The following is a 144,179-nucleotide window of genomic DNA, read 5'->3' as shown; positions in this document are numbered from 1 at the left end:
TTGACTGGGGAAAAGTTTTAGGGGCATTGAGTAAGAAATAAAACATTGATTGTAAATAATATTAAAAAGAGTTTCCAGGAGGGGGTCGTGTCTCATTTCAGAAGAAATAGAATCATTTAGATTTCAACCAGACACACAAACTATTATATACAGTGGACAGGTGTGATTCACTCCAGTTTTAACCCTGTTGTTGTTTTAAGGTTAAGTGAGTCTCTAAAAGGGTTTAACTACACCCATAGCTGTTTCATTTTCCTACTCAGTCTGCAGAACCTATAAAAGAAGATAATATATTTACTCACCATAAACTTTAACACTGAATCTCCAGTCTGATTTTGTTCCAGTAATGATGTTTAATGTATAAACTCCAGAATCTTCTCTGCTGATGTTTCTGATGGTTAAAGATCCACTGCTTCTGATCAGCTGCAGTCTGTCTCTGAATCTGTCTGTATAATAATCTGTAATATCCTCTCCTCTAATGATCAGACTGTTCACTATCTTTATATCTGATTTCTCAGATCTATAGAACCACAGTATGTGAGCTTCACTCTGAACTCCAGTTAATCCAGTATGGAGGGTTACAGTGTTTCCCTCCAGCTCCTGCAGTTTAACCACCTCTTCTCCAGCTGTGAACAGCACACCTGAAACAACACAGTGAATCTGCTTCAGTATAAATCATCACATGATCATGGACATGATCAATAATTTTATAAAGTATTATTAAAAAGAAATGTTATTATCATACACAAAACATCAGCTTCTGAAGGTTAATAAAGCTTAATAATTAATGCACCAAATCTCAATCAGCCATGGTTACCAGCCGGATAACTGAGGTGTAACTGGTGGGGTAGGTGTGACAGCCGGCCCGAGCACATGGCCACTCAGCACCAAACATGAGTTTGGAGTTTGATTTAAATCAGCTCACCTGTGGTGAAGATGAGGAAACAGAGGAAAGCTCTCCTGCTGGAATCCATTACTTAAAAATGCTGAGGAGTTTCTCGGTTTCTGAGGGTCTCAGTGCTGCTCTGTGGGGTCCGGTTCTCTCTCTCTTATCTACTGTCAGTGTTTAAAGCAGGAAGTGGCTGAATGAGCTGTGAGATATGTGTTGGTCTAGGGCAGTGGTTCTCAAACCTCATCCTGCACATTTTACTGAGCATCTCTCAATACTGTATTAATACGATACATATTACACATAATTACAAATTATATCATGATACTGTGATACTTAATATATCACAATTAAATGCTCTACAGGGCTTTACAGAGTTACAGAAATTCTATGAAAATCTGTCAATGTAATAAGATACATAAGATAAATTAAAATCTTCACTTTTTAATGTAATAGAGTTTAACACATGTAATTCATTTACACTGTCAGAATAAATACACCAAATGGACATTTCACAAATGGATTGATTTTGTTGCTGAGCACACACACGCCACACACGGATTGGTTGGTCGTCTCCACCAGGATACATTAAAAATTAAACATTTAGTTATTATTATAAAAATGTCAAGCTATTTATTTATTTATTTATTTGTGTCTAAAAATTTCCTTCTACCCAGTGATCATGGGATAAGAAAATAATCAGTGACATCACAATCTTTACACTTTTTTTTATTTTCAAGAGACTGAAAACACTTTCTGCTGCATTTTCAGTTAATTTTATTTAAGAATATTAATTCCACTCACGGTGTCCCCATATTTAGATGAAAATCTAAATGTCTGTAACTCTACATCAATCAGGTTTTGAACAAATGCCAATTTTCTCTAAAATTATCCACACTATTCTGCAGCTTACCTGCGAGCAAGTGAAAATAAAACGCGTCAGACAATAAATACAAGCTTTTATAGATGTGTAGGAGGTGATAGTTGAACAGGATGCACTATGATTTGATGGGTCTAATATGGAAGCTGATGTTTCTTGTAAATATGTTAAATAAATATGTAAGAATAATGATCAAAATAAAAAAAAAAACACACTGTTCCCATTACTTTCGTTTTATCGCTTTATTGTCTTGACATTGAACAACAACATGAGCAGAAGCCATGCAAGAAACTGTACCATCCACAATCAAACCTCTTTTCATATGTAAACCAAATAAATACATATAAAAAGTATAAAAATATAAAATGAACTAATACCATCAGAATTAAAAAGGCAGTGTTAGTCATTTGATGAACACGGGGTGGCGCTGTAAAACAGTAATGGGCATAAGCCAAAGTAAACGTATGTATACAAACAGATCAGCCAAAATATTAAAACCACTGAAAAGTGACATGAATATCATTAATATTCTGCCAGTAATCAATTAAAGGGCAACCACTGAATAAGAACAGGGTCATGAGGGAAATCTACATAATATTATGCAGGTGGGTTTAATGTTATGGCTGATCAGTGTATGTCAATACAAAAGGCATGATCAATACTAATGTTAGAACACTTAAAGTCAAATACAAAAATACAATAAACAGCTATTACAGCTGATAACTGTAATAGTTTGACCTTAAATTCATTAAACACTAATTTACCACACTTGTAAACGAGAAACCCTTTCAACGTTTACTGCTAAGCTGTACTAAACATTTACACTCTGTATGTTCAAGAAGATTGTGGCTGCTAAGAAATACAGTAAACACATCACATACTTGGTTAGGCTTTAAGTAAAATTAAAATACTGTAAAACAGAAAGAAATATTACACATAAAATACTCTTTTAGGTTCTGTTTTAACCATGCATGACATCCAGTTCCAGAAGCATCATACTGTTGGAGAGGAGCATGTGTGAACACGTCTTCTGGTTAGTTCAGCAGGTATTTCAGTGTAGGCGTAACAAAAACAAGACTACAGGTATTTACACAAACCTCAGCTCCCTTAATGCACTGTAAAGAACAGCTCCAATAATCCAACAAACTTCCCAGAAAAGCATTTCCTATACTGTAGAATAGCAATTCCCCCAAATCAGTGCAGTGACCAGGAACTAATACTAGTAATACACATAATCAATCACTTTAAGACCTCAATAAACCGCTATTCTGGCTGATTGTAATTAAATCCTCAGAGATTTGTTTCAATATCAATAGTATCGATAGTAATTGGTCTCCAGAACACTAGAAGTTGCAGCAAATGGGGAAAAACTAATTGACAAACAGCAAAAACACACCCAGGGTTGTTAAAAACTCGGCATAGAGTTATGTCTCTTATACTGTATGTCCTGAGTACACTCTCCTATAAAAAAAAAACTCTCAGGTGCTACTTTTGAGTAGTGCCCCTCTTAGTGAGAGATCACTGTCTGCTAGACATGCCTCTACAACACACCTAAAGACATTTTGCCCAGTTAACAGACTTTGAGAGGGAGATAATCATTGGACAGAGAAATGCAGATGGTCGTTTTAATTAATTGACAGCTATCCAGACCATCTATCAGCGAATCACTGTTACCATCATTTACAGTGGTGGTAAGTGCTTCAGTCCTGCCTTCCTGCTTATAGTCAATCAAATACGACAGTCAGTCACCCCTAGTAGCAATATGAGGCACACGAACAGCTCAGCAATATGAGCAGGACATGCCACAGTAAACTGGCATTTTTCAGCAGGATAATACTCGTCCGCACACAGCAAGCATTTCCCAAGAATGTCTCCTCCAGACTGCAATACTTGGCCTTGGCCTGCCTAGAACAGACTGCCTGGCCTGTCTGATTTTTTGAAGAAATACATTTCCAATGTTCTGAGGCTGACTGTTTTCTCCATATTCAAAAAAAAAAAAATACTAGATTTTTTTAATGGAGCAAAAAAGTTCCTTTTCTTTGTTGTTTCAGTTTCATTTCTGCTGCTCATGGCCAGCAAGTTTAGACCTGACTAATCTTAAGAAGAAAGCTATTCTTAATCAGTGAATCATCTTCTTTTGAAAGGCTCCATCATTTATTCCACCACTGGCTCCAAGACGGGTGCCTGGAAACTGAATATTGTAACACGCTGCTTTAAAGCTGAGAAGTACTGAGGAGAATGAAACGCAGGGATGAATTAAATCATATCAGATCATTACACCTGAGTACACTGTGTCTTCTGCTCCATTATGGTCCTGTCAAAAATGTGAAAAACAAGACAAATGTTAGAAGACATGATATAAAATACTCCTCAGGGTTACGTCTATTGTGTAGACAAAATAATAAAAAAAACTGTTGCGCTATATAGTGTCAATATGTGAAACAGTGGTTCCTTTTTAAAGGTGATTAAATGTAAAACAATACAATGAGTACCTACAAAAGCAATTAAATACATATTATTTAAACAAAATATAAAATATAATTAGCTTACTACACACAGGCTGCCTAACGAATGAGAAAAATGAGGGCAGCCTAATATTACTAAGCCTGTATATGAGCACGGATGCTGTAGTTTGTTGCACATATACATAATTTATGAACACAATAGATGGAGCATTATCTTAAAGAGCACCTTAAAAAAATCAGACTTATAACAGAAACCTTTTAGTGTACTTTAATTTTATTTAAATGAACTTCCTGTTGATATTTTTTAGATGTCCTTTTTAGCAACCGAAAACATATTTGGTAGTAAATGTGAATAAATTCATCAATTTGTGGATTTTAACTGTTTCACAAAGAATATTTATAATACTGACTCATGTATAGGATGTAAATATAACATTGCTTTACACTTTGGAGGCATAGTGGCATTATCGTTGTGTTTTATGAATCTGAAGCCTCTAAAGTCTGTTGAACAAAGTTTTGCACACTGAAGCTTGCAGGAAAGCAAATGCACAGTTCAGCATCTGATTCATGAAGCTATCATACAACATCAAAATGAGCAGAGATATGAGGCCATCAGATAATGATCACATGACCATGTTTACAGAGACTGGTGGCTGTCTTTCTCACACACGCACACACACACCTCTCTGGCTGGTCGATAATACAGAATCTACTGAATATAATTTATTACTTGCTCATTTTGATGTACGGTCGTTTCAGCAGTGAGACATAGAGCAGTTTGCATGTTTTTCGCTATTTTAAACAAACATGGCTGCTGTCATTTTACTCATTTCCCAGCAAAACATGAAACAAGTGTAGTATTTTGAGCTGCGATGTCATGTAGATGCATGAAATGAGTCTTCACTGATACTGTACTTTTGTATGACAGAAAATTGTTTCCAGATGTGATGTTTTTGAGCATATAAGGTGGGATTTTGGAAATTAAAGAGAGCTCAGGATCAGATCAGCATCAACGCTCCCTCACAAGCAAACCCGGGTGCTTGTTATGATGCTGTTATTTGTACTAATTAGTCTTTTCTGTAATAAATTTTCTTTTATACACAAATACAGAATCAGCAAAGACTTATTTCATGCATCTACATGACATCGCAGCTCAAGATACTACACAAGCAACATAAAAAGCACAAGCCTTATAAAATTCACACACACATGATCAGTCAAGAAAAATGCAAGAAGCTAAAAGCAAGCTAACCTTGTTCCAGTGATGAACACAGCATTGCAGGGAGGCAGACAGGACAATTTACTGCACATAATAAAACAGTTAGTCTTACCATGGGTTGTACCCTTTTTGCAAAAATCACTCTTTCAGCATAAACTATTTCTTCTTCTATGGGCGCCTGAACTGTTTAACAATAAACAACAGATGACTTTAAACTAACCATTTCAATTTTATAGAAACATTATACTAAACTGTATTCACACTGTTATACTGTAGCTGTACACTAACTTCTGTACACTGTATCACAGTGTCATATCCTCAGTTTTGTCCCATAAAAAGGTATGGGACAATCACTTTTGTGAGATATAGTATATGTTTCTATAATAATATTCCAATTATATTCTAACATAATATTTATGCTATCGATGCTCCCTATTGCTGATGCCAGTACATGTGAAACAAGTTCTTAATGTGGACTACAAACACAATACTGAGAGATTCTGTTATCATGTGTAATCAGTACACCTGTACAGCACTTTAATGATATAACATTACTAAATAACTATATAAACTATATAAATAAAATAACTTTAATGATATAACATTAATGATAAAAGCAGTATAAAAATACTTGCCTGTTGATCTTTCTTTAGAGGATTTTAGATGGCACAGATAAATGACTACAGCTATCACTACCAGTAGCAGCAGTACAGGTATCAGCCAGAAAAAAAGGTGACTGGGTTCTGTAATAGACAAGGAGAAGAAAAAAAAAAAAAAATATATATATATATATATATATATATATATATTTTTTTTTTTTTTTTTTTTTTTACATTTACTTTGACTTTTATTTGACTCCAGACAGTATGACCCCATGACATTTATGTTTTATCAACTCAACTTCATTTCATTTGTTAATGTTCCTGTATTAAAAAGAGACATCATAAGCGACATATCGAAAAAAAAAGAAAGAAAATAATGTGATTTCTTACAGGTATCCGTTTAGATTGTCATAATCTATCAGAATACAGGGTCTGTTAGTGTATGGGGGTGTCAGTACATATTTTTGAGTGGAGCATTAGTAAGAAAAGTACACTAAGAGCAACATTTGCTGACAACATCTTGTCCAGGGATGTCAATACACTGTTCAACAAGACAATGCAAAATCACATGCTGCACACATTACAAAGACATGGCTCAGAAAGGAGTGTGTTCAGGTACTGGACTGGCCTGCCTGCACGTCTCACCTGTTCCCAATACAGAATGTGTGGAGAATTTTGAAATAAAAAATAAGACATTGATGATCCTGTAATGTTAGACACATTAAAAGACACCTGACTTTTTAGAATTGTGTAGATGTAGTTCCAAATCACAGTCCTGAAGGATCCTTTACTGTATACAGATGAGTTATTAAGTTTTAGAATAAGCTATCAATTCATTTTGAGCAGGGAAAACACAAACATATGCAGGGCAGAAGATATTCCATGACCAGTACTGGGAATTATTAGATTGTTAGATAAAAAGCAACTAGAACTTTTCCCCCAAAATTGCTACAATTACGAGTTTATGTAGCAAATGCTCAGTGAAAATGTTATAACTCTTCAGTGATAATAAAATGTAATAGTTTCCACTCGATTAACTACATATTCCTTCATAAGTTCCCTGATCAGCTTAATGAGGTGGAAAAGACTCCAGATGTTTAAACAGATTTTTTAGAATTAATGAAATATAAATGAATTAGACAAGAGAAAAATAAAATCACGTACTTGTTTCATCTGTGGAAGAACAGTGAGAGGTTGTATTGAGCTGTATTGTCTGGTTGATGATGGGATTTGCTGCTACACAGCTGTAGATGCTTTTATCATCCTGTTCAACATTCAGTGGTAATGAGAGAATGCTTTTATCATGATCACTGATGTTGGAGTATTGATGGCTCCCATTGTACCAGGAGAGAGTCACCCTAAACCCATTCCTCACAGAACACACCACAGAACATCCTGGACTTGACTTAGACACTGACCGGCTTTCTGGAGACCATCTGGTTATGTTAGGTACAGGTAATGTAGCTGCAAAACAGAATAAACTACTGTTAGCATTTATTTCATGATCTTAGAGCTTCATCACCAACATTCCTTCTTAAATCAGCCAAATATGTAATGTTTTATAGTTTCCATATGTTCATTATACAGGAATTCAATATTATACAAAGAAAATTTGGCTATATATATATATATATATATATATATATATATATATATATATATATATATATTTTTTTTTTTTTTTTTTTAAAGATAAATTCATTGTTATATGAATAAGTGATAGTAAACTATTGTTTAAATTTACAAACCTGCAGCAAACTATAATGTTATAACATGCTAAATACCAAATACCATGTGCTGCTACTATCTCTGATCAATATTGAATTATGGCTACTATTAGCTAAAAACACACAGTCAATCCCGTCATATGGTGCAGATCAGTGGTGTGCACTTACAGATTGTGAACGTTTGTATCTAGGAATAATCCTAGATACATCAATCATAATTCTGTTAGTTTAACTGTATGTATAATTTACAGGAAAGCTAAATAGATCTATACTGTATTAAAATGTGGATTGCCTTTTCACCCTGTTAATTTCAAACCTGTTATGCTGAGATTTTAAGCCATATTATTTACACCTTTAATCAGACATCTACTAAAGTTTCACATAAAAATACCAGGATCTCAAAAGGAAAACCCCTCCAGACAGCAGACTCTTACTCATGCTTCCAGAAACAAACTAAACAGCAGCAACCCAGAGACTAAAGGGATTACAGAGAAGAAGCTCTTTATATTATACTCAATGATGAGCCACAGCCAGTAGGGGCATTTAGAGTCTATTTACCATCTGCTATGAATAATGCATTTTAATTCAGCGTATTCCTGTATATATATTTGCTTATTGTTTAATGTTTCCACTTACATTTAAACAGTCACAGCAGTTACTTAATAATACGCCTTCAGATTAATTGTTTAAATACAAATCTGTAGTTTAAAGATTTAAAGATAACCTGTTTACTGTTTACAGATTTTTAATTTCATGTTTTACTCACCATAAACAGTCACACTGAAGTATTTGATTGAGGTGTGTTTGCTGATGAACACTACTTTATAAAGTCCAGTATCTGTGGTTCTGATGTTGCTGATGATCAGAGATCCGGTCAGTGAGTTCAGCTGCAGTCTGTCTCTGAATTTCTCATCAATAAAGATTTCATTGTTTAAAAGTCGTGCTATACGAGTTCCTTCAGTTCCAAAAGTCCACAGTATTATATCATCCCTCTTTATTTCAGTCCAGTCAGTCTTCAGAGTTACAGTTTCTCCTTCTGTAGCTTCTAATGTCTCCTCTTCATCTCCAACAGCTGCTGCTCTCACATCTGAATCACATTAAGCCTGAATTAAGACATATAAATGGCTCATACTTTATTAAATTTTCTCTGATTGTCAGGAAAATTGATAGTCAACAAGTTTTGTCTCATGTTTTGGAGATGTTCTGACCCAGACTTTAAAATTATTATTTAAATTAAACAACGATGCAACATTTGCCCAGGGGTCTCTCACATAATGAAGGAGTACATGTGGCCTCTTCAGATATAAATTTATATTTATGTGCTAACTGTGTGTAGGTAAACACATCATATTCTCTTTGTCAATTCACGCTAAACTTGTGCAAAATATTGTTTATTTTTTCTTTTTCTTATTGAAAATCAGCTAATAAACATTTTTTTCCCTCTTCCCACAAGTAATGATATACAGGCTTGAGGCAGTTAAACAAGAACTTCTGGAATCAGATACAAGTCAGAACAAGTCAAATTCAAACTGCAAGTCAAATAGCTGACTTTATATGGGAACTGGTAGATACTGAAAATAGTAGACAAAACACATGATGTTTTATTCAGTTTAGAAAAATGAAATTGAAAGATCTCAACTACTTCATTCAGAATGAGAAATTCTTTGTCTGTGTTTTTTCTTGCATCCGTTTTAATAGAAGCTGCAGTTTTTATAGTAAAATCACACATACAGCTTAGATGAATGTTTATAACCTCTGCACAATACTCTATATACTGTTTTAGTTGGGCCCAATTCTTGTTCACACTGGGCTTAAATAGATATTTGTAAAATAATCATCTAACAAAGGCTGTTGTCGTAAAAAAAACAGCATTGTGGATGTTGACTTAGCCAGTCATGATTAACGCATTAACTTGTAGCCATAATACTTCTATTGAAGAACATCTGTGAACATACAATCCTTCTCATTCGCTATGTTTTAATACAAATGAGTGTAATGTGACATTGTATATCATTGCCATCAAATTTTAAGCAATTTGTTTTAATTCTACAATCTTGTAAGCTTCTTTTTAATTCTATTCAACTCTCAATTTATATATAACAGAAATGTAAAGACTAAAACAAAGTTGTCAAAGGTATAAAGAATCATCACTTGATGTAAAGAACATTTGACATATCTGTTTTTGCAAATAAATTATTCAAATGTTCTTCAAACGTTTCTTTAAGGGCTGCCACAGAATAAACACTTTTTTTAAAATACACATGACAAGAACCTTTATATCAAGTGATCATTCTCTAGACTTTTGAAAGCTTCTTTTCAGTGTTCACATTTCCATTATAAACATGTTCTTCACCCAATGTGGTCCTTCTGTCGGTCGAATCAGTAGAAGAACCCTTTGATTAACATATGTTTTAGTGTACTGTACTGAAACTGCACTGTACTGTTAAGGGCTCCACCATGATTCAGCAAGCCAGTCTGATCAAACCAGCGTTATTTCCTTTTTTGACTAACATAAAATAATTAAGAAAGCATTTTCAAGGTATATAAAAGTGTTTTGGACGTTTAGGACACAGTTAAAGGTTTGCTGGTGTGTAAAGTAAACGTTAAAGCTGTAAATCAGGTCTTACCATTACAGAAGATTAGTGGAAACAAAAGAAAGAGAAGAATCCTGAAGAAATGTTCGCAGCAGAAGATCCACATTAGTCCGCTCTTTTTATACTGGGGATGCTGGATCCAGTGGGTGAAGAAAATGCTTATTATTTGCTTATTATTATTGGTGACCAACACATGACTAGTTCTATTAACAGCAGAGAAGAGCAGTGAAAGACGTGAGGTACCGCGGTCCCGCCATCAGCACTTGTGATGTGTGCGTCTTAACCGCCGCCTTACGGTCGCCGCGTGCTCATCGGAGCAGGAGGGAGAAGGGCTCGCGCTTCGTGTTTAGAGACTGAAAATGTGTCTGAGTCCCAGATTTCTGCGAGCCTCACACTGGAGGTCTGCAGACAGACAAAAGCTGGACAGTACATCCTCCAGTTTCACTTGCATGCTGTGGGTTGTTGTAGTTAACCCAGAAAAGCCTTTACTCAAGTGAAAGTGTAAAAGTATTGGTTTCAAACCTACTTAAAGTATAAAAGTAAAAGTAATGTTAGAAAAATAAAGCCATTAAAAACAAAAGCTAAGGCCACGCCCACAGAGTACTTATAGTGCACTACTCCCCCCCCTCCCCTTCTCTAAAAGCCAAATTGACTATAATATTATATTAAAATGTTAATGGTGATTTAATTTGTGATGCACTAGTCTTCCTGTTTCTGATGCACATATGCTCATTAAAAACGTATGTACACTGCCTGACCAAAAAAATAAAGTCTCCACCTGGATGTAAATAAGTAAATGATGTGGGGTTGGTTGATGCTGCAGTTGGTCTGCAGGTTTAGGTTCAGCAACAGTATGTGCTGAAAGAATGAGGTCAGCTGACTCTACCTGAATATACTGAATATAGACCAGGTTATTCCATCAATGGATTATTTCTTCCCTGATGGCACGGCCATATTCCAAGATTAACAATGTCAGGATTCATGGTGCTGGAATTGTGAAAGAGTTCAGGGTTCAGGGAGCATGAGCTCATCATTTATCATTTTCACACATGGATTGAGAGAGAGTTCACCACAGAGTCCAGATCTTAACCTCATTGAGAATCTTTGGGATGTGCTGGAGAAGACTTTGTGCAGCGGTCAGACTCTACCATCATCAATGCAACACTGGATCAAAATAAATCTTTTGACAAGCTTATTGAAACAAAGCCACAGCAATTGCGTGCCTTAATCAAATCGGTAGGCAGTCTAACAAAATATTAGAATGTGTGACCTTTTTTTGGTGGGGACTTTTTTTTCAGATCCATCTGTAATCTTGCTGCAGTCTTGTCTTGAAACACGTCTTTGTTCATAGCTTCTGTCTTCCCACGTGCTGAAGCTGTTCCTTTTTGTAATGCGGAAGAAGTGAAACTTGACACTCTACCCTTCTATTCACCAGATCTTCACACTGTGTAATCACATGTGCACTTAGAAATCAAGCCAGTATCAGTACAGCTTTTTCTAAAATATAAATATTACATAAATAAAATATTTTTGAGATCAATTCAGCTGTTTACATAATTCAAAAACATCATATATTCAAATAACATTTATTTAAAACTCACAAACCTTTTTTTTTATATTTTTTATGCATCCCTCAGTTTGGCTGACTGAACTTGTTTTCTATTAATATAGCCAACTATTAGCTGTATAATAAAAATCATTTCCAATACAAAGGTGCTAGATGTAAGTTAAGTGGTTAAGTTTAGTAGTGTTATCACTCAGAGTTAAGAAACATAAGTCTTATTATTATTTTTAGGATTTTCTTAATGTTTTTTTATTGAGTAGTAGTTCACAAGGGTCAGAAGACAGTCATGATTCTCCCCTGGTTCCTCCTGATAAGAGAAAACAAATAATCAGCATATATTAAAGAAATGACTCTCTTATACTCTGATATACCAAAAGCTAAGAGATAGCAGTGTGTATTTATAATGAAGTGTTCACTAAGTGGTGTCTTGGGAATGATCGCAGCTGTATAAGTTGTGAGGTGTTATCTTGTGAGTGAGTTTGAACCCTGTTCAGCCTGCTCGTGGCAAAGGGACATGAATTATAGGAGTTTATTGGAGTGAGGCCTGATAGGGAGTGAAAGATGAATGGGATGTTCCATTACCAAAGATTAGTATTCTTTTGTCTACAGTATCATGTGTGTAGCAGGAAAACATCAAATGTCATAAATCATGGGACATCATGGGACGCCAACATGGGACTAATTCATGTCCTATGACTTATGGCAAAACACAGCTATATATGTTTGTAGAAAAAGCTTCTAGAATCAATGATTGAAATTAAAAGTGTACTAACCTGAGGAAGTAAATATACCATTGCTTTACACTTTTGGTTTTGAATCTGAAGCCTCTAAAGGCCATGGTTTGCACACTGAAGCTTGCAGGAAAGCAAATGCACAGTTCAGCCTCTGATTCATGAAGCTATCATACAATATCAAAATGAGCAAAGATATGAGGTCATCAGATAATGATCACATGACCATGTTTACAGAGACTGGTGGCTGTCTTTCTCACAAACAAATGGGTGTACAAGCAGACACACACACACAGCTGTCCTGGTCGACACTCTCTTTTTGGCTGGTCTATAATACAGAATCTACTCACTGAATATCATTTATCACTTGCTCATTTTGATGTATAGCTGTTTCACCAGTGAGTTTTACACTATTTTGAACACGCATGGTCTCTGTAATTTTACTAATTTCCCAGTAAAACATTAAAACAAGCAACACAAAAAGCACAGGGCTTATAAAATTCACAAAAACACATGATCAGTCAAGAAAAATGCAAGAAGCTAAAAGCAAGCTAACCTTGTTCCTGTGATGAACACGGCATTGCAGGGAGGCAGACAGGACAATTTACTGCATATAATAAAACAGTTAGTCTTACCATGGGTTGTACTCTTTCAGCATAAACTATTTCTTCTTTAGGCGCCTGAACTGTTTAACAATAAACAACAGATCCTTATTATTATTCATAAGGATGCACTGATATCACGTTTTCATATAACAGTGCCAATAAATAATCTACAAAGCAAAAGTGCAAGACGCAAATGACATTGATTATAAAATAATGTTTGCTTATATAATTACAAAGGTGAGATACATTACATTTTTGTGAATATTTTATTTTATCTTTTCATGCAACAACACTGTAGATATGGTACTTTGATACAATGTAAAGTATTTAGTGTACAGCTGAAATATGACACAAACAAGTCACATGACATGGGCAGGCAAAATGGTTAATTGTGCACAGGGGTGTACTCACTTTTGTTCTCAGCGGTTTAGACATTAATTTCTGTGTGTTGAGTTATATTGAGGGCACAGTAAATTCACACATCAAAGTGTCATATCTTCAGTGTTGTCCCATAAAAAGGTATGATAAAATATAAATATAAAATGTGAGGGGTGTACTCCCTTTTGTAAGATACAGTATATGTATATGTAATTATATTCCAATTATATTCTAATATAATATTTATGCTATCAGTGCTCCCTATTGCTGATGTCAATAAGTGCTAGTACTGGTGCTGATACTAATACAGTAACAGTATTGGAGAGATTCTGTTATTATATACAATCAGTACACCTGTACAGCACTTTAATGATATAACATTAATGATAAAAACAGTATAAAAATACTTGCCTGTTGATCTTTCTTTAGAGGATTTTAGATGGCACAGATAAATGACTACAGCTATCACTACCAGTAGCAGCAGTACAGGTATCAGCCAGAAAATAAAGTGAATGGGTTCTGTAATAGACAAGGAGAAAATAAATAAATATATATATATATATATATATATATATATATATATATATATATATATATATATATATATATATATATATATATATTATTTTTTTTACATTTACTTTGACTTTTATTTGACTACAGACAGTATGACCCCATGACATTTATGTTTTATCAACTCAACTTCATTTCATTTGTTAATGTTCCTGTATTAAAAAGAGACATCATAAGTGACATATCGAAAAAAAAAGAAAGAAAATAATGTGATTTCTTACAGGTATCCGTTTAGATTGTCATAATCTATCAAAATACAGGGTCTGTTAGTGTATGGGGGTGTCAGTACATATTTTTGAGTGGAGCATTAGTAAGAAAAGTACACTAAGAGCAACATTTGCTGACAACATCTTGTCCAGGGAAGTCAATACACTGTTCAACAAGACAATGCAAAATCACATGCTGCACACATTACAAAGACATGGCTCAGAAAGGAGTGTGTTCAGGTACTGGACTGGCCTGCCTGCACGTCTCACCTGTTCCCAGTACAGAATGTGTGGAGAATTTTGAAATAAAAAATAAGACATTGATGATCCTGTAATGTTAGACACATTAAAAGACACCTGACTTTTTAGAATTGTGTAGATGTAGTTCCAAATCACAGTCCTGAAGGATCCTTTACTGTATACAGATGAGTTATTAAGTTTTAGAATAAGCTATCAATTCATTTTGAGCAGGGAAAACACAAACATATGCAGGGCAGAAGATATTCCATGACCAGTACTGGGAATTATTAGATTGTTAGATAAAAAGCAACTAGAACTTTTCCCCCAAAATTGCTACAATTACGAGTTTATGTAGCAAATGCTCAGTGAAAATGTTATAACTCTTCAGTGATAATAAAATGTAATAGTTTCCACTCGATTAACTACATATTCCTTCATAAGTTCCCTGATCAGCTTAATGAGGTGGAAAAGACTCCAGATGTTTAAACAGTTTTTAGTATAAATGAAATATAAATGAATTAGACAAGAGAAAAATAAAATCACGTACTTGTTTTATCTGTGGAAGAACAGTGAAAGGTTGTATTGAGCTGTACTGTCTGGTTGATGATGGGATTTGCTGCTACACAGCTGTAGATGCTTTTATCATACTGTTCAACATTCAGTGGTAATGAGAGAATGCTTTTATCATGATCACTGATGTTGGAGTATTGATGGCTCCCATTGTACCAGGAGAGAGTCACCCTAAACCCATTCCTCACAGAGCACACCACAGAACATCCTGGACTCGGTGACCTAGACACAAACCGGCTTTCTGGAGACCAACGGGTTATGTTAGGTACAGGTAATGTAGCTGCAAAACAGAACAAACTACTGTTAGCATTTATTTCACTATCTTAGAGCTTCATCACCATCATTACTTCTTCAATCAGCCAAATATGTAATGTTTTATAGTTTCAATATGTTCATTATACAGGAATTCAATATTATACAAAGAAAATTTGTCTCTCTCTCTCTCTCTCTCTCTCTCTCTCTCTCTCTCTCTCTCTCTCTATATATATATATATATATATATATATATATTTTTTTTTAAAGATAAATTCATTGTTATATGAATAAGTGATAGTAAACTATTGTTTAAATTTACAAACCTCCAGCAAACTACAATGTTATAACATGCTAAATACCAAATACCATGTGCTGCTACTATCTCTGATCAATATTGAATTATGGCTACTATTAGCTAAAAACACAGTCAATCCAGTCATATGGTGCAGATCAGTGGTGTACACTTACAGATTGTGAAGGTTTGTATCTAGGAATAATCCTAGATACATCAATCATAATTCTGTTAGTTTAACTGTATGTATAATTTACAGGAAAGCTAAATAGATCTATACTGTATTAAAATGTGGATTGCCTTTTCACCCTGTTATTTTCAAACCTGTTATGCTGAGATTTTATTATATATTATTTAGATTAGAGAAAATCTATCTGTTAAACTGTTAAAATGTATAATTTACAGGACAGTCAGAAAAGATATATGAAAGCCACAGCCAGTAGGAGCATCTAGAGTCTATTTACCATCTGCCATGAATAATGCATTTTAATTCAGTGTATTCCTGTGTATATATTTGCTTATTGTTTAATGTTTCCACTTACATTTAAACAGTCTGTCTGAGATTTCATAGCAGTTCAAATTAATTGTTTAAATACAAATCTGTAGTTTAAAGATTTAAAGATAACCTGTTTACTGTTTACAGATATTTAATTTCAGCTATTACTCACCATAAACAGTCACACTGAAGTGTTGGATTGAGGTGTATTCACTGCTGAACACTACTTTATAAAGTCCAGTATCTGTGGTTCTGATGTTGCTGATGATCAGAGATCCGGTCAGTGAGTTCAGCTGCAGTCTGTCTCTGAATTTCTCACCATAACCAATGAGGTTTACATTGTTAAAAAGTCGTGCTATACGAGTTCCTTCAGTTCCAAAAGTCCACTGTATCATATCATCCCTCTTTACTGCAGTCCAGTTAGTCTTCAGAGTTACAGTTTCTCCTTCTGTAGCTTCTACTGTCTCCTCTTCATCTCCAACAGCTGCTGCTCTCACATCTGAAACACATTAAACATCAGAAATGTGAAATAAGCAGTGTTCTGCATCCACTCATACTGCATGCATTTTATGCAAATATTTAATTATCACTCATAATCAACGCTAAACCTGTGTGTTACAATTAAATGTAATGCTTTGAAGTATTGTTCCTCGTTTTATAAAGCCTGAAAGATACGTTTCTAATGTTCTAATTGATTTATTCACTATGCATTAGTTTTATTCATTATTAGAAATATATTCTTTATCAGATCTCCAATTAGAGCTGGAGATAATTCATGTGGAATCAGTAATAAAGTAATAGAATGAATACAATACAGTTAATTTAGTCGATATGTAAAAAACAACAATAAAAACACAATTAATCAGCCTAAATAGAATAATAAATAAATAAAAAATATAAAAATATGGTGAAGTAGTGTTTGCAGTAATAATGCTAAATGAGAATAATATAGAGTATAAAGTGTAAAAAAGTACAATTTTAATTTTGGGTTATGGGTTTATTATTCACGGTCTTAGAGTGGGGAGAGGCAATTTAAACATAGTTTATTTTCTAAAGGTTATAAGTGCATAATTGGCAGTACATGGGTTTGTGTGCGATGCAGTTATTGGCAGGTTTATTGCTGCGTGTGAGACTATTAAGGTTAGAGTTAAGAGTTTACTAAGCCACAAATGTATCAAGATCTACTTAAAAACTAAAAAAGCATGACAAACTCTCTGAAAAATATTAATTGTTGTAATTAATTTATAGGACTTCTTTATTACAAAAAAAAGAAACTCAGTTATGTCAGTATAATCAGAATTTATTGCTAAAAATCACCACTTACAGAAAAAAAACAGTAAAAAATTTGCATTATTACGATTAAAAAGTATTTATTCACGATATCCAGAAAAGACGAGTAAATGTACTAAACAGGAAATATTATTGCATAGTAAATAAATCTTTTAGAAATCTCATTTGGGCAAAATAAATTAAACAAAATCTTAATGTGTTACATAAATAACGTAAAAAAAAAATCTTTTACAACATGTAAAACATTAAAATGATTAAATATAAATGTATACGACCTAAAAATATAAATAATCATAAAAATCTAAACAGAAAAGACTGTGTACAGAAACTTGTAGTGCGTTAAGGTTACTCACCGATGATGAAGATAAGAGCTATAAAAAGAGTAGAGTAGGTCATTGTTTTCTTGCGAGGTGAACGACCAGCAATAATCTGGAGTTAATAATCTGTATAATAGGGATAGATTTGTCAGTCCTCCAAAATTGCGGTTTAAAAAATACACCTATGCGTTCCCTACATGTGAGTGTATGCCTCACAAGTGATATTTTATTATATATACACATATACACACACACAAAGACTTCATAACCATCAGACACCTCAGGGTCCAGCCCACCCAGAGGAAAGAGGAGTGTGTCAAACGCAAATTTGACATTTACACATATATATACAGGCTGGGGGTCTTCAACTTTTTGTCTGTAGCGATGCAGTCCCATACATAACCATCAGGGGTGAACAATGAGGACGAAAAAGCGGCGTGATGTGAGATAAAGTTAGATATTCCGTTATCAATGTGGAACATGACAAATTCAGCTTGACTGATCTTATTTTCCCCAGGCTAAGTAGTAGTGTGGTTTATTGATTCCCGGTGGACCTGTCCCTTGCTTGGCCTCACTCTGCCTCCAGTCTTACGTCATGTGAACACAGTCTGCAGTGTTTATATTTATATATCCTGATAATGATAAAATAAAAACATATGAGGACAGTAACAACTATACCATCCGGACTGAAGCAACAGAAGGGCTCAGAAATATTCAATAGTGGTTAATAATGGTTGTACATCAGACCAATACACTAAATAAAGGTTTATGAGGATTGATTTGGGGTTAGAATTGGGCCATAAGGGGTATAAGAAGTAAACTTTAATGAGTTAACTTTGCTCCATATTGTGAGTAAATATTAAATGAACAGCTAAGGCAATGGTAAAGTTTACTTAACATGTGTTAGTACATTACATACATAAGTCCATCTTCCCTATTGGTTCCTGGCATCATTTATTTGCATAAAGGGCATATTCACCTGGAACTCAACATCAGTGTGTAGCCTTGGCGACCACAGTTACCTTCCTTTTGGGGTTAATACTTAATAAAGAGCAGTGAGGCACTTATTAGTCACTCAGTAATGCTAATTTTTACTCAGAGGAGATTAGCTTCTGTTTTTGCTTCTTAATATATGATACAATTGCCCTGCTTCTCTTCTGCCAGCCAACTCTCTTATTACAAGGGAAAGGTAATCCAGCATAAACCCTCACTTCACAGTAATAAAAAATGTAACTTGCTCCTATGACCTACAACACTGCGGCCAGGCAGTCAAGTTGCTCAATTATCCAATTAGCTTCTGTAAATGTTCCACAGTTAAATGATATTTATTTTATTTAGTAACCCAATTAAATGTTTTTACATTGTGTGGGACCTAAATAGGTAGCCCAACTGTGTCCCAGAAAGTTTCATCCATAGGTTTTGCATGTTGGCGCCCAATTAGGGTTAGTGATAGGACCAGGAAGGGTTATCCATGGGCCTAATCTGGGCTGTACAATTCCTAGATGGGACCCAAGTGAGATTATGGTTGGCCATATTGAATTTTATCATGTCATGCTTTATTCCTGTGCTTGATGAAGCCATTTAATAAACAATATATCTAAACCTGTACTGTTTTACATTATTTAATACAAACTTGGGGACTAGTTATAATAATAAATGTTCTTTACTATAAACACTGACCTTCATAATCTAGCATCTGTACTTCACCCAGCGAAGGCCTTGGTGATTATCTGATGACAGATAGAGCGAGAAGAACGTGAAACTGTGCAGATCAGTGGTTTGCAAAAAGCATGACCTGGAAACCACTGGTTTACAGCATACCCAGATAGCAGATCAGGAAAGTATGTGTTAACTCTCTGGCCTGTCAATCAACAGGCCTGTGACCCAAGGCCTTGATACCTCTGCCTCTCGTTTCCATGTGTACTTTAGCCTACTTTAGCTAAAGCGTGGTGTGAAACTCTGGCTTGTATGTGCCAGGCTTGCTGGAACCAGTAAACACAGCAGCAGACAGGAACTAGAACCACAGAAAAGCATTTCCATTCATGAGCGCAGATTCATTCTGTGCACTCTGTTCTGACCTACATAGAACAAACCACAGCAATTACCAGCTAACTCTGCACAGAGGTATGTGTTCATGGGACTGAGTGTTTGTTATACTGTAAACATGTATAAAGACCTTTTAATATTTATAAAATTAAAAAGAGATTTTCTACAGTACAGCAGATCTGAAGTGCTCTCAGTAAAATAATCACCTCTGAACCATACACACTACAGTTAGATGATCAGAATCTGATAGGTCTACCTTTGTTGACACTGAAATGCCGTGGACATTCCTACATTAGTAATTCTCATAATACAGCCCAAATTAAACCACTTTTCTCTATATTTACATGAAGTCTCCACTTTATCGGCAGGAATGCACTCTCATATATGTTATATATTTTTTTTATTCAATGGATTTAAAATTGAACAAAGAGTGCACAAATTCTTCAAAATGACTGTTGGTGAGCTAAAAATAGTCTCATGAGCTTTAACTAAAGGACCAGATATATTCAGGAATATATCAGTAATCCATTCCTCAATAAAGTATGCAAAACAGTACATCAACAATGGGTTTCATTTAACAACATAATAATGTAAACAATTCACTTGTTTCTCAATTGTTCTTGTACCTTTTATGACACATTTTCAGTAACAAATTATTTAAAGAAATATTAATAAATAGTAGTCCTAAGGGGCTTTCCTTCCCAGCAAGCTGATTGGCTGTTTCTCCTGAGAGGCGGAACTTCATCCTTGAACTGGCACCATGATTGGTGTTAAGACATTTCCCATTCACACAGCAGTCAGGGGCCAGACTTGTTGTTTCAGACATTTTTCAATAGATTCTCGGAATAGCAATGTGTATATTTTTATTCAGAATTTGGGAGAAATGTTGTCTGTAGTTTATAGAATAAAACAACAATGTTAATTTTACTCAAATATAAACCTATAAATAGCAAAATCAGAGAAACTGATTCAGAAACTGAAGTACACTCTTCATTTTTCCAGAGCTGTACATTCCTACTTATTTCAACTTGGCATTTTTTAATATGGTGCATATATTTCAGCCATTTTTCTACATACATATTCAGGAATGGCTCAACTCATGGAGTCTAACATATTATTATTATTAGTTATCATTATATCAGGTTTGGTATATTAGCGTTTAAAGATTTTAAAGCAGGTGAGCTCCTAATGGAACTGGTATTAGTTAAATTTGGTTTTTAGCTGTAATTATATGTGAAAGAAGAGCACATAATTATACTTTGTGAAGTTTAGTGCTGCTTTTATTCTGTTACAAATTTACTTTGCATCTAAACAGTTGTGATCTAAGAGGCTTGTAGCAAAGCCTGTATTTAGGCAGGTTAGGCAAGAGCCCAAGGACCATAGCAGCCGCTATTATGCAAAAAATAATGTTGCTTGAAATTGTGTCACTTGCATGAGTTTTTTTTATAACATGGGCACTGCTTGTGCACCACTTCCGTTTTATAAGTCAGACGGGTGCATGTGTGACTACAGCATGAGAGCGAAACCCACAGATATGTCCATCATGTGTCGCAAATGCTTGGTTGAACACAACCTGCCAGTTAATATTACAGAGGAGAAATGCATTGTATTGTAATGTAATGTTTTTCAAGTGGTGTTACTCTTTAAAGAGCCACTGTTTCACTGTAATTAAAAATGAAAAACTAAACAAAATAACATTTAAACTTGGCAAACATTTCACTATTTCATAAAAACAGCTAATTTTGGATTTGATGTCAGCAATGCATCTTAAAAAACAAAAGGCTAAAAAAGTACAGTGAATACATCTGTAATAGTGGCTATTTAGAACTAAGTCAAATGACTGGATGTAAAAAAAAAAACTATTAGAGAGGCCCAATTTTTCAGAAGCAAAAATGGACAGAGCTTTACCAATATGCAAAAAACTTAATTCATTTTTTTTTAGAAAGTGTTTCGCCATGTATAATTGGAAAAACTTTGGATATCACACCATTTCCAGCCCATAATATCAGAGAATCTGGAGAAATCCCTATGTGTAAGGGACAAGGCCAACAGTCAAGCTTGGATGCTAGTGATCTTTGGGCCCTCAGGAGGCGCTGCATGGGCTCAATCACTTTCAGGAAACACTGTTTTGTGAAAACAGTTATTTATTTATATGTTACACAGTGTTCCAATCTTTTAAAATTGGGGTTTTGTGTAATGGTACCCCTGCCAGCTGAGAACCCCTTCACTCCACCATGCTGCTTCAGCGAAATATACCCATATTTAGATGGGATACGAAACAATTCACTCTAAATAGGTGTAAAAGGAAAACCGAAAGCACACCTGTTTTGGGAATTGTTTGGGCGGGAAACTGAGAACAAAGGATGCCAAGTGAAAAACATTGGCTACATCAAAAACAATCAGAAAAAGAAGAACTTAAACATAAATCTTTCCTAAAATAAATGATAAATGCAGAAGAAAACAATGAGAAATTTGGAAACCATGAATCCTAACCCAAATTTACTTTAAACTTTCTTTTCTTTGTAAAGTCTTTGTGTTTTTCTAGATGAAGATTTGAGATGAAGAGAGAGAGAGAGAGTAATGAGGGTGAGAGAAAACCTCTCAGTCCTCCAGCATGATCTGTGACAAAGAATCAAACCTTCTGACTGATTTTCTGCTCCTTTTAAAACCATGTGCTCAGGTGTTGGGCATTTAGCCTGATTGCTCCTCAATGTTGCCCCTAGATTCTGGAGGCTCACTAGCTTCAGGATCAACGCTTACATTGTATTAATAAAATAATAATGTACACTAAAAACAGGTATGATTAAGCTTGTGGTATTTTAATAAAAAAAAATCTCCACCTACTCCATTCTGTGTCTTGTCTTTTTCAGTCTCCATCTCTTTATTCCTGCAGATAGACTGCTCGCCCTTTCCCATTATCCACCAATCAATACATCTCTTCCAGGATATCACATGCTATTATTCAGATCTAAAGTGCCAAGCTGGCACTGCATCAAAAAGAAAGGCCATGTGAATAAAACGGGTTATAATGAAAATGATCTCTTTAACTCTTTAGCTTCTAGCAAAAAAGGTCATTAAAAGGTTCATCCACCCTCATGTTATATTGTGGGTCAAACTGATTTAAAGTAAAAAAAAATATAAGGATATATTTGGATATATCTTTTGCACAGGTTAAATTGTATAATGAAAATCTAAATAAAAAAACACTAATTTAAATGTTTTAAAGATAAAGTATACTGTCACTGTTCAGAGAATTAAACACACAAGTTTTTTTCGTGCTACAACAGAAAAAAACAAAAAGTAGGCATCTTGAAAATAACCATAGATAGAATGATGTAGAAATCGTTTAGTGTAAAAAGCAGAAACAGATCTGAGTTTAAAAGCTTAAGAGTAAAATAAATGCTGTGTTCACCAGAGTTTTCTTAACTCGTCACAATAAAAAAAACTATAATAATTATAAAAATAATTATTAAAACGTAGACTTATCGCAGATGTTCTGCACAGTTTGCTCCTTTTATTCCTCATAGTAATTCTTTAGCTGGATTCAGGGCCCAGATCCTCTTCTACACTTCCAAATTCTTCAACTTTCACTTCCACACTTAAGTGTCTACATTTTTGCTGTGTAATCAAATATTAGATATATTTCTCAAGAAAGAGAGAATTCACAAGAAAATCCAAGAGAAAAGCCACAAAGTGAGAATCAGGAACATGATCCCTTCAGCACTCTGAATTACTGTTCGCAGAACTTGACTTAGTGGAATAACTCTGAACTGTAGATAAGGGTTATAATTATATATCTCCAATTCTGAAAATAGTTGGGAAAATACATTCAAATTAAATTTAAATTAAAACAAAATGCAACAATTTTATTACCATATATCATACATATATTAAATACTATGCATAGAACATACATCAAATGTTGAAAATTTTATATTTTATCATTTAATTAAAAGATGAACTCATTTAGAACTTGATGGTAGAAACTTATCTAAAAAAATGTCCAGTTTGAATCCGGGGTCATGCTGCTGGCCATCAGCAGCCGGAGTCTGAGAGAAAAACAATTGTCCATGTTTTTCCTGGGTAGGAGAAAGCCTTCTACTGTTGGAGGCATTACCAGTGGGAGTCCTGGCAAGGGTGTTGGGTAATTTGCCTTTCAAATTTGGGATAAAATGAGATAAAGCCAGAAATAATATATATATATATGTATATATATATATATATATATATATATATATATATATATGTATATATATATATATATATATATATATATAAAAAGGCTGAAAAAGTACTAACTAGTGGTACTAGAAAAAAAAGCTACAGTACAAGCAATTTGCAGCTAAGTCACATGACTGACTATGAGAAGAGCATTTTAAAGAGGCAGAGTCTCTCTTATTTTTTTTTTTACATTAAAGTTACTGGTTGGTTCCTCTTTTCTGTTCGATATCTTTAAGTGTGCTGTAAATACATGAATAAAAGAGCTGAACTCTACTGTACAGTGTCAGTCTTTCTCACTCTCTGAATATTTGGGTTCTGGTCGCCCACGTCTTCCTGTATGTCAAACTGTGAGACAGCATCTCTTTCAGTGTGCATCACCACACATCCTGTTCATCACATGAGTGAGAGAGTGAGCACACGGGGAACACTGAAGGTCAACACAGTGTGTACTACCGTAATATATAGAAAAATAAGAATGCTTTTTTCTCAGGCTAAATACACTGTAAAGATTATTATTTACAGGTTAACCACAACCACAAGAATTAACTCAACACTGTAAGAAAAAAATCAATAAAAAGGTGTTGGACCTTCTCATGATTTCGTATTTTTTTTGCATGTTTGTCACTCTTATATATTTCAGATTATCAAGCGAATTTAAATATTAGTCAAAGACAACACAAGTAAATACAAAATGCATTTGCCCTTAAAAAATCTGCAGCAACTGCTTTGGCCACCCTCAGCAGCAACAACTGCAATCAAGCGTTTGCGGTAACTTGCAATGAGCCTTTCACAGCGCTGTGAAAACCCGCATTGGAGGGTTTTCGAGCATGATACGCCTTTTTCAGGTCATGCCACAGCATCTCAATAGATTTCAGGTCAGAACTTGACGAGGCCACTCCAAAGCCTTTACTGCAAAGTCTTTTTTCTGCAGCCATTTGAAGGGAGAACTTGCTGATGTGTTGGATCATTGTCCTGCTGCAGAACCCAAGTTCCTTTCAGCTTAAGGTTACAAACAGATGACCAGACATTCTCCTTCATGATTCTTTTGTTAGACAGTGAAATTCATTGTTCGCTATATATCACAGCAAGTCTTCTAGGTCCTGAAGCAGCAACACATCCCCAGACCATCACACTACCACCACCATGTTTTACTGTTGGTATAATGTTCTTTGTCTGAAATGCAGTGTTACTTTCACGCTCGATGCAATGAGACACACACCTTCCAAAAAGTTCAAAACTTTTGTCTCGTCAGTCCACAGAGTATTTCCCCACAAGTTTTGAGGATCATCAAGATGTTTTCTGACAAAATTGATATAAGCCTTTATGTTATTTTTGTTCAGTGGTGGTTTTTGTTTATGCACTCTGCATGCAGACCATTTTTGTCCAGTCTCTTTCTTTTGCTTGAGGTTTAAACGCTGATCTTAACTGAGGCAAGTGAGGCCTGCAGTTCTTTGGATGTTATTGTGGGTCTTTTATCACCTCTTAGATAAGTCATCGCTGTGCTCTTGGGGTAATTTTTTTTATATCTAAAACATTTAGGAGTGACAAATTTGCAGATAAATAAGAGATCATAGAGAGGGCAAACACTTTTTCACACCGCTTAATAATATAATATGTTGAGAAACTGGTGAAAAATTTTTAAACTGCAGTCACACTGGCCCTTTTCTGGCCAACATCAAAACTTACTTAAATCAAAAGCTTTCAAACTTCATCCAAATAATAGAGAAAAAAGTTATTTCTGAGTGTGTGTGAGTCATAATATTTTTCTCACCTTCTTTTCATGTATTCACACATTACCCACGGGTCCCCAACCACTTCCTTTGAGCTGTTATGTACGGATGTACGCTTGAGTTTAGTGTAAGTGTGCTCTATTTACAGCATTCATAATGTAAACCACATTTGGGCTACAGATAAAAAGACAATTAGGCATTGATGGCCCTGTGAACCAAGCTATGACTGTGTTGAGCTGGATTTCTGTCTTCTAAAGTGGCAAATGTGAACTTCATATCAGATATGTTATGAAAGAAGAGAGCAGAAATATAAATAGAGGTTCTTGTCACACTCAGCATGGCATCTGTTTACAGAAAATCCCACCATTTAACAGAAAGAGCCAACCTAAAACAGCCAACCAACTATCCAAGTCTTTTCTTTTGTCTGCAAAAAGATCTGCTGTGAATTTGCTGCTGTTTTAGTTTAAGAAACAACCACAAACCAGACAGTTGAGCAAGAGACCACACTATAATAAGCACATGTGTGCCGCGCAGTGTTGCTGTATACGAAATCTTTTAATGGTTGTTTTCCACAGTGTCCTGGTTTGACCCGAGAGCAGCTTTTATAGTCTGAGTGAGCAGCTGTGGTCCAGCCTGAAGCCATGCCAGACTTGCTCCTCCCCCAGCAGATGTTGTAAAGGAAAGGATAATGGGTGCTATTGATGTATATCATATATCTTTTATAGTGGGTAACTTACCTGGTTGTAATAGAAGCAGCTGTTAAAGCTGCTTGACTTCAAAGAACGAGTACTAAATCTACAAACTTTGAAGCTTTCTCTCTAAAATGTGATTTCAGTTTTAGGTTTTAGTCAGATGCATTAATGTTATCAAGCTGTGAACTTACTGATCAGTACAACACAGTAAAATGAGTTCAGAGAAATTTAAATGGTTGTTTAGCCAATGAAAAAGTGGGATTTTAATCCAACATTTAGTTTATTCTGCGTGCCCTCCCCCCTTTGTTGCTATCAATGTGTTGACTATCATCCAAAGCTACCTTTAAGTGTGGATTAGTATTTTATATATTGGGTATCCACTAGGCCTCAGTGTTGTAGGCTGTAAGAGCAAGTTACCTTTATTCTGTGTTGCTGAGAGTGAATATGTGTTAGCCTTATGCTCTTTTCTTGACTCTAAGGCTGGAATAAATAAAGATCTCCCACAGTATGAGTTCAATAGTGAGGTGAGGAGGATTATAATGTTTGTCTCAGGATGAGTATAAAGTTTGTTGCACTTTGCCTCCCTCTAGTGATTGAAGACCAATAGCATCATATCTAACTGAATGTTGAATGATTGCTCTCGAAATGCAGGACCAGTCACTCCTTCATGTATATTCAGTTGCCTATTTTAAATATATCATCTATCTACTCAGGCATTGGAAAGGACACCTTTTGAGACACTGTGTCATAGAGGGTGTCAAGAAAGGCATTTAATGGCATCATTTCCTATGTAAAGAGCAGAAGATTGCCACGACACATATTAACACACATTATCACATTATTTATGATCTGCAGTAAGCACTAGTAAGCACTTGATCACTTTTTCTCTATAAGAAATGCAGATAGTAGGCCTTTGATTTTGACTTGTTCAATATTTATTTTAACCGATACTTGCTGAAGTATTTATTGTATGTATTGGCTGCACTACTTTGAATTCTGTTGACTTAAGCTGATTTTTATTTCTCTTTATTAGTTTCAGTGTAACGCCAGACAGAGCGGAGCGACGCTAGCCGAGTAAAATGAACAGACTGTTATATTTACAGGCTGATAACCAGATATTATAGATACAGAAACCCAGCAAACAATAATCTCACCGAATACCGAAGCCGTGGTAGAATAAACAGTCCGTGTTAAAAACCAAAAGACAGTGCAACCAAACAATGAATCCAAAAGGGGCAAAACAAGAGACATAAACAGGTCGTAACGAAAAGGCACTTGAAGAACACATGAGAAACCAAAGTCGACAATACCTCGCGAAGATAGTTTACACAATGCAGCCTTAAATACAAAATACATGCTGAGCGTAACCCGGAACTTCCTCAGAACACAGGTGAATCTGAGCGTCGGAGCGTAACGTGATTGGGCGAAGAAGAGCGACTGACGAAATAGAGTCCGGAGGTGTGGGAGGAGAGTCAGGCGGCGTGACTTTCAGTAGTACTGATACTGATTGTTTTATTTAACCTGTTAATTTAAAAAGAGGGCTTAATGCTGCGACTAGTCTACTTTCTCTAATAAATGTGAAATTAAACAAATATATTTATGTATACGGTTGGTTAAAAACAAAACAAAAGGCAAATAAATGTTACTTTCGTTTCTAAAATTATACTGTACTAAGTTGTGTAGTTTCTCTATAAGTTATAAATGTGTTTTTCAATATTGGCAGATATATATATATATATATATATATTTAGAGAGAAAGAGAGAGAGAGAGAGAGAGTTTAAAGTGATTCTACAGGAATCATATATTTATTCATTTCAGCAGAGTTAGTGTAAGAGTTCATTTAAGTAAACTCATGCTTTATGCGCATGATTTACTCTGTTCTTTTACATGCGGTTTCTCGGTCAGTTCACCCCCATTCATTTTCTGTTCTCACTTTGCACCTACACCTATGCGGTGTTTATATAGAGGATATCCTATGATATCCGTGTGGGCAGAGGTGTGAGACTGTGATATAAACAGGACCTGTAGCGATCTGTCCAATGCCTGAATGTAAAATGTATTAGACTGTAAAATAATAAAATAATAAATAAATCTAGCGTATATTTAAGAATGTCATATTCGTTACCATTTTAAAATAAGGCTGCTTTATGAAGGGTCTATACATTATTCATAAATGAGGTTAGTAAATATATTGTAAATGCTTTAAAAATTGTTAATAAGAAGTTAAAACACGTGAATAGTGTGATGAAGAAGATATTATCATGGTATATATTCAGGATAATAACAGACGGACAGACCACTAAACAACTACCAGTCACCATCTGGTTCCATGGTGTAATGGTTAGCACTCTGGACTCTGAATCCAGCGATCCGAGTTCAAATCTCGGTGGGACCTAAATGTTTATTTGGCGCCACCTGCAGACGAACAATGAAGCAGTATAAATAGAGAGAATAGTGCAGATTCCTCGAACTGATATGTTTACTGCATAATATAATCGCGCGCTTGGCCAAATAATATAATACTAAAATAATAACACTATTAATAAAATAAAATTATAATAATGAAATGATTAAATGTTAACATACAACTATACACTATATCTGCTGGAGGAATCTGTACCATTCTTTATTTATGTGCTTTTTCTTAATAATATCCCAGAATGCTCCATCTGCCAGTCTCCCAAAGGTGTGGCCTAAAGAAGCATAATTAGGTTCCACCGAGATTTGAACTCGGATCACTGGATTCAAAGTCCAGAGTGCTAACCATTACACCATGGAACCAGACGGATAATCAGTGTGGTCTGCTGGTCTGTCAGTCCGGTATTATGCGGAATATAAACTATGATTATATCTTATACATCAAACAGAAACCTTGTGTGACAGAGAGTGACCCTTATTTTACTGTAGCTGAACATTCACAAAAATCAGGGATTGAAAGAAAAACATAAATAATATTGAATTACCATAAAGACCTTAATTAAAGGAGAAATAGGGTTATAAACAAGAAAACAAAAAAGAAAACGCTACTCAATTCTTAAATGTTTTCCGTCTTACCCTGCTTACCGGTGTTCTGTCGAATTGTCCTACCCATGAATATATGCTTCCCAAAGGTACTGCGCATGCGCTGACCTACACGATTTAATTATTTCTCGTGTTTTTTTTTTTTATTTATAATTAATCTGTTTTAGGGGGGTTTATGTGCATTAAACAACCTGGACACACTGTCATTGCACAAAAGTGTAAATGTAAACTAAAAATTACAATTATTATCATAAATAAATACAAAAGCAGTTTGTAATTAGCTATATTTGCCATAACTTTGCCATGATACAATGATTTATGCAATCCAAATCTAATAATGTACATCTACTGGAATTTTACTGGGTACATGCCCTAGAATAGTACTTCTTTTGTATTTTTACACTTAAATGTACATTAGGGCAGCAATTCGACAGAACACCGGCGCCTCCCACAGACAAGCGCGCGGGGATTTTCTAAACAAAGCAACAAGCCAAACACTCCAAACGCAGCCAAACACAGCCGTACCGAGCTCGTGGCAAAAAAAAAACAGTGGAAATATTACTATAGCGGTGTGGAATCCGTAATCCTACCGTTTCTAAAAACTGCAGAGTCATTGCTGTACGGTGAGCATCCGAAATAATTTGATAAACAATAATGGGCGCTCCTGTTTCTTTCATAAACTTTCACAAAGTTTTGAATCACTGACTTGTGAATAGATTCACTCAGTGAGTCGACTCCTCACTCAACCCAAAGCGTCTGAACACCAAACAGACCACATGATAATTCACTATATCAGTGGAGTTTAAATGTCCCACACACACAAGGTAGGGTCTGCACTTGAACCCCACAAGAGAGATTTAAGTGAAACCAAAATAAAAGTAAACATAGTTTTGAACCATTTATTTGTTATCTGTAATTTGAATTTTAGTAGAAGGAAAAAAATCAAATCAAAATCGAAAATCGTGTTTTTTGTAAAATAATCACGATTTTTTTTTTTGCCCATAATCGCCCAGCTCTACATTAATTTGCTGCAATTTTATCCATCACAGGTGGTAATGGTTCCGTGGTGTAATGGTTAGCACTCTGGACTCCAGCAATCTGAATCTCAATGGAACATAATTATCTTTATTGGCAACGGAGGTTTCAGCATGAATAGGGTCAGGAATTAAGCCTACTGTAGTTGTAGAACACTTTTAGCTTTCAGTAATAGAGCATCTTCTTTCAAAAAGCCACAAATTAATTAAAAAGAGAAGGTGACTGGTTGACTGGTGCAAATACAAAAACAGGAGAACTCAGAACTTTGTAAAGAAAGGCGTACTTTAAAAAATACCTCCAAAATGATGTCGTTTCAGCCTTGCACAGGGAGGTGGGAGTTTGGGTGAGGAATTTGTTTAAGCTACACTTTTTTTAAATTGAAAAATAAAGCCCTTATATTTGCAGTGTTTGAAACAAATTCAACAAATCTCAAAGTAAATAACCAAGAAATAAATTATGAGTGGTAGAAAAGGGGCTTTAAAGATGACAATAATTTTGTTTATCACAACTATTTCTGAGACAAAATATCATCCATAAAACCGGTGTTATAGTGACAGACCTGGTAGCCATTTCCCTCTACTGCATGTTATGCTTAACCCTTAACGTATATAAACAGTGACTGATACAATGTTTGGAATGTACATTTATTTTTGTACATAAAAGGAGTATAAAAGGTGCCTTTACAATAGTAAGGTTAGTTACCACATACCACATAACCCTGCAACAAATACAGATTTTGAAGTTGATGTCCCATCATGCAAATCTGATCTGAAAAGGTCTTCCATAATCACTTGTTAAAATATATCCTTAATTTACAAACACTTTCATACAAAATCAGATCAGCAGCAGCTATATGGCAGTAGTGATCTAGCTTACAGTAAAGTCCCATTTACACCTGGTCACTTCAATTGATTAGTATCTGGATTGTATGATTACTGTGGGCTGGAATTGGGTGGCAATTGCTACTGGTATAGTGTTATTTGTACTGGGGAGAGTTTGTATCTGTTTTAACTGCTTCTCAGACCACCTCTTGAAGTGGTTTGAGTGATCAGATTTAAATCTGTTTTGATTGCATCATTGGAGCGTCTACACTCGCCTTTTTACGTAGCCTTTCCCCATTCAAATATAATGCTGATACTCCAGATGCATAAAGTGACCAGGTGTAAATGTGGTCCAGGTAACAGTGAGACTTCTTCACCAGTGTTTCCATATATATATATATATATATATATATATATATATATATATATATATATATATATGCTATAGCCTACAATGTAAATTAGTGTACAACTCTGATAAACTCTAAGGGACCAATAGCTGCTGACTATAGATTAGGAAATCATTTAAGAAGTATGGATTGATTAACATATAATGTCTGAATTAAAACCATTAGTATGTGGTAAGTCTTAAACAGCGTAATAAAACTTAACCGACCAAACAAATGAATAAAAACAGATGACCATATGCCTTTAAAAGAGAAATGTTCCCACCAATCTCTTTACCCACTGAAGGCCTACATGCTGACTGAAACCAGTTCTGCTGCTATAGTTTATAATACTGTATCTGCGTATTGTACGAGTATTGTACACAGCTTTTTTGCTCATGTGCAAAACTCTGTAAGCTTGTAGTCGTTTTTTTTGCTGTTCATAGTGCTAAGAAGCATCTCCAAACGCAGCATTTCATTCAATTACAACAGTCACTTCACTGTAGTGCACCTCTGGACCTTCATATCTTTCCCAGAGCACCGATTCAATCTTAGGTTCATCCATTGGTTCCAACTTGGGTTCAACCATTGTTTCAAACTTGGGTTCAACCATGGTTTCAAACCTGGGTACAACCATGGTTTCAAACCTGGGTACAACCATGGTTTCAAACCTAGATTCATCCATGGTTTCAATCTTGGGTTCAAACAATGGTTCAAGCTTGGGTTCCACATTTTTTCTGGTCTCTCTTTTGTCCTTTTGACCAGTTTTCTTTGATTTATTGGTCGACTTTTTTTTCACTTGCACTTTTGATCTTTTTTTCATCTTACTCTTCACTGTTTTCTTCGCCTTCCTGTCCACCATCACTTTTTCCTTCTCTTTCTCCTTCTCGCACACCTGTATCGTCTTGTCTGACTCTCTGTTGACCTTCTTGTTGGGTACTGTTTGCACGTTCTTGTCCACCACTGTATGCATCATCCTCTTCACCCCTGTCTTCACCATGTCGTTCTCAGTACTCTCCACCTTGTTCAACCCCACCTTTAGGTTCCTGGAGAGATGATATCTCATAAGGCAGTTTCTCGCAGCTGAACCACACAGTGGAACATCACACTGTGGACAGTGCCAGATAGTGTCACTCCTCTTGCCATCTCCTAGGCACTGTCGGCACTTTCTCCGCCCTCCTTGCATGCGTTCAAGGTAGTGATTCATTGGAACTTCGGGTGGCTCAGGGTTTGTCTCAAAATTACAGAGTTGTTCACATAACTTCTTCCGGAAGTCAAGATATGAGAGCGGTTTTGCTGCTTTCACTTGGCTGTGCTCTTTGTGAAGCAGGTAGGCGTTGACCAGAGCTATGTCCAGAAAATGGAAAAAGAATATCTTGTACCACCTGTAAAACCTTTTGCCGTTGATATACCTTTGAAGGTTTGGGTCAACCAAATCAACTCCACTCATCATCCGATTGTAGGCATTGATTGGCGCTGGCACTTGAAATTCTCTGACCTCACAGGTTCCGTCCAAATGCCTCTGCCTTCTTGTCACGACATCTCCAGCGTAGGCCTTGTGGACAGTGGAGCAGGCGATGACTTCTTTGAAGTCGGCCCACTTTACAAACAAAAGGGGTCCCTGTCTGATCCATTTAATGGTGCCTCGCGCTGACGTCTTCGTGAGGGAGTTTTTCTTGACTTTGGGAAACCCTGCTCTGTTTTTTTTCGCCATGCCGCATGCCTGCACCTTCATCTTGTGCAGGTCCATGAACAGAGCTGGACTGGTGAAGAAGCTGTCACAGTACAGAATATAGCCAGTACCGAGAAAATGAGGATCCACAAGAGACATCACAGAGTCGTAACTGAGTCCATTGGGGGTTTTCTTTGGGTCGCTATCAGCGAAAACTGTGAAATCACACGTATATCCATTTGCAATGTCTTTCAGGACAAACAGTTTGTATCCCCATGTGTGGCGGCAGGACTTTAATCGAACTGTTGCCCCGTTCTTAGCCAGAGTTGGTACCATTCTTTCATCGATTGACAAGTTCCTCCTAGGATGATACGATGCCTTACAGGCCGTTTTTAAGCTCTCCATTAAAGGCCTGATCTTCGCCAGCTTGTCGTAGTTGGGTTTTCCTTTCTTTGCACAGTTTGTGCGGTCTGATTCTGGGTCACTGATGTGCAAACTCAAACTTATGGCCTGAAACCTGTCTCTGCGCATGATTTTCCTTACATAAGGAGTTTGCCACATGCTGTCAGGATGCCAGTAATCTGCGATCGTGGGGCGATGAATGATGCCCATAAACACAAGAATCCCACAGAATTTCATAAACTCCTCAGGTTCCAGAGGTTCCCATTTACACTTTTCCCCCATGTCTTTCTTTATGTCTGCAAACTTGTTGGTGTTACTGCAGAGGCTGGAAACGGCCTCCGTGGTGAAAAACTCCTGGAAAAGATCCACTGGTCTGTAATCTTTAGTGTGGTCAAGGATAGAACCAGGTTTCCGGGCTGGAATGAATTTGTGGTGGAAGGGCTCAATGTCCTCCTCATCTGCATTGTTCCATCTCTTAGCAGGTTGAGTTTCTCTGAAGACGACAGAAAAATAACAGAAAGAAAATGTGTAAGATGTAAGTGTGCAAAATGTGCAAGTATACTTCCTCCAACTATACTCTTTTTAGAACTTCTCTAGGAAGTCAGAATAACACCTCTGAAGTTGGATGTTGACACACATCATACTTAAGCAGAGTACCGTATTTCTCGCACTATAAGGTGCAGTTAAAATACTTAAATTTTCCCAAAAATCAACAGTATGCCTTATAATAATCCAGTGTGTTTTATATATGAATTTTACCAGTCAGACTGTAAAGAGCAGTAAAGCCACTCTACTAAAGTACAGCGTCTACTTAAAACTAGAAACTTCTGACATCTGAGTTCAAGTGAAACAGAGCAAAAATTACACTTACTTATCACACCCACTGGTGGCTCCTTCAGCTGATGAGCCATTAGGAACCTTGGTCTCATCTGAAAGCCTGTGTATAAGAAAGAATTCACAGAAGCGATTAATATTACTTATTATTAGGGATATTACTTATACTTTAAGTGAAAATCACAAAGTCTGTCCTATACATGGACAAATCCTAGTTTTAGTAAGGATGTTGTTTGAAATGCACTAAGGGTACTCCAACAAAAGTAAGTTCAATTCTTGTTTTTAAAACACCAATTAAAATATGAGAAGGTGCCCCCCAGTACTTTTGTCCACACAGTGTTGATAAGTTTAAATAGGTTTTAGATCAGCCTATTAAGATTTATTAGATACTATAATAAATTAAATTGACTAATTTACATTTGATAGTAGGGGTGGGCGATATGGCTCTAAAATAGTATCACGATAGTTCATAGTATTTTTTGCGATAACGATACTCTTGGCGATATGACAAAACACATTTCAAGAATACACTACTGCAACAAAATGAACATTTTTATTTTTTATTTTGTCATTTTATTATTGCATACGATGATACAGCAGATGAGGAACGAGTCTCATATGCTTTTTTTAATCACAGCCTAATTTTTATCTGTACTATAATCACACTCTGTAACATGTACATTTGATCTGCACCCTTGGACACTATTGACACTTTACTTACTGTACATCCTGTATATTCACACTCCTGGACGCTACACTACTCACCAGGGGTGGGCAATATTATATCGTGTACAATATATCGTGACACAGTAATATCTTGATATTAACAATCCATATCGTGATAATAGGGCTGTTCTGTCTTAAAAGTAGTCTATTATTTACTGTGAAGCTTTAGGTGTATTTATTGTATAATTGTTTTAGTTTGCAGTTTATATGCATGCACTAAATATTCTGCAATATTTTTTGCTGCATTATATTATTTTGTGCTATATTCTTTATTTTGCCAAGTTATGATTATGCTGTTATACTCTTATACTATATTCCTGAAATTAATTATTATTTTTCTGTTTTCCTATATCGGCAAGTATATCGGTATCGCAAAAATACCGTGAAATATCGTGATATTATTTTAGAGCCATATCGCCCACCCCTACTACTCACTTAACTTAAATACAAAACTTGCAATGGTTTATGTTTGGGGTTTGTCGTATCTGCTGATACTGGCTATCTCTTATACTTAATGTACTCTGTATTACTGCACTACCTCATATCTACGGCTGATTACTTCCACACTTTGCATAGTTTTTGTATTTATATATTTATATATATATATATATATATATATTTTTTTTTTTCCCCAAATCTCAGTTTAAAATCTTATATTTCTTACTGTGTTCTCTTATTGTACTGCCCCTATTGTTGTTGTTTGTTTCTACTGTGTTGTGTAACTGCTACTGGCTGCTACATTTCCTTCCTACTTACCTACCAACCTACCTACCACACTTTTCAGGGTACAATTATGAAAGGTGTACGTTACCTTTAAGACCAAGAAAGTACTTAACGTTATATACAGCAAAGTTCTGTTTACAATTTATACATATTTATTTAGCAAAAACGTATCTAAAACAGGACCAAACAGACTCACGCGCGCCGGGGGTCGTCCTGAGCAGGGTCCATCCCATTAAAAAACAGCTCTTCATCACCAGAGAGCCCACTCTCAAACTCAGAGCCCTCATCCTCTTCATCACTCCAGCCCAGCACCTCCTCATCTCGATCCCTCCTCAGGGACATCCTGAACCACGCGGATATCACTGTCTATAAACAGATATTCTGCACCGCCGCGTCCCGCGCGCACCGGCTGCAAAACAAGCGCGGGTTCGCTGCTCTCAGCAGATCATAAAATCACAGCGGCACTTTCGACACAGAGCCGTGATCATTCATTCAGACCACAGCCGCGCGGAAACACGCGCACATTAGTTACCTTTAATAAACAGCGCGCGCTCTTATATACACGCAGCTTCTCTATTTTAAAAAAGCTAAACACAAACTGAGCTATATATATTTTTTTATTAACTATGTATTGCGAATGTGTCGCTAGGTAAACTGAGAAAAGTGGGCGCGGTTTAACACAAGGTGGGCGTGTTTTTTATAGTAAAAACAAAAAAAAAAACCGCTGATATATTTAGTACTGACTTTATTTTTTCAGTCTTATAATTATTCAATGTTCAATAATTAAAGAACACTTGGAGATGCTCAAAAAATTAACACTTGGAGATGCACAATAAATAACACTTGGAGATCTATTGGGATAAATCGGGGAGTTAGGTGAATGCTGAGGTGTTGAGGGTGGTTATCGTCCAACATTTTGACCTCTCTAACACAGCTGAATACAATCAAACATTTAATAGAATGCTAGTAGAAACTGTAGAAACTCCAGGAAAATGATGATTTTCATTAACTACATGGTTGCATTTACATGATTAGTGCCCAGTGCATCCATCAAATGTTTCCTGTGTTTTCTTGAAAGTTGGCTCAAATGCAACTTCTATTCACCAGCAGCAGGTGGAGCCAATAAGCAGTCTTCTGAGTAAATTGTGCCTGCACTATTGGCTTAACAAAATCTTCAGACCAATCACAGACAAAGGGGTCTGAGGTTCCCACCCTCTACTCTCTACTCTTAAGGTTTGATTCCTACTGTACTTCATTCATATCACCAGCAGCGTGGTTCTGAACATCACAGAAAGGCTTATAGACACTAATAATCCTTTTTCTGTGTTATATCTATGATATCTAGGCATCTTTGCACAAGTTGGAGAAAATTAAGCATGGCTAGAAGTAGCAGATAGCTTCATGTTTCATTCCTCCAATTCACTCCAATTTATTTTTAACAACACGTAACAACATTTTTAAATGCATCTTGAACCATTTAGAAAACACATGGTGCACCATGGCAACCTTATAGCAACACCTTAGCAACACTTCCCTGATAATGACAAGCAGTTGGAAATACTCCCAATGAGTTCAGCGGACTCTTCAAACAAACTCAGTCATCAGAAAGCCACTCGATCATCACTCAGGTTGCCAGGAGATCAGACACTTACAGGATTTAAAGGCTTTTAAGCTTGGTAATGGAAGCGTGCATCGTTTTTATGTTCTGTCGATTCAGTGATGACTGCTCTGATAAATGAGAAGAAGCGGCGACTGATAGGCACCAAACTACTGATGTAGAGTGCAGGAAGAATCACAACACTGCAATCAGGACACTACTATCATTCTTCTCATCAAATTATCAAATCTAATTTATTCATATCGTAATGGTTGGGCTCACTCAAGTAAGTGAACCCTTTGAACCAGATAGTAAACAGACCTAAGTGCAGGACAATAGACCTCAAAGCAGGGAAACTCAAGAATAAAACACAATTGAACACAGGTAAGGATGTGGCTGAGAAAAGCAACTCAAGAGGAGTTGATTTTCAAAATGGGTGGACACACAAAACACTACGCTGAGCGCGGGGAAAGCATGTTGGATAATAAACAAAAGAACGCCAAGCGGAGGACTGGCTGCCCCTTATAAACTGGGGTAGACATAAATGAAACCTTCTCAAACTAAACTACGAAGTTTATAGGTGCTTTTAAAAACTTAGGGGTGAGAGAGAGGAAGCTCTCAAGAGTAGTGAGAAAGAGAGAGAGGGAAAGCCACTCAAGCTATCAGACAGAGAAAAGGGAAAGAGGAAGCTCAAATAATGACCTAGAGAAATAGAACTACAGGGGTTGGCCACTCTAATTCTCTAACAGACAGGAAAGGTAGGAAAACAGCTCAGGAACCAGGCTAAAAGATTCAAAGATCCAGCACTGTGTGACTGAATCCCAGAGCTTAAATAGCTCTTACACAGGTGCATTGTGTTGAGCTTGATTAGGTGCCGGTGATACTCGAGGCCCCCCTCTGGTGGCCGGAGGGGGCATTGACCGGGTGCCAACCCTTACACATATAACCCTTTTTGCAACTGATGTTGCAACTCATTGTACTCGTAAATGAATGATAAAAAGTCATATAAATGTCAGTATAGTTCGTAGTGGAGGCTGAGCAATTTAGTCTGAATGTCTGAATGTTGGGCAGCTGATCTGTGGTGGGTAATTTCCAAAAACTTCCATCATTGTCAGGAAGGACAGTCATTAACTCACAAGAAGAGATTGAATTAATTTGGACTGGACATATGTATAAATAACAAACATTTAACAAATATTTAATATTATCAGAGTGTGTCTAATGACCCCAGAAGATCTGACTATAACAATATAACAGCATAACTAAAGGTAGAGAGCAATCGAGTCAACGACCATGTGATTGATTTCTTTATTTATTCACTTTCTGTCTCTTTTGAATGAAAAAAAAAAACCTGTAGAACCAGCTTCCAGTTCAGGCTTCAGCCCTTCTTAACAATTGTATTTTTTTAGAAGTCAGATACACACCCAGATCTGTTCACTCTGGGCTTGTTAAATGATGCTCCAGGGTTGATATTTGAGTAATCCTCTTCAAAATGAGACTGTGAGAATGAGAATGAGTTTATGGGAATACCTCTCTCTTTCTCTCTCTCCCTTTTTCTCACACAGCCAAGGATCTGTTCTTGGAAAAGCCGTACAGTGTGGGTGGGTAAGCATTGTCCTGCTAAAAAAAGAAATTCAGGTAACTACGCATGTGGCTGTAGGACGTTGTGCTCGTATCTATGAGCTGTTATTGTCCTTTATTTCACTGCTAGGGGTGACCGACTGTTGTATATGATGCTCCCCAGATCATCACATCAGCAGTCAACGGATTGTGATGCTCCATAACAAAAAGACGATACGGTTCTAGTCCATAGCAGTCCAGGTTTCTCCATCATTACACCACCTCGACTGAAAGAGATGGTGTCTGGCTAGCTTTAAATATATTGATATTTATGATAAATTAAAGTTTGTGTGTTACTAGCATTATAAGTAGCACATTCCAAATGGCTGCAAATCTCAGCATGCACTTATGTCTTATAGGTAGATATGTAAATGGTTACAGGTGTGGTTTGATTGTACACTGGGTCTTGACACAAAAAAGTTACCTCCACTGCCCTATAAAAAGGTCTTAAAGGCTTACTTATGGGTAGTTTACCTCTTGGTGTGAGATCACTGACTGCTGGATTTGCCTTTGTTCTCACTTAAAAAAAAAACATTTTGACCATTTCCTGTATATCTGAGCCCAGTGTTTCCCTCTCAAAGTCTTTTCAAAGAGAGATGCAGACTCAGACTCAGAGATACAGTAGGGTTGTATTGACAAATTGTCCACCATCTTGGCCATTCATCAACCAATGTACCACTAGAGGGGGCCCAGCAATGTACCAGAGCCTTCTTTTTTAGTACATTTGTATCCAATGAACTTATCCTTTCACTGTAATATTGTAATCAGTTTTATATATTATCATTACATTTAGACAAATAAAAATTCTATTTATTCTATTTATTTTATGCAGCTGCTGTTCTTTGTGTGTTGGTTTTGTGAACAAGTGTCTATAATAACTGTCTGTATTGTTAGGGTTAGGTATCCTGGAGACGAAGTCCATGGTTTGGAGTGTGGGAGTGGCGGAGATTAGTGAGGTCCCAGTGGGATGATTTGTTGGTCTGTGCAGCTTCTCAGTTTAAATCTCTTACAGTTCTAGGGAATTTACTGAAAATCTACTATGGGCTTCATCTGGTAAGTCACAGTTTTATTCCTTAAGAGCAGATGCTCTCTCTCTCATTTACCGGCTTAGTGTTAGCACAGACACAGAAAAACAGCTCGAACAAAGACTTTTGAAGAATACGCGAAGGATAATAATCCCATATCCATCCCATTTCCTGTACTTAAAAAGTGCCTGTAAAGAAAGAATTAGTAATAAATACGAGTGAGTGTGTGAAATGGCTGCAAGAGTCAAATTTCCAAACACCGGATACAGTTACTACAGCAGCAAATCCTCCCCAGACGCAAGGCTTACACGGGTTGCCAGATTGACACACAGTGGCCAGCAACAATGAGTCTTACTCTGTAGCTGATCAGTGAATATACACTTGTTCAATGTTTCAAATCCCCCTTTCTATGAAGTTAGTGGTGGTAATAATTGAACCAGCTGTAGTTAGCAACCTTACTGATGCTCAGTGATTACCTGTTCAGCAAAAAAAAGCCAGCTTGTCCATTTCCATAGTTGCAGCATACTGTATTTTCTTAATATTTGCTGAAGCATCCTGATCATATAATGAGTTACTACAGAAAATAGAATCCATCCTTTAACAATTTCTCAGTTTAGATTCTCAATGTAAATGTTTGCTATAGTTCTGGGGAGGATACTATACATCTAATCTGATTAATCTGATCTTAACTTGGAAATCTGCTGGAGAGTTGTACCAGATGGTTGTTTAATTTAGTTTAGCAGATGTTCTTATCCTCCCTTTCTCTCTCTCTCTCTCTCTCTCTTTCTCATTTACTACCTATCAAAAAACAGCAACACTGAGGGATCAGCCCATCTCAGTCTTTGGCCCATCCTCCTAAGAATAAGAATGTGTTATATAATACCCTATAGCCACATATAAAGAACAGCCTGTCACACCCATACCGTTCATAGCAGCCTGGATTTCTTGTTCACTACACCAGTTAAAAAATTATATTTTCAATATATTGTCCAGCCTATATGGACTTTTAATTGTTATACAACAACAAGAGCTGTATGTTACTAAAACTCCAGATTTGCTTTCCACCTTCTTCTATTTCTACAGATGAATATTCAAGAAAAAGAATTTACAATTTAACAGTCACTCCAGTAATACATATACATACATATATGTTGTCATAAAATTGTTTGTGGTGGAAATCCTGTAAATGTGTTATTCAATAACCCCTCCCCCTCTTACTCTTCATAAGGCTTTAGGCTCCACCCTCCACCCTTTCTGTGCTTCCTGAAAAGCTTTGCTTGTTCAGACTTGCAGACAATGAGTCATGCTCTGTTTTATCATTTCTAATATCTAAAAATATTTATTTTCAGCTTATATTAGCTTATAATGACCCTTATGATGGACTAAGCCTGGGGAAAAGCTGGGACTTTATGGCAACGACTGATTTAAAATGAAGAAGAGATGGACTCTATTGTTCTCTGTTTTACTGGGTGAGTTTTCAAGTTGTCATCTATGTGTGTAACAAAATAATTCAGAATGTCTGAATGAGTGATCTTGTTTAGGTTTCTTTAAGCTGCTTTGTGATCGAGTTATAAACGTAAAAACAAAGATAAGAGAAGAAAGAATGGATTGAAGGCAGAACCCCATGTAATCAGAAAAGATAATGATATCAGCATCTCTGCTCATTCCAACATCTTCCAGACTACCTTTCTACTGCATGGATGAGTCAAGTTTCCATGAATAGGAAGGTCTTGGCACTTGGCCATTCATATATACGACGTTTCAGTTTGGCACACTGAGAGCCAAAACACTCATAAAGCCATTAAAGACTGAACAGGATAAGGCAAGTTTATTTGTATATAACTTGTCATAGACAGTGGCAAATTCATAGTGCCTTACATAAACAGAGATAACATACAAAAACAAAAAAAGAGATTTAATTTTGATTTAAGGAAGAGCAACAAAGCAAAAAAAACAACATTAAAATATATAGTAAAAAAATCATTAAAAGGGAAGAAAATGCAACTAAATTCTGCATATTTAAAAGAATGGTTGACAGTCATTACTGACAGAATTCGAGTCGGATTATACATGATTATACACTACCAGAACTGTTTACGGCAAAACACCAAATACACGAAAATACAGGCTACTTCTGAACCACACCCAGCCTATGATGCCGCCTCCAGTTACTCCCCTTTAATGCACAGCACTTTTTACATAGCACTGATACTCGAGAAATACAATAAATAAGCACGTCACATAGTATAAAACAGTTTACCTGGATCTCAGAGAGCCATCCCACTTCTTACACCACATGAAAGGTTTACTCTCTCTCACAGCAGATCAGCCTGGGATTGGGTCTGTTATATGTGCATATATTGTATGTGTATCTGAATAAAATTGACTGTAAAAATCCCGGACTAAAGTTTTGTAAACCTACTGAATCTCACCCTAATGTGGCAACACTAGTGAGATTCAGACAAAATTTAATTTCCTTTATATGTTGAGCAAGATTACTATCAATACGTTTTATGAAAAAGGAAACATGCATTTGCATGTTTTTTGTAGATTTACTCATAAACAGTCCATTTACCCTTTATTTTTTATTTTTATTGAATATACACTGAACCTTCTGAACATCCCAGCAGACGTACCAACAAAGCACTTTATTTACTTTTAATTGCCAAATATTTGATGTATCTGTATACTCAAGACAGCTGAGCAATGTAGCTGGAGGACTGCAAAGAAGAGAATTGCAGTAATCAGTACAGTAAAAGATAAAAGCATGAATAAACATTTTGACGGATATAATGCAGTTTTAATGAGGGATTTAACACGGGACTCAAAATTAAGGCTTGAATCAAACAGAACTATTAAAGTTTTAATAAACCAAGCTGATTTGATAGGTATGTTGGCAAAATGTAAATTATAAATTAAGGGGAATTTACTAGCAGAGCTATAAAACTTCTTCATCAAACATCCGCCTTTCCTGCATTCAGTTTGAGGCAGTTCCCATGGAACCAGTGCTTGATTTCTCAGAAACCTGACCGCAGCGAATGACAGAAAGCTACAGGGAAATCTGATATACTGATACTGATATGGATCAGAGTGTCATCAGCATAACGGTGAAAATTACACCATGATTACAAGTAAATTCTACAAGGGAAGCGATACACAATATGAAAAAAAGAGTAGGGGGCCGAGGACTGAACCCTGGGGTATTCCTTGAGCTACACTGTCAGTGCGTGATTTGGACCCGGGGATAAAATGCTCTGTAGTAATTTGTGAGATGTTTATGTGTGAGATCAGTCTGTACACAAGCTAGAACAATGCTGGAACTTGAAATACTAAATAAGAAGAATTTAGAAATAATAAGTCACAAGTTACATTAAGTAACCCAACATCGTTTAAAAGTGAAACGCACTGTTTGGCTATAATGAGACCTTTACAGACCCATGATTTAAACAACATTAAAAACCTGTGGATAAAACTTCAAAAGGGACCGCATGCCCAGTAGCTCAAGAATCTCTCAGAGCATTTTTATAAGTAAGAACGGGTAAAGAAAAACTCAAAAACAAGAAAAAAGACTCATTCAGTGGAAACACTCAAGTCGTGATACCCGCTAAAGGCTTGCTATTAAATACTTAATAAAAAAAAAAATAGTCGACTATTAGTAATGGATACATAACATTAGTGTAAGTGTATAAAATATAATCAAATATAATACAATAATTCATTATAACAAATTATGTGTATTCAGGTATATAAGCACAAATCACATGGACACCGTTCCTCCCCCACGCCCTCATATAAATGTGTGCACAACAAGTTTGTGGTGTAAATAAAGGTGAATCCACGCTTCTAAGCGTGAACCTGGCGTTTGATCATACTGTATATATATCTATACAAATATACTATTAACACTTAACCAAACACATGCAGTACCACAGCAACTACTTCATAAACGCCTAGCAACCAACCACCTGACACAAATAGGTATTTTGGGCTTATTTTATTGGCTAAACTTTGACACAAAGGTTCTGTAATAAAAAAAGAAAAATGTTTAATTCAAGTGTCTGTTCTAGTCAGAATAATCCAAAACTAACTCTAAAACTAGCAGTTGTTGTAAACTAAGGCCAAACACAGCAAATAGAAGTTTGATACTTTTAAAATCTACGCAAAATTAAGATAATTAAAGATCTATCACCTAACATCTAACATCTAACATTAGCTGATAATATATGCAATATTGTTGATTTATAATCAGCTCAAAACAAAAAAAAAACCAAAATAAACGCAACACAATCATTAAAGCAAAATGTCTCCTCTGTTTCATGGTGGATGAGGAAGGTTTTCACACTGTTGTATTTTTTTTCCCTCTGTATCAATATTTGAATTGCAAACTATGCCTGCACACAGCATCACGCAGAAACCAGTTTGGTGATGGGATCAGTTTGCTTTACAGGGCAGAGTCTTAAGTCTTGTTGAGAAGTAACTACTAGTTTAAATTCATTTTTTAATCTCGTTAGCATCCGTTGCAGCAAATGCTCACATTAAACTTCTTAGATATCACGAATTACTATTACTGTTAAATGTGTGGTAATGGTTTTCCCATCTCTAAATCCTGGTTCCTAGCTGGGTTCCTTTTCATTGGGCACTGTGTTGTGTCTAGTTTATGGATTTCTGTAAAGCTGCTGTGTGGCGTCAGGTTGTTGAAAGTTCTATTCAAATGCATTTAACCTGCTGTCTTTACGTAAGCTCTACAGAAACTAAAACCTATTTTAAGTCAGTCCAGAGGCTCAGTCGGTTGCTTGTGGCGGTCGCAGGCTGTGTTTCATTATTTTTATTTGTTAATCTAAATAGCAGATCAGCTATAGAAGTGGTGCTCGTGAACAGGATATCCTGTAGAAATGTGGTCAGCATGTTTAAACTCAGGCGCCAGTGTTAAACTGAGATAGACTGAGGGGAGAGCTGGGAGGTTTATTCACGTCATAGCGAGAGGCTTGCATCGCCATTATATCAGTGTGCAGAGCAAGTTTATTTCTAAAGCACACTTAAAACACACAGGCAATTCAAAGTAATTAGCAAAGAACAATTACCAGAGCAATTACCAGAGCAATGAATCGCAAAGGTAACAATATACTGCAATAAAAATGAGTTTTTGAGTCATGTCTTGTTCTGCTAACAGATTGGGAGGGTTTAAGTTATGTAACATTTACTTATTTAACATTAACTGCTGCTAAAAACCTCTATTAAAACTTAAAAGTTACATTATATATATTTAATAAAAGGACACCATCGTAAAAAGGTGCTTTCAGTAGAAAAGTTTAAAATGCAGGACTCTTTTTTAAAGAGTGGAGAAAATATAAACATACAACAGATAATAATAATAATAATAATAATAATAATAATAATAATAATAATCTGTTGTTATATTATTTTAAGTATAAGGTGATAACTGATCAGTTTTTGTCATATTTGTATTTGTCATATAATTCAGATTTTTTCTAACAACAGTAAATGTAATGTGAAATAAGTTACGTTTAGTTGGATTTAACTAATAATTATCAGAAGTACAGAAAAAAACATTTCTTTTATTTATTTGTAACTAAATGTAAATGCTGCAAATGTTGTTCTAAGTCACTATAGGGTGGGCTTTAATTAATTTTAGCAAATGTGCCCCTCCAGTGTCAAACCCGTTCCTATGCCTTTGTTGTCTGCCCTCATAAAATCTCTGAAATTTTACTATGTTTTTCAGGTGATTGAAAGCTGACTTTGTAATAGATTTGATCTGGCTCTTAAAACTGAGCTCTGAGTCAATTAAGACAGCAAGATTCTTCACTTGTGATTAACAGATAGACGAGATTATAGATAAGAACTGACCTTCTGTTTTTTTTCTTTACTGGAGTCAAATATATTCACTTCTGTTTTTTCTCTGTTTAGCTGGTGAAAGTTAAGATGCATTCAGGTATCACTGAGCTCAATACAGGGGAACAGGCGATGTAAGTCTGAGTACTGTCTGCATAGCTATGATAAGTGATTTCATTTTCCAGCAGGATTTGTCCGGTAGGAGTATACAGACATGAAAGAAAATGGGTGCAATGACTGACCCTTGTGGAACCCCACATATCAAAGAGATTCGCTCTCTAAATTACAGCTGCCCTATTGCAACAAAATATTTCCTGCCTACGGTCCCAAAATACGATTTAAAACAATTTCGGACTGTTCCTGAAGGTCCTACCCAGTTTTCCAGTCTGTATATTAGAATACTGTGGTCGACCGTGTCAAAGGCAGCACTGAGGTCCAAAAGCAGCAGAGCCTGGCAATTATTTGCAGGACTGATAAAAGTAAAATGTAAGGAATGTAGCAGAAACCCTTATCCAGAGTGATTTACAACAGTGCTTGGCTATACAAACTATCCAGAGCTAGTTTATAGAGACTAGGATTAAGGGATACACAAAGCTTGATATTGTTTAGAACCCTAGGATAATTTAATAATAATTTTTTTATGGATTAGTTTATTTTAAATGAATCATGATTAGACACTAAGGGATCTATTTTAGCGATCTATTTTAGCGCACCTGTCAATTGCACATTGCACAGCTGGATTTAGGGCGTGTTGGTGAGTCTTTGGTATCGTGAGGGCACAAAAAAAATACAACTTGTGTGGCTTAAAACACACAAAAGACATGAACTAATTCTCCTAATTAATCATGGCTGTGCCAGTCGTCATTCCCTTTAAGAGGCAGGTGAGCTCTGACTTTGGCACGTTTGTATCTTAACAGCGCAATGCTTTTAAAACATCTTAGCAGAGGATACTGACCTGTGCATCACGCTGTAAAAGTACACCAGCAGTTGATTTAAGGGAACAGTAATGCTGTTTTATTCTTTATTCTGTTTATTGTTGATGTTAAAGCTTGGATTTGTGTGTAACGAGTGGTGTGTACATATACTGAGTGTGTGCAATGCACACGGCACTCCTGGCTAAGATTGTCAGGGTTTTATTGAGTCAGTGGCGCACCTGTGTTTCTCACTGTCATGATAGAAACATGGCAGAAATTAAACAAACTGAGCAGACTTCATTTCCAGACCACCATTCCTATTAGAGTAGGTATATTCCTAAACTCAGACACTATGTTAACAGAGGCGGTGCATCCTCTTTTTCCCTAAAAAGGCTCTTATAGATTACTTTTGGGTAGCGTACCTCTTGGTGAGAGATTGTTGACTACTAGACATCTAGTAGACATCTAGTCTCAGGGCACTAGCGTTTTTCAGCAGGACAATGCTCACTCACACACAGCAAGAGAATTTTTTAACAATGTTTCTGCCAGACTCAGATGGCAACACTTATAGCCAATGTAGCCAATTTAGCATTTATTGGGCCACATGGACAGTCAGATACTGGGAGAAAATAGTTTTCTCTTTTTCAACAACGTCCTTCAACAACCTCCCATACAGATCACAGTCATATGCCTTGCCCCTGATGCCCCTATCCTGCATGTTTTGTCAATATAAAGGCACGAACAGGCAAACCTGTTCAGAGTTTAATGAAATAGCAGCTTCTTATCGTAACCTGCCCCTATCTACCCCCCTGTATAAGCAGTAGCTATAAACAGTGATTATGTTTATTTAATCAACACAGCTAAAAACAGAGCAAAAGATCTTACCTCAGTTTACCCTAAAGGACAGCGTGTGTCTGTGTGTGAGCTATTCTTCACCTTGTGTTCAATTTTCTGAATTATTTATAGCAGTAGCTGAATTATTTACAGCACTATAGAATAGTCGTAGATCTCAGGCAGACACTTCAGGCGTGTTGGGAGATAATTTGTTCCAGTGCCTGCCGCAATAATCTGTTCTCAACATATTCAGACTTTAGGTTACTTTGTTTTCCATTATTTTTTAAAGAATTGTGATTTCCTAATCCCCAATTCATTGCAGAAGTATTGGATGGAAAATTACTATTCACATTTACTATTAGAACAATTCTACTGTTCCACACAGAGCACTGAGGGCAGAGCGATCTATATTATCATACCTAGATTTAACCTGAGTTTCCTAAAAAAACGCTTTTTAACCTTACAATCGTATCCTGAAACCCTTTATAACCAATGTAGTGGTAGAAAGCACATGCAAACCATAAAAACATGTATTTATATATAAAAATAATTAAAATATATATATATATATATATATATATATATATATATATATATATATATATATATATATTTTTTTTTTTTTTTTTTTTGAAAATGTAAAATCATCATCTACACTGCATCCAACACAATTTAATCTAAAATCTATTTCTATTTCTATATCTAATACAGCATTATATATCATGATGTAGTGGGTATGTTATAGCCGCACACTCCTAAGGTCCTTATTTCAGTTGTCAGCAGAAATGAGTGTAATTTTTTCAATCTAATTTCAGGGTCTAATATGAGAAAGACATTTATCATCTCAGACTCATTATGAAAACTCCTTATATATAAAAAAAAAATGTTATATGTAATATTTAGATATCAATAGCTATATCATTCTATAATAAGATGTTTAATAAAAATACAAATACTTTTATATTCATTAATACATTAAACCTGCAAAACCAAAAACGAATTAATGCATTATTATGGATGACTTTTCCACAATAAACCTGCTAAATAATACTTAGCAGTTTTTAATGAAAAGTTTTAAGTTTTAAATTTAAGACAGCTATACGTCTAGTCATTATGATTTATAATACTGTAGCCATTAAGGCTTTTGCTTTTAAAGCCTTTACTTTACACTGGAAACCACACTTCTATATAAAGTATATAAGCATTAAAGTAGATCATTATTAAAATATATAAAAATGTGTAATTGCCTTTTCAGCTTTTTTAGGTCTGTTTTAACAACATGCTTCAATCAAACTCATTAAATTCAATCAACCTATGGTGATTTTGTTATGTCCAAATGTGAGAGCTTTATCACTGATTTACATTATTTGTAATGTTGACGAGTCCCTCAAGGTTTTAATAATACAGCTTAAATTAAATTAAATAAATAAATAAATTTTACTTAATTTTAATTTGATTTAACTCTGATAAATTCATATTGTGTGTCTCTCCGTGGGTTAAAACAGACTGCTAGTAAGGCTGAAGTATAGTTTAATTTAATGTATGCGTGTGTTTATGTGTGAAACGCGTGTAGTTAACTGGGTTTCTCAGTCGTTCTCTGTGTAACTCTCTAGTCCGTGGCGTTTGCTCCGTCGCTGTCTGTAATCTAATGACCTCATGATGATTTACTGTAAATCTGGCCTTCATCTGGAAAACCCCGGGAAGTCCAGCAGACAGATGGTCCTGTTTATTTAAGCTCCTCCCTGATAATGAGATGCATGTAGGAGAAGCCAGTATCTGTTTACTTTTATAGACACGTATTTATAAAATAACTGTAATGTTATTTTATACGAAGAATCATGCCAGTGATGCTGCAATAACACACTCTGACAGTTCTATTGAGAACGGCATTTATAGCTCAGCATATTTGTTTAAAACATAATTATAGCAGTGGGGACGTTACATTTCTGCTTCTCTGCACCATGATACTTAATGTTTTAAAAAGTTGACCCTTTGGCCTCATTTGGAGACACTGCCCATAGTAATCTAGAGGTCATATAACAACATTAAATCCAACTGATTGAAAACAAGATGGCTTGAATCCCAATCATAAGTTTCTACAGCCGATCCAGGAAAAAAACTAGTTTATTTACTGTAGAAAAGTTAAATTTAGTTTTTGGACTAATTGGGTCCTTCCAATCCCAAAAGCCAAGTCATCAAGATCATTCAAAAATGTTAAAATATACTACTGACCTCATATGAGGACATGCTTTTGCTTTTTGCAAAAACAACTTCCTATACAAAGACAGATTAGATTTTTAGATTTTATACTGGTTAGGTCCTACTAATCCCAAATAGCTAGGAGAAAATAAAAATAAACACGTAAAAGTCTTGGTCTCTGGAGAATAAACGATGGAGTATCAAACTTTATCTTTCAAACCTGCCACGAATTACTGTAGAGGCTTTTCTGGAATCCTCACTGTATAATATTAGAATATTAACATTTTTAGAAGGAGGTTTGCTGCATGGATTTCTGCCACTTTTGCTGCTTTAAAGAGTGAAATTTCCTGTAATTTTGTTAAATACACAAACAAAATAAAACATGTTTAGTTATGAATTAATTCTAAATTATTATAGATATAAAATATTACTAAGAAAATTTTTAGTTATTCAATAATTTACAGCAGTTTCTATATCATTTTATAGCACTTACTACAATATTTTATGTGTTTAGTATTTTATAGAGTTACTGTGCATTTTGTGGTAGTTGCAGGAGTTACAGTATAGTTTAGTAGTTACTGAATATTTTCAGTATTTTATGGAATGCATTATAGTAGTATTTTGAATGTAACTTACAGCCATTACTAAATGATTTATAGCCAATACTAAATGTTTATAGCAGTTACTGATATTTTAATAATTTATTGAAGCATGGTACAGAAGTAGAGCATAGTTTAGTATATAATAATTTGTAAAGCTAATGGATAATTTATTGTTGTTTCTGAACATTTTTGGAGATGCCGAATAATTTCTGGCAGCTACTTAATGATTTTTAGCAGTGATTAAATAATCTAAGATTTAAGATTAATTAATAACTAATAATTTTATAGCATATTGTAGACGCATTACAGTAGTTACTGATTAGGTGAATTAGTTATAATATTTTCTTTATAATTAGTTATTATCTATGGTATTTATTTATATTTTAATAAACATTTGATTATATGTAATGAAAAGTATTTAATTCATTGTTGTTATTAGGTCATGTATAGCTGTTTTAAAACTAGCAGTTTATAATTGTTAAACATAAAAATGTAAAATGAATCCTACAGTTCATGCAGTTAAATTTCTATGCAGTAATTTTAATTGTTGTGCTCTGAGAATTGCTCTGTTGATTCTTTACTGTTGTACTAAATATTAATTCTGGACTTTAAACAATAATAACTCATCAGCGCTCGCTTGCTGTATCTGTTGCACTGCGCACTGCACTGTATTGAATATAGATCAGAACATCAGCTGTATAAAAATAAAGCAGTAGAGTATATGTGTATGAATACATGCATGTGGAAACTCAGTGGGAGAGCAGAGCATCTTGGAACCTTACTCTCTGGTTAACCACTGAGAGCACTGCATCATGGGCATTTTGCAAGAGTTCTGGGTAAACTAAAGCAATAAATCATAACAGCATGTGAACCAAAAGATCAAAGTCACAGCTGCCTGAATGTGAGATTAGTGTACATTTATTTAACAATAAACATGAATATAACAATACATATAACAAATGTAACAATTCTTTTATGGTGTTTTAAGGTGAATCCAACCAAAATATATTCCACTTTTAACCTTTCAGTTTAGCATTGTTTATGATCTCCTTTTAAAACAACCTATTATGCTATATTTTGTACATCCAAACAGCATGACAATAAAACCATGTCCACAGAGGTGTGTTTAAAATAATTTAATGAGACACTAATATGAAGATCCATCAGGCTGTGAGGATGCTGAACTGTCTTCCTGCTCTTCCCCCCCTCCCAATCCTGCCCCAACACACACTCATTTTGAACGTGGGGTTTGTGAAGCTTTCCTGACTTTCCAAGTAGGAAATCCAACTTTTATAGGTGTTTCAGCTAAAGTGTCCTAATTGAAACTCAGAAATTCTGACATCCCAGTTCAAATGGAGTGCAGCATATGCCTATTTATTATCTGACTTCTACAAAAGACTAAAGTTTAGTAAAACCTTTTGAGGACCTTCATCTGATGTGTTAAGGGTTCTTCACACATCAGATTTAAAAGACATGGGTCTGGTTTAATCTGTTATATATCTAGCATAGTTTTTACACTATGAAAAACACAGTGATGGTGTGAGATAGCTGTGTGGGTTCGGAGTGGCCGACTCAACGTCATGAAATAACCCACTGAAATGTTGTAACTTGACTGAAAGTGACAGCCGGTACATTTTGGGGATTTAGATTGGTAATTGCACAGAGCGTATGGAAGAGTACCTTTAAAACATGCATTGTGGAGTGGTCTCCTTTCAGAGAAGATGAATGTGGTGATTTAGTAGCAAGAACTCTGTGCTCTTCTCTTTTAGTGCAGCAGTTTTATTTAGTTGTAATTGTAGGTTTCTTTGGTTTATTAAAGCGTGAATGTGCAGATGAAGACTGAGTTTGCTGTTCTGATATCTCCATGTTTGAAGCAGCTCTTGTTTCAGCACCATTAGCGGCACTGAAACCAGAAAAACTTTTTGGCCATAAAACATCTTCTGAAAAGACCTACCAGACACTCTGATTTTAGAAGGAATATATCTAGCTTTGCAGTGATGGTTGCAAAAGCTGATACAATTTATCTACTTCCCAGTCTTCCCAATATTACTGATTTCGGTTAAAAATAAAATAATCCTAATGACTAGTGTTTTAAATGCTTTAAATGTGTTGCTTTTGTGTGACAATTTGAAACCATTCAGTGTGAAAAGCATAACAAATACGTGCATGACAAAAACACTTTTTTACAGCATAGAAAACAGGTGATGCAGATTTACATACAAAATATTAACACAATAAACCAGACTAACGGCAGACTAAATTGAACAAAAGTAAGGCACAACTCATAGTCCCACATCTAGGCAAGGTTATAGTGTCTGTATCTCGGTTCTCTAAGCATTTCTTCTGTATTATCTATCTTGTCCCATGATATGTGGCATTTTACATTCCTTTTGACATGTTACATGGACGTTAAAGCACATTAAACTGATATGTGGTGGGGCTCCTGCATTGATGGATAGATTAAAGGAATTTGCTTGTCTGTTTGCATGGACAATTATAGCCAGACATCGCTGGACACTATCATTACCGCCCACTGCACTGCTGTCCACTGTATGTGGAATTCCCCTCTATAGCGTATTCCTTGCACACATGTGACACTTTGGACTGAAGAATGCTAAATGCCCACAAAACTTTGAATGAAAATTGAATGTCCCATTCATCAGGTAACCACTATGAGGGCTCACTCACAAGATATCGTTCACTTTGTGATACAAGCATCACATCTGGCAAAAATCATCCTTTATACCTACTCCTTCCAAAAAGCATGTTAGCTATGCAACAAAAAAAAATACATTGCCACCAAAATGGCAAACTTTCTATGTATTTGTTTTTGTTTTGCAGCTTTGTGGCTGTCGGTCAGAAAAAAGAAGACTGGAGTTTGGCATGGGCAAAAATAATTGGGAGTGAATTGAAGAAAAGAGGGATGAAAATAAAATGACAAATAAACAAATGCAAGTAAAAATAACAGCAAATTTTGCTTGGAGGCCTGCTATGAGTTTAACCAAAACAGTGCAAATCGGTCAAGCAGAAGTACAATAGATAGTTTCAGTTGGCTAACATGCTTTTCTGATTATATTTTCATAAAGAACCTACGACATCCTCCCATCCTAGGGGGTTTATACACACAAGTCCAACTTGCTACGTCTTTTTTGGCAAGCATGCTAGTCCAAAATGTGTGTACTCTGTATTATAAATCTGCTTTAGGGTTGCTGCTGTGCTTTGTTTGGGGAATTTAGAGGTTGGGGTTAGACTCAGAGTACACATTCTAGAGGTTCTTGTGCTCCCAAAACATGGATACAAGTAATAAGCCACCACAAGTCTACTGAAGTAAACTTGGTGTCTTAAAGCAGGCAACTAAACAAACACAGAAACAATACTGAGATTAAAATGATGTACTCTGTTTTTTTCCTCAGGAATCTTCAGCTGTGTGTCAGTATCCAGAGCTTCAGCTCGGCAGGTGGAGGTGCTGAATGGAGCTGTGGGAGAATCTGTAACATTCTCTACTAGAGTTCCTACATCTGGTAGTATAGAGTATAAATACATAACCATTGGAGTGGTGTTTAATAAACAGACTGAAATTAATGAGAAGTTTAAGAATCGTCTCTCCTGGAGCAGCGAGTTCTTCACTCTCTCAGATCTGAGATCAGATGATTCTGGTGTTTATTCTGTAGAGAGCACTAAAGAAGTGGAAACAAAGCAATCTTACCAGCTGATTGTTTATGGTATGTTACACTTTTCTAATTACTTATATTACTTATATCTAATTACTTATAATGAATAAGTAAATCTAAATATTCAGCTTGTACAGCCCTGTTTCTTTTTTAAAATGCATTTGTTTTGTTTCAGATAAAGTATCAACTCCTCGGGTGATCACACTGAACCCCTATTCTTCAGAGAGTGATCTGTGTTTACTGCAGTGTTCAGTGAGGAACGTGAGAGGACTGAATCTCTCCTGGTTTAGAGGAAATATTCAATTAAACCAAACCAGCAGCTCCAACATCTCCAGTCCTGAAACCACACTGAACCTCCCTCTGGAAATTCAGCAGATAGATAAAGACATCTTCAGCTGTGAGGCTTCAAACCCAGTCAGCAAGCAGAACATCACTGTCAACTTCACAGAGCTTTGTCTTCAGAAACCTGGTATGAGAGTTGCCAACAATAAAAATGTGTTTTAAATTTAGTTTGGTGTAGATTTAAGAGTTTAATGTTATTTTTCATTTTTTACTATTGATGCATTTGTGCATTTAAATGTAAAACTTATAACTTACTCTGTGCTTATAAATAAAATGTTCTTAATTAGTCTTTTTTCCTCTTTTATATAGATAAAATAACTGGTGATAACAGGTTGTACATCATCCCTGCTGTTTTGATCTCTGTGGTTTTTATACTGGCAGTAATATGCATGATCATATTCATACGAAGAAAGAAACATGAAAACAGTCACCGCTCACAAGGCAGGTATCTGACTACTTATTTTAACAAGTGTATCATGCAACTGTGTTGCAAAACCTTGTATCTCTAAAATAGCGGAGAGTACAGGAACAGCAAAGTAAAACAGAGTGTAAAAAAAATGTTATTGAAAGTCATTTTGAAGCATTTCTATTAGTCTGTTTATCATACAATTGGGAAACAAAAGTCAAAATATGGCAGCAATTCAGATATAAGCTTTTGTGTGATGATAGTGATGATATACAGTTGTGGTCAAAAGTTTACATACACTTGTAAAAAAACATAATGTTATGGCTGTCTTGAGTTTTCAATAAGTTCTACAACTCTTATTTTTCTGTGATAGAGTGATCGGAACACATACATGTTTGTCACAAAAAACAGTCATAAAATTTGGTTCTTTCATAAATTTATTATGGGTCTGCTGAAAATGTCACCAAATCTGCTGGGTCAAAAATATACATACAGCAACAAAATTTGTCAATTTTGGTGATGTAGCGAGTTGTGTCAATCAAATTAGCTTCATGTCATGGCCTCTTCACTTCTTGTAAGTGATTCTGATTGACTACAGCTGTTGACTTCTCATGAGCCCATTTAAATAGGGCTCATTTGACCCAGTGATTAGACTCAGCTACAAAAGCTACAATGGGAAAGTCAAAGGAACTCAGTGTGGATCTGAAAAAGCGAATGATTGACCTGAACAAGTCAGGGAAGTCACTTGGAGCCATTTCAAAGCAGCTACAGGTCCCAAGAGCAACTGTGCAGACAATTATACGCAAGTATAAAGTGCATGGAACAGTTGTGTCACTGCCACGATCAGGAAGAAAACGCAAGCTATCACATGCTGTCGAGAGGAGATTGGTCAGGATGGTCAAGAGTCAACCAAGAATCACCAAGAAGCAGGTCTGCAAGGATTTGGAAGCTGATGGAACACAGGTGTCAGTCTCCACAGTCAAGCGTGTTTTACATCGCCATGGACTGAGAGGCTGCCGTGCAAGAAAGAAGCCCTTGCTCCAGAAAAGGCACCTTAAGACTCGGCTGAAGTTTGCTGCTGATCACATGGACAAAGATAAAACCTTCTGGAGGAAAGTTCTCTGGTCAGACGAAACAAAAATTGAGCTGTTTGGCCACAACACCCAGCAATATGTTTGGAGGAGAAAAGGTGAGGCCTTTAATCCCAGGAACACCATGCCTACTGTCAAGCATGGTGGTGGTAGTATTATGCTCTGGGGATGTTTTGCTGCCAGTGGAACTGGTTCTTTGCAGAAAGTAAATGGGATAATGAAGAAGGAGGATTACCTCCAAATTCTGCAGGAAAACTTAAAACCATCAGCCCGAAGGTTGGGTCTTGGGCGCAGTTGGGTGTTCCAACAAGACAATGACCCAAAACACACATCAAAAGTGGTAAAGGAATGGCTAAACCAGGCTAGAATTAAGGTTTTAGAATGGCCTTCCCAAAGTCCTGACTTAAACCCCATTGAGAACATGTGGACAGTGCTAAAGAAACAGGTTCATGCAAGAAAACCATCACATTTAGCTGAACTGCACCAATTCTGTCAAGAAGAGTGGTCAAACATTCGACCTGAAGCTTGCCAGGAGCTTGTGGATGGCTACCAAAAGCGCCTAGTTGCCGTGAAAATGGCCAAGGGACATGTAACCAAATACTAATGTTGCTGTATGTATATTTTTGACCCAGCAGATTTGGTGACATTTTCAGCAGACCCATAATAAATTTATGAAAGAACCAAATTTTATGACTGTTTTTTGTGACAAACATGTATGTGTTCCGATCACTCTATCACAGAAAAATAAGAGTTGTAGAACTTATTGAAAACTCAAGACAGCCATAACATTATGTTTTTTTACAAGTGTATGTAAACTTTTGACCACAACTGTAGCTGCAAGAGTTGTCTGGTTTATGTAAGGCGAAGTTTGCTTGTCTCTCTATCAAGCCTACTTACATATTCAATATATTGTTCAGTTGTATTTTTGAATATGTAATTCCCTTAGCTAAAGAACATATTGGGACATTGCTCTATATAAGAGGTGAGCAATTCCAGTCCAGGTCCAGGTCCAGATTCCTGTGCAGTATTTGGACAAGTATGGACAGTATGGAAAATCCAAACAACAAAACAAAACATTCTTTCTTTGACTTTTGCAGACAGTATGAGCTCAACATATTTCTTAAGGTCAGAAGGGTCAGAAACATGTTGGTAGTGCCTATGGCTGCAGAACTGATGGAACATATGGAATATACAGTTGTAGAATAGTATTGTTGTTTTTATAACATTTTTATGAACACCAGAGTGTGCCAAGATTCATGCGTTTGTTTTGCAGCACAGTTTAGTGAGTGGAGTAAAATTTTCTTTTGTCCTGTCCTTATAGCAATTTCACTCCTAGCTTGTTCGGACCGGACTTTTGGACTTTTCAGTTTGGTCTGAAGCAAAAAAGTATGCGTTAAAGTCACAGTGATCTGGAAAAATTGGCTTAGATCAAAAGATTATCTCAAGGTTATCTCAGTCTGGATCTACTACACCATGGTCCAGTTTGTTTGTAGTGTGAAAACACTAGGTGGTTTAAACGTTATGGCACAATTCACCCCAATGTATTCTCTCCAAACACTTTACCCCACACTGGGGGCAAGTTGTGCCACGAAACCACTTTTTAAAAAAAGGTTTATTTCTTAAAGGTCACCTTCCGTCGTTTTTTCTTTCATTTTAAAATGTCTAGTTGTGGTCTCTAGTATGAATGAATGACAGGTGTGTCCAAAATGACCGGATTCCAGCTTTGCTCATGAATATTCATACATGCAAACAGAATGCAAATATCTCTCCTCTGATTGGCTAGGAGCACTGCGACGCCCCTCCACCGCTCTGCCGCTCACTGCCTCCCACCTCCTAACTGATGAGCGGTGATGTTGCGTCGCTTCAGCTCCGCCTCTGGGAGTTTCTCGAGCCAAGGTGGGCTGGTCTGTGAGTTTCTGCCTACGTAGGCAGAAAGATAATTCAAAATTCACCCGTTTTTCGGAGGGGGGGAGGGGGGATTTCTTTGCTTAGCTCCTGCAGACAATGGGGGCTGCAAAACAGTTTAATGTGCAGGTGTACACATTCAACTCGGAGAGACCTACTGTATTCCACAAAAAAAACAAGAAAAATCGGATTTTCGCGGAAGGTGACCTTTAAATACTATATTACAGATCCAAAGTGACTGTTTTCCAGTGATGCACCACATCCTGATATATATGTACATATATTAGTGGAAGCATTACTGTCATGCTCTCGCTTTAAAGTCACTTTAAGTAAAAGTAAAAACTCCCCCCACTCTCCCCCTATATGTTCAAATGCTTTGGTGTATCACTCAGTGTCTGTCAGTCAATCAGAGAGTAAATAGATAAAATTGACGTCTTACTGATCCTCCTTTGTTTATCTTTGCAGACTCATCTGCAACTGAAGGACTGCAGGATGACGTGCAATATTCTGAGATTAATCACACTGCAAAAAAACGTAATCAGGTCAGTAGAATCTGATGAACTGACAGACACTGACAGACACTGGCAGACACTGACAGACACTGGCAGACTCTTGACCATGTGTGAAAGCCACAGGCTGCAGAAAGAGCAGTTTCTCACGAGCTGAGATGTGGTGCTTCATGTCGTGCAGCTTGACTGTGGTTTAGCTTCTTCATTGTGGTGTAGGTGAGATGTATAGCGTGCAGTGTCTCTCCCCTACGGCCTGCTGGCTAACAGCTATTCTACTGCTCCACCACCAACATGAAAGAAGCCTCTATTCACACAGACTGCACAAAGGCTGTGCAGGAAAGTCCCTGATGTTACTGTATCTAGTCACAGTGTCTCCAGTGTCTTCAGATAAATGCACTTATTCTTTCTCTCTCTGTGTTTCTCTTTCTCAAACAGGGGAACGTACATGAATCTGCCGCTCAGGAAACAAGCCTCTTAACGACGATTTATGACCGGATTCGTCCTCATCACACAGAGACTTCAGAGTGATTCAGCCTGAGCAGAAACAGGAAAGTGGTCACTGTGGTGTTTAGATGAAGAAGAACTAATTGAAGTTTATTGAAGTTTTGTAATCTATGAAGACGTCCACATATTTCACATTATTTTAATATGCTACTGGTCAAATGTTTTAGAACAGTAAAGAAGATTGGACAGCACTCGTATAATATTCAATGTATTTATTTAACTCACAGATAAAACACGAACGTTTCGGCCCTTAGGCCTTAATCACCCATCATTTTAAATGTCCAGTAGCGGCACTGTATGTCCCAGACAAGCTACTTTTTATATTTTTTAATCTTATCAATTATTTTATCTCTGCACTATTTCACCTGTCAGACCTTTAAATCTTCTCTTCACTGTTAAAACTGAGACTTAATACAATGTTAAGCTGAGCTAAAGGCTAAAGCTGCTTCCATGTGGGTCAGCCAGACGTCTTCCTGTTCTGTACTGTACTCAGTACTCACCGCTCTCTGGCTTCATCTGTAATTTTTGTAATATTTGTAATAGTTATCTGTGTTTCTGTGTCTTTTTGTAGTATTATGAAGAATGTTTCCAGTTTCCAGTGCATTTCCAAAGCTCAGTTCATTCCCATTGTTTCCCAGCAGCTGTGAGCTGTTAACACATCTGGCAGATCATACTAGAATAATATTTGATTGTATTCTGAAGAATTCTGAATTTCTGATAGCTCTAATGAAGGAATACTGAGGAGTAGAAGGAAGATGTTTTGCTATGTTTTTTTTTTTTTATTCTGTGTAGAAACCGTCCTCTAAACAGTCTAAATTCTTTTTTTTACTTGACATGTAACCTGTAAATCCTGAAGATTTCCCCTTAATATTAATCTCTTCCAAAAAAGTGTTGTGCTGGATTCTGAAGAGCTTGAACATGTGTCATCAGGGTGTTTAGATGAAGATAAACCCAAATTGTAGCATTTTGGTATGAAGTGAAGAATGCTGAAGTCTGAATTGAAGTTTTATATCCAGGGTAAAATGCCTATATATTGCACTAAAAAGAGATAGCATTTAAAAAGCTAACACTTATACATGAGAAGATCTCTTTTCCAAATCGAAGTTTAATTGTTGGATATGAACAGTTCATCTTATTTAAAAAGCGTAAAAAAAAATCTGAGTAAATGTTATGTAACAATCATTTTACACTTTACAAAGATTTATAAAAGACATTTTATTCAGTTTATTTGTTTAAACTGAACGCTGGAAGCAGCCATTAGTTAACTATGGGTTAATTGAAGTAAAGAAGGGATGCACATGATCAGCAACAACATGCACAGAGACACATGATTGGAAGTAACAAGCCTAAAGTGTAACTCTAGAGAGTGCAAATAACGAAGAAAAAGAAGGAAAAGCACTCGTTCCATTATAATTATAAATTAGCACTCAAAACTTCATTGCACCTTACTGCTATTGCTGTACTGCAATATTACTGTATTGCTAATTATACTGCTGGCAGTAGGTATATCATGCAGGGTTCATGTTAGGACTGTTTCTATGCAAATTATGGCAAATATGAAGCTAACTTTGTGCAAATAATGTATTATAATATTCACTAATTTGCTTTGAAGTAGATTTCAGTCAGAACATGTCCTAAAACATTTCACTATTTTTCTAGTGCTTTTGTGTTTAGCGTGTGTTCAAAATCTCACCTGAATGCAAACTACATCACAACCCCAACAGCACCTGCTCTATTATCTGTGCACAGGTGGGAGGGGGAGGGGAGAATAATGACAGCAGCTGGTTCCTCTTTAGCGAGGGGAAGTGGCTGTACTGGGCAGGTGGATCAAGGTTAACTATTATTTTCAGTTATGTCAGTTAGCCTATGTAAATATAATATAATATAACACCTGCTGTAACTCACTGCAAACACCTATAACTGCAGCGTCTCTCCAACAGGTTTCACTGTGCTAATATTGCAACATTTTAATTTTTCTTAAAAATTAGTATTTAAAACATTATTCTGCTGCATATTAAGAGAATGTGGTTACACACAGGAATGTCATGTACTATTATTGGTTGTAGTCAAGCTGTTAATGGAGATGTGAGGTAACTGTGCTATTGGTCAAATTAAGTTATCTGTTTTTTTTTTTTTTTACCAGGATTTCAGATTTTACTGTAAAAAGGCCAATGTTATATAATTGCAATTAGCCAGTCAGCTAACACTGCAGTAATTAGATAAACTGGACTGTGTAGTGTAGTTCATAGACTTTAGATTGGTTTACAATAATTACATCATGTTTATACACCCCCTTTATTGTGTATTAGTGAAGGCTTTAGTGAGAGACAGTATGTAGAGTGCACACTGTACAGTACTGTATAGAGTGTTTAGTGTATTCCTGGTAAGTGCCTTTGTGAATGATATTGTTTTGTGTCTGTTTTTCACACATTTGTTACTATTTCATCAACGTGTTTGTTTCAGCACTTATACCTGACTTCACATCCTGTATCTCCACAATAGATAATCTGCATTTATTTATTTAGTACAAATTAATTTTAATTAATTAAATTTTCCCCATAACTTGAGCTTTTTAATTGACATTTTGGAATGTGTTAGTTTTAACTATGGCATTTCAATTATTTTCCCATTAAAAAATATGCTTTAAAATGATAAATCTGCTCACTGCATAAACTATATACTGTTATAAGCTGCACACGTGGTTTAAACATACTCTGTATGTATCAAATTCCTGAATTTCAAATAAATAACATTTTGTAAAAAATAATTGTTTTTTTTGTCTCCTTTCTTTATCTTAAAAAAATTCAAAATCAAAAGTGTCATTAAAGTGTTTTTAAAAGTTGGAGATTTGGAGAGACTGCAGTGATATACACTGAGATGCCAAAAGTCATGGGACAGCAGCATGTTGCTTGATCACTAACTGTGACCACAGGGGATGACTTTGAAAACTGGTCAACATGCTCATGGCAAGGCAACATGAATTATGGGAGTTGAAGTGAAGTCTGATTTCTAAAGTGCAATTGCAGGTCCTTAACATTACTGGCGTAAATCATATTTACATTTAATACAGTTCACAGACGTTAATGACAGAACATAACATAACGCTATACAACTGTACACATACACTGTGTGTGTTAATTATTTTCTTATTACAGGACAATATTTTCTTTAAATATTTTGCATGCTCATTATTCTTCTTAAACAAGCGTATGTCTCTTTAGTTTCCTAATTCACATTAAAAATAACATACACTGTATGGACAAAAGTATTGGGACACACTCAGTAAACATTTAATCCCATTGCCACACCTAGACCTAGTCCTGCAGTCTACCCTGAGCGGTTCTGAGGAACCTATGGATGTGATTAAAGCTCCTGTACATGTAATATGTTCGTGCCCCAGTACTTTTCTCTTTATAGTCTGAACACTAGGCCCAAACATGTGCTCTAGACCCCCCCACTCAGGAAGTCAGGAAGAGACTGTTTACTCTGATTAGCCGGATCCGGTTTAAGAGAGGAAGAAAAACACCAGCGTTTGCCAAACAGTGAGGCTTCAGGACCAGACATCTCACAACAAAGCTCTCACAACAATTTCTTAAAAATATGTGGATCATAATACAGAAACAGTTATTCAAATAAAATTGAGCATATTAAATAAAATTACTTCACTTGCATTAATGTGTTTCAATGAATTGAAAAGTCTAAAAAAATCTAATTTTTGTAAACGATGTTACAGGGTATGCAAATAATAAAACTGTTTAAATATGAAAAAACAATAAATAAAAAAATAACTATATTTTTCATCCTGTAATCTAAAAAAAAGATTGTCAGGTCTCTGCTGCCATCTTGAGGTAAGCATTTCTCTACATGAACTGTCTCAAAACGTTGGACATCATCTTAACCTGTCTCCTCTGTACCAGTATATCTTTATAATATGCTTATTACCAGCCCTGGTAATAATAATAATAATAATAATAATAATAATAATAATAATAATAATAATAATAATATACTTTGTTTTACTCTACAGCAGGGTAATTTGCAATATTACAGCAGTGCACAGAACAGTACAGATATATATATATATATAGATATATATATGCCTGTTGGCACTTAGGTATTATCTTCTGACTGCTTTTACTGTCTTTTTTTTCTCGCTAATGTCTGAATTGTTGAATTTAAATTTCATTCACACATTTGTGTTCAACAATCTTGTATCTTTCTAAACAACAAGAAGATGTTCTCTAAAAATGAGCAAATTCCATTGAATTTGTGTGAAGAACCATTAAAAAATTGAATAAAATAAAATAGAATAATAAGAAAAAACAACGTCATAGCATGTTTGGTTCAACGGGAAGCTCAAAGGAAGATCTATCAGAGTTCTGCTTTCTGCTCAGCCTTTATTACTGTGTCCCATTAACTCATCAGTATCTCAGGGACCCATTCTTTATTGATGATGTTAAACAAGACGAAGGTAATGTGTTTCTCCATGATTGTATTTATTTAATTTCCAGAGATCCTCAGAAAGCAGATCTACAGCTCTGATACATCAGATAACAGCTGTGCTGAAAAACATCACTAAATGAGAAAATGCCATGTATTCACCCAGAGACATGCTCTCTCAGACTCTGGCTGCTGATGGTGAGCAGTATGATTTGGTATTAGAACCAGTGATCCTCAGATCATAGGAGGGGCAGAACCACAGTCTGGTTGGTCAGTCTCAGGCCTTCAATTCTACTTTATTTTATGATTTAAACTGACATAAGAAACTTATTAAGGCCCACTACTTCCTCATGAGGACGGGCCTGTGGAGCACTAAAAGGTGCTTCATGGCCTGCTGCTGGTCCCTGGCCCACAGGTGGAGAAATCTTGGGTTAAACTACACCTGCAGAAGCTATGGATGGAGGTCAGATCACTTTCCCACATACCTGTCAAGTTTTAGATTTAAAAATAAGGGATATTTTCCTCTGTCCGCTTAAAGCCGTCCCACCAGCCCAACGAAGGTTCAGTATCCCTTACATTTTAAAACAGGTTTACAAAAAATCTAAAATAACCACATGTGAACCACTTACACACTACAATTAGATTATCAGAATCTGAACATGTTGTGGACATTCCTACATATGTCATTCTTTTAATACAGCCAAATTAAAAACCCTTTTCTATATCTTTTTTTTTATTTAAGATTTCATGTCTTTTTTGTAATAAATGCACTCTTTTATATGATATATTTTTTATTTATTTAATGGATTTAAAATTGAACAAAGAGTGCACAAATTCTGCAAAATGACTGTTGGTGACCTAAAAATGGTATTATGAGCTTTTACTAAAAGGACATGGACCAGATATATTCCATCAGTAAAAATTAGTCCTAAGGGGCCTACACAATAATTTTTAATTAATACTTCTTCCTTTTGATCACTCCACCCCTGATCAGTTCAGTTAATGTCGGTCCTCTCCACATTTCTAGTTAAACTGAGTCACAAGCTGTATTTATTTTTATTTTAAGAGGTTTAATCTGTGTGTTTTATTTCGGAGTATTTTTAAGCAGCTATCAGAAAAATCTCATCACAGTTTACATGATTAGCCTACCGTTACCTTTCTTTTAGAAAAATCGCTGCATGTATGTTTTAACATCAGCAGCTCCAACTAGCTGCCTGAACTCACAGCGAGGAGGGCGGGGCTTCCCCACACTGACTCTCCTTTGCAAGCTGATTGGCTGTTTCTCCTAAAAGGCGGGACTTTCTCCTTGAACCGGCTCCACGATTGGTTAAGAGACACAGAGCGGTCAGTGCCCTGTATCCTCAATAATATATATATTTTTTATTTTAATAAAATACGGGAAATTTACGGGAAAATACTAATACGGGAGGACGGCGGGAAAGAGGAGTAAAATACGGTAGTTTCCCGGCCAAAACGGGAAAACTTTTTTCTCTGTATCTTTATATTACAAATTATGAGAAAATGAGCTTCAATTATTTCATTTTATTACATTAAACATAGTTTATTAGGACCTGAAATCCACAGAATCAAGTGATCTGTGAAGATATTTTCTAACTGTCGAAGTGAAACATACAGACTATTATTTATTTGGGATTTAACTATGTTTTATTATTAAAAATAAAATAATAAATGGACGCAACATAACAAGTTTACTCTTCAGTTCTTCTGTTTTTCTAAAGAAAACCCTCAGACATAAAAAACAGAGTGAATATGCAGAGTTATAGCCCCGCCCCCAAACCCAGCCCCAGTGATACTGAGCTTCCTGGAGTCACACTTCAGATCTTCTACTCGATTTACAACAAAAACAGCCATAATTATATCTATTATATCTAACAACAGGAAGTTATTATAAGATTAATATTATTATTACAATGAGGACAATATTTAAAGCAGAAAGATGGATGATGTGTTTTTGGGGTGAGTTTTAAATAGTTTTAACTGGTTTAAATTTAGAATGTTACTGATTTATATATCAGTGTTATAAGATGTGATAATGTATGTTTTCTGCATTACAGGTATAATGTAGGTTCATTAATAAAACTGTGTTAGATGGAACTGGATTGTAGATTTTAGTTTACTTTCACACTTTTAGACTCTGTTTTAGACTTTTATTTTCTGTTACGTAAGAACTGAGAGATTAATGGAGGGAGGTTGTGGTGAAGATGCCTGATTCTATGTTTCTGTGTGCAGTAATTTTACTTTTTATAATTTTTTTAAATCAAATTTAAACATCTAACTCTTTTTTGCCTACAGCTCCAAACTTTAGTCTGTAATCTCCAAAAAACAGCCAGCAACACGAAAATCAAGACTAAAACTGAATTGTGGGAACCTAAAATTTATTATAATATCCATTGCCTAAAGTGCTATTCAAATAAATATGTGATTTGTAATATTTTTTAAAATTATTTATTTATTATATTCCGAAAAATTCTAACTGACCAAGTGAAATTAAGAAGAAATGTTTTATTTTTTAGAAATATTTATACACACAGTGCAAGAGACTTAAAGAGATTTTTTTTTCATTTATTTTTTATCATGTTTTAGTTGCTAAAAGTGCTACACTAATAATAATAATTTGTATTCTAAAAGTAAAACACACAGATTGATTTTTTATTATTAAAGTCTTGAATTTAAAATTCTGAAAAGTTCAGATTTAAAAAAATAAACAAATTAAAAAGAAATATTATTAAATCTATGATATTTTTAGGAATATTTTCACATTTAAACTCATCAGACTAGACGAAGACCTATAAACAAAAAGATCAGATGTGTTTGGACTCTCTGACTTCTAAACAAAAGTATACACAGATATATTAAGCTCCAGAGAGCACTAAATTTATTAAATGAATATTACGATATAATCTATAGTCTAAACAACAATTTGTTATAATATTTCTGTGTGCAGGAATCTTCAGCTGTGTATCAGTATCCAGAGCTTCAGCTCGGCAGGTGGAGGTGCTGAATGGAGCTGTGGGAGAATCTGTTACATTCTCTACTAGAGTTCCTGTAACTGGTTCTATAACATATGAAGGCAACAATATTGGACTGGTGATCAATAAACAGACTGATACAGACTCTGATGAGAAGTTTAAGAATCGTCTCTCCTGGAGCAGCGAGTTCTTCACTCTCTCAGATCTGAGATCAGATGATTCAGGAGTTTATATTGTAGAGAGCACTAGAGAAGAGAAAGCAAAGCAGGTTTACCAGCTGATTGTGTACGGTACGTTACTTTTTAAATTCATTTTATAATTAAAAAGTGAATCTGAGTATTCAGCTTATATAGTCATGTTTTTTTTTTTCTTTTTTCAGATAAAGTATCAACTCCTCGGGTGATCACACTGAACCCCTATTCTCCAGAGAGTGATCTGTGTTTACTGCAGTGTTCAGTGAGGAACGTGAGAGGACTGAATCTCTCCTGGTTTAGAGGAAATGTTCAATTAAACCAAACCAGCAGCTCCAACAGCTCCAGTCCTGAAACCACACTGATCCTCCCTCTGGAAATTCAGCAGATAGATAAAGACATCTTCAGCTGTGAGGCTTCAAACCCAGTCAGCAAGCAGAACATCACTGTCAACTTCACAGAGCTTTGTCTTCAGAAACCTGGTAAAGTGTTTAACATAGAATTATGAGTTTTAATGTTATTTGATTTTGAAAATTCTTAGAAAGTGCTTATAATTCAATTAAAACTTCTTAACTTGTCTTATTTTCTTTCTTTCATACAGATAAAATCACTGGTGATAACAGGTCGTACATCATCCTTGTTATTATTACTGTGATCCCTGTGGTATTATCACTGGCAGTAATAGTGATGATCACATTTAAAGAAAGAAGAAAACAAGAAACCAGTCGCAGCTTAAAAGGCAGGTATTTAATTACGTATTTTAACAAGCATTTAATAATCATTACTGTGCTGGAAAACCTTGTGTCTTTAAAGCTGTGTGTTTAAAACACTTTAACATTGATATATAAACGTTTTGGTTTGTAATTTTATTTAAAAGGAAGATCAAATTTATCAGAAACAAAAAATATATAAAATAAGACATTTGATATTAGAAGCTCTTCATCATATTTATGGAGCTACTCATACAGCAGTGTGTAGAGAGAGTGTGTAACACCTGGGTAAAGCAGCATGCCAGAGCTCTCTAAGCACTCTAAGAATGGAGTTGTAGAGGTTCCTAATGGAGTTCTGTTAGAATCCATCCCATGCAGCTTAAATATTCTCACGCAGTTCCTTTGCAAATTGTTCATTTTTTACAGTAAGTTTAGAACTAAGTCAATTGAACGCTTTTATTTAAGCCCTGTAGACACTACTGGATTTATACAATCATATAAGAATTAAAAATTAGAAAACAAACCAAATATGCATTTTCTGAAGGAAATGGTAACAAACACAGTAACAAATGAACCATTATCAATCATATGAATAAAAAAAAAAAATCAGGGTTTGAATTAATAAAATATAAAAATCACGTTGTCTGCAGCAGACTATGTTTTTGTATATTTAACTGGACATTTGCCAGATTTACCAGCACCTTTTTATCAGTCATCATCTTTTTAGAATTTTAGAATTTAAATGTATTAAATGAAATTGTACATATATAATAGTTTTGTTTGTTTTTTTGCAGGTATGATATTAGATTAGCACTTTTTATTCCCATCTCTGATTATTTATGCTGATTAGTTAGTAGTGATTTTAATAGTGATGGTTATACCATAATCATATCTCCTCAGCTTAGCTTAGCTGCACTAGATTTATATATTTTTTTCTCTATTATATATTTTTTATATATTTTTTCTGTAATCTTTTCTGTATATAGATGTATTATTATTTGTTATATATTTCCTGACCTGTTTTTATGTCCTTTCCTCCGTGCTGCTGTATTATATTTCTGTTATATTTATATATATCTTATATTTCTGTTAGTAATGAAATCTATCAGCCTGCCAGGAGGAAAAGAGCAGATTGATCCTGATCTTCTGACAGAAGGTATTTTTCACATCATTCACTCTTATTAAATCCTCAGAAACTACACTGACATGCCAAAAGTCATGGTACAGGAATTAATATTATGTCCCATTACTTTTGGCATGTCCAATAGAAGGTAAATGACGCTGAACTGACCTGTGGGATATGTGTGTGGGGGCTCCTCAGTCACGATCATTACCCCCCCCCCCCCCCCCCCCCCAACACACTGCACTGCTCTGTCCACTGTGGGTGGTAATATATTATATTATATCTAATATTATCATATTTCTGCTACAGTCATGTGTTAGTGAGTAAATGTACTGATAGTATAAAGCAGATGAAACAGCTGGTCTCATGTCTAAAATCAAGTGAGGGTTAGAGGTGTGAGCTGTGTTCTCTCTACTTTTACAGCAGATCTGCTGTGTTCTGCTAAACACAGCTGCGGTCAAGCTTTTGCTGCGCTGTGGTTTCATCTCTAAACTCATCAGAAAAAACACTGAGAGCAGTTTCCACTGCAGACTGAACAAACGCTCTCATTACTGACACATACAAACTGTACAAAGTGATTTAACAAGATTAATTTCATACAGTTTACAGTATTTTCCTCTATTTTATATAGAAAATCATTTTACAATTAAAAGAATACACCGTTTATGTGTTATGTGACATTATGAATAAAATCTGTAGGAATAAATACACGATTCATCTGTTTTTAAACAGTTTTAACTGACAATTTTAACAGAACTAACCATGAATTAAAAAAAACATTTTTAATTATTAAATATACCAACATTTTATATAATTTGAATTGAAATATGCAAAAAAAGTTAAAAAAAAAGTGAAAAGGAGATGCTGCCAGAAAGTTACTGTTCTTTAACAGGAATTTACTTTACTATTTTTAAGGTACTGTAATATTTCTGAATTATTAATTTTTTTTAATAGAAAAATAGTGATCTCATGATGCTTTGGGGCTAATTTGTCTTTTCAACGTTTTAAAGTGGTTGTATTTTGTGTGTGAAAATAGGTTAAAAATTTAGAGGCTCCATTAATATTTATGTATTTGCTGTGATGTTGTTGATCAAAGGTGTTTATAAGTCACTCTGATTGGTCTGCTATTATACTGTTTACTACTGTAACTTTAATACACATTTTTAATGAACTATGTTCATAATTTTGAGATGAACAGTAAAATAATCTACATGTAGAGAAAGTAAATATTTTTATTTTGACAGATGATTCATTTATTCGACTAAAAAGAAAAGTCCATTCATTAAAAGCTGGGATTTATAATCTAACAGTACTTCTTAGTTTTTTGGACAGATAAAATATATATATATATTTTTTTTTTCTGGCAGCAGAGTTGCTGGAAAATACCACTTTTTTAAAGAAATATTATTTTGATTCTTTCCAATAAGAAATAAAAGTAAAGTAATAAGATTAAATAAATACTAATACATTAAGAATATGTATCGCCTCTCTCTCTCTCTCTCTCTCTCTCTCTCTCTCTCTCTAAAAAGTGATCTACACATCATCTGCTCCGTAATGAAGCGCAGCAGCAGCACATAAAGCAGGGCCTCCATCTACTGCAGGAAAGAGGTGGTTAGAAGGCGCCGCTCACATGCAGCTCATCTGTTCTTCTGCTGTTTGTGGGTTTTGTTGGTTTAAGCTTGATGCAACAGATTCAGTAATTAATTCAGTTAATGAATTAATGCTGTATGATTTTATAATGTAGCAGAACCTGAAACTGCAGAACAAACACAGTTAATGTTTGAAATGTATGGATATAAGACTTGTGCAATGAGAAAAATGTATTTAGTTCCAGATTACTCATTACCTGTTTAAAATGTAATAACAAGGTAATTACAAGTTTAAGGGTAAATTGTACAGAAAATAGAATACTGTTAATCCTCACTTTGGAAATAAATGTGTGTGAAATGCTTTTAAATCTATTGTATTTTTTCCTTTAGCTAAGCATCAGTATTTATATGTTTTATATATATTTTCCTCTCACTGTTGTTAGCAATAAAAAAATCAATGTTTGCAAAGCTTCATAGTCTGTGACCGTCTTTTTTGTCAAATATATATTTATTATAGTTGTTTTATTGTTATGATCGGTGTAGCTAAGACAATAACAAACAGTGTATATATTCCCATGAACTGCAACCCTGGAAACTGTGCATCTGAAAAGAATAATGAAACTAATTTGCATGAATATGTTTATGTGTTGAATCTTTATATTACAAATTATGAGAAAATGAGCTTCAGTTATTTCATTTTATTACATTAAACAGTTTATTAGAACCTGAAATCCACAGAATCAAGTGATCTGTGAAGATATTTTCTAACTGTCGAAGTGAAACATACAGACTATTATTTATTTGGGATTTAACTATGTTTTATTATTAAAAATAAAAGAATAAATGGACGCAACATAACAAGTTTACTCTTCAGTTCTTCTGTTTTTCTAAAGAAAACCCTCAGACATAAAAAACAGAGTGAATATGCAGAGTTATAGCCCCGCCCCCAAACCCAGCCCCAGTGATACTGAGCTTCCTGGAGTCACACTTCAGATCTTCTACTCGATTTACAACAAAAACAGCCATAATTATATCTATTATATCTAACAACAGGAAATTATTATAAGATTAATATTATTATTACAATGAGGACAATATTTAAAGCAGAAAGATGGATGATGTGTTTTTGGGGTGAGTTTTAAATAGTTTTAACTGGTTTAAATTTAGAATGTTGCTGATTTATATATCAGTGTTATAAGATGTGATAATGTATGTTTTCTGCATTACAGGTATAATGTAGGTTCATTAATAAAACAGTGTTAGATGGAACTGGATTGTAGATTTTAGTTTACTTTCACACTTTTAGACTCTGTTTTAGACTTTTATTTTCTGTTACGTAAGAACTGAGAGATTAATGGAGGGAGGTTGTGGTGAAGATGCCTGATTCTATGTTTCTGTGTGCAGTAATTTTACTTTTTATATATATTTTTAATCATATTTAAACATCTAACTCTTATTTGCCTACAACTCCAAACTTTAGTCTGTAATCTCCAAAAAACAGCCAGCAACACGAAAATCAAGACTAAAACTGAATTGTATGAACCTAAAATTTATTATAATATCCATTGCCTAAAGTGCTATTCAAATAAAATATGTGATTTGTAATATTTTTTTTAATTATTTATTTATTATATTCCGAAAAATTCTAACTGACCAAATGAAATTAAGAAGAAATGTTTTATTTTTTAGAAATATTTATACACACAGTGTAAGAGATTTAAAGAGATTATTTTTTTCATTTATTTTTTATCATGTTTTAGTTGCTAAAAGTGCTACACTAATAATAATAATTTGTATTCTAAAAGTAAAACACACAGATTGATTTTTTATTATTTAAGTCTTGAATTTAAAAATTCTGAAAAGTTCAGATTTAAAAAAATAAACAAATTAAAAAGAAATATTATTAAATCTGATATTTTTAGGAATATTTTCACGTTTAAACTCATCAGACTAGACGAAGACCTATAAACAAAAAGATCAGATGTGTTTGGACTCTCTGACTTCTAAACAAAAGTATACACAGATATATTAAGCTCCAGAGAGCACTAAATTCATTAAATGAATATTACGATATAATCTATAGTCTAAACAACAATTTGTTATAATATTTCTGTGTGCAGGAATCTTCAGCTGTGTATCAGTATCCAGAGCTTCAGCTCGGCAGGTGGAGGTGCTGAATGGAGCTGTGGGAGAATCTGTTACATTCTCTACTAGAGTTCCTACATCTGGTACTATAACATATAAAGACAGAACCATTGGACAGGTGTTGAATAAACAGACTGAAATTAATGAGAAGTTTAAGAATCGTCTCTCCTGGATCAGCGAGTTCTTCACTCTCTCAGATCTGAGATCAGATGATTCAGGTGTTTATTCTGTAGAGAGCTATAGAGAAGTGGAAACAAAGCAATCTTACCAGCTGAATGTTTTCGGTACGTTTTGTCAGTTTAATATACAGAAACATATATTCAGTACATGATTCTGTTCTTTTAGAATAGTTTTTTTATATTTTGTTGTTTCAGATAAAGTATCAACTCCTCGGGTGATCACACTGAACCCCTATTCTCCAGAGAGTGATCTGTGTTTACTGCAGTGTTCAGTGAGGAACGTGAGAGGACTGAATCTCTCCTGGTTTAGAGGAAATATTTTATTAAACAAGACCAGCAGCTTCAACAGCTCCAGTATCAACACCACACTGAACCTCCCTCTGGAAATTCAGCAGATAGATAAAGACATCTTCAGCTGTGAGGCTTCAAACCCAGTCAGCAAACAGAGCATCACTGTTAACTTCGCCAAACTCTGTCCTCATAAACTCGGTATGAGAGTCTTTTACATATTTTAAACCTTTTACACGCTGTAGATTATGAGTTTTAATGTTATTTGAATGTGAAAATTCTTAGAAAGTGCTTATAATTCAATTAAAACTTCTTAACTTGTCTTATTTTCTTTCTTTCATACAGATAAAATCACTGATGATAACAGGTCGTACATCATCCTTGTTATTATTACTGTGATCCCTGTGGTATTATCACTGGCAGTAATAGTGATGATCACATTTAAAGAAAGAAGAAAACAAGAAACCAGTCGCAGCTTAAAAGGCAGGTATTTAATTACGTATTTTAACAAGCATTTAATAATCATTACTGTGCTGGAAAACCTTGTGTCTTTTAAATTGTGTGTTTAAAACACTTTAACATTGATATATAAACGTTTTGGTTTGTAATTTTATTTAAAAGGAAGATCAAATTTATCAGAAACAAAAAATATATAAAATAAGACATTTGATATTAGAAGCTCTTCATCATATTTATGGAGCTACTCATACAGCAGTGTGTTGAGAGAGTGTGTAACACCTGGGTAAAGCAGCATGCCAGAGCTCTCTAAGCACTCTAAGAATGGAGTTGTAGAGGTTCCTAATGGAGTTCTGTTAGAATCCATCCCATGCAGCTTAAATATTCTCACGCAGTTCCTTTGCAAATTGTTCATTTTTTACAGTAAGTTTAGAACTAAGTCAATTGAACGCTTTGATTTAAGCCCTGTAGACACTACTGGATTTATACAATCATATAAGAATTAAAAATTAGAAAACAAACCAAATATGCATTTTCTGAAGGAAATGGTAACAAACACAGTAACAAATGAACCATTATCAATCATATGAATAAAAAAAAAAAATCAGGGTTTGAATTAATAAAATATAAAAATCACGTTGTCTGCAGCAGATTATGTTTTTGTATATTTAACTGGACATTTGCCAGATTTACCAGCACCTTTTTATCAGTGATCATCTTTTTAGAATTTTAGAATTTAAATGTATTAAATGAAATTGTACATATATAATAGTTTTGTTTGTTTTTTTGCAGGTAGGATATTAGATTAGCACTTTTTATTCCCATCTCTGATTATTTATGCTGATTAGTTAGTAGTGATTTTAATAGTGATGGTTATACCATAATCATATCTCCTCAGCTTATCTTAGCTGCACTAGATTTATATATTTTTTCTCTATTATATATTTTTTATATATTTTTTTTCTGTAATCTTTTCTGTATATAGATGTATTATTATTTGTTATATATTTCCTGACCTGTTTTTATGTCCTTTCCTCCGTGCTGCTGTATTATATTTCTGTTATATTTATATATATCTTATATTTCTTTTAGTAATGGAATCTATCAGCCTGCCAGGAGGAAAAGAGCAGATTGATCCTGATCTTCTGACAGAAGGTATTTTTCACATCATTCACTCTTATTAAATCCTCAGAAACTACACTGACATGCCAAAAGTCATGGTACAGGAATTAATATTATGTCCCATTACTTTTGGCATGTCCAATAGAAGGTAAATGACGCTGAACTGACCTGTGGGATATGTGTGTGTGGGGGCTCCTCAGTCACGATCATTAACCCCCCCCACACACACTGCACTGCTCTGTCCACTGTGGGTGGTAATATATTATATTATATCTAATATTATCATATTTCTGCTACAGTCATGTGTTAGTGAGTAAATGTACTGATAGTATAAAGAAGATGAAACAGCTGGTATCATGTCTAAAATCAAGTGAGGGTTAGAGGTGTGAGCTGTGTTCTCTCTACTTTTACAGCAGATCTGCTGTGTTCTGCTAAACACAGCTGCGGTCAAGCTTTTGCTGCGCTGTGGTTTCATCTCTAAACTCATCAGAAAAAACACTGAGAGCAGTTTCCACTGCAGACTGAACAAACACTTTCATTACTGACACATACAAACTGTACAAAGTGATTTAACAAGGTTTATTTCATACAGTTTACAGTATTTTCCTCTATTTTATATAGAAAATCACTTTACAACTAAATAATACACTGTTTATTAGAATGTGTCATTTGATCTGTAGGAATGAATCATCTGTTTTTAAACAGTTTTAACTGACAATTTTAACAAAACTAACCATAAAATAAAAAAACTACATTTTTTATGATTAAATATACAACATTTAGTCTAATTTTTACTAAAATAACAGTTGTTATTCAGATTTGTCACTGTCAAATACAGTTTAAAACTGAAATATGGAAAAAAGTAAAAACGTGATGCTGCCAGAAAGTTACTGTTCCTAAATACTGTAAGCATTTACTTTAATATTTTTAAGGTAATGTGAAATTTCTGAATTTCTCTCATTTCTTGTTTGAAAAACAAGCAGTGATCCCATGATGCTTTGGGGCTAATTTGTCATTTTAGTGTATTAAAGTTCTAAGAGAGTTATTTTTTGGTGAGGTTGGCTGTATGGTGTAAGGCTCCATTAATATTTATGTATTTGCTGTGATGTTGTTGATCAAAGGTTTTTATAAGTCACTCTGATTGGTCTGCTATTATACTGTTTAATACTGTAACTTTAATACACATTTTTAATGAACTATGTTCATAATTTTGAGATGAACAGTAAAATAATCTACATGTAGAGAAAGTAAATATTTTTATTTTGACAGATGATTCATTTATTTGACTAAAAAGAAAAGTCCATTCATTAAAAGCTGGGATTTATAATCTAACAGTACTTCTTAGTTTTTTGGACAGATAAAATATATATATATATATATATATTTTTTTTTTTCTGGCAGCAGAGTTGCTGGAAAATACCACTTTTTTAAAGAAATATTATTTTGATTCTTCCCAATAAGAAATAAAAGTAAAGTAATAAGATTAAATAAATATTAATACATTAAGAATATGTATCGCCTCTCTCTCTCTCTCTCTAAAAAGTGATCTACACATCATCTGCTCCGTAATGAAGCGCAGCAGCAGCAGCACATAAAGCAGGGCCTCCATCTACTGCAGGAAAGAGGTGGTTAGAAGGCGCCGCTCACGTGCAGCTCATCTGTTCTTCTGCTGTTTGTGGGTTTTGTTGGTTTAAGCTTGATGCAACAGATTCAGTAATTAATTCAGTTAATGAATTAATGCTGTATGATTTTATAAAGTAGCAGAACCTGAAACTGCAGAACACACACAGTTAATGTTTGAAATTTATGGATATAAGACTTGTGCAATGAGAAAAATGTATTTAGTTCCAGATTACTCATTACCTGTTTAAAATGTAATAACAAGGTAATTATAAGTTTAAGGGTAAATTGTACAGAAAATAGAATACTGTTAATCCTCACTTTGGAAATAAATGTGTGTGAAATGCTTTTAAATCTATTGTATTTTTTCCTTTAGCTAAGCATCAGTATTTATATGTTTTATATATATTTTCCTCTCACTGTTGTTAGCAATAAAAAAATCAATGTTTGCAAAGCTTCATAGTCTGTGACCGTCTTTTTTGTGAAATATATATTTATTATAGTTGTTTTTTTTGTTATGATCGGTGTAGCTAAGACAATAACAAACAGTATATATATTCCCGTGAACTGCAACCCTGGAAACTGTGCATCTGAAAAGAATAATGAAACTAATTTGCATGAATATGTTTGTGTTGAATAAATATGCTTCACTGCAAGGCTGAATTTATTTTTTTAGTATAGGCTAACAGACATTAAACACATTTCCAGAGCTTTTTATCTGCTTCTGTTTATAAGAAAAGTTCATTTTTTATTAGTAGTAATTATTATAAAAAGCATTAAAGCAATAAACACCTGAAAAAGCACAGATACTGTATGTAGAAGATTAGAAGGACAGAACTAAAGAAACTGTGTTAAATGTTACATCATTAGGCTTTAACTGAAATTAGAGATTCTCTTCTCACAAATCCAAGAGAGGCTTTCAGAACAGCGGACATCGTTCCAGTTAGACTGTGTGTTAAAGGGGCTGATGAGAGGATTTATCTGGACACAGTCCTCGTCTGCATAGATATAGTTGATGTTATTTGGTTCACCGTGATTCCAGTACCTGAGAAAAAAAAAAACACAACCAGACATAAAGAAACAAGGAGTGAAATGATGAAAGACTCCTAATGTTAAAATAATAATACACCAATATGACTTATGGAGATCCTGGATCCTCAGCCTTTATACATCAGCGGACAGATTCATGTGACGGTCAGTATTTATCCACCCAAAGGGAGCATGGCCAATTGTGCTCTCTCAGGCTCTGGCTGCTGATGACTCGAGATTTTATCTCAGGACTTTGGGCCAATTCGTTTGCGTAGGTGCCTAAACCCTAAAACCTCTCCTGACCCAGCTATAAAAAAAATGTGTCAGTGAAAATTATGATAATGATTTCAAATCTTTAAGTAGTAGTATCAGATGAAATTAATAATTAAATCTTTATTAAATAATATGTTTTACTTATAGTTTACAGCAGTTGGGGTCAGCCCCTTAGTTCCAGTAAAAGGAACTCTGTCTCAGCATACAACAAGATTCAGGGACAATTCCATGCCCCCAACTTTGTGGGAGCAGTTTCCCTTACTGTTCCTGTTTGAACACACTCCTAAACCTTGTGGAAAGCTTTCCCAGATGAGGTGAAGCTGTATAAGCTAAGTATAAGCACAGTCATTTTTGGAAACTTAGCATTGTAACATTATTAACCAGCATAATCTCGGATTAGTTTTTATACCCAGATCCAAGCAACGTGTCGTCCACCCATTTCCAGGAACCCTCTTGGGCCTTGTCCGTCAGACCAATCCACAACGTCTTTCCAAGTCCCGAAACAAATATCTGAGGATGTAACAAACAAATATTAGATGGCAGTCATATCTTGAACTTGTTTAACTTTAAGTGACTCAACTACACACATTAAGAATGTCCAGATTTGATCCAGAAATATATGCACATTTAAGTGAATTGTGCTTTGGTTTATATATATATATATATATATTCTAATCCAGTTAGAAGTCCAATTAACTCAAATACAATTAAAATAGTCAATATAGAACTAAATAAATCAGTCCAGAGTATCTCCTTATCCAAAATTCACTCACATGACAACAACTTGCAACTTATACAGGTGTGCATGTTCCCAAGTCATTCCCTAAAATGTCGTCCCATAACATTTGGCATGACATTATAGGCAGTAGCAGTGTCTTAATGCTACCATAGGAGATGCCAGGGTCTTAATGCCAACCAAATGCCTACAGTTTAAATGATTAAACTGGCTTTTTGGTGAAGAACATTCACATTACCATTAAAACATTCATAACTTAATAATTTATAACTTAAAACTGTTTTTTTATTATTATTATTATTATTAACTTTGGCATTGCTCTGTTATATGCTTACTGGCAGAACAATAATACACTCCAGACTGGTGTTAAACCCGGCATACAGTTAAGCTCCATTTCTAAAGGCTCTCAGAGGCTATTTCTGGGTAGTGTACCTCTTGGTGAGAGATCAGTGACTGGTATACACGCCTCATTTTGCCCACTTAAAAGGCATCATATAGTAGGATGGTCATTTTGACAAATATCCTATTATTTAGGCTGTCTGTCGGCCAGTCATCTCATCACCTTTTTTGTTTTCAGTGGTGGTGTGACTGAGTCACCTGGACTGCTACATACTTAATCCATCTAGTCTTTTGTAAGAAATCCAGGTTATGTTTGGAATCTGAAAATGTTCAGGTTTAAGTATGGAGGCCCTGTGCTGTGGAGCGACACACTGTTCCACGCTGTTTGAACTTCTGTTTTACATAAAATTGGATATTTCTAACCAATACTCAACTATTTTGAGTTAGTTGAACATTTGTGGGCACATATACTGTACTGTTCAAACTGAGATCTTTGAGTTGAACCAACTTATAATAACTGAGTTTAGTGTATTTTAATTGGCAGCTTCTTTTCCATTGGCTTCTGTCACAATCTATTTGCATACTGGGTGTGTCCACCAGCTTCTGACTAACACTCAGCATCAGTGTGTAGGGATTCCCCCTGGGCTACCTTACAAATAAATCAAGTTAGTTATAATAACTTGATGTTTTAATTCATGCTAACTCAATTTATGCTAACTTTTTTTAAGGCAACATCTCAGTTATATGTGTCAAGGCTTCCAGCTGGCTTTTTACAGTAGGATAACCACTATCATATCATAATCGATTAGGAATTTTGTGTTAGTGAGTATATATAATTTATGTTTCTTTAAAAAAAAAAAAAAAAAAAAAGAGCTCTCACCTGTTCCTCTCTGCTTTTGATGATCACAAGATCTGCTCCTCTCTTTCTGCAGTCATGCCTGCCCCAGTCCCAGGTGTTCGCAGAAGGAGAGACATAGTAACAGCTGCACATGAACTTCAACCATCCAGAGGGACAAACTGCTTCTGGAGAAACACCACGGTAAAACCTATGATGTTACAATCAACTTCTGATTTATTTTAGTTCATTTTTCTAATAAATGTCCTATTGATAATAACTAAATAATAATAATAATAATAATAACTCACCCATCTCTGTGAGCTTCTTCTGAAGGGCATATTTTTCCATATTTACAGTTTCATAAATCCTCTGTAACTGCTCTCTCTGTAAACCCAGTTTGTTGTTGGTGTCCAATAACTGCTCATACTTATGGGCAATGCCATCATATCTCTCTATTAACTGGTCTCTCTCCAGTGTGATGTTGGTGTAGCTGGTCTGTAGCTGGTCTCTCTCCAGTGTGATGTTGGTGTAGCTGGTTTGTAACTGGTCTCTCTCCAGTGTGATGTTGGTATAGCTGTTCTGGATCTGCTGTATTTCTGCATTGTGTTTGATACTCAGACCCACGATTACAGCCAGCAGGATAAAACACAGCAGCCCCAGACCCACTGCAGCTGCGTTACCAGAGCGCACCTGCCTGCCCTCAGACGCAGCTTCACAACCTGCAAAAACATGCTCACACTTCCACTACTGCTTTTCTTTTATATTCCACTGATTTCACAGAAACTTGTCTCCAATTATATTATCACCACTACCTCTTTCTCTCCTCTGCTTCCTTTAGAAAAGTGCCAACTGTTGCCAGACAAAGACAGGGCTCAACAAATCACGATTTACAAACATTTTGTAACTGAACACTTCAGAAATTCCATATTCCATTTATTTTCCTACTTGAGCCCAAGGCTTAAGTTACAGTTAATAACACCATAGCGACTGTGTGGAGTCCCACAGGGCTCTAATTTAGGGCCTATAAAAGAATCAAAGCTATTAATGACATAAGAGTAAAACACTGCCTCATATGTTGATCAGATATTTCTAATTGAAATGTGTGTATATACACCTCTGGACAATAAATAAGAGACCAACTAAAAAAATGATCAGTTTATTTGATTTTACCAAATTGAAAACCTCTGGAATATAATCAAGAGGAAGATGGATGATCACAAGCCATCAAACCACCAAACTGAACTGCTTAAATTTTTGCACCAGGAGTGATTAGCATAAAGTTATCAAAAAGCAGTGTGTAAGACTGGTGGAGGAGAACATGATGCCAAGATGCATGATTAAAACTGTGATTAAAAACCAGGGTTATTTCACCAAATATTGATTTTTGAGCTCTTAAAACTTTATGAATATGAACTGTATATATATATATATATATATATATATATATATATATATATATATATATATATATATATATATATATATATATATATATATATATATACACAACACTGCTAAAGTAAATTATATAGATTAATATATTTCTACATTAGTTATTAAAATGTTTTAGTAATGTGTATAAATTCATGTTTACCTTTGTTCTGTGCTGCTGTGTTCATATAAAAGCTGTCAGGGTTTTTCCCATCTTTACCATTTTTTTCAAAATCTTCAATATTCATATAGATGCTCTCAGAGTCTTCATCTGTCTCAATATTCTCCATGCTCCTGATTACTGATACACGCAGAATAGAAACTGCTGCTCGTCTCCCAGTCGGTTAACTGTAGCTGTGCGTCATGTGACGCTACTGACCTTTTTCTCTGTGTATATACTCACATACCACACGTCATGAGACTAATATGAGAACTAATATAGTGTCCCATTACTTTTGCCACGTCTGACTGAAGCTAAAGACCCATTATCAGGCCTCTGATAATTCACGTCAGTGTGTGGGCACTTCATGATCAACTCATACATAGTGCTGTCGGATGACTATTTTGGCATGTGTGTGCATAGCAGAGCACAGTATGTGTATATAATTGGTTCTATACACTAATCAAGCAAAACATTAAGGCCATGTTGACACTGATTCTACGCTCAATATTTACCATTTTTTACATAGGATGCTAACGACGCACAGCGACGTATCCCATTCATTTTCAATAGGAAGCGTCGCCTCCATCAGACACAGTCGCGCAGTGCTTAATGGGTCCGATACGTCGACCCTGGGGGATGCCATGCAGATGAAAAGTTGAGGTCAAGGTGAACTTTATGCAAATGAATCAGTCCAACGCAATGCGTCTGTCCAATCAGAGAGAAGGTGTCCGCAGCACAATCCGCTTTCAATCGTTCCAGAGAAGCATAGAAGAGCGTTTTTTAGACTTCCCTGCCTTTCATGTTAAATCCCTGCTTATTTACAGAGACTCTGATCAGAGTAATACAGTGTAGAGAATGGCTGCAGTGATTGTTGGGGTCTCTGGTGTTTTTTTTTTTTAAATATTAATATATCATTTAATTGGTAAAGTTTATTTTTGTTAGCCTCTATGCTGCTCACTAGACAGAGTAATAAAGCTCAATCAAACTTTTATATTTATTACATAGTCATAGGAAATAATAATAGCTTGTATAAAAGCATTTCCCATTCATTAAAACGCTTTAATTGGACGACGCAGGGAACGCCTTTGTAACGCCCACATCAGCAGTGTAGTTCTATAATTACAGACTGTAGTTCTATATCTGTTTCTCTGTATATTTTATTATTCTTTTTTTTTTTCACCCCGTTCTTCAATGATCAGGATCCCACAAGAGTGAAAACCATCACAGAGCAGCTATTATTTGATTGGCGGGTCTTAGCATTCTCAGCACTGCGGGATCAGACACAGCGGTGCTGCTGGAGGTTTTAAACACATTGATCGCTGACAGTTAAATCTGTTAGACACTCCTACTTATAAATGTGCCACGTTGTAGATAGTAGTAACGTTAGAGACAGAAGCTCTGAATCTACTTCTCTAGTCCTTCATCAGTGCCCACAGGACGCTGTTGGTGAAATATTCTATTCTCAGTCCAGCAGTGATACTGGGATGTTTAAAAACTCCAGCAGCACTGCTGCATCTGATACATTCATAGCAGCACAACACACACTGACACCTCATACACCACCACCATGCCAGTATGTCTGCAGTGCTGAGAATTCATCATTGCCTTGTTTCACACACTAAAATGCCTGAGCTGACTTCCCCTTCAGCCAGCTCTTGGTATGTTGTAATAGTTAGTGGTCTGAGCCACTTCTGCGTTAGTTCTAAACACAGAGGTAAATCAGACCTCAGAGTTTGCAAGCTGTTCAGAAGTTTAGCAGAATGCTCTGTGTAAATACGAGAGAGAATAGCTGTGATCTATGGAGAGGTGGACAATTTTAAAGTGGACAGAGGAGAGCGAGTGAATATATATTTATATATATATATATATTTATATAAAATAAAAATAGAATTAAACGTCTGGGTTCGGGCAGAAAATCTAAGCTCTACCACTGGTTGTAGGACTTTTTTTTTACTGTAACTTTGGACTGTAATCAAGATCAAAAGGTGATATGTCATTTTATAAAATTTCACCACACATCATCACACCATTCTATCCATTCCAGGACAAAAATGGGAGTCACTCTATGACAGTCTGGCATTAATCCCCACCAATTTTTATTATCAGTGACAATAATGTGTATATACTTATCATCCTGTATATCCTGATCACCTTACCCAACCAAAACGAAAGGAATTGGATAATCCCAGATTTCAGAATATATTACGCCATAGCCACACTAGTAATTGATCAAGAAAAGAAACACCTAAACTTTATATTAAGCAAATTTATATTATTTTTAATAAAAAAAAAATGTAAGTGTTTCAAGACCTTAGACACACTGTGCAACTGGTAAACATGACTCAGAGGTTTCCATTTCTCTCTCCAGTTCAGGAGGTGGCAGCAATGCACCCTGAAGCTGGTCCCTCACCCACTATAACCAGTAGAGAAGAAGCTACAGAAGCTCAGAGCTCTGCACTGGAAGCGGAGCTGCACTGACAGTAGGCTCATTTACATGCTTATACTCATGCAGTCATGTCTGATGATGCTTTTTTCCTGTTTAAGGTGATATTCTAGTTATAAATCAGTAATTAAAAATGTGATCTCAAACAGCAGTGCTCTTCAGACCTGCCTGAGCAGTGGCTGGTCTTTAGATTGAGGCTGGGATGTTTGTGCTTATTAGGTTTAGAGCAGTTACTGTATTTAAGTAATGCTTTATCTGGAGGTTACAGTACATTTTCTGCTCTTAAGCACCGTGTATATTTCTATTAGTATATTTCTTTAGTAATATAACCATTACAATGTATTATAATGCTTATATATAAGAGATGCACACATTTGAATGTCTTGTTTTTGCTTTTTTAAACATTACATCAAATAAATAGTATTTATGTACAAAGGAAAAGTAAATACAAAACTACAATGTAACATTTTTTATTAAAAACTTTTTTTATTTTTAAAAAATATTCCAGCAGACATGCCAAGAAAGCACAATATTTTCATATCATTAGTGCTATTCTTTTAATGAATTTACCTCATTACTGCTATTCTAACCATGGATTTACTTCAGCAGTGATGTTCTAATCACTAATTTGCCTCAGTAGTGCTATCCTAATCAAGAATTTACTTAAGTAGCGATATTCTAATCATCAGTTTAACTCAGCAAAGCAGCAGTGTGATTATTTATCTAATTTAATTTATGCTCCTTGCTGGTTTTGTGACTTAAAATAAACTCAAAGTTATTGTTCAGACTTATTTGGCTGAACAAAGTGCTTTTTTCAATTTTTGGTTGAATAGTTTTGGCTGCCAATTATTTAATGCATCCCAACTCTTATATTGTTTTAGGATTTGGGAGAAATTAAACTCACAGAGCACAAGGTTTCATTATTCCTGTCAAATTCTTTGCATATTTCACACTGAACTTTAATATTTCTGTCTTTTTCTCTTCTAGAGCTGAAAGACCATTTAAAATCTTCTCCTGATCTTAGTGTCAATGTTCAAAAACGCAACAGAATGATGGAGGAAAAAGAGGACATTAAATGTAAGAATTTGGAATCTATATCTGTACTGACTCGAAACACATCCTCTGGTTCTGTCTGCACATCAACCACAACCGCTCTTCAACCACAAATACAGATGCTTTCAGGTAGAGGTGAGGAGCACTCTCACCACAGCGCAGGAGGTGAGGAGAGCATGCTCCATCACAGTCTTCTCAGTCTGCAGAAAGTTCACGCCAGAGGGAAGCGGCATCGCTGCTCAGAATGTGGAAACACTTTCAGCCGACGGAGTAATCTGAAGTCACATCAGCTAATTCACTCGGACCAGAAGCCGTTCCAGTGTTCAGAGTGCAGTAAAGGATTCAGTCGCAAGAGTCACCTCGACCTACATTACTCCAGAGTTCACACTGAGGTAAAACCCCACCCGTGCGAAGAGTGCGGAAGGAGATTTGGTGACCGAGGAGCTCTCAAAGCCCACCAACACGTTCATACCGGCGAAAAGCCGTACCTCTGCTCGGACTGCGGGAAGAGTTTCGGTCAACTGGCTCTCCTTCGTCAACACCAGCTCATCCACACGACAGTGAAGCCCTATTACTGCTCCCAGTGCGGGATGGGGTTTACCCGACTGAGTCATCTCCAGAGACACCAGCTCATCCACACAGGAGAGAAACCGTATCACTGCCAAGACTGTGGGAGGAGTTTTAATAACCAGGGAAATTTCCAACAACACCAGCGCATTCACACTGGAGAGAAACCATATCACTGCTCCGAGTGCGAGAAGAACTTCCGGCATTTAGTGACTTTAAAGACACACAAGTGTGTTAAGAACAGTGGTGGAAGTGAGTCGCAACACAGTTGAATTTGTTGGGAAGGTATTGGAACAAGTTGGAACAGTAATGGAGAAGTCTCATACTTGCATTTTCCACTGTCCATAATGCCATTAGTATGCCATTAATATGGGCAACCCTGGAAGTCGAGGCAACATGGCAGTTAAGGGGAAGTGTGGAAGTTGAGGGAACATGGTAGTTAAGGAGAACTTTGGAGATTGAGGATATAAAGCAGTTAAGGGGAAGTGTGGAAGTTGAACCAACATGGCATTTAAGGGGTGAACTGTGGAAGTCAAGGCAACATGGCAGTTATGATGTGAACTGTAGAAGTCGAGGGAACATGGAAGTTAAGGAGGAACTGTGGAAGTTGAGGCAACATGGCAGTTAAGAGGGGAAGTGTGGAAGTTGAGGCAACATGGCAGTTAAGAGGGGAAGTGTGGAAGTTGAGGCAACATGACAGTTAAAGGGGGGGCTGTGGAGGTTGAGGCAACATGACAGTTAAGGGGGGACTGTGGAAGTTGAGGCAACATGGCAGTTAAGGGGAAGTGTGAAGATCAAGGCAATAAAGCAGTTAAGAGGGGAAATGTGGAAGTCGAGGCAACATGGCAGTTAAGAGACGAACTTGGGGAATCAAGGCAACATGGCAGTTAAGAGGGGAAGTGTGGAAGTCAAGGCAACATGGAAGTTAAGAGGGGAAGTGTGGAAGTCAAGGCAACATGGCAGTTAAGGGAGAACTGTGGAAGTCAAGGCAACATGGAAGTTAAGAGGGGAAGTGTGGAAGTCAAGGCAACATGGAAGTTAAGAGGGGAAGTGTGGAAGTCAAGGCAACATGGCAGTTAAGGGGAACTTTGATTGTTGTGTTACCTTAAAGTACAGCTTGGGAACACCTGCCTGTATAAGTTGTGAGGTGTTATCTTGGGTTTATAAACTGTGCAACTTCGACTCTGGTTGTGCAGACCGACAACAATGAATAAATCTGAATTGAGTTAAGTCCAAGAATCAGGTGGAACTGGAAATAATTGGTACTGATTCAGTGAAAGAACAACTCTGGCTAATCTTATCCAGATTTGTATATTATCTTGTAAATTGAGACTATATTGAGAATATACAATAAAAGCTAGCCTGCCAATATCAGTTAATAATCAATAAATACGTATAAATATAATGTTCTTGAATATACGTTTATGCTTGTGATTCTGGCTGCTGTAAGTAGATCACATTTCATATCTATGGTAGTCCAGTATGTATGACAAACATTTAGGGTCAGTTTCCTCAACAAGGATTAAACCTAGGCATAGACTTTATTTTCCTTTGGATGAAAAAACTCCTTTCAAAATGCTGTGCAGTCCAAGACTAGGCTCACTCCCTGTCTGAGAAACTGCCTGATCCTGATTAAAGTTATTCCTTAATTTTTCTTTTGTTAACAGTTTTTCCTGAACTCTTGTTTGTATGTTTGTTTGTGTTATTTTGAAAGAAAGTGCCTATTTAACCTGTATTTGATTTTTACTTTTATGGATATATGCATTTTTCTTCCGATATTAAAATGGACACTCCTAATAAAGTGAAAGACAACGGAATTCAGTATGAATCTATTGATCTACTGAATGTTCAGATGCTGCTATGATGCTAAAACGTTACTGAGAGTTTGATGATCATTTATTTAATCTAAAATGGACCACTCCAATAAAGTGTAACCCATGTCACACCTCCACTTCCTGTCTAGACAAGTATGCTTTAGACCGCACCGCAGGCCATGAACTGCGTAGTTTCAGTTACTGAAATTAGAATAAAACAACTCAGAGATAAAACATGTCTGAGGCAGGGCTCTGTTCTAGAGGTACATTATGTGGCATAAAAAGTATTGGAACACTTGTTTTAATTATTTATTGTTCCTTAAAAAGAGAAGTTTATCTTGCTTTAAATAGGAATTGGAATACGTTTTTACTGTCCAAGTAAGTGTCCGCAATTGTCTTCCTTAAGTGAAGGCAGGGTCTTTATGCTGGTCTCAGCTGGCTGCTCAATCAGTCCAATGTGGGCCAGCTGGGACAGACAGGGGTTGTGCATCATGGCGTGAGGCAGGCCCAGGGTTTCCCTGCCTTTGCACGTCACATCCCCTCCCCTCCCCCTAAGCTTCCAGCCACCAGGGTCAAAGTTAAGGTGTTTCCTAGTGACTGTGGTAAAATAAGAGTGATTCAGTTCTTTCTTTAGGGTCCCCTTTTCCAGGAAGAGGCCCGGGAAAAATCTATAGTACAGTCTATAGTACAAACTATAGACTGTACATTTTATACTAGACTGTAGCCTGTATCCTATAGACTGTAGACTTCAGACTGTAGACTTAACCTTATAGACTACAGACTGTACCCTATAGACTGTAGACTACAAATTATAGACTGGACTACAAATGATAGACTCTAGACTACGGACTGTAGACTATAGACTATGCCCTATAGACGGTAGACTGCAAATTATAGACTTTAAACTACAGATTATAGACTGTAGACTAGTGTAGACTACAGTCTATAGTCAGGGTTCTACAGGGTTTGTACGGTTCATATGAAAAACCTGGAAAAGTCATGGAATTTAAAAATAGCAATTTCCAGGCCTGGATAAGTTTTTGAAAACAAATATAGACAGAAAGTTTTGGAAAAGTCATGAAAATTTGGTTTACAATCCTTTGTGTCTCTGTTTATCAATGGAGAAAATCTATTCTGAGCTACAAATACATCAGCTCAGAGTTAATTCAGTAATTAAGCCCTACACAATGGAGCTCTCAGGATCTGACACTACTATAATCAATTCGTAAATCGTATGGTTGTGAAAATTTGCATTGAAGGCATGGAAAAGTCATGAGAAAACCATGGACATTTATTGGTTAAAAAGTGTATGAACCCTGCTATAGGCCCTATCAGTAGTCTATAGTCTATTCATCGGGTGTACGATAGCGATGAGCATCACGACTTGCCTTGCGCAGATAGAAAGATAAGGCCTTTTTCTCATATCCCCATTTCCCCAACCTATCTCAATCCCCAAAGTACTGAATGGAGCACCATCATTCTAGAAACTTCCGCACAGTTCCAGCAGTTCTAGTCCTCCACATTTTTAAATAACCTTTTGGACACATCACATAGTGTGGGTGTTCATTCTGCATATATATTTATACACTGTTTTCTTCACCGTCTCAAGCATGCATGCTCACACACACACACACATATATATATATATATATATATATATATATATATATATATATAGGTACAAGTGCACTGACTCTACAGTATAAGTGCCTGTGTCACAGTGCATCTACAGTAGAGTTTTGCAGAGTAAAGCAGAGAGAGCATGGCGGAGGTGATCTATGAAGAGGTGGAAGGTTTTGAACTGAGTGAGATCGAGGGCCGAGGAGGACGAGTGGAGAAGGAGGTGGACATTTATGAAAATGCAGACATTCATAGATTTGAGAGGAGCAGGTCACAGTGGGAGAGAGACAGGAATCAGCAGACAGGTACAGTACACTCTGAGAGAATAAACCGTAATGCCTAGTTAATCATAAACAGCGATTTTCCCAGATGATGCTGTAGTGCGTGGAGACTATAGTCTGTCATCTTTAGTCCTCTGATCCTCTCCGAAAGCCTCATAAATATGAAACATGTTTAATATTTACCTCTCAGTATCATGTAGTGCGGGTTATAGTGATATAGTGTTGATATAAATGGTATTTATGGTATATATATGAGTGTATGTAGACGCTTAGCTACCTATTCCTTAATATAGTATATGAAAAATTATTGTGTGCAGTTTATATACACTGTAAACAAAGAAAATGTTTAAAGTGAAAGAAATCTGTTTAAAAAAAAAAATTATTTTCTAAACAATACTTAACTATTTTGAGATTAATGAAATAAAAAAGAAGACTAAATAAAAATCTACCATTTTTATTCACCTGCCTCACATTAGAATTATTATTAAAAGCAATTGATATAAACAATTAAAAATAGTATACTCTCATATATTTTGTGTTCTGGTTAAGTAGGCGGAAAATTATATTAATCATGTAATTCTTACTAAAACCAGTGTAGTATACAGTACTTAAGTAAATAAAATATTTAAGATCATGGAAATCTTAATTTTAAATATATATGTTTGTGTATTTGTTAAGTTCACACTACTTAAAAATTATGTTATATGAACTTAAATTTAATGGATTAATTAATCGGTTACACCGAACTTTTGAGTTTAGTCTACTTATTAGGTGTGTTTTACAGTGTATTAGTATGTATGAGTGTATTAACCATGTAGTCTCTGTCGACTCCTTCTGTTCAGTAGCCTTCAGTATGCTTTCATCTATATTTCTTTGTTTTTTTATGGCATTTTCTGAGCAAAAAGCTTTACAACTAGCATAAGCAATGGTTTCACCTCATCAATCAAGATGTAGTTTTTAGAAGAAAAAACTAAAAACTAGTGAGGTTTTGAGGATGGTGAGGATCCTGAAGTGTGTGGTATATATACAGAGGAGAACAGGTGAGGCTAATTACACTGATTACTACTTGAGAGGGCCAAGTGATCGGATGAGCCATTATAGTCCAATTGGGGTGCATTCTGGGTATTGTAGTTCGGTAAATGAAGAGTGCAGAAAGAGCTGAGTGCGAGGGAGACAGGAGTGCTATAGCGACAGACATGACAGTGATATTTGTAGTCCAATTGTTGAGGTATATTATTAGGGGGTGATGTTCTGTTAAATTAAGAGTTAGTAATGATATATGGAAAGTAATAATCACCCCCACCAGGCATCATGAACCTTTTCTACACTCTGAACTTCTGTCTTTATCAGTGTCTGGATCCTCTGGACTCTGTCTGCTCTCTCTTTCTGTTCCTGTCTCTTCACCTACACACTGTTTTTAGCTTTTCACGCTAATGACCACAGCGGTTAGCGGTCCGGCCCAGCCATTCCTATTCAGTTAGAGCGCAGAAATCACACAGAAATCATGGCAGGTGCGATCTATGAAGACGTGGACAGCTTTGAACTGAGTGAGGTGGACGGAGAAGAGCATGTGGAGAAGATGGTGGATATTTATGTCAGTGCAGACGCTGTTAAAAGCACTAATATAGAAACAGGGATCCCTCAGACAGGTACAGTAAACTCTGAGCTTATTTAGGATTAACCCTTTGAACTCTAGGATGTTTTGTTGAGTTTCTTCTCAGTTTTTTTTTCAGCTCCTCTTTTTATCAGGTTTATAACACAGTAATTATATCAGACAGACACATGCCCTGATTTCTTTTACTCCAGAAGACATACGGCTGCTCAAAAATAGAATCATTTAAAATGTAAAAGGAAGCAGAATTGTTATATTTTCCTGGAACTGATCATGTTTTGCTCAAAATTTTACCAAGTGTTTTTTTTTTTTTTTTTTACTTATTTTTGAATGTATAGACTTTAAATATATTCACACCTAAGATATCTTTTCAAAAATGGTTAAACTAGAGTGTTTATGAGTTGAAAGCATAAGAATATTGATGATATATAGTTCATTACATGGCTTATTAATAATTACTTTGATAAAATACATGGAGAAACAGCATCAGGCGGATTTATTTTTCTTGATAATCAATAATCACACCTCTAGGATACATGTAGATTAACTTATTAAAAACCTGACACTCAGAGCAGCCTATGCCTTTCAGTATTTTAATCAGGACACATGAAGAAAACAACAATATATACAAAAATTTTAACTTTTTAGTCTAAATAAATAAAAATGTTTAGTGCAAAATAACTACTTAGTAAAAATGTGCAAGTAAAATAAAAACTATATAAAGTAGTGCGCACACCATACCTAGCTTTAGTTTGAGTAAAGCAGATAGTTTCACACTGTTTTTCTGTGGACACTTTTGATATTTACTGATATTATTTGGTTTTAAAAACATCATATAAATATGTTTGAAGCACTAAAGGTAAATAATATTGGTTGGGGAAGGAGATCTCACTTTTTTAGGTGTTTTTCTCTCAATGGGTTTCTTATAGATTTAGTTTTACCGCACTGGGATGTGATCACTATTTTTAGAAAGAGTAAGCTCCGCCCTTTCTAACCATATATGGATTATGTTTATGTGTGAAGGGATTCCTGAGTAATTAAGCTGAGAACACAAGGTGCGATTTTGGTTAATGCATTACTAACACATGAAAAGTCCATGTTTTCTTAATCATTGCACTCTTTATCAGCAGGTAGAAGAGGAAGCAGATGCTACAGACTGGCTGCGGTGTGTGTGATCCTGCAGTGTGTTCTCCTGCTGACTGTTAATATTCTGCTCTACGTGCACTGTGAGTGTTTCAGCACTTTTAAAATTGATACAAGCTAAATAAACTTTAGCTTTACTGCAAGACAGTGAGTTTCTCTACGGTACTTCACAGCATCTGGGTTACTGAAGAGGATAAAATACTCCTTAATATGCAAATACCAGAAATTACTGATCGATTATTTGAGTCAGTTAAACAGAATTTTACAACCAATATTTTTTACTGCAGTTTTATCCTATTCATTTGATTATAAACATCATGTAGAATAATGCAAAAGTAAATCTTATGATACACAGCTCTGGAAAAAAATAAGAGAGCACTTAAAAATGATGACTTTCTATTATTTTACCAAATTGAAAACCTCTGGAATATAATCAAGAGGAAGATGGATGATCACAAGCCATCAAACCACCAAACTGAACTGCTGAAAGTTTTGCACCAGGAGTAAAGCAGCATAAAGTTATCCAAAAGCAGTGTGTAAGACTGGTGGAGGAGAACGTGATGCCAAGATGCATAAAAACTGTGATTAAAACCAGGGTTATCCCACCAAATATTGATTTCTGAACTCTAAAAACTTTATGAATATGAACTTGTTTTTTTTTTTTTTTTTGCATTATTTGAGGTCTGAAAGTTCTGCATCTTTTTTGCTATTTCAGACATTTCTCATTTTCTGCAAATAAATGCTGTAAATAACAGTGACTTTAGTTTCTGCTAGTTCTTGTGCTCCCTATCTCAGCGTTTTTTTATTGTCTGTGTCCCAATTCACTAGCCGGGGCATGATCCTGCGTTAGGAACGGTGTTTTTATTCATTTATTTTTTCCTTTCTTCTTGGGTTTACCTGCTTTAAGATAAACTGTTCTGCAACTGGGTTCAACAACCCTTTGGGCTGGAGAGCTACTGGTCTGTAGCATCAAATTCATCCCACTTTACACAGATTTTTTTTTGTGGCCGCCACATAATGGCTTGAGAAATATCTGTCCCGCAGCCAAACTTAATAGCCGACCCCTGATGTATACGTTTTACCTGGGGAGATGAGTCATGTATTTTCACCATATAATTTAGTGGAGTTGATAAATTATTACCAATCTGCACAAGAGAATTTTAGCATCTCACTTCTTCTGACCCAGTAACACTCAGTTCACCTCAGGAAGGGCACCTTTTAGCTGTTCACTCTTGTAAGATCCTTTAAGAAATGCTATTCCTTCTCACTGCAGATGTGCAGAAGAGCACGGCTAAAGACAGAACCATGTCTTCTTTGAGGGTGAACTTCACTGCAGAGAGAGAGAATCTCTTATCCAGCATCACAAACCTGACCGAAGAACGAGATCAGCTAAAGAACAGCACCAAGAACCTGACTGAAGAAAGAGATCAGCTAAAGAACAGCACCAAGAACCTGACTGAAGAAAGAGATCAGCTAAAGAACAGCACCAAGAACCTGACTGAAGAAAGAGATCAGCTAAAGAACAGCACCAAGAACCTGACTGAAGAAAGGGATCAGCTAAAGATCAGCTACGAGATTCTCAGTGAAGAAAAGAATCAGCTAAAAAACAGCAACAAGGACCTGACTGAAGAAAGGGATCAGCTAGAGATCAGCTACCAGACCCTCACTGGAGAAAGGGATCAGCTAAAAAACAGAGCCAAGGACCTGACTGAGGAAAATCTCATCTTACAAAGCAAATATGATCATTTATTGCAGCAGATCGGTGAGTGAAACATGTACCTGCCTGCACAACAAAACACCACAAACAGTCCTTCACACTTTAAAAATGCGCTTTTTCTCAATGTTCTCTGGTAGAAATAATCCTTTTTAATGAGTGGAAAAGGTTTGGGAGCAGCTTTTACTTCTTCTCTACTGAGCAGAAGACGTGGAGTGATGCCAGGAAGGACTGCAGAGAGAGAGGAGCAGATCTGGTGATCATTAACAATGTAGAGGAACAGGTGAGGAGAACAGATAAGAGTGAGAAAGAGTGATAGAAGGAGTGAGACATGTGCTAGTACTCTCTGTTTTCCTTTTATAGAAGTTCCTCATTGATCAGGAGAAGCAGAAGAATGATTTCTGGATCGGTCTGACTGATCAATATACAGAATCGGTCTGGAAGTGGGTGGACGGACAAAAGCTGACTCACGAGTATGATACAGTCAATATTTTACTGATTTATTAATTTCTATAGTCTTTGTATCGTCAGTTCTTTTTTTGTTTGTTTTATCACAAGATTTTACTGTTTTCAGAAGCACAGGATGTGAGCAGATCCTCACAAAATCCTAAAGTGTCTTAAAAATTTATTTCTTACAAATGATAGAGACAGTAAATGCAATTCTGATTTTATTTTCCAAATTTATTATCCACATTAGCTTACTAATATTAACCCTTAGAACCCTTAGACAATAAAAAGGCTTGGCTGTGGATAGGGCTGCCACGATTAGTCGACTAGTCACGATTATGTCGACTATTAAAATAGTCGACGACTAATTTAATAGTCGATTAGTCGTTTTTTTTTTTTTTTCTTTGTTTTTCTCTCCAAACTGCTGCGACTGCCTTTCTGTCCTGGACGCACATGCGCAGTAGTGGAAACCGGGGTAGGTAGTGGACGACATCTCAGGACATTATACAGACAGGCTCTGGTTTCATGGCTACCCCGCTACAGAACTCAGAAGTGTGGGATCACCAAGAAAATAAAAGTGAAACGCATGCAATGCAATATCTGCAATGAAGAACTTGCCTTCCTCGGCAGCACAACTGCGATGCACGAGCACCTGAGGCATGTTGTGGCTGATTAAATGACGAAGAAGCTAAATTGCTATTTAGCCGCTAAAATTAGCGTAAACAGAGCGTTAACTTAGTACTTAACTTACTCATCTTGATAGCTTTAAAACAGAGGTCACTAATAGGCGGACCGCGATCCGGATCCGGACCCAGACGTTGTCACAAATGCCGTCCCAAACCGATAAACTACAGAGAAGGATTTCATTCTGACAGTGGCTTCTGTTTTCAGTGCTTTTCGGTGCAGTAAACTCACAGATCAGTCATGTGTGGTGTAAAATCACCAAACGCTCTCCTCTGCCAATCAGATCTGTGCAGACCGCTGCCCTGTGTACGGTAATGTACACAATATCTGGACAGAGAGGCATTTTTTATTAATATACTTTTTTTTCATAATAGTTCAAACAACCTCACGGTTGAGATGTTTCATAAATGCCAGTGCCTTATCCTTATTTTACACAGTTGTTTACACTTTATGCTAAACAGTAAAATAATTGTCTGTTACAACAAGCTGCATATTTCATTAAAGGTTTAATGAACTATGATTTTAATTGTTTTTATTTTTAGTTAGCATATAGCTGAAATCTAATGTTGGTTGTATAATAGCAGCTGCATTCTATTGTGATAAACTGTGTTTTATATTCAATTAACGTATGATCCGATTAGTCGACTAATCATAAAAAATAATCGGTGATTAGTCGACTATAAAAATAATCGTTTGTGGCAGCCCTAGCTGTGGAAGAACTCATGACCTGTTCTCAGTCGGGTGAATGGTGTCCAACTTTAATTTGCACTCTTGCCCTTTACGTATCATTCAGTCTTTTCTATATGCTGTTTTTTTGGAATTGTACATTAGTTTTTAATTGTTTTCACAGCCGTGTAACGTGATTTTTTTTAACACTTAATAATTATGGATAAATGCTGTGTCTAATTGTCAGATTCTGGAAGATGCAAGAACCCAATGATGGTTATGGACAGGAGGACTGCGCTGTTTTCACCAACACAGCTGAAGCTTACTATAAAACCTGGAATGATATTCCCTGCTTTTATAGAAATAAATGGGTCTGTGAATTTAACCTGACAAAAATTCAGCCTTTAATTTAATCAGTCAATGATCACATACTTTTACAGTTGTGAAAGTTGAGAAAACAGATTTTGGATTTTTTTGGAAGTTTTCTAGTTAACATATATAATTCCAGCTCTCACTGAGAAGCAAGAGGGAAAACAACAAGATTAATGAATATAATGATCCTGAACCCAATGAAGAAGTTTAAAATGTGCTTCTTCTGATCATACTGAGTACTATAGTACAGGCTGTACTATAGTATAGTATAGTACAGACCAGCTTAGACCATCAGAAACCAGCTACAAGTTAAACCTGCCATTGAACTGGATTTATATATATATATATATATAAGAAAGAAGGAAAGACTTCTATGTATGTATATATATATATATATACATACATAGAAGTCTTTCCTTCTTTCTTTCTTTCTTTTTCAAAGCCAACTGTTATTCACCATTATGTAATACGAATTTGAATCTCTTTCATAATAAACCACTATAAAACACAAATATCTTTCCTCTTTTTCATTCTAATTGTCACTAAGCAATACATGTGTGTATGGCCTTGAAAATAAATGTGCTACAAAGTGTTCATGGTAAGATTAAGTTGGTGTTTTATGTGGTAGGTATGTGCCTATAGTAGGTGTAAAATACCTTTAAGTAATCGTTTTCCTCAGCTCAGCTGTATTATTAATGAGAAGACAGACCACTGGCGGCTGTGTAATTATGATTTTTTTTAACGGAGCCGGTTCAAGGATAAAGTTTTGTTTTTCAGGAGAAACAGCCAATCAGCTTTTACAGAGCACGGTTGGCTAGTAGGGAACCCTATATTTAGTCCTATTCTTAGTTTAAATGAGTTTATTAACCCTGGTCTTTGCCCTAAAATTGCATGTTTACCATCGGATCCAACTGATCAGCTAATAAGCTACACATTACAGTCTTAAACATTATATATCAGGATACGTATTGTAATAAATATACACTACCGTTCAAAAGTTTGGGGTCACATTGAAACATCCTTATTTTTGAAGGAAAAGCACTGTACTTTTCAATGAAGATAACTTTAAACTAGTCCTAACTTTAAACAAATACACTCTGTACATTGCTAATGTGGTAAATGGCTATTCTAGCTGCAAATGTCTGGTTTTGGTGCAATATTTCCAGCAACTATCACTCCAGTGTTCTAATGGTACAATGTGTTTGCTCATTGGCTCAGAAGGCTAATTGATGATTAGAAAACCCTTGTGCAATCATGTTCACACACCTGAAAACAGTCTAGCTCATTACAGAAGCTACAAAACTGACCTTCCTTTGAGCAGATTGAGTTTCTGGAACATCACATTTGTGGGGTCAATTAAACGCTCAAAATGGCCAGAAAAAGTCTATTCTTGTTCTTAGAAATGAAGGCTATTCCATGCGAGAAATTGCTAAGAAATTGAAGATTTCCTACAACGGTGTGTACTACTCCCTTCAGAGGACAGCACAAACAGGCTCTAACCAGAGTAGAAAAAGAAGTGGGAGGCCGCGTTGCACAACTAAGCAAGAAGATAAGTACATTAGAGTCTCTAGTTTGAGAAACAGACGCCTCACAGGTCTCCAACTGGCATCTTCATTAAATAGTACCCGCAAAACACCAGTGTCAACATCTACAGTGAAGAGGCGGCTGCGGGATTTTGGGCTTCAGGGCAGAGTGGCAAAGAAAAAGCCATATCTGAGACTGGCTAATAAAAGAAAAAGATTAAGATGGGCAAAAGAACACAGACATTGGACAGAGGAAGACTGGAAAAAAAGTGTTGTGGACGGATGAATCCAAGTTTGAGGTGTTTGGATCACAAAGAAGAACGTTTGTGAGACGCAGAACAAATGAAAAGATGCTGGAAGAATGCCTGACGCCATCTGTTAAGCATGGTGGAGGTAATGTGATGGTCTGGGGTTGCTTTGGTGCTGGTAAGGTGGGAGATTTGTACAGGGTAAAAGGGATTCTGAATAAGGAAGGCTATCACTCCATTTTGCAACGCCATGCCATACCCAGTGGACAGCGCCTGATCGGAGCCAATTTCGTCCTACAACAGGACAATGACCCTAAACACACCTCCAAATTGTGCAAGAACTATTTACAGCAGAAGCAGGCAGCTGGTATTCTATTGGTAATGGAGTGGCCAGCGCAGTCACCAGATCTGAACCCCATTTAGCTGTTGTGGGAGCAGCTTGACCGTATGGTACGCCAGAAGTGCCCATCCAACCAATCCAACTTGTGGGAGCTGCTTCTAGAAGCGTGGGGTGCAATTTCTCCAGCTTACCTCAACAAATTAACAGCTAGAATGCCAAAGGTGTGCAATGCTGTAATTGCTGCAAATGGAGGATTCTTTGATGAAAGCAAAGTTTGATGTAAAAACAATGTTATTTCAAATACAAATCATTATTTCTAACCTTGTCAATGTCTTGACTCTATTTTCTATTCATTTCACAACGTATGGTGGTGAATAAGTGTGACTTTTCATGGAAAACACAAAATTGTTTGAGTGACCCCAAACTTTTGAACGGTAGTGTATATATACACACACACACACACACATATATATATATATATATATATATATATATATATATATATATATATATATATATATATATATATATATATATATATATATATATATGTGTGTGTGTGTGTGTGTGTATATATATATACACTACCGTTCAAAAGTTTGGGGTCAACTTTGCCTGCTTCTATATATATATATATATATCAGCTGTAATATTATCCACTGATGAGTAAAGTGGAAATTTACAGTGCCCCCTGTTAAGAGTCTGGATCTATATACAGTATTAAGCAGCAAGTGAAAATCCAGCTTTTAAACTTAGTACAGCATTTATCTCCTATACACACCTATGTGGTCTGTATCATTTCCTGCCCTGTGACTTTGTCATTAGTCAGTGTACACTTTGGTGAAGTATTCAAGAAGCCTCTGAGCTTTTTCACAGGGCAGCAGGGGAAGCAATTGTATCCCTTTTGTGGCAAAACCCAGCATCAATTAGAGCACATCAGTAATAATTTTATATTATCTCAGATCTGCCAGTAACAGTAACTGCCTGCCACGTTTTACCGCAATCTCTGTGCATTATTATTGTGTAAATAAGTATAAATAAATTTGGCATGGTTAAGTAGCCTGGTCTACACTGACTGGATGAATAAGGAATATATGGGCCCACAGCATTTTGGATTTTTTTTTAAGGCTAATTAGTAGTAAAACAAACCTGTATTGTACTTTAAACTATAGAATATCGATTATTTTCTATAAATGAGTCAAGGCTAGCCTTTTCTCTGAGATGTTCATGGTAATATAAGGCCTACCTAACCTAACCTCTGTAAATGTGTTGATACTGAGTGAAGATACTGCTGTTTGTTGTATCTATATGTGTGAACAGGAAGTTGTTTCTGAGCCTGTTTAATGCATGTGTGGCCTTAGTGTTAATAACACCATCGTGCCTTGCAGTTTTGCTGTTTGCAGGCTGTAGCTTTATCACACAGTGCTGCTGCTGCTTAGAAAGAGATGATCTTAATGTGTAGTTAGTGAGAGTTAGCAGTAGAGTCAGTCAGAGAGAGAGAGAATGGCGGAGGTGATTTACGATGAGCTGGGCAGCAGCTTGGAGCTGAGTGAGATGGACCGAGGAGAGCGAGTGGAGATGATAGTGGATATTTATGAAAGTGTAGACGCTGTTAGAGTTCAGGAGACCAGCATTATGACGCAGACCACCCACAACAAGAAGGGGACGACAACACAGCAGACAGGTAAAAGATAACAGCAAATTTGAACACTTCAGTTATCTTTGGGGTCAGTTTGGGAAAAAAAAGATTGATAATATGGCGATGATTGACCTAATTTAATTAGAGCCATGCAGAGTCCTTTGGTCAAAAGGGGACACATCGAGCACGAACTTTAAACACGTCATTGAGCGTCTCCATGCAGTTGTCTTTGTCTGTAGTAGTATTCTCAGACCTACACGAGATTTCTTCACCTTTGGCAGAGAGTTTGATGATCATTTTTACTGTTTTCAACTGCCAGTCATTTTTTCTCCATTAAATCATCTTGTTTTTATGTTAGCTTTTCTTTTTATAGCTTTTAGAAGGACAGAACTTGATGGTTATGGCATGTGTCGTCTCATTTTCTGGAAGCAAATCAAAATCTTACAGCTGTGCTTCATCCACATGAGACTTAGCATAGTCGTGCATTCGTTTCACACACTCTCCTTAAGCTGTCCCCTTCATTATGAGAAACATATATGTAGAAAAAACTGCAACTCACTTCACAGACTATCAACTTTTTGCAAGCAGGAGCAATCCACAAAACACAGGGAGAGCTGCAATGGTGGCACCCCACACAACTACCCACTGTGTCAAAATAAAAGACCCCCAGTATAAATAATGCATTAACACAAAATTGTCTCACAGTAAAATTTTACATCTCTCTGATGCACTTTGCCCACAACAAAAACAAAAAAAACATATAGAAATATATATAGCCATACATACAGACATACTCTTTCCCCTCAACATGCTGTGTGATTAATTAGCAGCTAGAACTTAAGTGTGTGCAGAGTTAGACACACACACACACACACACACACACACAGGATGCTGCTCACTCCACTAGGCTCCAGCACCCCCCCCCCCACCCCCCCCACCCCCCACCCCGCCTCTGCACGTGCATGTGTAATGTATGTGTAACGCAACTACAGGATGTCCCATCATGGAGTCCAGTGTTAATCCATTCTATTCAGCAAAACAAAATTGCAATGTTATGTTTCAATGTTATGTAAAACTATTGTTTTATATGTTGGTTTTTCAAAATAATAAAGTAGTGAAACATTTAAAAAAGTTTGAACATGTATTTTTTTTTAAGAAAAACGGAAAAAAAGAGTGAATTATCCTAATTTAACCATTACCTGTTAGAGGTAAGGAACACCATTGCACTAAATATTGATAGAATAATTAGTAATGGAGTTAGTAAAAAAATAATTACACTGCTTGTAAGGGCTTTTTGGGGTTTCAGACATCTTTTGGATAATTAAACAGGAGGGCCGTTAATGTTTTGCTGTTAAATTGCCTGTTAATAAAAAGACCAAAAGGTATGAAATTTCTCCAGCACCACAAACCTTTGTATCGATAAACCGTTGATCGCGGCACTGTCTGCAACGTTTCTCCACCGAAAAAAAGTGGGACTTGTAACTAAGGATGACCCATGACAGTCTCATGACTGTCCCCCACTATTTCAGTTCTGTGGTTTTATTCCTCCTTACACACATTGAACACACCAGATGTACAATTAGTTTCTGAAGGTTTAAATTGCTGGATTAAATTGAGGATAACAGTAGTATTAACACATTACATGTTCTAAGTCAGTCGACCCTTTTTCAGCAGATAAAAGAAGAAGCAGACGCTCCAGACTGGCTGCAGGGTGTTTTGGACTACTGTGTGTTCTCCTGCTGATCACCAACATACTGCTTTACATGTACTGTGAGTGATCCACCTTTAATTTTAAATATATTTAGACTACTGTAAAGCTACATTCATAGATTTCATGGAGTTCATGGAGTTGAGATGTAGTCAAATGCTGTGTTTGAGTGAAACACTGTATAATTTTACCTACCTCCTTCAATCAATCATTTTATTATAGGATATCCCAGGATTTAACCTACTTTCCAACTGAATTTATGGTAATTTGCATCTGTTCAAATCATATGTGGTGATTTTTTCAGGTACAAACACTCATATTGCTGAGATAAATGGATTAGTGTAATTTATTAGTCATTAATAGTCTGTCTTTCTTTCTATATGCTTCATTTTTTTTATTAGTTGTGCACATTTTAGGAGCTAGCCTAAGCTAACTTAGCTTCTACGTTTTCTCATACTTTTATGATGAAGTCCTTTCTTATGAAACTCGCTTACCATTTGCATAAAGTTGGAAAAATCTTAACTTTCTACTGCGCACTACGCCTCGTCATCTGTGTGGTGCTACTGCCGGACTCCATAGAATTGTGTAAAGTACCGCTAGACTCCTAAAACACGTGCTTTTCTCAATGCAGACGTTAACATCAAAGAGGAGAAGGACAGAACCGTACTATTTCTGACTGAGAACTTTACTGCAGAGAGAGAGACCCTCTTATCCAGCATCACAAACCTGACTGAAGAAAAAGATCAGCTAAAGAACAGCAACAAGAACCTGACTGAAGAAAGAGATCAGCTGAAGATCAGCTACCAGAACCTGACTGAGGAAAATCACATCTTACACACAAAATATGATCTGTTGAAGCAGATCGGTGAGTGAAACATGTACCTGCCTGCACAACAAAACACCACAAACAGTCCTTCACACTTTAAAAATGCGCTTTTTTTTCAATGTTCTCTGGTTGAAATAATCTTTTTTACAGAATGGAAGAAGTTTGGGAGCAGCTTTTACTTCTTCTCTACTGAGCAGAAGACGTGGACTTATGCCAGGAAGGACTGCAGAGAGAGAGGAGCAGATCTGGTGATCATAAACAGTGAAGAGGAACAGGTGAGGAGAACAGATAAGAGTGAGAAAGAGTGATAGAAGGAGTGAGACATGTGCTAGTACTCTCTGTTTTCCTTTTATAGAAGTTCCTCTTTGACCAGGAGAAGCAGAAGAATGATTTCTGGATCGGTCTGACTGATCAATATACAGAATCGGTCTGGAAGTGGGTGGACGGACAAAAGCTGACTCACGAGTATGATACAGTCAATATTTCACCTATTTATTGATCTCTATAGTCTTTGTATCGTCAGTTCTTTTTTTTTTTGTTTTATCACAAGATTTTACTGTTTTCAGAAGCACAGGATGTGAGCAGATCCTCACAAAATCCTAAAGTGTCTTAAAAATTTATTTCTTACAAATGATAGAGACAGTAAATGCAATTCTGATTTTATTTTCCAAATTTATTATCCACATTAGCTTACTAATATTAACCCTTAGAACCCTACAGACGGATTTTCCGTCCAAAATCGCACCTTGTGTTCTCAGCTTAATTACTCAGGAATCTCTTCACACATAAACATAATCCATATATGGTTAAAAAGGGCGGAGCTTACTCTTTCTAAAAATAGTGATCACATCCCATTGAAAAAGTGTGAAACTACCTGCACTCAAACTAAAGCTAGGTATGGTGTGCGCACTACTTTATATAATAGTGTCAGGTGGTTTTTAGTATCTACATGTATCCTAGAGGTGTGATTATTGATTATCAAGAAAAATAAATCCGCCTGATGCTGTTTCTCCATGTATTTTGTCTAAGTAATAATTAATAAGCCATGTAATGAACTCAAATCATTAATATTCTTATGCTTTCATCTCATAAACACTCTAGTCTAACCATTCTTGCAAAGATATCTTAGGTGTGAATATATTTAAAGTCTATACATTCAATAATAAGTAAAAAAAAAATAAACAATTTGAGCAAAACATGATCAGTTCCAGGAAATATAACAATTCTGCTTCCTTTTACATTTTAAATGATTCTATTTTTGAGCAGCCGTATGTCTTCTGGAGTAAAAGAGATCAGAGCATGTGTCTGTCTGATATAATTACTGTGTTATAAGACCTGAAAGAGGAGCTGAAAACAGAAACGGAGAAAAAACTCAAAGTTCAAAGGGTTAATGCAGAGAAGTACATTGATATCTCAAATCTACATGAGCTACCTTCAACACATCTTTATTTTTTCAACAAAACAATGCAAATCCTCAGACTGCAGACAATAAAAAGGCTTGGCTGTGGAAGAACTCATGACCTGTTCTCAGTCGGGTGAATGGTGTCCAACTTTAATTTGCACTCCTTGCCCTTTACGTTTCATTCAGTCTTTTCTATATGCTGTTTTTTTGGAATTGTACATTAGTTTTTAATTGTTTTCACAGCCGTGTAACGTGATTTTTTTTTAACACTTAATAATTATGGATAAATGCTGTGTCTAATTGTCAGATTCTGGAAGACGCATGAACCCAATGATGCTAATAGACAGGAGGACTGCGCTGTTTTCACCAACACAGCTGAAGCTTACTATAAAACCTGGAATGACATTGCCTGCTTTTATAGAAATAAATGGGTCTGTGAATTTAACCTGACAAAAAATCAGCCTTTCATTTAATCAGTCCATGATCACATACTTTTACAGTTGTGAAAGTTGAGAAAACAGTTTTTGGATTAAGTTTTCTAGATACCATTCATAATTCCAGCTCTAACTGAGAAGCAAGAGGGAAAACAACAAGATTAATGAATATAATGATCCTGAACCCAATGAAGTGGTTTAAAATGTGCTTCTTCTGATCATAATGAGTACTATAGTACAGGCATGACCAGCGTGAAAAGATGATCAATCAATCAATAAGACCACAATAGTTAACCAGCATGACCAAAAATCTAATGCAAAATTCACTATGCTGATAATAAGCTGGTTAATCAGCTAGGCTTTGTTTTCACCTGAATGAGCAGTTTTTCAATCACCTTCACTATCAAAGACCAGCTTAGACCATCAGAAACCAGCTACAAGTTAAACCTGCCATTGATCTGGATTTATTTATATATATATATATATATATATATATATATATATATATATATATATATATATATATATATATATATATATATATATATATATACATAGAAGTCTTTCCTTCTTTCTTTCTTTCTTTCTTTTTCAAAGCCAACTGTTATTCACCATTATGTAATACGAATTTGAATCTCTTTCATAATAAACCACTATAAAACACAAATATCTTTCCTCTTTTTCATTCTAATTGTCACTAAGCAATACATGTGTGTATGGCCTTGAAAATAAATGTGCTACAAAGTGTTCATGGTAAGATTAAGTTGGTGTTTTATGTGGTAGGTATGTGACTATAGTAGGTGTAAAATACCTTTAAGTAATCGTTTTCCTCAGCTCAGCTGTATTATTAATGAGGAGACAGACCACTGGCGGCTGTGTAATTATGATTTTTTTTTAACGGAGCCGGTTCAAGGATAAAGTTCTGTTTTTCAGGAGAAACAGCCAATCAGCTTTTACAGAGCACGGTTGGCTAGTAGGGAACCCTATATTTAGTCCTATTCTTAGTTTAAATGAGTTTATTAACCCTGGTCTTTGCCCTAAAATTGCATGTTTACCATCGGATCCAACTGATCAGCTAATAAGCTACACATTACAGTCTTAAACATTATATATCAGGATGCGTATTGTAATAAATATATATTTCGAATTAACTGGGCTGAGCCCCGCATTTTCACATACCCTGGCAACGCCTCTGAACTGCGTGATGCTATGATGGCAATATGGACCAGACTCTCTGTGGAATGTCTCAAGTAGCTTGTTGAATTTGTGCCACGAAGTATTAAGGCAGTTCTGAAGGCAAAAGGGGTCCAACCCGGTACTGGCAAGGTGTACCTAATAAAGTGGCCGGTGAGTGTATGTTAAGATACACTTTCAGCTTTCTAGTCCGTTCTGTAAATACACCTTTAACACAATTTACTGACCTCTGTTTCATCTTTCACTTCCTCTCTCAGCAACACACACACACACACCCAAACACACACACACACACACACCCAAACACAAGATGTGTTTTTCTGGTCTGTTATTATTTCCTGCCCACTCAATTGTTTAGTGCTGAGCTTACCTCTAAAAACTCTCTGTGGTCTGTGAAGAAGGCTGTATCATAGTTTAGGTAAAGCAGAGACAGAAAGACGGAGGTGATTTATGATGAGTTGGGAAGTTTGGAGCTGAGTGAGGTGGACAGAGGAGAGCGAGTGGAGAAGATTGTGGATATCTATGAAACTGCAGACGCTGTTAGAGTTCAGCAGCCCAGCACAACGGCTGTGAACGCCCATAGGAAGACAATAGAGACGATAACTCAGCAGACAGGTAAAGAACAACAATCTACTGGATTTATTTGGAAGAACACAGTTTGGACTTCAGCTGTTTTTTTTAAAGCTCTGTTCATGATGGTCACATAGTAAATTTGGTATATGTTGGTAAAGCAAAAGTTTGAACAGGAAGCTGTCACTGAGCCTGACTGATGCACATGTGGTGAAAATGGTTGATGACAACATTGGCCTTTTCTTTTGATAGCTCTGCTGCTTCATAGTTTTCCTGTTTGCAGGTTCCAGCCACAATGCATCACACCCTGTACTGTTAAACACCAAAATAAGCTCTCAAACACGTCATCAGCTGGTATCATCATATTGATTTTAAGTGTTGAGAGAAGGGATGAAGTGATACATTTTGAAGTGATTAATGAAGTAATAAATGTTTTACCATCCCAACGCCATTTGTGAATGTGTGTAAGCTTAAAATGCATGTATATTAACAAAATACATAAAGTTGATTTGACAAAACATGCATAAATAATCTTGAGTTCATACTGTCTGTGATTAAATAAAAGTCCAAATAAATGTACTTAAATAGTGTGTTTTTATTCCCTGCACTGTAACAAAAACTTTTTTTTTGTTGTATCAGTCAGAGAAAGTAGCAGAGGTTCCAGACTGGCTGCAGTGTGTTTAGGACTGCTGTGTGTTCTGCTGATCACCATCACACTGCTTTACATCCATCGTGAGTGTTTTCCCTTCAACCTCCGTAAATTTCCTCTTATAAACAGTAATATTGTGGCCAAAACCTGAGCTGCAACTGTAGCATTTACTAGTGACCCACAAACCACTTAGATTAATGGCCAAGAATGGGCGAGATGTGGTTTTGTAGATCAGATATGGAACACATTTTTACTTTTTAATTATTTTGATTTACAGGGGTTGGACAATGAAACTGAAACACCTGGTTTTAGAGCACAATAATTTATTGTGGTGACGGACAGTTCTGTTGGAAACAGGAGAGTTGAGGTGCACATTGAATTCTGCTGTGATTTGATCAGCCGTGGTTTTATGTGTTTTTGGATACAATCCGGGTTAGCACCCGAACATCCCTTTCAGACAGCTTCCTCTTACAGCGTCCACAGTTAATCCTGTTGGATGTGGTTGGTCCTTCTTGGTGGTATGCTGACATTACCCTGGATACCGTGGCTCTTGATGCATCACAAAGACTTGCTGTCTTGGTCACAGATGCTCCAGCAAGACGTGCACCAACAATTTGTCCTCTTTTGAACTCTGGTATGTCACCCATAATGTTATAGTGTGCATTGCAATAGAGCAGAACTGTGCTCTTACCCTGATAATTGAACCTTCACACTCTGCTCTTACTGCTGCAATAATGTGCAGTTAATGAAGATTGAACACCAGGCTGCTCCAATTTAGCCATGAAACCTCCCACACTAAAATGACAGGTGTTTCAGTTTCATTGTCCAACCCCTGTACGTCTACTAACTGAAAATACATTTATTTATATATATGCAGAAACGGTACCACTTAGCATAATCATTGAAGTAAAAATAAATATATTTAAAAAGTTATGTCAATAACAATATTATAGTATATAAGAAAAGGACAACACAATCAATTTTGCGTGTGAACTTCATTAAAGAGAGAGATGAGCTCTTATCCAGCATCAGAAACCTGACTTATGAAAGAGATCAGCTGGAGATCAAATACCAGAACCTGATTGGAGAAAGAGATCAGCTGGAGATCAGCCTTCAGAACATGACGAGTGAGAAAAGCTTAAAATTAAAATTTTACAAACCAAATATGCTCATTTTCTAAGGCAGATTTTACACTGAATAGTTTTGAGAGGCTGTTTGCTTTTACGTAAAATAAATATGCTGGTGTGACAGATAAATTATGTTTGCCTGTAAACTAGAATGCATAATGTTTTTTATACCATTTTGACTCAATGAAATGAGCTTTTAGCTATACTTAATTATTTATCATACTGTAGATACAATCTAATTTATTACAACACATTACAAGCATAAAATACGCTTATTTTTTCTTCTATAGGAAAGAACTTCTGTTTTAAGGAGTGGAAGAAGAACAGCAGCAGCTTTTACTTTTTCTCTATTGGGCTTAAGAATTGGGAAGATGCCAGGCAGGACTGCACAGACAGAGGAGCGGATCTGGTGATCATAAACAGCGTTGAGGAGCAGGTGAGGAGAGAGATATGGGGCCCTGTTTGAGTGTTCACGAGGGGTGGGCGAATCAGTTTCAGTTTATCTTCTGTACAACTTCATGCATTTACAGAGTGATTTTATTTTTCAGTGTAATTAGTCATCACAGTAATTTAGCAGACTGATTAATAGACTATTCAGACTGTCACACAGGGAATATATTCAGCCAGTTGAAATAAAACTAAATGAAATAGTTCACTGAAACTAACAATTAGATATGCTGCCGACAAAAAGATTTGTCCTGTGTTTTATTATTTTAATAAACATGATTCATTAAAGGAAAACTTACTAAATAAGTTCTCATTCAAATTTGCATATTGATGACGCATTCAATTAATAAATTATGATACATTGCTCTCCCCTACACAAAATTAAATCGTAGTAGTAAAAAGTCAGTATCAGTATTGGTATCAGTATTGGCAATACTGTCCCTGTATTTACTTGGTACTGTATCGATACTTGAAATTTCGCAGTATCGCACAGCCCTAGTGTTCAACAGGCGAGCCGCCAACCATGCACCATGCAGCTTCTGTCTCAACAATGTACTAATGTATGCATGTACTAATTCTCTAAATTAATTAATCAGGGGTGTGTTTTGGAGGTAACAGCATGTCACTTGTCATTCCCTTTATAAATGTTTTGTAAGAGATTTCATAAGAGTATATAAAAACAAACGCTGAACTGGATGAAGTGCAGCAAAAGTGGAACAGAAATCACTAAATACTTGAAAGAGTACTTTTTAAATAATCCTCTATTTATCATCCTCATTCTGGTTAGAATCACAGATATTCTCTTTTTATTACTCAGGAGTTTCTGATTGACCAAAAGAGATCAATGAGTTTCTGGATTGGTCTGACTGATGCACAAAAGGAAAATGATTGGAAGTGGGTGGACGAGCAACTGCTGACTGATGAGTATGTCTTTGATTTATGCAAATCATGCATTATTTATACTGCTCAACTCATTGATTTGAATGTATTTTTTTGTGAAAAGTAGCACTTCCTTTGGTTTTACCACAGCCTACAGTTATACTCTAGTGCAGTGTTTCTCAACCAGGGTGGCTTTTATATCTAATCTCTGATAGTAACTCACACTGTTTAATTCATTCACTTTACCCACCCTCATTTCTGTATGTCTACTGATTGGACAGGTTAGTTGAGCAGTTATGTTTAGACACACTAGGTTAGGGGCGGGTGCTATTTTTGTATTTTGGTTAGTTTAGTTTTTTGGTTAGGCAGTTTAGTTTGGTTTTATTATTTTCTTTTCATTGGAAACGTCCTTTAGCCCACCTTTAGTCATCACAAACTTAGCTGATTTATTTTCTGTTTAAAATATACCTTCTAGTTTTGTTATATTAATACATTTCATTTGGTTTATTCTCTTTATCTTCTGTTTATTCATTTATCTCCTTACATCTTTTGTATTTCTGTATTTTACAGCTTGTTATTGAATAAACAGAGGAATCCCAAAAGAAAACATCAAAAAGATTTAAGAAATTTCTCAAAAACCCGTAATGTAAAATTAAAAATAAAATTAAATAAAACACCTTCAAATGCTTTACCTTATTTACTTATAAAGTTCTTCTGAATTCACACTGCTTTAGTGTAATGGTTTATGTAATTTAGTTAACTGTTTATCGAAATTTCCAATGTTTGAGCTTTTCCTGTTCAATTTAATTTGTCATCTGATTATTATTCATTTGGTTATGGGTAAGTTATGTTTTACTAACACAGTTATTTTAGTTACTTTTTAAGATACTGTTTTCATCAGTTGGTTAAAATTTAGCTGCAACCTCACATTTTAGTTCCTGACAATACTTGTCAATAACAACAAAACTTAATAATGCTTAATTTACTCTCAAATCAAAGTTCACTCAGTAACCCTTAAAGTCCTTGATAGCTTTAGCTGTCCTTAACCCTTTCAGACCATGTGTCCATTACAATGTACAGCATGTCTTTTCTCTTTTTTATGTTTTGTTGCAAATAACTCTAATTAAAGCATATTGTTGATCAGAATAGAACATTAAACAAGCCAATAAAAATTGTACAGTAGCTTAGGCCCCTCCCACTGCATCAGAAAAAACAGCAACTTAGATTTCAGGGCATGACAGCACTAGAACCAACAAAGCAAATAAGATCTAAGTTATACTAATTTTATATGATTAAGAACACCTTTATCACGTTAATGTTACTGTTTATGGATTATTCATGAAGAAAAAGGTCAATACCGAAAATACCTAAAATAAAAATGTTAAACACAGGAATCCAAAGCAATGGACATTTAAAAAAGCAATTAAATAATTTTAGTTATTTGGATTTCATTTTTATTTCTCTTTAGACTATTAGAGTCTTCCTTTGTGTAAATTGCAGACAGAAAACATGATTTTTATGTTTTACTGAAACATAATTCAGGTCTGAAAGGGTTAAATTAGGTGGAAAAGGAAAAAAAATCATCCAAAAGAAAAAATGGGGAAAAAAATCCTGTTTATATCTAAATGTGTTGCTGCTTGAATACAGTAGATGGATTACAGTAGCTTGAATTAAAGTCTGTCCTACCGTTTCAGCTTGGCTCAACAGATTCCTCTCACCAACTGAACCAATCCACAGTTGGTGCTCCTCTAAGACTCTAAACTCATGGGTGGCTCGCCATCTTGGCTCTCTCCTGACCTGGTGTTTAAACAGAATTATATTAGAAAATAGCTTACGCTTAATTACATTTACATTGCTTGCACAGTTCCAATAACACTGTCACATCATAAAACAACCAACAAATACATGTGTTTTTTTAATAGCTTTTTACGTACATGAATTCAAAATGGCTGGTTCACTATACAGATCCATGCTTAACTCCTGCTTAACTAGATCGCTCAAGAAAAAAATCTGAAAAAACTCAACAAATACAGCACTATCCGTCTTTAAAACAAAGCAATATGAACTTTAAACAGACAACTTTACCCTTTTTAAACCTAAATCTTGTACTTTCTTCTAATATAAAGTAGTGTTTTGAGTTTGTTTTTATTTTTATTAAAACGCCTTTTTTTACTCACCAAATCCTCCTTTCACAGGACTACTCCAAATCCTGGTGGGAGACTGCAGGTTTTAAAATTAATATATCACTTCTTAGCAAGGTTTATTTTATAATAAATTAATCTTTTAACCGTGTTTTTAACTGCTTCTCCTCTCTCTCTCTCTTAATCAGTGTGTTTACCAGGTGGAGCTATGCTAACGCTGTTAAGCGTCGAACTCTTAAAGGGACAGTAACCTATTTTTCTATGGGTTTCTAAGAAACCACTGGGTAACACTTACATCAGAGTTGGATCAGCTTGTAGTGTGTTTTTTCACTTTAATTTTGTGTGTGACTCCCAATCCAGGCCGGTATTGTTTAATACATTTGATTTCTATTGATGATTTTTGTGTGATTTTGTTGTCAGCACATTTAACTTTGTATAGAACAAAGTATTCCATGAGAATATTGCATTCATTCAGATCTAGGATGTGCTATTTGAGTGTTCCCTTTATTTCTTTGAGCAGTGTGTGTGTATGTATATATATATATATATATATATATATATATATATATACATACACACACATATATCAGTGGCACGCAGTTAATATAGTGGGTACCCCTTCTGCAACACTTTAAATAGGCTTTTTAAAATGATATGACACAATATTTGTCTCATTTACTGTTGCACTTCCATTATAATTAGCTAACTATTCCAGAACTAATCCAGCATGCTCCCCGTTTTACACTAATCAATGCGTAGCACCTTTGGCACAGCACCGAGAAGGGGTTAGACAGCCATGGCCCCGCCCCCGGGGCGAAAATCAAGAATCTGATTGTTTAGATTGTCCTGTGACTTTGCTAATATACTCATTACTACACCCTTCCAAAAATCAGGAGAAGCCATTTTAAACAGCTTTGATTGGTCAGTATCACTGTCAGTCAGAAAAGAGTCCTGAAGCAACTGAGAAAGCGGACTAATTATTTGAATTAGTTGCTGTTTTTTTATTTGAGTTAATTTATAAAACATATGCTTATAGTTTACAATAACTTTAATATATATTTCCTGATTAAATCTTATGTAATGATTTACGTGCACCTATTGTCACCCCTTATATATATATATATATACACCACACACAGCAAGGGTTTCCAGCAATGTCTATGCGTTACTGCAGCACCTCCTTGTACTGCCTGATCACCACACTTATTGCCAATCAAGCTTTTATTGGACCAGCTGGGATGCGAGCTTCAGCAACCTACGAGTGTAGAGCAGGATCTACAGGCCCAGCTGCAGCAACATCTGTAGATAAATGTGCTGCAGAATCCCAAACAGGACCTGAACATCACCATATCCATCCGTACAGCGTCTCATTGTGCACCCAGGCTAGGGGCACCCAACAGTGTAGTAGAGTCAAATTTGTAAAATTTCAATTGTGCAGTTCTCCCCAAATAACACTACTATTCTAATCACAACACTCTTTCAAATAATAATCTTCCTGTTGTGTTATTTTTATTTGTTAATAAATGCTTAAATAAATTTAATGAACTTTTTACTGATAATCTGTATTTTTTGAGATGCACCTGTATACGTTAGAACAGCCTCCAGTTTGGTCTCCAAAGGTTTTCATCTGATTTTTCTAAGCTCTGAGATGTTGATGTTCATATGAGGCCTTTTCTAACTTCTGTAGATTAGTTACTGAAGCTGCTGCTGTGTTTTGTGTGTTTAAGTGTGAACAGGAAGTAGATACTGAGCATGCTTGACTTATGCATGCAGCCTAATGGTTCAGGACAACATTGACTTTTTCTTTGAAAGACTTTTTGCACATTTGTTTCCTCTTTTCAGATATATTAATAACTGTTTAAGCCTCAGTCCATCACATGGTGCTGCTGCTCAGGAAGAGACGGTTTAGTATTCAGTTAATAAGAGCTTGTAGTCGAGTCGGAGAGAGAGAGAGCGAGAGAGAGAATGGCGGGGGGGATCTATGATCAGGTGGGCAGTTTGGAGCTTCGTCAGATGGACAGAGGAGAGCGAGTGGAGAAGAAGGTGGATATTTATGAAAGTATAGACGCTCTTAGAGTTCAGGAGACCGAGGACACCGACACAGTCCATACTTTACCAGCTGTTAGAAGAAGAGGCAGAAGATGCTCCAGACTGACTGCAGTGTGTTTAGGACTGCTGTGTGTTCTCCTGCTGATCACCATACTGATCTACATGTACTGTAAGTGTTTCAAACTTAAGCACAAATATTTGCTTATTAATATGTATAAGCAATTAGTAAAGGCATTCCTTCTACTATTAAACATCTGTATATGTATGATTTTTTAAGCAGTTGTTAATGTGAACTTTACAGCAGAGAGAGCGAGCTTCATATCCTACATCACAAATCTGCCAGAAGAAAAAGATCAGCTAAACATCAGCCTCCATGACCTGGCCAATGAAAGAGATCAGCTAAACATCAGCCTCCATGACCTGGCCAATGAAAGAGATCAGCTAAACACCAGCCTCCAGAACCTGGCCAATGAAAGAGATCAGCTAAACATCAGCCTCCAGAACCTGGCCAATGAAAGAGATCAGCTAAACATCAGCCTCCAGAACCTGGCCAATGAAAGAGATCAGCTAAACATCAGCCTCCAGAACCTGGCCAATGAAAGAGATCAGCTAAACATCAGCCTCCAGAACCTGGCCAATGAAAAAGATCAGCTAAACATCAACCTCCAGAACCTGGCCAATAAAAGAGATCAGCTAAACATCAACCTCCAGAACCTGGCCAACGAAAGAGATCAGCTAAACATCAACCTCCAGAACCTGACTGAGGAAAAACTCACCCTGCAAAGAAAATATGATCATTTATTGCAGCAGATCGGTAAATGAAACACCTGCCTGCACAACAAAACACTACAAACTGTCCTTTACACTTCTAAACTATGTTTATTCTTAATGTTATTTAGAAAAGAACATCTGTTTTCATGAATGGAAGGAGTTTGGAAGCAGTTTTTACTTTTTCTCTACTGAGCAGAAGACATGGAGTGAGAGCAGGCAGCACTGCAGAGTGACAGGAGCAGATCTGGTGATCATAAACAGCAGAGATGAACAGGTAAGCAGAGAGATAAAGAGTGAGATACTGAACATTTATTGGAATTGTCCATATACGACTGTAAATGAAAAGGTTAAAGTGAATAACAACTTTAAGCAATGATTTTTAAATCTCATATAACTGTATTTCATTCACAACAGAACATAAAACACATATCAAATGGTGAAAGGAAGACATTTTACCATCTCTGTAAAACATGAACTCAGCGCTTATTAAAATGTTTGGTACTGTGCCATGTGTAACTACAGGGGTTGGACAATGAAACTGAAACACCTGGTTTTAGTCCACAATAATTGATTGTGGTGATGGACAGTTCTGGTGGAAACAGGAGAGTTGAGGTGCACATTGAATTCTGTCGTGATTTGATCAGCCGTGGTTTTATGTTTTTTGTATACAATCCGGGTTAGCACCCGAACATCCCTTTCAGACAGCTTCCTCTTACAGCGTCCACAGTTAATCCTGTTGGATGTGGTTGGTCCTTCTTGGTGGTATGCTGACATTACCCTGGATACTGTGGCTCTTGATGCATCACAAAGACTTGCTGTCTTGGTCACAGATGCTCCAGCAAGACGTGCACCAACAATTTGTCCTCTTTTGAACTCTGGTATGTCCCCCATAATGTTGTGTGCATTGCAATATTTAGAGCAGAACTGTGCTCTTACCCTGCTAATTGAACCTTCACACTCTGCTCTTACTGCTGCAATAATGTGCAATTAATGAAGATTGGCCACCAGGCTGCTCCAATTTAGCCTTGAAACCTTAAATCCCACACTAAAATGACAGGTGTTTCAGTTTCATTGTCCAACCCCTGTAAGTCAAATGAATAGTATACAAAGTTTAAATAAAAATTTTAGAGAGGCTCTTAGAAGCTAAGATGATCCTCACTGATACAGCGTACATACTGTATTATGCATCAATGTCACTTATAGGGGGGAATATAACAAGTGCATGAGTGTTATGTAGCAGTTCATATAATGGCTATAACGCTTGACATATATAATCAGAATGACATCTCCTAACTCCCTCAATATTGATTTGCAATTTTCAAGATAGCTGGAACCTTGACAGTCTTATGATGAGTAAGATTACACTCCCATCATAAAACACATCAGAAATGTACCAGAGCCTTTAAATGTGGAACCCTCTCATTTTCCATCCACTGTTTCCTGTACTACTATATGATCAGCACTGGGTAGAATTTATTTTTAATTAATTAATGAATTACCTCATTTTTATTCTTCAGGTATTTCTCATTGACCAAAATAAAAGTACAAGGTTCTGGATTGGTCTGACTAAGATTAAGAGTAAAGGGCAAAACCAGTGGATGTGGGTGGACAACCAGCTGCTAAGTGATGAGTAAGCAAAAAAAAAAAAAAAAAAAAAAAACACAATATTTCTAGTCCTGGATCTCATTGCTTTACTTTTTGCTTGCAAGTAGCACTACCAGTTTTTTTTTTTTTTTTTTTTTTTTTTTAACAATTCACTTTTTATAGTGTTTATAATGATTTGACCATTTCTTGATGTTTAGTTAAGGTGGTTATTAACAATAAACATTTTGTCTAATTTTCAGATTCGACAAACAGTATGAATCCAATGGTGCTGTTACTAAAGAAGACTGCGCTGCTTACAGCACTACAGCTGAAGGCAGTCAGCGACAATGGAATGATCTTCACTGCTCTCAGAAAATGAACTGGGTCTGTGAATTTAATTTGACAGCGGTTTCTAGTTTAAACTGTCACTCCCAGTATTCAGATAACAATATATTCCCATACAGTTAAATATCAGACTACAAACCAACAACCAGCAATCTAAAAATACACTGTAAACTTTCACTTCATGCTTTTATTACTAGTTGTTTCCTCAACATTCTGCACATCTATGCTGTTTGAATACTTAGTGCTGCAAGAGTTATAAAGGATATACAGGAGTTGGACCATGAAACTGAAACACCTGTCATCATTTTAGTGTGGGAGATTTCATGGTTAAATTGGAGCAGCCTGGTGTCCAATCTTCATTAATTACACATTGCACCAGTAAGAGCAGAGTGTGAAGGTTCAATTAGCAGGGTAAGAGCACAGTTCTGCTCTAAATATTGCAATGCACACAACATTATGTGTGACATACCAGAGTTCAAAAGAGGATAAAATTTGGTGCACGTCTTGCTGGAGCATCTGTGACCAAGACAGCAAGTCTTTGTGATGTATCAGGAGCCACGGTATCCAGGGTAATGTCAGCATACCACCGAGAAGAACCAACTACATCCAACAGGATTAACTGTGGACGCTGTAAGAGGAAGCTGTTTGAAAGGGATGTTCGGGTGCTAACCCGGATTGTATCCAACAAACATAAAGCTACGACGTCCTGTTTCCACCAGAACTGTCCTGGTCTAAAACCAGGTGTTTCAGTTTCATTGTCCAACCACTGTATATTCAATGCTGTTAATGTTTATGTCTGTAACTGATGTATTTCTTACTAAACATTGTATTAAAAATAATTAACACATTTTTTTTCTTGATGTATTATTTATAAGAAAAACATGCTGCTGTTGCTGTCAATAAAATGTTACCTAAGGGGATGACTCGGAAACATTCGCACCTGTATAAGTGGTGAGGTGCTATCTTGTGAGTGAAGTGGCCAATGTGCTCATGGCAAGGCAACGTGTGTTAAAGCATGCATGAGTTGGAGTAGGGTCTGCTAATGTGTTAGTAGAGTCACGTATCTGCTGAGCGTTGCTGAGCCCAGCTGCTGTGCTTATTAGCACTGTGATTCCAACCTTGCCAAGGCTGGCTTGTAGCATTAGCCTAAACTTTCTTAGCCCAGCTGCTGCGTGTGTTAGCATAGCTAACATAATTATCTTTGTGTGTGTGTGTATGTTTATTCTAGCTCAGCTGCTATAGAATTACTTCCTTCTCCAAACTTCCACACTTTTGATCAATGTATTCTTTCAACATACTGTTAGATTACTTATATAAAATATAAAATGTTGGGTATTTTTTTAGTGGAGGAATATTTGGATGGTCACCGTCCCCTGAACATTTTGTCCTGCACTCTGCCAGCTGTGTGGACGGGTAATGTCTTCCTAAGTTGCTTAAGACCCCTAACATTCACATTTGAATGAACCTGATATGAGAACAAAGATCAAAGAATGGATGTTGCAAGTTTGTGACTTCATTCTCTTCTCAGAAATGCTTATTCCATTACATGTTTACATAGAAATGTGTTGTTAGCTGCTATATTTAAGATTTTTTAGATGACTATTAATATTAAAAAAAAATAAGTGTCAACTCTATTATGCCTTTAATCTTTTACACCTAGTTTTACTCGCCTCTGTCTCTTTCACACCTACAAACACTTTAAAATGAAACATTTCACAGCTAATTGTTACTCATAGTTTCCTGCTTCTTCACCTCTTCATTAGTGTTGAGCTCCCAGTACAATAAATACTAAGAGGAAAAGTCAGCAGTAAAGAGAAGCATAGAGAGAATTGCAGAGGAGACGTATAAAGATATGGGCAGTTTATCACTATTATTTAAAGGTCAGTCTAGTATTTGTGAGATGTTGGCAGATGTTCTAGACTAGCTACAGTGTGTATGGTGCTGCCTAACTTCCTGCTTCCTCACAGACCCTGCTTTAAATGTATAGATGTTCTCCAAATACATACCTTTAGTTACTATCACTGATTGATCAAATGGAATTTTGTAGAACATTTTAATAGTAGAATATTGCTTATATAATATATATAATATATCATCTATAATAATACATAATATATCAGTATAAGCAGTCAGGAGGGAACCTCAGACTATTATAGTGCTCTGTGAGCTTGTGGGCAATCGTTTCAGGTATGTTGCTCCTTAGATTTTCCCTCCAAAAATGCGCTGTTAATGTTTGAGAATGTTCTGAATTAAATTTGGCTAATCCTGTTGTGTGATAAAATAATAAAATGTTTTCCTCTGTAAATGTTGGAATTATTTGTGTGAAAAACAAGCTATACGATCACGTACATGTTGCGTGAAAAATACTATTGTAGAAAAGAACACTCAGAACAGTGAGAGCTCTGCAGCTATTTATTCCCAGATCTGAAGATTTATGTGTCCGAAAATCTGAGCAGAAAGCTGCCCTGGTTTCAAACTTATTCAATGGCCAAACGGTCAAATGAACATAAACAAGACTGGACAAAGACTAAAGTCAAACACAGGTCGATATATATATATATATATATACACACACACACTTGAACTTAACTAAGGGGTAAGACAACACCACCACAGGCTAACAGACACGCACCCAACAGAAACAGGAAAGTAAATATAGCAGACACAATGAACCGCAGGACAAGTCCTGGCAGATGTATTGTAGAAGACCATTTAGTTTGGTCTACAGATGTTTTTTAGCTCGTTTTCTAAGCTCTGAGATGTAGATGTTCGTATGAGGCCATTTCTAACCTCTGTAAATAAGTTAGTGAAGCTGCTGTTGTGTTTTGTATGTTTGTGCAAAGAGGAAGTTGTCACTGAGCATACCTCACTTTCTTTTGACCATTAATTTCCTGTTTTTAGATATATTAATAACTGTTTAAGTTTCAGTGAGTCACATAATGCTGCTGCTCAGGAAGAGACGGTTTAGTATTCAGTTAATAAGAGCTTGTAGTCGAGTCGGACAGAGAGAGAGAGAGAGAGAGAGAGAGAGAGAATGGCGGGGGTGATCTATGATCAGGTGGGCAGTTTGGAGCTTCGTCAGATGGACAGAGGAGAGCGAGTGGAAAAGAAGGTGGATATTTATGAAAGTGTAGACGCTCTTAGAGTTCAGGAGACCGAGGACGCCAACACAGTCTACACTTTACCAGCTGTTAGAAGAAGAGGCAGAAGATGCTCCAGACTGACTGCAGTGTGTTTAGGACTGCTGTGTGTTCTCCTGATGATCACCATCATACTGTACTACATGCACTGTAAGTGATTCAGCTTCAAATACATAATTGTCTTTGCTCTCCTGTAGTCCACAGGACTGTATGGCTTTTAGTATTTATTTAACATTTAACATTTAACATGAGTATCCTGAAAAGCGCTATAAAAATAAAATGTATTATTATTATTTTGTTGTGCTTTTCAAAGAAAAAAAAAAAATACAATTTTGAAATATTTATCGAACACATTTTTAACATCCCAGTAGTCCTAAGCATTGGTATCATAATCATAAATTTACCTCAGTAAGGCTACTTCATAAGTCATATGAGAGTGTAATTTACATAGAGAAAGGAAGCTAGTCTTTTCATAAACACACAAACGCTAAAAAAAGTTAGCTCAGCTGACGTTACTATCCTAGCCCTTGTACAGCTTTCAGCCCTCTATCTTTCAGCTGTAAAAGAAAGAGATCAGCTAAAGAACAGCAACCAGAACCTGACTAAAGAAAGAGAACAGCTACAGACCAGCATCCAGAACCTGACTAAAGAAAGAGATCAGCTACAGACCAGCAACCAGGACCTGGCTAAAGAAAGAGATCAGCTAAAGACAAAGAACAGCTGCAGGAAGCTGACTGAGGACTCCACTCTTCAAACCGGATCTGGTGATTCAGATCAGTCTCTTGGTGAGTGGAACAGCGGTCAGTAGATGTAGATGGTGTTGAGTTGGACGTAGACTCTACATCTTTCAGATAACACACACATATTGTGTATTCTTGTCTCTGCAGGCTGTATTAAGCCCTGTATGAAATCTGGAAGCTGTTATCTATTCATTTCTGGATGGAGAAACTGGGAAGAGAGCAGGAAGGACTGCAGAGAGAGAGGAGCAGATCTGGTGATCATTAAGAGTCAAGAGGAACAGGTGAGAAGAGAGAGAGAGAGAGAGAGAGAGAGAGGGTGGGGAAAGTGAGGGAATAGGATCTATAGCTACTGAAAATGTCTCAGTCAGATATATAAATGATGAATCAGACCACAGCTGTAGATACTGAGTCTCACCACAAGAGAAAGCCATCACTGCCTTTATTTTTTTCTTATGAACGAGAAGCAGGATTGCTATGGACTGATGTTTATAGAAACAGTCTGCATGTCTAGGTTTTTGGTTTTTACAGTTATTTTACAGTTTTACACAAAATCCTCTCTTTCAGATTCATATTCTTGGACATTTTTTATGATTTAAACAACATCAGCTTTAAGACCGTTTACCTGCTGCCTTTTAACAGATGCTACTTTTAACAAAGTTAATCAGTGTTTTAATTCACCTGTCACTGGTGTTAATGTTATGGCTGATTGGTGTACACTGTGTGTATTTATATGAACTACATTTTACATGTTATGTGTGCAGAAGTTTCTCAGTGATGTTTTTGGGAGCTCTGTGTTCTGGATTGGATTGAGTGATGCTGAACGTGAGGGTACCTGGAAGTGGGTGGATGGATCAGTGCTGACTGGGTAAGTCTGTTATATTTATATTATTTTCTAGTTTAGAATTTATTTTATTGTGCTCAGTGTTGGTTTGGTGGACAGTAGTGGATTTATTGTTATTACATGTTCATAGATCCAGCACAAAATTCCTTCATTTGTTCGTCATCTAATCCTCTTCAGTGTTGTAAATCTGTTTCAGTGCTGAAGTGAAATAAATTTCTCAGTTAAAAGGTACATCAAATAAAAAAAAAGATAAATTTGAATAATTTTAAAGTGCTATTAAATGATCCACTGTAACAGTAAACTCTATACAATAATGCCGATTAGAGCTTAGTTTTTTTCAAGTGTAGCTAAATAGCCAGGCAACCTTTCACATACCCAACAACAGAACGTTTAATAGCATCTTTGTTTAATATATAACAGAGATTAGTGGATTAATCTTAATTAGCACATTCACAAAGGTAGATTAGTGTCCGTACGGCAGATATTACAGTATTTATTAATAGTGTTTGATATGGTGATAGAGGTTCATCACAGGGTTTCTCATACAGAAAGAGCCTTAAAAACAAGGACTGACAGTCAGCCAATCACAACTAGTATACAGAAAATAGCATTAGCCAATCATATGTAGTACTGACTGTGTGCACCTGAGTACTGACTGCTTGTGCCAGCATACTGACTTAAAGCGCACGAGTAGTTAATGTGTGCACATGACTACTGTGTGTGTGTGTGGGTGTGTGTGTATTAAACATGGATGCTTTAGTTCCAGATATTGGATGTCTGGTGAGCCCAATAATTCTGGAGGAAACGGGGGGGGAGAAGACTGTGTTGTATTTATAAGCTCAGATGAACAAAACTCCGCTCTTCAGACATGGAACGACATGAACTGCTCCATTAAAAGATCCTGGGTGTGTGAACTGAAACCAGCTGACCAATAGGTGCTGATTAATGTTTAACTATTTACATATCGGTTGTGACATCATGTGACCAAAATGCAATATTAATTTAATCTAATCAATCAAATATTCTATATACTGAATACCAAAATCATAGTGTAAAGTACCTGCAGTTAGTTCTGCTTCCCAAAACATGAAATCCTAATGTTGTTAGAGATTAATGTGTTTTTTTATGCTAAATAACTAGAATACAGTATTTAACTAATGCTGAGCTTAATGTAACCAAGTTTCACTTCAGACAAATATGTGACTTCCTACATTAAACATCTTCTCAACAAAAATCCTTTAATTCTCAACAAAAATCTACATCTATTCTTTTTAATATAACATCATCTGCTAGCTGATACATTACACCACTAACATGCAGAGCTATTCAGAGGAATTCAGTATACTGCATGTTTATAAATGGTGTTTTAAACTCACAGTGAGCATCTCCAGTTTGATGATTTAAACAGAATTTGTCTTTATTGCTTCCTTGTTTTCTTTTAGTGTCATTATTTTATAAGCATTTATGTAGTTAAATATGATTTTACTAAGATTTGTTTTTTTTTTCAATTTCGTTAACTTTTGTTTTATATAATTGTCATGATCAATTATTTCGTTATATATATCCATTACATTTTGATTGTCAAAGCTGTTTAATTTATTTTTGGTTATTCTGTTTAAACTGCCTGAAAAATAGAGGTTATTTTTAATGAGCTATATTGTATGTTACTAAAATTCTTTATTGCATTTTTAAATAATAAAAATAAATTGCTTATTAAACATGGGCCTATTTTATTTTGTTTTACTTTTGTTTATTTGTTTAGGACAGAAATATTACAGGTCATGTTTTGTAAAGTTTTGCTCAGTTTGTATTCATCCATCTAATTTCTGCACAAAATCAAGCAAATAAACTAATTTTTACCCAATTTTCCCAAAATATAAGCCAAGCCAGTTAATCCACCCACTCATTAGGGCTCCTCCTGTCACTAGCAATCCCCCAACACTAGGAGTCTCAGCACAAGCGCAAGCAAGCAGTATATCTCATTTGCTTCCTGGTAAAGTGCAGGATGTAATGATTTAGTCTGTAATAATTTATTTCAGTCACCAGATGTCTCTCTTCTCTGAGGCTTCCATGCTTCAGTGAGGCTTCATCTGCCCATCACTACTGTATATATTATTAAATTAAATTACTTATATGGATATAGTTCTAATATTTATCAACCAGTTTTATTATGGTTTGAAATATTAATGTAATTAATGTGTTTATGCAACGGTCTCTCCACCAATGAGACTGGAGATCGGGTGGGAAAAACCTCAGAAGAGGTGTAGAACAAAAGGCGGGAAAGAGAACAAAGGAAATGCCACAAAATGGCATGTACCAACAAAATACAGCTTTCAGCATCAAATAAACCAAACTAGAACACAACTAAACTCAAAGCAGGGTGAGCACAGCTCAGTCCTCTCTTTTACACTTTCTACTGAAATCTTTTCTTTTTCTTGTGGCTTTCTTTCTTTTGAGATCTCTTTTCTTTTTCAGTGAGCCTTTTTGCTTTCTTTTAAGGCCTCTTTCTCTTCTTTTCTTATACCCCCTGTTACCAGTCACCCCTCTACAGAGGAGCAACAGTGAGGTCTGGTTTGACTGAGGTTTATATAGGGTGCTGCACAGGTGCAGCTGGTTGATGCTAATCACCACCGAGGATTCTGGGAGTTGGAGTTTTTTTTTTTTTAGATACAACTCTACCATTTCTTCCCTTTTGTCTACCGGCCCCCATGTTGGCAGCCCGCAGTGCAGCACTGTCTGTTTCAGAAATGTGGAATATAGAAGAAAGTTTTGGTGCAGTGGGAACTTGTCGTAAGAGGGTTAGAGATGGGGAGCATGGGGTCAAGTTAAGTCAAGAGGGTTTTATTGTCATTAAATCTGAGTACAGGTACACAGTGCAACAAAATTACGTTGGTGCAACATAGACAAATAGACAAACAAAGTGCAAGAAGTAACGGTGATTGGGTATTCACAAATTCACTTTTCAGAACTATATTTGTAACGTATGCATATTTATAATATATTTGTTACTTTTATAATCAATGTCATTGCACCTTGCACTTCACTCTGTTGATTATTTAATGACCATTAGCAATATCTACTGCACTGCTCCGTTAACAGAGCTTTACAGATCTTTACTTTGAATAGAAAGTTTTTTATGCCCATATATATATATATTTCTATTCGTTTGTGTTTTTTTTATTTATTTATTTTATGTTTTAATATGTTTCTTATTGTATTGTGTTATTGCTGCTGGATGTATCTATTTCTCTATTGGTAGAGGTATGGAGATTAGGAGCAGTGCTAGTTTTTTGGTAGGGGTTTGGGGATAGAGAGTAGGTTCCTGTCACAAGCGGAACTGTATAGTAGTGTTGTAGCACGGACCGGTTTGAGTGTGACACGCTGCACTGTGCTGTACTGATGCTGAATGGAAGCAAGCTGTTACTAATGAGTTTAAAAGGTTTTTACAAGTTGTTCCAAACTCCTTTTATTTGTCATGTTAGTCTGAAGAGTAAGAGATAGAATAAAACAGTTCACTGGTAGGAACATTTGGAGCAGACTGCTTTAAAAGGAGGAGAACGGAGTTGAGTAAACAGTGCTGGTTCACTGGTAAGGGTTGGTATTTATATTTAAAAACATATACTAGCTTTCTTTAAGATGTATATATTTTACAACATTAGACAAGAAGCTTTTCAGTTCTTCATATTTTGTTTATTTTTAATTAAAGCAGAAGAGGAAATGTTGTAATAAATGGCATTAGCTTTTATGACCATCCTAGTAAAGACAAATGTATTAATTTAAACAGTGAATAATGACAGTGCTGCTAGAGGCACTGAAATTAGAGTTACTGTAAACATAGAGAGACCACACCACAATGCACAGTTTATACATGCTCTGTGCAGTTACACATTCTCATCACAGAGATCTCTAACTCCCAAAACTTAAAAAATTGTTGCTTAAAAATATATAGATATATAAAAAAGAGAAAAAGAGACAGATAAAAATAATGCAACAAAAAAAAAGCAATAGTTTCATTATTCATTATTATCACATGGTTCTTTTAGGTTTGATTGTTTGTATATACATACATACATAAATATTATTTAATATGTAAATGTTCAAATATTTTATATCATATATGTTCACATTCCTGTTTCTGATGTTAACTTAATCCACATGTTTCTGACTTGTTCTGGCAAAACAGTTCAATATCCTAGAACATGCCAATGGCCTAAAATTTTATAAAAAAAATGTCATGAGTGGCCAAACTTATATCAGTTATATATTCTGGGAAACACCGGTGTGAATTCACAGGTCCATCCAGCGATATCTAAGCAAATTATGTCATTCCATGCTTTGTTTTTCTCCGCAACGGGAGAAAAAGCAGCACAATTCTCATTTCCTAAAACATTATTGGGTTCGCCACTCTTCCAGAACCTGGGATTTACAGACAACATATACATGCAAATATTAATGTATTATTTTTCACCATTTTGTTTATGATTGATTTATTTATGGTACACTTTCAGAAACAAGTCATGTTTTTTTTACTCACTCAATGGTCAGTGGTGACCCATCCACCCACTTCCATACTCCTTCTTTTTCTGCATCACTCAGACCAATCCAGTCGAGCCTGCTCTTATTTCTAATGAACTCCTACAGGAGAAATGAGTGTAGTAAGTATAAAAAGATTTGAATCAGAAGCAAATTCTGTTTTTTCCATTTGTATTTATTTATTTATTTATTTAGTGACTTTTATTTTGACCTGGTTTGTTTCAGTCAATATGTTCCTCCTGGCTCTGATGGCTTAGTTTATACAGAATGAAGCAGATTTAGCCTCATGCTCTGTTTGCATTACGGACAGCTGCTCAGTCTGTATGTTTTGACTGCAGCTCTGCGTCCAGATTGAGGTCGTTATTATTGTGAAAAAATGAACAGTGGTGGTAAAGTACTGTACTGAACCCTGTAATGGTTCAAGCTTGGGAGATTAATTTGGGGGTTTACGTGCATCCAAAACCTTGAGGATTCCTGGAAGGGGGCAACTTACTGTGAAGTTCGTACACAAACACAGAAGTATGTGGGAATGTGAGGAAAGTTCACATGCCAAAATTATTTTTTTTTGGAGTTTTTGGATAAAACCATGTTTTACTACAATTTAGTACATTTAATTTTACAGTATGTTTGCATCTGTAAATTCTGTAACTCTATGTATGTCCGCAAAATCACAGAAATGATACAGTACAGCACTACAAAGATGTCTCTGTTCTCCTCACCTGTTCTTCTTCACTGTTTATGATCACCAGATCTGCTCCTCTGTCTCTGCAGTCCTGCCTGGCCTCACTCCAGTTCTTCTGCTCAGTAGAGAAGTAGTAAAAGCTGTTTCCAAACTTCTTCCACTCGTCTGAATGCATCTTTTCTAAAACAATAATTTCTTCAATAGTAAAAATATATTTTACACTGTAAAAATAAAATTTACAATTTACAATATGCATACTGTAAAACCACAGTATTTACAATTTAGCCATGAAACCTCCCACACTAAAATGACCGGTGTTTCAGTTTCATTCTCCAACCCCTGTATATGTTAGTGAGTCTAAAAGCCATCAGTATCTTCAGTGTAATTTCTGAATTAAGTATGTTAATATTGATATGGTGTGCTCACACTGAGATTTTTGCTCACCCAGCACTTTCAGTAAATCAGGACTGATGTCCTGCAGTATTCTGTGTTCTTTACTCAAGATTTCTTTCAGCTGATCTCTTTCTTCCGTCAGGTTCTGATAGCTGATCTTTGCCGTGGTTCTGTCTTCAGTCTCATTCTCGTTTTTGTCTGCAATGAAAAAACATCACATTTTTGACAAAAAAAACCCTTACGTTTTCTCAGTATGTAAATAAGAACATTGTCGTATTTGAAGGTGAAGCTGAATCACTCACAGTACATGTAGAGCAGTATGTTGGTGATCAGCAGGAGAACACACAGTAGTCCAAAACACCCTGCAGCCAGTCTGGAGCATCTACTTCCTCTCCTAACGACTACAGACAACACATCCAATAATAGCTAATAATAGCTAGATTAATCTTTTTTTTTTAATTGTTAGCTTCTCTGTGTTTTGTGTGATCTTACCTCTGTGCTGCCTTCTTGTCTCTCTCTCGGTATCAGTGTCCTGAGCACTATAATCACCGTCTTTACTGATATAAATGACCGTGGTCATCACATCACTGTCCATCTCACTCAGATCATCACTGTCCAGATCATCATGGATTCCCTCCTGCATTCTCTCTCAGAATCTGACTTTCTACTCTTCACTCTGATCTACTTTTACTAAGCTGTCTCTTCTGAAGCTAAACTCAACAGAGTCACTCTACAGCTAACAGGAGGTGAACTCAGAAAGACCCACTCTGTGGTTATTGCGATATATGTAGCGTTAAAGCTAATGAGCAAAGGATGTGGTTATGGGCAGCTATATAGAGCAGTCTGTTAGCACAGGCGGCACAGTTTAAGCAGACAATTGGATTCTAGTGCTGCTGCACAGTTCATACAGATAATCATTCTGATGTCGTTAATCATGGCACTGCTTATGTGCCATGATTATGTGTTTGATGTGGTAAAATAAGGTACCAGAACTCCTCTTACACTTGTTGATGCAAGTATGAAAAATACTTAACTATATGTAATGTATACGAACTTCACTGTATTACCAAAAGTATTCAGGTGTTCCACAGTCACTTCTATGGCCATAGGTGTATAAAACTACACTGCTTCCACAAACATCACTGTCAGTCCTCACAGGTGTGCTTCTGGAAGAATTATCAAAAATGTCCATAAACACACTCCTAAACCTTGTGGAAAGCCTTTCTAGAAGAGTTAAAGCTGTTATAGCTGCAAAGAGTGGGCTGACATCATATTAAACCCTCCCTATGGATTAAGAATAGGATGTCACAAAGTATTCCAGCTGGAATCTGGCTAAGATGGCAGTGTAGTTTTTTTCCCTTCCCCTCTTAAACTAGTTTAACATCTTAACCAGATTTACCAGCTTTAGCTGGTCAGGCTGTTTTATTAGCAGAGGAAAAAGCTTTCACAATAAACCCTGGTTTCTGAAGTGTTAAACTAAATAAATGGACAGAGTGAGGCTTAAAATATGTTATTTATTGTGAATGTAGACAAAAAGTATTTAATACATACATACATACATACATACATTTAGAGAGTTCACAAAACACCAGAGCTAACATCATTCAGACAAGTGTAAAAAGGGTTGTTCTAAACTAAAAACAGCTAAATACTCTATAAAGACTTCAATTTAAAAATAAATTTGCTTTAATACTGCTTAAAACCTTACAAGGAATAAATTACATTTACCTCATCAAAACAGTGTCAAATCAATAGACAAACGGTTGATAATAGTATTTTTTTTTTGGGGGGGGGGGCTCTGTTACTATAATAATAATAATAATAATAATAATAATAATAATAATAATTATAATATTTTATTTATGTAGCGCCTTTCCTGAAAACTCAAAGCACTTAACAGCACAGCCATAGACAGAAGGTATAGAAACAAGCATGCACACAAGCACTTACACGTAACAAATAAAAGACATGCAAGTATAAAAATAAAAAATAAAAAAAAAACATGATGAGGAACATACAATAAAAGAGGTATCCATGTAAAAGTATATTAACAGCAGTAAGCTTCCCTAAAAAGATGAGTTTTAAGTAAAGATTTAAAAGAATTCAGGCTGTCTGCAGCACAAATATTTCTGGGGAGCTGATTCCACAATCGTGGGTCAGCAGAGGAGAAAGCTCAGTCGCCCAGAGTCCGCAGGCTGGGTTTTGGTACAGTGAGTGCAGGCAGCGGGACGGGCAGTATGGGTTGCAGTGTTGTGTAGAGCTTTGTATGTGAGTAGTAGTATCCTATAAGTGATTTGATATGACACAGGCGGCCTGTATGGGTGTGATGTGGTGGTGCAGATGAGTTGATGTTAGTAAGCGGGCAGCTGCATTCTGCACAATTTGCACTTTGTTTAGGGTACTATGTTAGTGCTAAGCTAATGTCAAAGTACGGGAATATTTTTTACTATTGTATAGCTGTTTAATGATTGCAAGAAAACTGCATATATTTAAAGCCATTTTAAGCTTGTAACAAAAGACTTACCAATGTTCTCAGTTGTCACTATGAGTTGTCACAGTTAGTGACACTATCTAGTAATATATAAACCCTTTTTATCAAATTGATTTCACCCCTCTTACATCCAACCATGAATGGTTTGATTCCAGTGTCACTTTCTAATTAGATTTTGGTGGCTAATCTATGAAGTCTTAACTAATAGGAGTACAAGCATTCTTTTTCAATTTTTTTTCTTTTTCTATTTGCCCAATTTAGCTATCCAATTAACCAACTAACAATTAACGACTCCTCCATCACTTGCAGTGTTCCCTCCACCAGTGCTGCATTACTAAGCAACAACATACTTGTAGATAAATGCTTAAAAATGTAACTAATTTTCCAGATTATAGTTATAATAGCAGTAATTGAGGAGCTGAAAGCAAAAAAAAGCTGACATAACTGAAATTCTCAGGAGGATGGAAGTGTAGCTTCACAGATCCAGAGATTCTCATAGCAGCAAGGCAAGTCATTCCAGGTCTCCAGTGTATCTTTGCCATCTTTGAAAACAGCGCAGTCCTCTGCTTTAGCATAATCGTTAGGTTCCCCAGTATTCCAGTATCTAGGAATAAAACACAATATGCAGCACAGCTTTAAATACTGATATAAAATTTCTTGCTTTTAATTCACCCTTCATTTAAGCGATTTGGTCATAGGCATGAGTAAGGGTTATTCACAGTAACACACAACCTCAAGTGTTCTATTGCTTTCATTCAACAGTTTTTTTGTTTGTTTTTTAATGAATCAAAAAAATAAAAGACCCTCAAAAAATTGATAATGAATATGCTTTGTTACGGACTGTACTTCTGCCAAAAAGTAGTTCCACAACAAGTGAATTGTAACAAAACTGTAGCTGCAAAACGGCGTATGGTTTAAAGGTTAGCTTGAAATCAAAATTGAAGTTTAAGTGTGTTAGTAAACGACAGTAAAATACAGATAAAAACTCTCCTCTCCTGCTGCGTGGAGTCGTCTTCAGGTAAAAGCTGTGCGTTTGTGAGCATTTCTCCTGGTTTTGCTGGGTGGTGTTGGTTGGCATGCCGGCTGGACTGTGCTTAGGTTAGTGTAGCTTGCTTTAGCTTAGCATTAGCTTAGCTTACCTTAGCCTAGCTTGGCTGGTTACCGTTCCGGGTATTAGACTGCGGGCGAGGTGACTGATGGATTTTCTTTATATTTTTTCCACAAAAGACGAGTTAGCGCTGCGGGAAAGCATGCCTTGGCTGGGCGCTAGCCTGTGCTAAGCTAATGCTGCTGCTGCTGGAGGGGATGATTCAGAAAGATCTTGTGTGTATGTGCCGTTGCTTGGCAATGCGTCTGCAGAATGATACAGATTTATTGTGAGAAAGCCGTGCTGATTTTTGTGATAACACTTCTCAACCAATCAGATTTTGAGGTCGGAACTAACTGTTGTATAAATTACTATGAAATACTAATATTCCACTGATTATAATGTTCTTACTTAGTGGTCAGTGGTGATCCATCCACCCACTTCCACACTCCTTCTTCATCTGCGTCACTCAGACCAATCCAGACGTATTTATTTTCCCTCTTAATGAACTCCTAGAGGTGAAGAGAGAATATAATGAGGATAATGAGTTTAAAATCAGAGATCAGAGGGGAGGATCTTCTCTCTTATCTTCTCACCTGTTCCTCTTTGCTGTTTATGATCACTAGATCTGCTCCTCTCTCTCTGCAGTTCTGCCTGGCCTTATCCCAAGTCTTCGCCTCAGTAGAGATGTAGTAGTGACTGCTTCCAAACTTCTTCCAGGATGCCAGGTCTAAGAAAAATCATGTTTTTAGTGATATTGATTATATATCTAAATGTTTGCAGTAAATCATTAACCCTCTCATTATCAAAAACTTCCACCGTCCACTTCCTTCACCAGGGCCTCTCCACTTAAAGGCGTGTGTTGTCATGTTGGGGATTTCTCAAGCTCATCACTTTCACACGGCTGGTTCTAAAATAGACCTTTTGAATAAAATTTCTGTGCTTTATATGTTCAAGTCCAGGTAATGAAGATGAAAGTATGTATAGCTATCCACAATATTGTATACCGGTTCTGGGCAACAGCTTTGCTGCCATACCTACTGCCTCTTTACCCTTCTGTTGTTTTACCTCTGAATAAAACACACTGATTTAATTTTCTTTAATTGTGGAGGTTTGCTAAAAGCTTTTACCTTAAACAGCGGATATTTGTTCCTTACCATTCACAGTGTGCTTAGGATGATTCTGCTGGTCTTTTTTTTTCTGCTCAGTCAGGATCTTAAGCTGATCTCTTTCTTCAGTCAGGTTCTTGTTGCTGTTCTTTAGCTGATCTCTTTCTTCAGTCAGGTCCTTGTTGCTGTTCTTTAGCTGATCTCTTTCTTCAGTCAGGGTCATAATGCTGGATGAGAGGGTCTCTCTCTCCGCAGTAAGGTTCTTACTCAGAGAGGAGATGGTTTGGTCCATAGCTTCTTTTTCTTTAACGTCTGTACAGAGAAAACACAACACAGTCCTCAACTGATCAACATCACAGAACAGTCAAAATGTTCCATATTTCTGCAAAAATTTGACCTAAATCTGATCAAATGGTAAGAGCAGGAAACCTGGGAGTGGTTAAATGTATCGTCTTAAACCACATATGAAGGTCCTCCTCTGTAGAAAGTAGATACGTGTTATGGGGTATTTCTCAGTAGTAAGGGAATGAGACATTTTTACACTGCTAATCACTTTTTTTTGTTTGCTGATGCTCTCTCTGAAGTGCCTTGCTTTGCAGGCAATCCAGGCTGTTCTCATACAGAGTTCCCCAATGGTGGAACAAACTACCTTATACTACCAGATCAGAAGAATCTCTCACTATCTTTAATAAACTCCTGAAGACAGAGCTCTTCAAAGAGCACTTATTCTCCTAACACCTCTAACTAACTACCTTCCACTATCAGATCAGGAGAATCTCTCACTATCTTTAATAAACTCCTGAAGACAGAGCTCTTCAAAGAGCACTTACTCTCCTAACACCTCTAACTAACTACCTTCTACTACCAGATCAGGAGAATCTCTCACTATCTTTAATAAACTCCTGAAGACAGAGCTCTTCAAAGAGCACTTACTCTCTTAACACCTCTAACACACTAACTACTTCTAACCTTATTTCCTTCTTCCACTCCTTCCCTCCTCTATACCATTATTTCACCTTTGAGCTCCTTTAGGTACCGTCAAAAATATATATTTTTACCTTTAACTTCTATTATTTTTGTACTTCACTCTTGTAAGTCGCTTTGGACAAAAGTGCCTGCCAAATGTAATGTAATGCAATTTCCTCCTCCCTTCCAGAGCTTCCTTTGCCCTAGCCGCTTCTACCAGTTGGCCTATTTACTGGGAGACTGTCACTCTGCAGCTCTGCTGTGGGGTTTCACCAGTTACAACCTTCTCCCCTGTGAGGTAGCTGAGGTTTGCATTGCTGGTCTGATTATTTACCTGAATATATTACACCCCTGTGGATGTCTACTGACTCTTTCATTAACCTATAAGAAGTCTGATCAGAGTAAGATAAGATGGATCTGTAAAGTTCAACATGCTGACCTCACTATTTCTTTTCACTAAATGCTATAAAATCCTCACAGCAAATCTCCAAAATCTAGTCCCTGGATAGTAAAGACAGTTACTCCAACAAAAGCAGGATAAAGAAACAATAAATGAGCAGGTGTCCCAATACTTTTGTCCATGTAGTGTAACATCACAGTAAAGGAAGCTTTCATGTACTGCATGTAAAAGTTATTTTCTTATAGATACAGCACTCACTGCGCACACAGATCACAATGATGGTGATCAGCAGAAGAACACACAGCAGCCCCAAACACACTGCAGCCAGTCTGGAGCGTCTGCCTCCTGTTCTATCATCTGAAAAAGAGAGAACTGAGTTAGAAAAAGTGCATTAATGAAAGTTATCTAGCTGAATGTTGGTTTTAGTGGGTCTCTTTACCTGGCTGCTGGTCTGGTGTTGTTCTTTTAGTGCTGGTATCCTGAATCTCCTCCAGTTCTAAATTGCTCACATTCGCATAGACCTCCTCCTCCATTCTCAGAGTTCTGCTCTACTTTAACTACACGTCTAAACCCAAGCTTTCTCTGACCCTCTAACTGACAGCTTTCAGGAACTGCTACTCAAAGTGTTAACTAAAGCGAAGCAGTGGCCTTATATGTACATTCGGTTTAAGCTCTCACTAAAGAAAAAAAATAGATGTGTGTGAAACAACATGCCACACCCACAGGTAGTGGTAGTCAGCCACACAAGGCCCTGTTTAAACCTTTAAGAGACCAGGAAATAAACCAAATATTAATATAAGGGGTTAAAATGGAAATCCATATTACTGGCTTTTTCCAGGATTCACCAAATTATTAAATTCACCTTTGCTGAGGTGATTAAATTAACACATTTTATTATGGCTGGTATTCATGTTGTTCTAGCAAGAGTTTAAATTCATAATTTTACTCATTTAGCAGAAATCGTATTCAGAGCAACATACACAAAGTAAGAAGCTGTCTGTTCTGCAGCAGTCATGTGATACAGTGTTGTGGTAATGTATTTTCTGCAAAGCTTTTAGCCCTGCACGCAATAAATTCTCTCAGAGTCACTCAGCAGCAGCCAATGAGCTGCTGACTGATGTTTCTGTCATTGTATCATCAAGCAAAGCAGATTAAACAAACTGAGTCAGTTCACAATGTTCACAATCCTTATTTGATATTTTATATCATTAAATATATTAAATTTAAATTTTTATCAAAGTTTTCCTCCCAATTTGGAAAGCCAATAACCCATTTCCCGTTCATATTGTTGCCAAATCTCATTGTTTTACATGTAATCACTTAAATAAAAGGTACCAGTGTTAGTAGAAGCAGTACAGATTAAGAAGCTGTCTCTTCTGCGGTAACTGAAGGCCGACACTACACTGAGCAGAGTCACGTGATATATTGATGTGTCTGTGAACAGAAACGAGTGTGAACATTCTCTCTGCTCTTGTATGTAGGTGTGGTTTCAGCTGTGATGAAACTCTTCACACTTAAGCTGATAAACAGATGATGGTGTTAAACAGTATATGGAGTAAATGGTGGCCTTTACAACAGGCTGTGATGGACAGAAGCTCAAGCCCTGTATGATCCATCAGAAAACACATTACATACATGCTTCTTTTTTACTTTATATTACAGAATATGAATATGTTGCCTTTTTCTGTAATGTTTCCTTTTACCAATTTTAACATTTTTCCTGTTCTTAGCTGATCTTTTTATTTAGACTCATATTCAAAATTCCATGCTTTGTTGAGTAGACGCGGAAATAAGTTAAATCAGATAAAACTAAATATACACATTTTAGAACACAATTTATTTCAGTCTGTTAATAAAATCAATGATTTTTCAAAATATGTGTGCAAATATGTATGCAGATGTCCTGCTGTCCAATAAAATAGAATGAGCTCATGTTCACAAGAACTTAAAGATGATGTTCTTGACACTGGGTCCTCAACTCGCATATCGTCGCTGTCCCACGAAAAACACTTCTCTATTTTTGTCGATTTTAATTTGAACAGACAAACTGTTTCTCACTGAGCCAAAATTTCTTGATAAACGGACCAACATAAATGCTTTAAAATGACCTGAAATAAACTCTTTTTACATTGACTTCCATTAAAAGTTTACAAGGTTTTTTCTCTCTCCTGTAAAGTTGCTGTTTTGGTGATAAGTGTTACGATAAAATGGTAAGAGCGATATCAAAATGAGCTGATTATTACATTGAACATCTTTCCAGTTGGCCAATAATAACTAAATGTTATCTGCGCTCAGTCCTCATATAAGTATGTATTTTCAGATTTCCAATATTTCAAATGTGCTTATTATTACACTTTTTAAGAATATTTGGCTTGTTTCAAGCATTATTTGTTGACACAGTAATGAATTATATGTAATTAATTGAATTAGGCTAAAGTAGCTGCAATTATAAAACACTTTTAATTATTAGAACAAGTAATACATTAAGTATTTTAAATTAAATAGATAAAACTGAGTACATGGACATGCCAAAAGCAGGATAAACTCCCTCTGTATAATTTTAATTTGATTTCAGAAGTACCAATACTTCAACAGATGCCCCAATAAAGTGTTCCTCATAGATATAAGACCCTCAGCTGGGGAGAGTATTACCCTGTGTGCACTCCCTGTCACCGGTGTAGCAGCTGATGAGTGGCTGGCAGGCGTGTTCACCAGCTAGTAGGCAGGATGTACGCTGTTAATCAAACAGTTTAAACAATATATAGCTACATTTATTTAATATAGGGCTTTATTCATTAGAGATTTACAACCCAGTCAAAAGCTTTACACCATTTTAAAACTATTTAGCTACATGTTAAACTACTCAGAAACGGCTAATGTTTTAGCAAAAAAACACTGGCTTAAGCTAAGAATCTAAAATTACACATGAGACTATTAGCTGCTTTAATTACTGTATAGAAAAGCCTGGAATTTAAAAATTCTATAATGTTCTTTAGAGTGTGTTAGTCATGAGAAAGTACTGTGAGAAAGTGGAGTGGAGAAAAATAGTGTGAAACAAAGTGTTTTTTTACTTCCTCATTAGTGTGAAACGCCCAATATGTTGCTTCACACATATATACATATATACATATACTTATAGATTTTAGTTCCGACTCCGTTGGGGTTGCATTAATAATATGATAATTTTGAGTTCTAAATCAAGGGTATTAAAAAGCTATATTATTATCATGAGTATTATCCTGTTTTTATTGAGTGTACTTTGTCTTTTCCATCAGTCAACATTAACATATCTGAAATGATATATACATTTAAATAGAACGTTCATGCTCCGAACCGTCCAACGTGTTTAAATCAAAACAATTCTGTAAAGAAGACTGTGCAAAATTTCCTCCACAGAGATGTGAAAGACTCGTTGTCAGTTATCAGTAAAGCTTGACTGCAGTTGTTGCCTCCGAGTGTGACACAACCAGGTTATTAAGATTAGGGGCAAATATGTTTTCATACAGGGCCAGGTTAATTTGAATAGATTTTTTTTTTCACTTTAATTACAAATAAAATTCACAGATTTGTTAAAATTTACTCAGGTTTTTGTTATTTGAATTATATTGACATTGCTTTTAAACCATGCTTCAACAGAATTATTAAAAAATTATATTATAAAAAAAAGTCAAGAATAAGGCAAAAAGTTCAATTTTTGTCTCATCTGTCCATAGGACATTCTCCCAGAAGCTTTGTGGCTTGTCAACATGTAGTTTGGCAAATTCCAGTCTTTTTTCAGGCTTTTTTTGCTCGTCTCCCATTAAATCCACTTTGGCTCAAACAATGACGGATGGTGTGATCTGTCTCTGATCTTCTCTAATGCTTGAAATTCTTTCTGGGCTCTTTTTTTTCCATTCGTATCATCTGTCTCTTTGATTGGTCATCAATTGTCAAATCACGTGCAGGGAGGTTAGCTATAGTCCCATGGGTCTTAAATAATATGTGCTAATATGTGCAGCTATTATGAACCACTGTGTTTACTGTGTCAGACCCCCCCAATTAAGACTTCAACCCCCCCTAAAGGTGGAAAAACAATAGTTTGGAGGGGTCAAAACATGTAAATATAATTGTAACATATCATGTTAAATACTACAAAAACAATGCAGTATATGTGCCTGGAAGAATATTGTGATACGATTTTAATCCCCCCTAAAGTGGATCATACCACTAATATAACCGGAAGAATAATCATTCTTCCGGTTTACCTGCCTGCTGAATCATTATTGGTCAGGTGGCTCGCATCTAAATTAAGGTGCGCGAGCTGCTTAAGCTACAGCATTGCATTACGTGTAAGTAGCTCCTATCTACTTAGCTTTATTAAATATGCACTTTAAACACACTTTTCCTTACATAAATAACTCACAAACTCACATGAATTTGCTATTCCATAGTGATGGCAAACCGAGGCTTTCTGAAGCACTGAAGCCTTTTTCCTAATTGTATCGAAAAAAGGTTCATTACTCGGAGCTTCATAACACAGTGGACATCAGCGGCACCTGGTGGGCAAAACCTGAAAGTGCTTTGTGTATTTAAAGGACGAGGGGCGTTTTTTTTTGTCTTTTTACAGTTTTTAAACCTGTTCCAGTGCATTTACATGACATTTGAGGTTTAAATAAAAACTGAAAAAAGGAAATGGAAGAATACTTTGATGTCTGGATAATTTAATGCATTATATTAAAAGACATAACTGTAATATATTTTTAATTAATATATAATACACTTAGAATGTACCTTGATAGAGCACACTGGAGAAACTACACTTGTAATTCTAATTGCATTCACATTGTTGCTTTTTTCCCTTCACCATGTTATTAATCTGTTAATATACCAAATTTTAAAATTATATTATTCACTATTATTCACATCTTTCCAAGCAGGGTTTGTAACATGTATCACTAGTCCATTGCCTATTTTTCCATAGGCAAGGCTCATGTAGATATGCTGCATGGGGGATATGGAAGAATTTGATGAAAGAAATGTATGCTCATAAAGGTGAAGGTGCTTGTGTAAGGGGCAGGGGGCACATATTTAATGGACGTGGTTATGTACATGTGTAATTTAGTTTTTATTTAGGAATATTTTTTTTTCCACAGTGCTGGGGTTCAGTTGGTTATTTCAAAATATGTTGTCATGAGGCAACACTTTTACTGGATGTATGCCATGACAGTACACACATTGAACTATGAGGATATATATATATATATAAAATTATTGTACACTCTTACAGAACTAATAAAATGCCATATGTCTAAAAGGCATAGTTTTCTTCCAAAGTTTATATTTTCTAAATAATAATTTTCTACCTTATTTGATGGCAAAAGTGTTCCCAAACTTCAGAACGGCCTCTTTTTCTTACTAGTTCCATTCTAATATTTTATTATCTACTATCTATATCTTCTATCTATATCTTATCCTATCTATCTATCTATCTATCTATCTATCTATCTATCTATCTATCTATCTATCTATCTATCTCTCTCTCTCTCTCTCTCTCTCTCTCTCTCTCTCTCTCTCTCTCTATCTCTCTCTCTGTCTCTCTCTGTCTCTCTCTCTCTCTCTCTCTCTCTCTCTCTCTCTCTCTCTCTCTCTCTCTGTATCTCCGCTAACAACCCTCGAACTGCGCGCCAGGATTTGCCGCTTTTGAATCTTTCCCTGAAGCAGTCACGTGGTTGTGTGCCGAAATGAAGCTTCGGACGTCATTGGTCACGTGATCTTTGTAGAACGAATCAAGCATCGGCTCAGTGATTCGAACCAATGCGTGTCGTTTTTTCAACACACGCCTCGAAGCTTCAGGTTCAAGGGTAGCACCACTACTATTCCACCTTAAATGCTGCTAATTTACCATTCCGCCTTAAATGCTGCTGCGGCGACACACAGGCTTCAGGCTGTAGATACTATTTTGGCGTTTTTAAGGTGGAACTGAACATTCAAATGGAAATCTACGTTCTGTTTTATATGGACCGTTTGACTGTGTGATTTGTGCACACCCTAAACAGAAATGTGTAAAACTCTTAAAACTCTATCATCTACTACAGTCTAAAGAGAAAACTTGTTTTAATGCAGGGAAACTGTTAAGGTGGAATGGAAATATGTTTTTAAGGTGGAAGTTAAATGTGAACAAGACGCTGCAGTAAGTCAGACCCAGTGAGGAATTAGTTATTTTGATAAGTAGTTTAACTGGTGTATTACAATTTTTAAGGTAAGACTTAGTTTCATCTTTTTATTAGGCTACTTTGAAAATTAACAATAGTCAAGCTTTTTAAAAGGCATTAGCCAAGCTATATAAATACATTCCTACATCTCCCCATAACATTTAATATTGTAGTCCCAGTGTCAAAATATGTGGGTGAGGTGAGGGACAAAATCTACAGGGATTTTCAGCTACATTGTTATGTTTTATTTATTTAGAACTAAATAACAAATTATTCCTGCGGGAGAGACCTGTAGAATATGAATTAAAAATTAAAGGTGAGAAAGCTGATGAAAGATAGCAGTCAATAGCATTGTGTGAGTTTTTGCAGGATTAACTGTGGATTTTGCTGTATATTATATTATTTATGGCTATAAAGGTTATTGTGTGGTATATATGTGCTACATTAGCTGATGTAATGGATTTATCTTTTACATGCTGTAGACATTACAGTAAGGAAGCGAGACATTTGTAAGATTTCAGTTTAGTGAAGCAGCGTCTTCGCTGTACTGGTTTCCATTTACACCCCGAAGAAATACCCTGCTCTAGGGTGTTATTCTTCCAATAAATTATGAAAGTAGTTAAGGGTGAGTTATTAATTAGAGATGTGACCGATCCGATACAATATCGGTATCGGGGCCGATATTGACCTAATTTAATGAATCGAATATCGGGTGAGCGCAGCCGATCCACTTACTAACTTTTTTTATATTAATCAAAATAAAAGTATTTAATTTGAAACAAAAATATTGTGTGTTTGTATATAAAGTGTGTCAAATAAATGAATTTGGAATGCATTTACATCAAATGCACTTGTGTATACTCTTCAAAGGCTGTGTGGTCTGTTTCAGCCTCATTATGTAACCTTAATCATAGTACTAATAATAAACTAAAAGTATCGGTATCAGCAGTTTTATATCCGTTAAATATCGGGATTGGAGCTGAAAAGATTAATCATCCCATCACTATTATTAAGTGCCCTCTATTGAGCGCTTACTAGACAGAGTGCCCTCAAAGAGTGTCTATCCAGTTTTATGTAGGATTATGTGATCAGTTAGGTGCTTCTCTAATAGATAGTTGTCCCATTAGTGGATTAAACCCATCTATCAGTGTTTGGTTAGTAGAACATTTTCTGAATGTTACGTTCTTAGAACATTCACTATGTTAATTTTTTTGGATGTTGTATATTTTTTATTTAATTTTTATAAACATTCTGGTAACGTTTCTGCAACATCATTTGTGTCAATGTTTTAATTTTTAGTTTTGAAAACGTGATTTTTAAAATTTCGTAATAAGGTTTTGTGAGAAAAGATTTCAAAACTGTATTTAATGTTCTTATAACGTTCTCTGTTAGCTGGGAATGTGATGCTGTACTGTAAAGGATGTATCTACATGAGTGTAAAACAGGGAGGTTTTCTAATAAAAGCTCCTTCAGTGGGTTAATTGAGACACAGAGTTCTATAGGTGCTCTCACAATAAAATACCTACTGGGATTTGCTCTACCACTCGTCTACCAAACCAGTGGTGCTTTAAACTGCGCAGATGGGCTTGCAAGAGGGGTGAGTCCTGAAAGCAAGTGGAAAACAAAAGAAAAGTCCAAACTTAATTTGGTAATTTGGTGGGGGAAAAAACAAAGGATGCCAGGGGGAAGCTGTCTTTATCAAGAGAGAAAAAAATTAACAAATAAAAAAGGAAAGCAGAGAAGAGAAAGCCGTAATCTTCCTTTCCAGAGTTAAATGTAACTTTTTTTTTTGCTTATTTTGAGAAAGAAAGAAGGAAAAGAGGTTTTAGAAACCAAAAACTTGAAAACAGAGAAGATAACAGCCACTGGCTGCTCATACACAAAGACACACCTAACTCAGACACACCTTACTCTGTTTCCCCTCTTTTAAAGGCAGGTGATGCTGATTAATCTTGATTGTCTACAGAGGCTATCAGCTGTCTCCCTCTGGTGAGCAGAAGCTGCTCAGCTCTGGAGCGGCTCTTACACAAACTCAGTAAGATTTACTCTGATTGAACTCTCTGCTCTATTCTACAGATCTTTAGGTGACCCATCTACTGCACACCATCCAGTTTAATTTAGGGCGTGTCTGTGCGTCTTTACTATTGAACAGTCATCATGAGATAACCCTGCCACTTATCCTTTAGCATCATCAGTGACATCACAACCTTCACACTGTTTTATTTTCAGATATTTGCATCAGCCACTAGAGGGGGATGCAGTGGTTCCTTTAAAGCCAGTTAGGCCCAGCCCCTATGTCTGAATCTGTGCCATATTTGCACCATTTCACTGTACTGTAGTGGTTTCCAAAAAGATTGTGAGGAATTTCCAGTACACTATTACAATCCCACAATGTACTTCAATAAGCTGTGCACAAACTACCCTAGTGAACATGCAACACTTTTCACAAATAGCGTATATAAATGTGTATATATGAGTCACTTTTCTAGAAGTTGTTGGTAGAAAGTAGTTTCCTATTTGTGCTATAAATCATACACAGACTCATTTTTGCCAAAAAGCACATTTATTAACAAAAAAATGTAAAGTCTGTTACAAAATTAATTGGAGTATACTGATCAAATCCTTATGAAAAAAAATAATATTAACATTAAAATCCCCGAACGTGTGTATTTTAAATTGCAATACATTTTAAACATATTTTTTGACAAATGATTGACCGATAAACATGTTTTGATGAATATATTTTAAAAACATTTGAGTTAGTTCTCAGTTTACAAAAACAAGATAAGACACTAAAATGCAATGTGAAATAAAGTTTTTTTTTTTACACAGTAAATTTGGCAATATTAAATACAACCTCAATTTTGACATTCAGTGTTAATATTGCTATAAACTTAGTATAAAACCATTATAACATGACTAAGACATTATGTCATGCTTTAATTCAGCATCATTCTCTAAATATCATACTTCAATGAGTCTATGGCCTGCAGTGATAATTTGTTTAATGTAATTATGCTGATTCTGATTACTTGACATAGTCAATTCATCCCTTAGCTTTGTCCCTAATTCTCTAAAATTCGTTTGTTTTCAATTCAAACCACAGAAGTGGAATGTCAGTGAAATGCTGACAAAATGAGGTGGCTATAGTACCCCACAGGGCTTGTGGTGTAGCGGGTATTTAAAGTATGGGTGAAGAGAATGGGATGGTCCCTATTAGTAACTCTAATTATCAGGTGCAGGATCTTCCTGTATTGTTACACTTGGTAAAAACATTTTAGTCATATGAAATATACGAGCTGTACAAGGCTAGGATAGTAAAGTTCACTGAGCTAACTGCATTATTCAACTTGGTAAAGAACTTGGTAAATAATTATAATAAAAATATAATAATAATATCATATGCTTAAGCAAATGTAAATTATTTTTTACATTCAGCTCTCATAAATGAAATGAAATAAAAAGGTGCAAAGGTACAAGCTGTACAGAGCTAGGATAGTAACTTAGCTTTAGCATTTAGCCAGCATGTCTGTTTACCAAAAGATTGGCTTCTGTTTTATGTGTAACTCACACCATCTGCTCAAATTGGCTTTACTTTAACTTAGTACTTTTAGAATGTTTTATAATTTCAATTTCATGGAGTTTCCAAAAATTCTGAAGCAGCTTTTTTTTTTTTTTTTTTGCAGTGGCCGATCACTAAACATGATCCTACAGTGGCATTGCTGAAAGAACATTCTGAAGCAGATTTTTTTTAAAGAGTGTATGAGAAAGAAAAAAAAGCTGGACAAAATTACACTTTGGGAAAAGTAAATTCACAGAACCCAAAAGCATCAGCAGAGCAGGGTTCATCATTCCATGCATTGATTGTCATAGCAGGGATAGAAAAAGCAACACAATTCTCATTTCCATACGTATTGCTGGGTTCTCCACTTCTCCAGAACCTAGGATTTATAGACAGAATAAAGGACGTTCATTTATATTATATGATGTTCAAAAACAAAACTGCAGAGAAATATAACTGTCTTACTCACTTAGTGGTCAGTGGAGATCCGTCCACCCACTTCCACTCTCCTTCTTTCTCTGCATCACTCAGACCAATCCAGATGTATTTGTTTTGCTTCTTAATGAACTCCTAGAGGAAAAGAGAGAGTGATTAGAATGAGGAGATCAGAGATCAGAGAGGAGAATCTTCTCTCCATTCTTCTCACCTGTTCTTCTCTGCTGTTTATGATCACCAGATCTGCTCCTCTGTTTCTGCAGTCCTGCCTGGCAACATTCCAGTTCTTCTTCTCAGAAGAGATGTAGTAATAACTGCTTCCAAACTTCTTCCACCCATCTGAATGCAGCTTCTCTAAAAAACAGTAAAGACATGGTCATATTTTATGAATGTGAGTACTTCCTTTACACCAGTGGTGTGCAGTGAGGCCCTTCTAACCCTTCAGAGAAGGGGTGACAATAAGTGCATGTAAATCATTACATAAGATTTAATCAGGAAATATATATCATAGCTATTGTAAGTATAAGCATGTATTTCATAAATTATCTAAAATAAAAAACAGCAACTCAATTCAAAGCATTGGTCTTTGTTTTTCAGTTGCTATAGCACTCATATCTGACTGACAGCGATACTGACCAATCAAAACTGTTTTAGAATGGCTTCTGCCCCCTTGTGTCTGCGTGCCCCTTCTCCTTGGCCATCTCTCAATACACAAGTACACAAGTCTGTACTCCCGTACTTGTCAAGAACGGACTTGAGAAGTTCGGATCGCGAGTGCGGACTTCCGAGAACGGGAGGAAGCGGGACGGTTGTTGTGTAATTGGAACAGCTGCGTACTTGGTGACGTAACCGTCTTACAGGAGCGGAAAGCGTTGTTCCGAAAACATAGGAGCACATTTTCACCAAGCTGCTTTCTTGACAAATAAACCAGATATCTGAAGTCTAAACCCCCACATTCTCGCCTAAAAATTACTTAAAACGTTGTTTTAACACACAGCCGTACTGTTTTAAAAACGTACAGGTGCTTACAGTTATGTACCTTCTCATCCTGCATTACGCTGATACTGCTGCGAGGTGCATTCTGGGTTATCGGGCTATAAGAAGTTCACAAGTCACCTTCCATGCATCCTTGATAAAGTGGGAGGAGCAAGAACACATCCGGGTATTAGTTGTGTACTTGGCAAACTGCAATCTTCTGAATTGGAACAGTACTTGGGCTGCGACTGATGACGTTTCCCGAGCCCACAAGAACACAAGTATAGACAAGAACCCAGATTGAGAAACGGCCCTAATTTTTGGAAGGGTGTAGTAATGAGTATAATAGCAAAGTCATAGGAAAATCGAACCAATCAGATTCATGATTTTCACTCCGGGGCGGGGCCATGGCTGTCTAACCCCTTTCTCAGCGCTGTGCTGAAGGTGCTACGCATTGGTTAGTCAAAACACAAAGCCCATGCATTATTAATTCAAGAGCCCAATTATTATTAATTGCAACTGCAAATCAGACAGATATTGTGTCACCTCATATTAAATAGCCTTTTTAAAGGTGGCTTCAATGTGAAACTAATTTACAATAATAGGCTGTAAAACTGCAAATCACTGCTCTACACACTGACTAAAATAATCAGTAAGAGGTAAGTCTTATTATATAGGCAAGATTATGCAAGAAGTTATTATAATGTGTTGGTATCAGAGTCCTGAGTATTCTTATTTCTGTTTGATTCTCTGTGTGTATGGATTTGCCTGTGCTGAAAAAATGTGCATGATCCACTCACTGTACCAGTTTTCAAAAAAACTGTACCGCATTTCAAGTAATGCGGCTCGGACGTTTCTGGTTGTATTGTTTACATTCGCCTGTATAGGCAAAACGTACATTTTTACTAGCGAGAGGTCAAAATGAGTATCCAGCGTGAAGTTTTCAAGCCGTTTTCAGCACTGTTGTGTTCCTTTTTGCACGGCGTCTGCTAAGTTTTATGTAAGCTTTAGGCTTTCATAGTTTTTTATTGTGTTTGTATTGACAGCTGCGTCACTCACCCAACCATTTAACTAAATCAGGATCTATATTCTGGAGTTTACGACTTATTTCAGTCAGGTCCTTGTTGCTGTTCTTTAGCTGATCCCTTTCTTCAGTCAGGTCCTTGTTGCTGATCTTTAGCTGATCTCTTTCTTCAGTCAGGTCCTTGTTGCTGATCTTTAGCTGTTCTCTTTCTTCAGTCAGGTCCTTGTTGCTGTTCTTTAGCTGATCTCTTTCTTTAGTCAGGTTCTTGTTTCTCTTCTTTAGCTGATCTTTTTCTTCAGTCAGGTCCTTGTTTCTCTTCTTTAGCTGATCTTTTTCTTCACTCAGGTCATTGTAGCTGTTCTTTAGCTGATCCCTTTCTTCAGTCAG

General features: G+C 36.0%; 12 protein-coding genes, 1 long non-coding RNA gene and 2 other non-coding genes across 15 annotated transcripts in view; 8 read left to right on the top strand and 7 right to left on the bottom strand.

Annotated features, from left to right (window-relative positions):
- The window catches only part of LOC107196868 (uncharacterized), a 19,543-nt gene extending 1,325 nt beyond the window's left edge, over positions 1–18,218 (bottom strand). Inside the window, exons 1-9 of the mRNA XM_049472400.1 lie at positions 17,927–18,218; positions 16,456–16,782; positions 15,218–15,520; positions 10,407–10,628; positions 8,546–8,866; positions 7,217–7,516; positions 6,086–6,193; positions 5,484–5,534; positions 300–638 (exon numbers count right to left, since the gene is read on the bottom strand). Coding sequence (XP_049328357.1) covers positions 300–638; positions 5,484–5,534; positions 6,086–6,193; positions 7,217–7,516; positions 8,546–8,866; positions 10,407–10,628; positions 15,218–15,520; positions 16,456–16,782; positions 17,927–17,969 — 2,014 coding nt within the window. The 5' untranslated portion in view covers positions 17,970–18,218. The remainder of the gene's footprint in view (positions 1–299; positions 639–5,483; positions 5,535–6,085; positions 6,194–7,216; positions 7,517–8,545; positions 8,867–10,406; positions 10,629–15,217; positions 15,521–16,455; positions 16,783–17,926) is intronic.
- Positions 18,219–28,903: 10,685 nt separating this feature from the next.
- On the top strand, positions 28,904–28,975 carry trnaq-cug (transfer RNA glutamine (anticodon CUG)). The gene has a single exon. It is a non-coding gene; the product is annotated as a tRNA-Gln (tRNA).
- A 314-nt stretch (positions 28,976–29,289) lies between these two features.
- trnaq-uug (transfer RNA glutamine (anticodon UUG)) lies at positions 29,290–29,361 on the bottom strand. Its single transcript has one exon. It is a non-coding gene; the product is annotated as a tRNA-Gln (tRNA).
- Positions 29,362–31,112: 1,751 nt separating this feature from the next.
- On the bottom strand, positions 31,113–36,635 carry LOC103030158 (piggyBac transposable element-derived protein 4). Its single transcript, XM_022667976.2, has 3 exons — positions 36,397–36,635; positions 34,789–34,854; positions 31,113–34,410 (listed from the first exon to the last, which is right to left on the bottom strand). Exons 1-3 carry the CDS (start codon positions 36,540–36,542, stop codon positions 32,319–32,321), a joined length of 2,304 nt encoding a protein of 767 aa, XP_022523697.2. The 5' UTR covers positions 36,543–36,635; the 3' UTR covers positions 31,113–32,318.
- Positions 36,636–41,685: 5,050 nt separating this feature from the next.
- On the top strand, positions 41,686–74,515 carry LOC111188551 (titin). Its single transcript, XM_049472399.1, has 7 exons — positions 41,686–41,911; positions 66,675–66,989; positions 67,079–67,372; positions 72,433–72,741; positions 72,832–73,125; positions 73,270–73,411; positions 74,473–74,515. The coding sequence occupies exons 1-7, from the start codon at positions 41,872–41,874 to the stop codon at positions 74,513–74,515; spliced, it is 1,437 nt and encodes a 478-aa protein (XP_049328356.1). The 5' UTR covers positions 41,686–41,871.
- LOC125787751 (uncharacterized) lies at positions 55,149–62,036 on the top strand. The gene is made up of 3 exons (XR_007429520.1): positions 55,149–55,299; positions 58,722–58,798; positions 59,201–62,036. It is a non-coding gene; the product is annotated as an uncharacterized LOC125787751 (long non-coding RNA).
- Positions 74,516–76,067: 1,552 nt separating the features above from the next.
- LOC125787744 (CD209 antigen-like protein B) lies at positions 76,068–81,058 on the bottom strand. Its single transcript, XM_049472398.1, has 7 exons — positions 80,932–81,058; positions 80,283–80,358; positions 80,150–80,186; positions 79,646–80,081; positions 79,380–79,522; positions 77,834–77,934; positions 76,068–77,167 (listed from the first exon to the last, which is right to left on the bottom strand). Exons 1-7 carry the CDS (start codon positions 81,056–81,058, stop codon positions 76,996–76,998), a joined length of 1,092 nt encoding a protein of 363 aa, XP_049328355.1. The 3' UTR covers positions 76,068–76,995.
- A 2,250-nt stretch (positions 81,059–83,308) lies between these two features.
- On the top strand, positions 83,309–86,811 carry LOC125787750 (zinc finger protein 239-like). Its single transcript, XM_049472410.1, has 2 exons — positions 83,309–83,411; positions 84,362–86,811. The coding sequence occupies exon 2, from the start codon at positions 84,424–84,426 to the stop codon at positions 85,264–85,266; it is 843 nt and encodes a 280-aa protein (XP_049328367.1). The 5' UTR covers positions 83,309–83,411; positions 84,362–84,423; the 3' UTR covers positions 85,267–86,811.
- A 12,150-nt stretch (positions 86,812–98,961) lies between these two features.
- LOC103028466 (C-type lectin domain family 12 member B-like) lies at positions 98,962–101,989 on the top strand. Its single transcript, XM_022667982.2, has 4 exons — positions 98,962–99,142; positions 100,772–100,867; positions 101,437–101,670; positions 101,782–101,989. Exons 1-4 carry the CDS (start codon positions 98,962–98,964, stop codon positions 101,937–101,939), a joined length of 669 nt encoding a protein of 222 aa, XP_022523703.2. The 3' UTR covers positions 101,940–101,989.
- Positions 101,990–105,880: 3,891 nt separating this feature from the next.
- On the top strand, positions 105,881–108,956 carry LOC103033317 (C-type lectin domain family 4 member E-like). Its single transcript, XM_049472397.1, has 5 exons — positions 105,881–105,963; positions 106,885–107,007; positions 107,298–107,443; positions 108,272–108,378; positions 108,923–108,956. Exons 2-5 carry the CDS (start codon positions 107,001–107,003, stop codon positions 108,954–108,956), a joined length of 294 nt encoding a protein of 97 aa, XP_049328354.1. The 5' UTR covers positions 105,881–105,963; positions 106,885–107,000.
- Positions 108,957–112,306: 3,350 nt separating this feature from the next.
- On the top strand, positions 112,307–115,011 carry LOC125787742 (C-type lectin domain family 4 member F-like). Its single transcript, XM_049472395.1, has 4 exons — positions 112,307–112,692; positions 112,825–113,337; positions 113,423–113,568; positions 114,812–115,011. The coding sequence occupies exons 1-4, from the start codon at positions 112,440–112,442 to the stop codon at positions 114,926–114,928; spliced, it is 1,029 nt and encodes a 342-aa protein (XP_049328352.1). The 5' UTR covers positions 112,307–112,439; the 3' UTR covers positions 114,929–115,011.
- Positions 115,012–118,257: 3,246 nt separating this feature from the next.
- Positions 118,258–119,972, top strand: LOC111189343 (oxidized low-density lipoprotein receptor 1-like). The gene is made up of 4 exons (XM_049472394.1): positions 118,258–118,513; positions 118,921–119,148; positions 119,251–119,384; positions 119,865–119,972. The coding sequence occupies exons 1-4, from the start codon at positions 118,258–118,260 to the stop codon at positions 119,970–119,972; spliced, it is 726 nt and encodes a 241-aa protein (XP_049328351.1).
- Positions 119,973–124,474: 4,502 nt separating this feature from the next.
- Positions 124,475–126,195, bottom strand: LOC111189345 (C-type lectin domain family 4 member M-like). The gene is made up of 5 exons (XM_049472393.1): positions 126,045–126,195; positions 125,855–125,953; positions 125,604–125,750; positions 125,197–125,339; positions 124,475–124,579 (listed from the first exon to the last, which is right to left on the bottom strand). The coding sequence occupies exons 1-5, from the start codon at positions 126,193–126,195 to the stop codon at positions 124,475–124,477; spliced, it is 645 nt and encodes a 214-aa protein (XP_049328350.1).
- Positions 126,196–128,496: 2,301 nt separating this feature from the next.
- LOC125787741 (C-type lectin domain family 4 member M-like) lies at positions 128,497–132,138 on the bottom strand. The gene is made up of 6 exons (XM_049472392.1): positions 132,045–132,138; positions 131,864–131,962; positions 130,288–130,551; positions 129,727–129,860; positions 129,542–129,642; positions 128,497–128,647 (listed from the first exon to the last, which is right to left on the bottom strand). The coding sequence occupies exons 1-6, from the start codon at positions 132,136–132,138 to the stop codon at positions 128,497–128,499; spliced, it is 843 nt and encodes a 280-aa protein (XP_049328349.1).
- A 9,334-nt stretch (positions 132,139–141,472) lies between these two features.
- LOC111197394 (C-type lectin domain family 4 member M-like) overlaps positions 141,473–144,179 on the bottom strand; it is a 4,454-nt gene continuing 1,747 nt past the window's right edge. The window contains exons 3-6 of the mRNA XM_049472391.1: positions 143,828–144,179; positions 142,005–142,147; positions 141,828–141,928; positions 141,473–141,737 (exon numbers count right to left, since the gene is read on the bottom strand). The exon at positions 143,828–144,179 is cut by the window's right edge and continues 95 nt beyond it. Of these exons, the coding sequence (XP_049328348.1) occupies positions 141,587–141,737; positions 141,828–141,928; positions 142,005–142,147; positions 143,828–144,179 (747 nt within the window). The 3' untranslated portion in view covers positions 141,473–141,586. The remainder of the gene's footprint in view (positions 141,738–141,827; positions 141,929–142,004; positions 142,148–143,827) is intronic.

Source organism: Astyanax mexicanus, chromosome 25, assembly GCF_023375975.1.
Source record: "Astyanax mexicanus isolate ESR-SI-001 chromosome 25, AstMex3_surface, whole genome shotgun sequence".
In the NCBI taxonomy this organism is placed as follows: domain Eukaryota; kingdom Metazoa; phylum Chordata; class Actinopteri; order Characiformes; family Acestrorhamphidae; genus Astyanax; species Astyanax mexicanus.
Note: the sequence above shows the minus strand (reverse complement) of the source record. Positions and strands in the feature narration are given on the sequence as shown.

Bases quoted from the DNA above. Each gene is read 5' to 3' on its own strand.
- LOC103030158 (XM_022667976.2), bottom strand. From the start codon at position 36,542: ATGTCCCTGAGGAGGGATCGAGATGAGGAGGTGCTGGGCTGGAGTGAT. The intron at 34,855-36,396 runs GTGAGTCTGTTT...TCTTATACACAG, and splicing joins CAGGACGACCCCCGGCGCGC to GCTTTCAGATGAGACCAAGG. The intron at 34,411-34,788 runs GTAAGTGTAATT...TGTCGTCTTCAG, and splicing joins GCCACCAGTGGGTGTGATAA to AGAAACTCAACCTGCTAAGA.
- LOC111188551 (XM_049472399.1), top strand. From the start codon at position 41,872: ATGAAGAAGAGATGGACTCTATTGTTCTCTGTTTTACTGG. The intron at 67,373-72,432 runs GTAAAGTGTTTA...TTCTGTGTGCAG, and splicing joins GCTTTGTCTTCAGAAACCTG to GAATCTTCAGCTGTGTATCA. The intron at 73,126-73,269 runs GTATGAGAGTCT...TCTTTCATACAG, and splicing joins ACTCTGTCCTCATAAACTCG to ATAAAATCACTGATGATAAC.
- LOC125787744 (XM_049472398.1), bottom strand. From the start codon at position 81,058: ATGGAGAATATTGAGACAGATGAAGACTCTGAGAGCATCTATATGAAT. The intron at 80,359-80,931 runs GTAAACATGAAT...ATTCTTTTATAG, and splicing joins CACAGCAGCACAGAACAAAG to GCCCTAAATTAGAGCCCTGT. The intron at 79,523-79,645 runs GTGAGTTATTAT...GTGTTTCTCCAG, and splicing joins GAAGAAGCTCACAGAGATGG to AAGCAGTTTGTCCCTCTGGA.
- LOC125787750 (XM_049472410.1), top strand. From the start codon at position 84,424: ATGATGGAGGAAAAAGAGGACATTAAATGTAAGAATTTGGAATCTATA.
- LOC103028466 (XM_022667982.2), top strand. From the start codon at position 98,962: ATGGCGGAGGTGATTTACGATGAGCTGGGCAGCAGCTTGGAGCTGAGT. The intron at 99,143-100,771 runs GTAAAAGATAAC...CTTTTTCAGCAG, and splicing joins GACGACAACACAGCAGACAG to ATAAAAGAAGAAGCAGACGC. The intron at 101,671-101,781 runs GTGAGTGAAACA...TCTTTTTTACAG, and splicing joins TGATCTGTTGAAGCAGATCG to AATGGAAGAAGTTTGGGAGC.
- LOC103033317 (XM_049472397.1), top strand. The intron at 107,444-108,271 runs GTGAGGAGAGAG...TTTATTACTCAG, and splicing joins TAAACAGCGTTGAGGAGCAG to GAGTTTCTGATTGACCAAAA. The intron at 108,379-108,922 runs GTATGTCTTTGA...TTGAATAAACAG, and splicing joins GAGCAACTGCTGACTGATGA to AGGAATCCCAAAAGAAAACA.
- LOC125787742 (XM_049472395.1), top strand. From the start codon at position 112,440: ATGGCGGGGGGGATCTATGATCAGGTGGGCAGTTTGGAGCTTCGTCAG. The intron at 113,338-113,422 runs GTAAATGAAACA...AATGTTATTTAG, and splicing joins TCATTTATTGCAGCAGATCG to AAAAGAACATCTGTTTTCAT. The intron at 113,569-114,811 runs GTAAGCAGAGAG...TTTATTCTTCAG, and splicing joins TAAACAGCAGAGATGAACAG to GTATTTCTCATTGACCAAAA.
- LOC111189343 (XM_049472394.1), top strand. From the start codon at position 118,258: ATGGCGGGGGTGATCTATGATCAGGTGGGCAGTTTGGAGCTTCGTCAG. The intron at 118,514-118,920 runs GTAAGTGATTCA...TCTATCTTTCAG, and splicing joins CATACTGTACTACATGCACT to CTGTAAAAGAAAGAGATCAG. The intron at 119,385-119,864 runs GTGAGAAGAGAG...TTATGTGTGCAG, and splicing joins TTAAGAGTCAAGAGGAACAG to AAGTTTCTCAGTGATGTTTT.
- LOC111189345 (XM_049472393.1), bottom strand. From the start codon at position 126,195: ATGCAGGAGGGAATCCATGATGATCTGGACAGTGATGATCTGAGTGAG. The intron at 125,751-125,854 runs GTGAGTGATTCA...TTTTCATTGCAG, and splicing joins CATACTGCTCTACATGTACT to ACAAAAACGAGAATGAGACT. The intron at 124,580-125,196 runs GTGAGGAGAACA...TTTCTCCTGTAG, and splicing joins TAAACAGTGAAGAAGAACAG to GAGTTCATTAGAAATAAGAG.
- LOC125787741 (XM_049472392.1), bottom strand. From the start codon at position 132,138: ATGGAGGAGGAGGTCTATGCGAATGTGAGCAATTTAGAACTGGAGGAG. The intron at 130,552-131,863 runs GTGAGTGCTGTA...TTCTCTGTACAG, and splicing joins CATTGTGATCTGTGTGCGCA to ACGTTAAAGAAAAAGAAGCT. The intron at 128,648-129,541 runs GTAAGAACATTA...TTTTATTCCTAG, and splicing joins GGATCACCACTGACCACTAA to ATACTGGAATACTGGGGAAC.